Consider the following 144,179-nt stretch of genomic DNA (forward strand, 5'->3'; position numbering starts at 1 on the left):
TGGTTCGCTGGCACAAAGGTGGCTGTTTCTGAGCCAGTGGTGCACCCACTGCAGTGGAGGATCCATGTTTAAGGCACTAATGACAGCCCAGGGAAGCAGAGTTGAAAAGCAGCAACTGGTCTCCCAAAGGGCTCTCCTGCTGTAGGACTAGCTAGGCAGAAGCCGACAGGGGCACAGCTAAGTGATTAGAGCCCTGCCAGTGACCCGCAATATGCTCAGCATGAAATAAGGAGGGTCACGACATTATCTCCCCAACGTCCTTGCATGCTTCCCTCACTCCACTTTGGAACTCAAAGGACTTGAGCAAGGCTCAAGCCTCAGCAATTCAGCTATGGGGACTGTAACACCATAGCTGGGGACTGTGGAAATACTGTCCATGGCAATTGATGGGACATCCTTCAGGGAAAAATCCCTAATAATGAAGGGTCATTCTTTTTTTTTTTTTTTGCGGTACGCGGGCCTCTCACCGCTGTGGCCTCTCCCGTTGCGGAGCACAGGCTCCGGACGCGCAGGCTCAGTGGCCATGGCTCACGGGCCCAGCTGCTCCGCGGCATGTGGGATCTTCCCGGACCGGGACATGAAACCGTGTCCCCTGCATCGGCAGGCGGACTCTGAACCACTGCGCCACCAGGGAAGCCCCGTGAAGGGTCATTCTTACCAGTGTTACATTTTTGGAGCCACTGTTACATCTTAACCCGACTTCTTTTGCCCAGAACGTAGCTTTGAAGTTCATCTTAAGATTTTCTTGGGTGTCCAGAGTTTTGCTGTCTCATGTGTTACAGCTTCCATTTACTCTCTAGAAAGCCACCCTTGATGACATCCTACTTAGAAGCTTTTTGACTATTTCTTTTTCTCTTAATTGTCTCGTACAAATTTGTGTGCATCTGAATCACCTGGAGGCTTTATTACAACACGGATTGCTGGGCATTTCTATCAAGTTCCCTGGTCATGGTTGCTCGTCTAGAGACCACATTTTGAGAATCACTGGTCTTAACAGGAAGAAGAAAAAAAGATCTAACAGTCTGATATACTGTGCTACGTGAAAGTTCTGCGATAGCTTAAATGAGCATATGAAAGGATTAAAGAGGTTTACTGTGACCCTGTTTTCTTTAACACCTATTAAGATCCTGACACTCTAGTATTTCCTAGCTACAGCTTGCTCCTAGTAACTACTCAACATTTATTACAGGCAAACGATTTGTATCAGGCAACTGCGAGAAGAGCAAAACCTCTAGATGAGATAAGTAATATAGTTTATTTCTATTGAATCTTTCCTATGTCCTATTTTCTTTCCACTTATTTTTTTCCAGAAGTGGAATAGAGGGGGAAAATTCAGATTAATTAAAAGTTTGAGTCAAAGCACCGATACAGTTGTAGAGAAGACTGGAGGAGGAAGGCGATAGTAACGGAGTGAGGGAAACGCTGACACGCTGGCTGTAGCACAATTCAAGTTTATTCCATTTGTTCTTGCAACACAAAACTTCAACACAATATTATTTAGCATTCTGATGTACATGAACTAGGATAATATGAGAAACCCAATTGTGTCAAACGCATTACATTGTGGAAAAAATGAACTCAAATATATCAAAATGCACAAAGCACTAGTCTTCCTCCATTACTGCTTAGAAAGATATGATTGTTTCTCCATTTACAAAATAGAATCAGGACAATTTAAATTTTTTAAAATTTTGCATGCAAAACACTGCAGTTACTTATGCAGGAGGGCACTCTCACCAGCTTCTTCTATACACAATCGAGTATACAGTATTGCATGGAAGAAAACAGCAGCTCAGTTGAAGATTTAGGGGAAAAAAAATCAAATAGGTACATATAGATTTGAAATCCATTATTTGGGGGAAAGAAATCAATGAATCAAGGACGTACTTGCTGGCAGCTTCCACTCACTGCACCCACCTACCTCTCCTCTCCTTCATGCCCCACTGGGTTTAGAAGGTGAGCTGTGAACTACTGCATCGATTCTCGTGCCGTAGCTCAACTGTAAGTCTACAGATACCAGTCTGAAGCTGCAAGGGGGAATCTGTTAGTATACTAATGTAGACAGGTAAGCCACCTGTTTTCACTTGATACAGTGCATACGATATGACTGACTTAATACAAAACTACAGAACATGCAAGATTTTTTCTGAGATGTTAAATATTACTTCAGTGGAGAACAAAACTTACTTAATCTTTTACTAATGCATGTAGTACCAAAAAGCAGACAAGGTTTTAGCTTCCTTTAGTCAAAATATGAACATTAAGTGTTGTGAATTTCTCTGCCAAGTGGTTCAGAAATACATTATAAATAACCTAGTTAAAAAAAAGAAACTAAACCATCTTGGTCAGTCTATTCTGTTTATCTGTTATTTTCTCAAGCAACTGCTTCATAATTATGGGGTTTACAAAATGGCTGAGAAGGAAGAGGGAAGGCAGAGTAGCCTCTACTGCATTACAAGGAACATGAGGATAAACGGTACACAGAATCACGTGGTCTCCAGACCAGGTGACTGTGGAAGCAGACCAGGTTTAGGAATGACAGGACAATGCACTCTCTGCAGCAGCCAACTACAAAAAATACTTTGAGAGTAAAGGTAAAACTGCGTAGAGAGTAAAATCCAAGCCTTTTAAACAGCAGTATGCCAAGAAGTGGAAACAGAGATATCAAAACAGCTTGTCACTACGCTGACAGTTACAGTCTGATAGAGTGCCCTCCGTCTTCAGTGAGGATAGCTCTGTGTTTCAGTTCAGTGATGCTATGAAGTACTGATTACCGACTTTTAATCCAACTCTAATAAATAGGCTGCATTAAGACAGCAGAATTAGCCAAACGTATCAAAGTATTTAAACCAGCATTTTGTGATTGTTTTCTTGGATGCAGGAAAATTACAGGGTTAGGCTAGTTTTAAGTGAAAAAGCCACAGGATAAAAAAAGGGTTCATGGGGAAAAATACACACACACAAACCCACAAACCCACACACCAACCAACCAATCAGCAAGTGGTCAGTAAGACTTGTTGGCCAGGCTGACTTGGTACTAGTTTAACCCTGCTGTAGAATGCTACATTGCCTTAAAAAATCATCATTAATTCTTTGTTATCCACAATCTGAATACAAGTCCCTCACCCACCCTCCCCCGTTTTAAAAATTTGAGGTACATTCAATTATTGCATGACATGGCTAAGGAAAAACCCTTATATTTTTAGTAAGCTTATACGGATGGCAAGTCAAGGGAATCTTAATATTTTATATGCAGGACAGCAAATTTAAGGGTATATGTTTTAATTAGCTGTACTGCTCATGAAATAAACATTAGAAAATGTGTCTAAATATTTTCTGCAGGTCCCAAGAACACCATTTTAGGGCACTGTATTTTAAGAACACAGAATACAATTTGAAGTTCTCACATTTTATGCAATGCATAATATAGAAAAGAAAAAATATATATTATGCAGGTGGGTTGGCATACATTCAGCAGAAGCCTATCAACACCTCAGGGAAACTTGGTAACACGCATATTTTTAAGGGATGGGGTTAAGTTTGTCCAAACAGTAAATCTCACCCCAGTGATAGCTTTGGTGCAATAAGTAATCAGCATCCAGGATGGGTCTGAGAGAGGCATTCCAAAGAATGTTCCTCGATTCTCCAAACACAACTGAGGCCAATCCATTCAAATAGCAAATGAAGAAAATCCATAGGTACTAAGACAACTGTTCTCTCTTTATGATGCTAACAGGCTTATGGCTATGATTCTATTTTTAAATCCCCTTTTACTACCAGCAGGAGTTTGAAAGTGTTTTCAATGTTCTATAAATGTCTGAATCTAGAGGAAAAAAAAATATGCATACTGGAATGATTTCTCCTTTAGACTTCCAAAATTTTGAGATTTTATAAATAAAACTAGTCAGTTTTATCTAAAGATACATGAAATCCATGTGAAGGGGGAGAGGAAATCCAAAGTTCAGCCGCCCAGCAGTTTAGGAGTGTGCCCCTCCTCGCCTTAAATGAGCTTTCACATAAAGCTGGAAGTCACCGAGGGAAGATTTGGTCACCAACCACAGGCAGCGCTCTTAACTATGCCGGGAGATCCCCACTAGAGTGAATCTTAAGGCAGAAGGCTAGAGCTAATTGCTTATCTCAGCACCCTAAGTTACGTCACAGCAGCCACTACTGCTCGCACAGATGGGGCTACCAAATGTATAGTTGGCCTTGGTATAGTCAGACCCTCAACGCAATCTAATTAATAAATTAGCCAGGGAGCTGAAAAGGTCAAACGTTAATGGTATATTTTGTCTTTGCTCTCCCATGGGTATAAGCTGTGTTTTTTTTACTGGAAATGGAAAAGAGGCTAACCTGATCAGGAATCCTAGTAAAAGCCTGATCTTGTTTTTCTCCTCTCCTCCCAAACATTGTTTTTTTTCTGGTAGTCTGATTTGTTATGAATTTCTCTCTCCCCTCACCCCTCTAGAAGTATTTTAGCTGAAGAAGCTGGCAGATAGAGAGTGACAGACAGACAGGCAGCAGTGTGAGGCCACAGGAGAGTCATTCTTCCAGAGCTGTTAGCCCATCCGTCCATCACTGAAGAAGGGCTTTGATTGCCTGGTTGTCAGTGGCTTCAAAGGCAGTCAGTCCATCTGGACCTTTCACAGTCTTATCAGCACCCTGGAAAAGAGGAAAGAGCCTTTGTCATTAAACGACGCCCACAACCAGGAGAAGAGAGTGAAAGCCAGGGCGCTTGGCAGAGGCAAAACTCCTTTACTACCGGAGTCCATTCTAGTGAAGGAAAAGCCCCGAACAGCTGGCAAGGTTAGAGACTAAGCTGTAAAAACACCAGATTATTTTTCAGGCACTAGAAATGTAAACTAGAAACACAACTTGCCAATAACATAGGCAATGACTGACTTTTATTTATACTATCATATATTTACTCAATTAAGCTTTAAAAAAGAAGATCCCTATGTAGTATAAAGCAGGGAGGGTTGGGAAGGAAATCACTTTTGCTGAAGAAGAAAGTATTACTGCGACAAAATTATCTTTTTTTCTTCCTTGCAACACTTTTTGGAGAGTGCATAAGTAATACACACATTTGTAAAATCTAGAACTTACAAACCTTTTATTTTAGACAAATTCCTAAAGAACATGTACAATATTGGTCATTACACTTACAAAAACTTAGCAGTAAATGGCTGGGATGTGGGCTAGGAAAGGAGGGTATCTGCTATCATCTAGGGAAATTCTCTCCAGCTTGCTCTCAATGCTTCATGCAGAGAGTGCTGTCGTGGAACATTTTACTTGCAACATGGCACTCTAGTTTCGAGCATGTGTACGCATACCTTTGTGTCTATTGTTTTTATCTGTCTTCCCTTATTAGAGTAAAAACTCAATGGGAGTAGAAATCTTGTTCATATTATCCACTATTGTGTCCCCAGTATCTAAAAAAGTACCTAGTGCATGGTGGGTGAATTTGCTCCCAAACCAAGTCTGAACCTCTCTAACTTCCACCGATAGCAACACTCCACCATGGAAAGGTTCTCTGCTAGCTCCAGCCCAACCCGTATTTATTCACCAAATAACCTCTTGTGTCCTGTCCTCCTCCCATTGCCAAGTCTCACTCATTCTTCTGTTCCTGAGGCCTATGGAATTGTCTAAACTTGGCATGCATGGTCCTGTAGAGACAAACTCTAGTCAAATTCACCAGTCTCTTTTCCCATTAATCTTTCAATACTCTAATCCTCTGGAATGTCACCATTCCTCAGTGTACCAGGTGCCATGACTTTACACTTGTTGGAATATGGAATGCCCTGCCCCCTTTCTGCTGGCAAATCCATTCACTCATTCAACAAATATTTACTGAATGTTTGATGCATAGACACAAAACAAGATAGAGCCTGCCAGTTTGGCTGGTGTGAGAGACAGACAAGTCAACCAGTATGACACAGTGGGATGAGAACAATAGCGTTATGCACAGTGATGAGTGGTCTGTAAACCATAATGGGATGTGGTTAGGAGAGTGTAAGAAAGTCCTTCTGGATGAGGTTATGCTTGAGCTGAGCCTTGAGTAAGTACAAGTTGATTAGGTAAACCAAGAAGGAGATGACAGACATTTTAGCAAGTGTTACATTATCACAAAGTCCTCCTCAATATGACTAGAAAAGTCTGTTTTCTCTTTTTCTAATTGAATTTAACTGCATTATGGAACATATGGAACTTACAGTTAAGTGAGAGAGAAATCTGTGAGTGAGAACTTCAGTGTGGTGAGTACTCCAACACAGGTTAAGTGACAATAATTGGGACCATTGTATCCAAAACAAATTTTAAAATTTATTTTTTATTGAATTACAATGTTGTGTTAATTACTGCTATACAGCAAAAGTGACTCAGCTATATACATATACAGTATATATTCTTTTTCATATTCTTTTCCATTATGGTTTATCACAGGATATTGAATACAGTTCCCTGTGCTATACAGTAGGACCTTGTTTTTACCCATTCTATACATAGTAGTTTACATCTGCTAATCCCACATTCCCACTCCTACCCTCTCCCACTGCCCCCCCCCACCCCCCTGCCCTGGGGCAACCACCAGTCTATTCTCTATGTCCCTGATTCTGTTTCATAGATAGGTTCATTTGTATCATATTTTAGATTCCACATATAAATCATATGGTATTTGTCCTTCTCTATCATACTAAGTTAAGTAAGTCAGAAAATCTCTAGGTCCATCCATGTTGCTGCAAATGGCATTATTTCGTTCTTTTTTATGGCCGAGTAGTATTCCATTGTATATAGGTACCACATCTTCTTTATTCATTCATCTGTTGATGGACATTTAGGTTGTTTCCATGTCTTGGCTATTGTGAACAGTGCTGCTATGAGCATAGGGGTGGCATGTATCTTTTTGAATTATAGTTTTGTCTGGAATATATGCCCAGGAGTGGGACTGCTGGATCATATGGTAATTCTATTTTTAGCAAAACAAATTATTTCTTATTCAATATTGATAACTGTTTTTATGACTAACATTGTAAACTGTAATTCTGCATTAACAAAAAGTTAAATATCATAGTGAATATCTGTTGCTTTTTAGCTGCCAGACTTCCCTTCTTTTGATAACAGCACCCTAATTTCATTCTGGGTAATCATTTGTCCCCATTGTGTGGACTCCTAGAACTGTAACTTAAGGTGCCATGTACTTTCCTTGCCAGGCATCAAAGCAGGACGCTCACTTCTGGATTTTGAATCTTGATTAGAGAGAACAAAAGAAAGACAACAAGAAGTCAGAGCTCATTTATTTCTGTGTTATCACCCAGAAGAGAGAGTTGAGAAGTTCCTGCTATCTAGAGTCTTACAGCTACCATAGCTCTGGCCTCTTCTGAGCCTGGTCCTCCAGCTTTCCTATTGATTCTCTGACTAGTCCAACATCTTCAAAAATTCCTTTTCTACTTGTTAGAGTCAACTTCTGCTATATGCAACCCCAAAAATCTGATAAAAGTATTAAAAATTTTATATAAATCATCTTTTTTTTCTAATTGTAATACAAACTAATCACAGAACTCAGAATACACACCAAAAAACTCGCGGTAAAAAGAATTCCATTGATAATAGCATTAAAAAGAATAAAATGTTAGGAATAAAGTTAATGAACTCAAACCAGTTCTTCTAAAAAAGATAAACCAATTTTGTCAACGTGGAAAAGGATATTAAAAGAAAATGATTTTTTGATACTTGATGCAGTTATTGGAGAACTTAAGTATATCTGGCCTCACCCCTCTCCTGAGGAAACCATTTTCAGTAGTTATTAGTTCTAGTGATTATTTCCGTGGCTCTAAGTACTATACTCATGCCACTATTTGAGTTATTAACTTCAGAGATTACCTTCTGACTCCCTGCTGCATGGATGCTGCCCTAGCAGGGAGCACATCCCTTTCCCACATCCTCCCCATGTCTTATACTTCAAATAGCAGTTTCTGTTTCTTTGTAAATATGTTTGTATTTAAAACCTGTTTCTTGTTCCATCAAATTCCTCTACTTTATAAGATACTTTCTCTACCTTCCCATTACTCCCTCTACCTCTTAAATTGCCAGCTTCTCTATTTTGTCAAGATTAACTTTTATATTCGGTTCTGTAAAAACTGTTGTTTATTGATTGATTTTTTCCTCCTAGTCACCATACTGTATATTATATCCCCAAGACTTACTTATCTTATAAATGGAAGTTTCTACCTTTTGACCACCTTTACCCATTCCTCGCCCCCCCCCCATCTGTTTTCTGTCACCTGTGAATTTTGAGACTCTTCATATAAGTGAGATAATACAGTATTTGTCTTTCTCTGATTTATCTCACTTAGCATAATGCCCTCAAGGTCATCCATGTTGTTGCAAATGGCAGGACTTTCTTCTTCTTTTAATAGCTAAATAATAATCCACTGCATTATGTGTGCATATGTGTGTGTGTATATACACACCCACACACCCACCCCATTTTATTTATCCATGCATCTGTTGATAGACACTTAGGTTATTTTCCTGTCTTGGCTACAGTAAATAATGCTGCAGTGAACACAAGGTGTAGATAACTTTTTGAGTTAGGATTTTTGTTTCCTTCAGATAAACCCCCAGAAGTAAAATTGCTGGATCACATGGCAGTCCTATTTTTAATTTCTTAAGGAACCTCCATACTGTCTTCCACAGAGACTGCACCAATTTATATCCCCTCCAATAGTGCACGAGGGTTCCCTTTATTCCACATCCTTGCCAACACTTATTATTTCTTATATCTTTGATAGCAGCCATTCTCATAGGTAAGAGGTGACAATTCATTGTGGTTTTGATTTGTATTTGCCTGATGATTAGTGACGTTGAGGAACCTTTTTATGTATCTGTTGGCCATCTGTATATCTTCTTTGTATAAATAAATGTCTATTCAGATCCTCTGCCCATTTTAAAATCAGATTTTTTTTTCTACTGAGTTTTTTTTTCTATTGAGTTATATGAATTCATTATATATTTTGGGTATTATCCCCTTATCAGATACACGGTTTGCAAATATTTTTCTCCCATTCTATAGGTGGCCTTTTCATTTTGTTGATGGTTTCCTTTGCCTTTAGTGTCCAATTCAAAAACTCATCACCAAGACGAATGTCGAAGGGCTTACTATCTATGTTTTTCTCTAGGAGTTCCACGGTTTCAGGTCTTATTTTAAAGTCTTTAATTCATTTTGAGTCGATTTTTGTGTATGGTGTAAGATAGTGGTCCAGTTTCATTCTTTTGCATGTGCCTGTCCACTTTTCTCAACAGTATTTCCCTATTATATATTCTTGGCTGCTTTGTGGTAAATTAATTGACTGTGTGTGTGTGTGTGTGTGTGTGTGTGTGTGTGTGTGTGTGTGTGTGTGTGTGTGTGTGTGTGTCTGTGTATGGGTTTATTTCTGGATTCTCTATTCCATTGATCTATGTACCTGTTTTCACATCAATACTATACTGTTTTGATTCCTACATATTTGTAATATCATTTGGAATCAGGAAATGTGATGCTGCTAGCTTTGTTCTCTTTTCTCAGGATTCCTTTGGCTATTCAGGATCTGCTGTGGTTCCTAAAAATTTTAGCATTGTTTAATCTAGTTCTGTGAAAAATGCCATTGGAATTTTGATGGAAACTGCATTAAAGCTTGCTTTGGGCAGTATGGACATTTTACCAATATTGATGCTGCCAATCCATGAGCACAGAGTATCTTTCCATTTATTAGTGTCTTTAATATATTTCATCAATGTTGTACAGTTGTCAGCATAAGAGTCTTTTGCCTCCTTGGTTAAATTTCTTTCTAGGTATTTTATTCTTTTTGATGCAGTTTTATGTAGAATTAAAAAAAATTCTCTTCTAATTTGTTATTAGTGTATAGAAACACAACTGATTTTTGTATATTGATTTTGTATCCTGCAAGTTTACTGAATTAGTTGAACAGTTCTAACAGTTTTTTTTTTTTTTTTTTTTGCTGTATGCGGGCCTCTCTGTTGTGGCCTCTCCCGTTGCGGAGCACAGGCTCTGGACGCGCAGGCTCGGCAGCCATGGCTCACGGGCCCAGCCGCTCTGTGGCATGTGGGATCTTCCCAGACCTGGGCACAACCCGTGTCCCCTGCATTGGCAGGCGGACTCTCAACCACTGCGCTACCAGGGAAGCCCCTAACAGTTTTTTAGTGGAGTCTTGAGGGTTTTCTATATGGAGTATCCTGTCACCTGCAAACAGAGAACATTTTACTTCTTCCCTTCTAACTTGGATGCTTTTTATTTCTTTTCTTGCCTAACTGCTCTGGCTAGGGACTTCCAGTACTATGTTAAATAAGTGGTGAGAGTGGGCAACCTCATCTTGTTCATGATGTTAGGGGAAAAACTTTCAGTTTTTCACTGTTGATTATGATGTATAGCTTGTGGCCATAGTATGGCCTTCATTATGCCGAGGCATGTTCCCTCTACAGCCACTTTGTTGAGTGTTTTTATTATGAATGAATGTTAAATTATGTCAAATGCTTTTTCTGCATCTACTGAGATGATCATATGATTTTTATCCTTCATTTTGTTATTGTGGTGTTCACACTGATTGATCTGCAGATGCTGAATCATCCTTGCGTCCCCAGAATAAATCCCAGTTGATCATGGAGTATGATCCTTTTAATGTATTGCTGAATTTGATTTGCTAACATATAGTTGAGGACTTTTGCATCTATGTTCATCAGGGTTATTGGTCTGCAATTTTCTTGTGGCATCCTTGTCTGGTTTTGGTATAGGGGTAATGCTGGCCTTGTAAAATGAGTTTGGAAGCGGTCCCATCTGTACTGATGTTTTTGGGAAGACTTTGAGAAGGACTGGTATTAATTCTTCATTAAATGTTTGGTAGAACTCACCAGTAAAGCGATCTGGTCCTGGATATTGATAGACTTTTACAGTTAAAATATATAAACAGTGCTTAAATTACTTCTGGGTAAACACTGCTCACTGTGGCACCTAGCAGACAACTATGATCAGTTTTATTTCTATTGTTCCAATATCAAAACCCTGTGCAACTCTCCCAAGTGACAGAATCGGGAGATCCACACCCAAGTTTTCCCCACTCCTGTTCATTCATTTACAAATAACAACTTTTGACCCAATTTGTTATGGTTTGGCTAAACTGCTATAACAAAGAGAGGCTAAAACACAATGTATTAAACTAAGTTAATTTATTTCTCTCTCATAAAACAGTCTACTGCTAAGTGTGCTCACCTCCACATGTGCTTCCAGCCTGCTGGATGTGGGGGTGAAAGTCCCCAGTAAGTGGCTTCACATTTTAGGTGATGACCTAGAAGTGGCACACATCATTTGTGCACATCCCATCAGCCCAAACTTAGACACAAAGTCATATCCACTGCAAGGCAAACTGAGATGCAAGGACTAGCTAGGCTGCAATGTATGCACCCAGTTAAAACCTGGAGTTCCCCTTCTAAAAGAAAGAGTAAAAAATGGACACAGAAGGCAATTTATAGTCTAATCTATGCTGTCCTGAAAATGCTTTAGAATATTATCTCCAAGTTCTGTCTGTCTAGCCTGCCTCTCCTTCCTGCACCCACTACTTCCACTCCACCCTCCTCCCCTTTACTTTCTCTCTGCTTTGTTTAAATGCTGGATTCTCCATGGTTCTGGTCTTTGGCACTCTTCGCTTTTTGCCTGATCTCATCCATGTTACAATTTAAGTTCCAACCTTTATACTCATTTTGAACATCTACCCTGATCTTTAAACCCGTATATATATAAACACATATACATGCCACTGAGACTTATCTACTTTAAGTCCCAGAAATACTGCAAACTCTACGATTCCTAAAGTGAATCCATGATCTTTTCCTACAAACTTGTTTCTTTTTCTGCAGTATTCACTATCATGGTAAGAACCACCTTCCAGGAACTGTGGAGACACTATGCAGTTCTTCTTGTTTACTTCACATGTTATCAGTCACCAAATCTTTAGACCATAATGTTCCTAACATTTTCCACCTGTCCTTGCTACCACTACTTTCTTAGTTCAAGATTTTCATATGAAAATTCTAATGCAAGCTAGCCTCATCCACTGGAGGGCAGAGAGCAGAAGCAAGAAGAACTACAATTGTGCAGCCTGTAGAATGAAAACCACATTAACAGGAAGACAGACAAAATGAAAAGGCAGAGGACTATGTACCAGATGAAGGAACAAGATAAAACCCCAGAAAAGCAACTAAAAGAAGTGGAGATAGATAGGCAACCTTCCTGAAAAAGAATTCAGAATAATGGTAGTGAATATGATCCAGGACCTCGGAAAAAGAATGGAGGCAAAGACTGAGAAGATGCAAGAAATGTTTAACAAAGACCTAGAAGAATTAAAGAACAAACAAACAGAGATGAGCAATACAATAACTGAAATGAAAAATACACTAGAAGGAATCAATAGCAGAATAACTGAGGCAGAGGAACGGATAAGTGACCTGGAAGACGGAATGGTGGAATTCACTGCCATGGAACAGAATAAAGAAAAAAGAGTGAAAAGAAATGAAGACAGCCTAAGAGACCTCTGGGACAACATTAAATACACAAACATTCACATTATAGGGGTCCCAGAAAGAGAAGAAAGAGAGAAAGGACCAGAGAAAATAGCTGAAGAGATTATAGTTGAAAACTTTCCTAACATAGGAAAGGAAATAGCCACCCAAGTCCAGAAAGTACGGAGTCCCAGTCAGGATAAACCCAAGGAGAAACACACTGAGACACAGAGTAATCAAATTGACGAAAATTAAAGACAAAGAAAAAAGCAACAAAGGGAAAACGACAAATAACATACAAGGGAACTCCCATAAGGTTAACAGCTGATTTCTCAGCAGAAACTCTACAAGCCAGAAGGGAGTGGCATGATACACTTAAAGTGATGAAAGGGAAGAACCTACAACCAAGATTACTCTACCCGGCCAGGATCTCATTCAGATCCGACGGAGAAATCAAAAGCTTTACAGACAAGCAAAAGCTAAGAGAATTCAGCACCACCAAATCAGCTCTACAACAAAGGCTAAAGGAACTTCTCTAAGTGGGAAACACAAGAGAAGAGAAGGACCTACAAAAACAAACCCAAAACAATTAAGAAAATGGTAATAGCAACATACATATCAATAATTATTTTAAATGTGAATGGATTAAATGCTCCAACCAAAGGCACAGGCTTGCTGAATGGATACAAAAACAAGACCCATGTACATGCTGTCTACAAGAGACCCACTTCAGACCTAGGGACACATACAGACTGAAAGTGAGGGGATGGAAAAAGATATTCCATGCAAATGGAAAGTGAAAGAAAGCTGGAGTAGCAATACTCATTATCAGATATAATAGACTTTAAAATAATGTTACAAGAGACAAGGAAGGATACTACATAATGATCAAGGGATCAATCCAAGAAGAAGATATAACAATTATAAATATATATGCACCCAACATAGGAGCACCTCAATACGTACAGCAAATGCTAACAGCTATAAAAGAGGAAATCGACAGTAACACAATAACACAATAATAGTGGGGGACTTTAACACCTCACTTACACCAATGGACAGATCATCCAAACAGTAAGTTAATAAGGAAACACAAGCTTTAAATAACACAATAGACCAGATTTAATTGATATATATAGGACATTCCATTAGAAAACAGCAGATTACACTTTCTTCTCAAGTGCACATGGAACATTCTCTAGGCTAGATCACATCTTGGGTCACAAATCAAGCCTCGGAAAATTTAAAAAATGGCAATCGTATCAAGCATCTTTTCTGACCACAATGCTATGAGACTGGAAAGCAATTACAGGAAAAAAAACTGTAAAAAACCACGAATACATGGAGGCTAAATGGTGCACTACTAAATAACCAAGAGATCACTGAGAAATCAAAGAAGAAATAAAAAAATACATAGAAACAAATGACAACAAAAACACAATGACCCAAACCCTCTGGGACACAGCAAAAGCAGTTCTAAGAAGGAAGTTTACAGCAATACAGTCTCACCTCAAGAAGCAAGAAAAATCTCAAACAATCTAACACGACACCTAAAGCAACTAGAGAAAGAAGAACAAAGAAAACCCAGTCAGTACAAGGAAAGAAATCATAAAGATCAGAGCAGAAATAAATGAAATAGAAATGAAGAAAACAATAGCAAAACTCAATAAAACTACTAAAAGCTGTTTCTTTGAAAGCTGGTTCTTTCTTGCCTCTGCAACCTTCTCACATTGCTGCTTCTGCTTGGAAAGGTACTCCAGTTCTCTATTAGATTCTTGGACACTAAGTTGCTAAGATTCAACTCAAGTGTCAACTGCTTTTTGAAGTTACATTTGTGGTACCTAAAGTTGTAATGACATCCTTATTTATAACACACTATGCCCTTGACTCCCAGGACCACACATGACCTCTTCTTCCTTTAGGTGTCTGCTGTTACATATAAACTCCTGTCACAGCAATCACAACACTTTGTGCACTTGTTTTACATTTTACTAAATATGGTGACAGCAGTAACCATGTTTATCAGTCTCTGAAATCACAAGGCCTTGCACAGTGTCAATAACAGGCTATCAAATGATATTAGAAAAATTAAATGTTTTTTAAAATCAATTGATATAGACAGGGACTGTACACATACAGTAAAGGACTAGATCAGGACTAGGCTCACCTGCTTATAGTTACAGCGTGATTCTGATTGTGATAGTTTCCTGGAGGAGGAAAAGGTTGCTACGGCCAAGTTAAGTGGCCCAAGTAGAGAGACAGGCCATTTGTCATTCTAGGGAGTAAAAAAGCTTTAAAACCTCACCAGTAATTTCTTCATTTTCAAAAGTTACCGTTTTAGACAATCAAGTATTATTTGATAGTTTAAGTTGTAGAATATGGGGAATGTTTAAAAAAATTCATCATACTATCTCTGCCCTTGAATAGAATAGTTGACAGTGTAGCTAGAAAGATAAGATATACTGGCGTGAAACAAGAGTGCATCTTTATCTACTTCTTACTTCAGATAGCTCAATTCTGCTTTATACCACCAGGTTTTTTAAAAAATTACCACCAGTTCTTAATCTGGACAAATAGGCCAGAAAACTGGATTAGTAACATTTAAAGAATCAAACTCTTAAACTTGTACTCAGGTTATCTGACATCATCTTGACAGAAGGCTTTCGTGGCAAAGATGATAATTATAATTATACTAATCAATTGTTAAAACACTACACAGCTTTGTTTCAATGCAAAATTTATCAAATCAATTAAAAAATTAGCATTTAGATACACACATGACATCTTGGCGGACATTTCTGTATTATGTTGCTAGATACTGTTTCACAACCTTGGAATATAACCACTATCTCAGAAATAAAAATTCAGCAACCATGGTTTGGTATATTCAACTCACTTTTGGAAAGAAAGTGGGTTAGAATCAAGTACAAAAGGAATGCCTGAATAAATATATCTGATATTAAATGTCCCAACAAGGACTCTTAAAATGTAAAGGAACAAAGCAATTCTTTGTGCTCTCCCTTTAACCACTTGATTAACTCTTATTCAATTGTTTCCGTGAAGCCCTTCTGGAGTTTCCAGGACAGCTGGCTCCCTCTTCCTGTATGCCCCCTGGCACGTTGCTGATCATACTTCAAGGTGTATACTGGGTTGGTCAAAAAGTTTGTTCGGTTTTAAGTAAAAGTAAAAGACACATTTTTCATTTTCACCAAGAACTTTATTGAATGGACTCATTAACCAAATGAACTTTTTGGCCAACCCAGTACTACAGCTTGGCTCATCCAAAGTCTAGCGCAAACCCCTTTTTTCTGTGCTTTCCTCTCCTATAGAGGCTGAAAAGGCACTGAATCCCCAGACTCCCTTAAAGCTACAGGTGGCCATCTGGCACAAAGCTGGCATCTCGTGGATAGCTTTCCTTTTCCAATAAAGCCTCAGGGAGGAGAGTGTCCTTAACTGTTTCCCTTCTCCCTGCCCCAAACAGACACAATGCCTGGAGGTTCAGCAGTCATCTTGCAACCGTAAGGAGTGGGGAAGACAGGGGAGAAGAGAGTGTGGGGTACTGAGGACAAGTGGAGCCAGCTACTCAGCCCTGGACTGCTTACCTTCAGGCATTTCATTAAGAGCCACTTGTTTTTTTTCTAAGTTGAGATATAATTGACATAGACCATTATATTAGTTTTAGTTGTACAACATGACGATATGATATATGTATATATTGCAAAATTTACCACAATAAGGTTAGTTAACATCCATCACTGTAGAGTTACGATTTTTTTTTCCTTCTGATGAGAGCTTTTAAGCCTTACTGTCTTCACAGCTTTCAGGTATATAATACAGTACTAAGGATAGCGACCGTGCTGTGCCGTTGTTGCATCCCCAGGACTGACTTACCTGATAATTCTAGGCCTCTAACCTTTTGACCCCACACACCCTCCACCCAGCCGCCTGCCTCTGGCAACCATCAATCTAATCTGTTCTCTGTATCTGAGTTTGTTTCGTTTTTGTTGTAGATTCCATATATAAGTGAGATCATACAGTATTTTTCTCTGACGTATTTCATTTAGCGTAATGCCTTCAAGGTCCATCCATGTTGTCACCTAGAGATTATCATACTAAGTGAAGTCAAAGACAAATTTATGGTTTCACTTTTATGTGGAATCTAAAAAACAGTACAAATGAACTTATTTACAAAGCAGAAACAGACTCACAGACTTAGAAAACAAACTTATGGTTACCAAAGGGGAAGGGTGAGGAGGGATAAATTGGGAGTATGGGATTAACAGATGCACCTACCATATATAAAATAGATAAATAACAAGGATGTATGTATAGAACAGGGAACTATATTCAATATCTTGTAAGGGAAAAGAATTTCTAAAAGTATATAGATATACACACACATATATATGTATAACCAGATCACTTTGCTGTACACCCGAAACTAACACAATATTGTAAATCAACTATACTTCAATTTAAAAAAATTGTGAATCACTATATTGTATACCTGTAACTTATATAATATTGTACATCAACTAGATAAGAAAAAGCAGGTGGTGTGGTTCAAGGACATACTGAACCTGGCCACCCAATTTTACCACAAATTAGCTGTGTAACTTTAGGCAAGTACCTTAACCTTTCTGTGCTACTTTCTGCAAATAAAATGGTAAACCTAACATGATTTCAGCAGTAACTCCTAGATCAAAAATTCTCTTAATCTCCCTTAAAAATAAGAACTAATTACACAATGGAATATTATTCAGCCACAAAAAAGAAGAGCCACTTTCTTGTTTAAAAAATCTCTGTAGTAGGAGTTTTTGTTACAGTTGAACCCTACTTCCCTTACAGCACTTGTCATAGTCCTTTACTATCTGTTAACTGTGCTTCATTGGATATGAAACCATAGGACCAGGTGTTAAATCTTGCTTTTCTAACTTCAATGCCATGCTCCTCATCTGCACCCCCTCTGCCTCTCTAAACAACATGCTAACCATGCAACAGGGAATGACATGTATTCTACATTTCTCTTCATTTTATTTCTCCTTTGGAGACAGTGACTACAGTTCATTTTCAGTTGCATATATAATGGTCTTAGATTTGTTCTTATGTTACCCCTTGTGAAAATATGATTTTTAACATCTCCACTGTAGTCATATCTAGCAAAAACAGAAAGATCATTTCAAGGTTTCAGAGAGAAATTCATCATGGAAATATAAGGGATGGGAGAAAGTATAAATGAGCCTTCAAATTACTTCTCTCCAAAGACATTCAGATAGTGAGCCAATATATTACCTATGATGTGGTACACTGTAAGTTTTGGATGAAAAGTTTGTTTATATTTGAAACAGTCATTTTCATAAAACTTGCTTTTCAGGGAACCCTCATTCTTGCAGCAAGTCTTCCCTTTTCTGAGAAATACATCAAAGTCATCTGCATCAATCCTAACTGGTCTTAGTATTTACTGAGAATTTATGATGAGCTCAGTATTGCCGTCAATGACTTGCATACAGTGTCTCTTCTAACTACTTGGCTACACTGAGAGGCAGTGTAATGTAGTGGTTACAGACACAAGCTCTGGAGCCAAAGTGATGGGGTTTGAATCCTAACTCTCCTCCTATCGAGCTGTGTGATCCTGGGAAAGCTTCCTAATGCCCTGGGCCTCAGTTTCCCCAATGGTAAAATGGGGGATAAAAATCGTACTTCATAGGGGAAGTACGTACTTCATAGGGAAAAAGTACGTACTTCATAGGGGAAAAAGTACGTATGAAGTACGTACTTCATAGGGAAAAATCCTACTTCATAGGATTACTGTGATGATTAAGTGAATTAATATATGTAAAGCACTTAAATGACATTTCCTATGTATAAATACTATTTTAACTATGAGCTAATTTACCTGCTCATCAACTCTATGTGATGAGTACTGGCCCCATGTTGCAGAAGAGGATGCTTAGACTGAGATGATAAGGAATTTATTCAAAGCCCCAAAGGTATTAGGAAGGAGAACTCAGAACCAAACTTGGGGGTGTGTGATGTCACAACACACAGTTTATGTCACTAACAGAAACTATCTAAAATAATGATGCACTCCACTCTAAAAGAGCTAAATAGGTAAAAAAAACAATGAGCTTACAATGGGCATACTTGTGGATGAGATTTGTGAGATATATCAAAACAGCATAACAACTGGTTTCTTCAGTTATTTAGGGGGGTAAGTTTTCTAGCTGTATCAATTCTGCTAGTCCTTTTCTAACAGTTTCTTAAACTAAGGCAATTCAGAAAGGCATTGCTCAGTTCTTTGCAGGTCATCTGTCCTAAAATTTTTTTGAAACCAAACCTGCCCATGTTATATGGAGAACTCTGGGGATTCCAAGTAATCATAAAATGTGTGCTTGAGAATGTGTGAAACTATTTAGATTTTACTGGGAGTGGAACAGTGAGTAATTTGAGTAAAAAAATGTTTCTACCTACCAGCACACCTACTTATTTAGGCTGAAAGGGTTGACTTCTAAGTCCTTATATCTTACGCACTTGATTCTCAATTCAAGCAGCAAAATCTGTACCGTAGATCCTTCTTGAGGATTTGACAATGCTGGTATTTGAGAGGGGTACTCAAATTTTATTATTAACTGGCCGCTTGATTTTTTAAAATACAGCACGGAAAATACATGGGGCAAAATCATCAATGTTATCAGATAAGGTGGTTTTCTGTGTTTTCTTAACAGACTGATTTTTAGTACTTTTTCTTCTCTACAGCAATTGTACGTAAGACGTTAATCATTTTGACTTTCTTTTTATAAAAGGAAGGTTGTTGAGTAAACCTTTGTTTCTCACTCATTTGTCCCACACAGTGAATGTACAGAGTGGTCTGAAACAGCTGTGCCTCACTAACATCAGAGTTGCACAAGCATCAGTGGTTACATATTTCCGTTGTAAGGTTACAGCAGATATCCTAAGGAGGTAAATTCTTTTTTTTTTTAACATCTTTATTGGGGTATAATTGCTTTACAATGGTGTGTTAGTTTCTGCTTTATAACAAAGTGAATCAGTCATACATAAACGTATGTTCCCATATGTCTTCCCTCTTGTGTCTCCCTCCCTCCCACCCTCCCTATCCCACCCCTCCAGGCTGTCACAAAGCACTGAGCTAAGGAGGTAAATTCTTTGACACAGTATAAAGCAGAGAAATGATGGAAAACAAAAAAGCAAAGTTTCTTTTGGACTTTTCTCTCTCAGATATAGCTTCGTATTATCACTAACAACAAATGGGTTTATAATAACAAGTATACTGTCAGTTTGTTTCTGTAATCTAAGAATAAAACAGTAATTATAATGTTTTAAAAACTTTCATTAAATTTTCAGTTCATGAGATCTGTGATTATCTCATGCTGGGGTAATTTTTCTATTTATTTGTTTAAAAGAATTCTTGTTTTAATAGGAGGTTGACTGGTCATTTTTAATAGCAATATATAGTATATAAAGGACAGAGTAGAAACCACATTAGAGTAAATGACTGAAAGCTTACCTGTCTGAATTCTAAATGATAGCGAACTTAAAGGTTAACTTGTATTATCTTTTAAAGATGTTAAGTATTTCCCCTTTCCCCACAATATCCTTTAGTGGATTATTTAGAAACAGTTTTCCTTAGAAAATAAGGATACTTCTTAAAATCCTTTATTATCAAAGGGATTATACATAGATTATAAAGAATTTTAATAAGTATAAATATTATAGAAATTTGGTATATATTAAATACTATATACTATACTGTTAAAGGAAATGTCCAACATGATAGTGTATTAATGCTACAGGTAAACTATTATTTCTCTTAGAGAACTGTTTCTTTAACTACACAGAAACTAGATGATTTCAAATTATATGTAACTGAAAAATAAATGAATTTTGGACTTATGAACATCCATTGATTATAACATTATAGTTCAAGAGTACCACTTCAAGATTAACTCTCTTCTAAATAATGTGTTCATGCAACGCTGCTATTATTCAGGTATCTGAGATTCTAATCAGGAAGATCAGTTCAGTAATATTTTTATACATCTTTTAAATATCTCTTTTATTCCAAAAATTTCCTGTTAAGATTTTTTTAGGGCAAAGAAGGAGGAACCTTATTCAACCGTGAGATAATTATGATTCAAAATGACAGGTGCTTACACCGTCTGTTTTTGCTTTCATAACATCAGGCTGAAGTCTGTTAGGCTTGGCCTTTTTAATGACTGCTGTGCAGCTGCCACTTCTTCTGTTTCATACTCTCACTTGGGCTTCTTACTCCCTGGGACCACTCAATTACCCAGGATGCTTCTCGAGCCTGCATTTTTTACCTGCTTCATCAGTTTCCTTTCACCAGTTTTACTAATGTTTCTCATGTACTCTGGATTTGGTGAGAATACCAGGAGTTTTGTTCATTTCCCTTGCTTCTTGTTAAGTTATTATTTAACAGTTCTATAGTTTTAGCTTAATTAATTAATCTACCTATTTATTGGCTGCATTGGGTCTTCATTGCTGCGCGTGGGCTTTTCTCTAGTTGCGGCGAGTGGGTGCTACTCTTTGTTGCAGTGCAAGGGCTTCTCATTGTGGGTTTCTCTTGTTGCAGAGCATGGGCTTCAGTAGTTGTGGCTCGCGGGCTTAGTTGCTCTGTGGCATGTGGGATCCTCCCAGACCAGGGCTCGAACCCGTGTCCCTTGCATTGGCAGGCGGATTCTTAACCACTGCACCACCAGGGGAGCCTTGTTTTAGCTTATTTTAAATGTTCATGTTTGTTTTGTATTTCAATATTTGTTTAGATTTATTCACATACTGACTTCTTGCATACCTCCTTCAGTCTTCACCTCTGGGTCTCATTTGTTTCTTCCTGAAAGCACATCCAACTCTTCACTCATCTGTTCCTCAAGGGTACTGACCACTTCTGGGCTTCAAGCTGCCTTGGATCAACTCCTACCTTTCACAACAGTCCTCTCATGCTCGTGTTTGGGAATGTTTTCTTCTTCAACTTCATCCTACCTGCCTTCTGTCTCTCAAGGCTTCATTATAATTTCTTGTCTAATGAACCCTGCTGTCTTATGGTCTAAAACAGATGTTGATTCATTCATTTTAAAAACATCTTTTCTGTCATCAGAGGGCAAAAAGGAGATACCATGGCATGTGCTCAGACCTCAGGCTTCAAGTGGAAGTCCCACAAGTGTTGATCGCTACATTTTTTTCATTCATGAATGTATCAATTAAAAATCAGGCCAAATATCTTTTACCTGCGGAAATATACATAATCATTTCTCATAGCTATCCCTGACAGTAAGTCTGAAAGCCACTCTCAAGTAGTAGAAAGAACATGGGTTTTTGAGTCATATAACTTGGAGCAAATCTTGATTTCATTATATTCTATTAGACCTTCAGGTAGTTATTTAACCTCCTCAGGACAGATGGTCACCTCATCCATAAAATGGAGATGATTATACTTATGTATTTGGAGATTATATAAACAAAGATTATATTAGATTTCCCACAGATGTTACTTTCCTCTTTTGCTATATGGACAATAAAGAATTAAATGTTTTAAATTTTTACTTGTGTCATAAACTTCATCTTCCATCGCATTAAAGTTTTTTTAAAAAGTCCAGTAAGTAATACAGCATATAGCATAGAGTTTGATTTTATACATTCTACTATTCTTTTGTTTTCTGTAATTTTTGTGTTTCTCTATTAGTTGTGATCATATTGAGTTTTAAAATTTATTGTTTTGGCTTTTTTCCTATGCTAACGATATACCAGTGGAATAATGTAGTCGACCCTTGAACAGCGTGGTGGGGGGAGGTTAAGGGCGCTGACCGTCTCTGTAGTTGAAAATCCACTTGTAACTTACAGTCGGCCTTTCATATCTGCAGTTCCTCCACATTTGTGGATTCAACCAACCATGTATCGTGCAGTATATGCAGCATTTACTACTGAATAAAATCTGTGTGTAAGTGGACTGGTTCAATACAAACCTTTGCTGTTCACGGATCAGTTGTACATTAGAGATGTCAATGAACGTGGAAAACTTCTAAACTACATACTTTTAAAATGAATTAATAGTAATTGATACAGATTCTACTTTTGATAAAAGACAGAATAAACCAGATTTCATAATACAAACATTGACTGCACTTTAAAAAAGTGCACTGGAATAGCCTTATTTTAGCAATTAAGGATTTTTTAAAGAGCAGTTTCCCCCCTCAAAAATTTGGTTAACAGAACTATAGGGTACACATTAAAGGAGCTTATGCAAAAATAAAATTGAAGTAATTAATTTTGAAAAAAGAACTAAATTTTATGTTGCTTTCAAAAAGGTAAAAAAAAAAACACCTTTCATCTAAAATCAATAACAGCTCTACACGGTTACAAATGGTCTGCCATCAATACAGCCATCTCTGAATGTCACTTGTTTAGCTACAAAAATTAAGGATCAGACACAAATGAAAGAATATTATGGGCACAAGTAAAATTAAAAAACTACTTAAAAGTCAGGAAACTCAACTTATAACCAGTAATTCAGCAACACAGCACATATTTATAAAGACCCTTCTGGGATAACATATCAGGGGCCTAATGTACATTCAAATCAAGCCAGCTTTTCATGAACTTATTTAATGTAGAAGATTCTTTCTTAACAGTGGAATCTTACAGCCACAAGGTCTCGGTCACCTAGAGCATCATGTTTTGGGAATAAGAAATATGGAACAATGGTTTTGGCTCTATCATAAGAATAATTACATCTTGTTCTGTTTGTCCTAGGAGGAAAGAGAAGCTTATCAGAAAGAAATACAGCTCTGACCTACAGTTTGAGATCTGGCTAGGAGGGAGGAGCTTGCTTAGGGGCATTTCATTTAGTAAATGACCAGAGCCCTAAGCTAAAAAGGATCCCATGGAGTTTTTTATTTTCAGAGAAGAAAACCCTTGGCTAGATAGAAAAGGTCAGGGAAAGAGGGAGAAAGAAGGGGAAGGAAGGAACCATTCATTTCTTGTTTGTTTTAATTCTGACTTATGAATTTATTAATTTGTAATTGATATAGCTGACATATAATACTACTAGTTTAAGGTATACAACATAATGATTTGATATGTTTATATACTGTGAAATGATTACCACAATAAGTTTAATTAATATCACTTCACATAGTTTAAAAATTGTTTTCCTTTGATGAGAACTTTAAAGATCTACCCTATTAGCAACTTTCAAATATATCAATAATACAGTATTAACTGTTTCTTTTGCTCTACACTTAGCAGATAGATTGAGGCCAAGGGAATTAAGTCAACACTGAGGAAGAGCTGAGAAATATCCAAAACAGAAGTCAGATGCTGGTCACGTGACTTATGCCCATGGACAAGCTGTGCCTCGACTGTAGACCTATGTGAGTCAACACGATCTCTTTAATGCTTAAGCCTGTGTGAGCCGGGTTTAGTTACTTGCAATACAGGGTCCTAACCAACAAAATACTGAAATTATAAAAATCTTTCATGAAATGTAAATTTATATCTGTAGCCTTCGACAACGAGTTTTTAACATAATATGCAAAAATATTCCCCCAGGGATGAAATTATCCAGTAGTTTTCAAAGGTACTTTTTAATCTTTTCATGGGTGTTGTGGAGGAATAGACAGTAAGGAGAAAGACAGTGGCTGGAAATCTTTGTGAGTACATCCTACCACAGATTCTGGATCCATTACAGTGGCAAAGAATAATATCCCCCTTTATTTTGGCTTTTCATATCAGTACGGTGTATAATATGGAAAAACTCCTGTTGCCATATGCCAAAACCTCCCAACCCCTCCCCCCGTGGTTTTTCAAAAACCACCACCACCACACATTTAAAGGAATCTGGTAGTTGTGTTTAACATGAAGGTATGGGTAAACCCCCTAGTTTTAGAGGACCTGAATTAACTGCTTTCAGACAGTATCTTTGAAACGTTGTCAATGAAGTGTTGAGACAAATGTGCTACTTTCTCAATGTTCTCCAAATCTTACTGAAGTTCAATCTATGAAGCATAAAATCCTCTTTAGTCTTAGAGGTAATAAGAGCTACTATTTATTGAGTACTTATTATGTGTCAGATACTGTGGCAAAATGCTTCATATACATTTACTCATTTAATTTCTAATTCTTTCTTCTTTTAGCAGGGCTTATTTTTAAAAATTCCAAATGAAATGTTATGAACAGCACTTTCCAGATTATGGCCATGAAATGATAACCTTGGGATTGATACTGGTGCCTTATTTTATGAAGATTTCTTGTCTTCCAAGATTTGCAGGTCCCATCTTATACACCTAGAATGGCTGCAACTGACTGGTTAATTTCTGAGGCTGGACATTGAACTTCATCTAAGAGCTTGTAATAGCAAAGGTAAAACACTGGAAAACTACAAATTTACCATGATCTCAATCACATCAAGAAACCAGACGACTTGGAGAGCCCTTACAGCAATCTGCCTCTAATAATCTTGCTCAGTACGTACTACAGAAAATGAAGTTTATACAAATTTCAAACCAGCGTTACTCAAAGCGTGGTATGTGAATATGGTACCAGTCTGCAAACTGTTACTAGCATGGGACAACATTTTCTATATTACTGATTATTAACTACAATGCCTAGTTTGGCTAACTTTTTTTAAATAGCAAGATATTCTTGATGAAGGAGACTGTGTTGACTTATTTTCTAGCCCAACCTCTTTACCCACCATGAACTGGTAACAAACAGCTTGTGGACCAGCTGTTTTGAGCAACATTGCTCTAGACCTCAATTTTGGATATTACCTCTAGTTTTTCTGTCCCTGATGCCACACAAAATTTAAGTAAATTAACAACCAAATACTTAGCTTAAACAGTTACATAGTAATGGAAAAAGCAATAAAAATCAGCAATTGACCTCACCTTTGACAGAAGCAATTTCACACAGGAAACATGACCTTCATAGACGGCAGACAGAAGAGGTGTAATATGATGTTTATCTGGAGCCTATGAAATAATAAAGATATAGATCACCTCATCCATTTTTCATTTATTCCTTCCTTCTAGATCTAATTAGGGAATGCTCATAAATATTTCAAAATCAGTGTTTACCCATTTTTAGCCTCTTAGGAGCTGCTAGAGGCCCAAGCCCACACACAGTTTCTCCTTGGGAGTCAGCCTAGTGAAACAGATGGAGCAGGGCTTTGACCCCATCTCAAATCTGGGCTCTGCCACTTACTGCATGACTAATTACTTAACCTCTCTGAGCCTCAACTCTGCATTACTGTAGACGTGCCAATGTGGTGCAGGAAGGGAATCTCGAGAGGGGTGGAACATAGCCAATGAAGAGGTAAAAGATTGCCACAATTGGGCCACGTGACATGGTATCCCCTGAGATGTGAAAAGTTCATCTCACTTGCTGTCATGGTTACTTAAACATTTTTCTAAAACTCTGAAATGCAACAGCTACAAAAGGCAAGAGTCAAGAGATGACTGCTGTCTGACTTTTGTCCAAAAATCCAGTTTAGATTTCTCATGACTGCAGAGCCCTATGCTCCATTGGGTGATAGCTATTTGCCACCTACAGATAGTGCTAACTCTCACATTGCTTTAGAACTTGAAAAGGAAACATCTACCCCCCAGTTTTATCAGTTAAAAAAAAAATCAACTTGTTCTGCTTATTTTAAAAAAAATCACAACTATGTATTTCTAAGTTACAGAAATTTGGTATAATTTCAGACTATATTCTTACTTCATATGAGGTTTCCACCAGTAACTATTTTATAAATCTACAGAAAACAATTACCCAAAAGCATACAAGAATTTTTTCTAGAATGACAATGTTCTTTACATACATTAATATCTGCTCCTTTCAGCAGCAGAAATTCCAGGATTTCAAGCTGCCCACAATCTGCTGCATAATGAAGAGGCTTCCTTCCACCTTCTAGTGTCCGGTTGACGTCTTCTCCCTTATAAAAGAAGCCAAATGAAAACAATATTCATAAGGATGGTAGACTGAAGAAGGGAACTGAGGCATCTGCTATTTTTACTTTCTTAAAGCTGCAAGGGTTTCATGAAAGAATTACATTTCTTGCAAAGTGAAATAAGTAACCAAGAACTTTAAATTCTGTACAAATAGCACACAGCATGACAGCAATTCAAATCATGATTAGTCAAGCTGAAAACAATAAAAAAATGCTAAATGTAATGAAATCTATTATTGTGCTCTATTTCTAAGGAGTTCAATCAGCACGATGTCAAGATGTGGCCACCAAAGACTGATGAGTTCAAATACTTAGATTTTACACAGATCATATGACATGTATTTTAATACTTCAGAGAAAGCATCACTACTTTGATGGAGGCAGACATCATCATCACAAGGTAATGAGTATTAGCTATTAAGAATTCATTTCATTCATTCAGCATTTAAGCGCTATTGTATGGCCGGCTCTGTGCACACAGGGGACAATAGTGAGCAAAATCAGAAATGGCTGCTGACTGCACGGAGCTTACCATCCAGTGTGGGAGGCAGATTTTAATCAAATAATCACATGACTAAACATAATGACGATAACAATACCTACATCTAATGGAGTTGTGGGGAGGGTTAAACTAAATGATCCATGTAGAGCACTTAAGATATTATAGCTAATAATTAATAGAAATATGATTAGCTATTATTATAAGTTACCTATGTACATATGAGATATACTCAAATTCTGAATGAAATCCACTACTCAGTCTTTTCTTTTTAATGTTAAGGGTCACTATAAAGATAATGCATCAGTTTTTCAAACAATGAAGTTATTAAATTCAAACAACAATTTGAAATCATTAAATATATAGAGGTATTTTTTTTTTTCCATTAAGGAAAAAGTTTAACTCCAGGGTTTTACATCCTCCAGTAAGTATCAGAGTGAGCTATATTATCTTACTTATTGTTCAAGGGCTGGTACTTAAAAAAAAAAAAAAAAAAGCATTCCAAGAGGTGAGATCACATGCCTGTCACAACAATCAGTGGAGGCATCAGAGCTTTAAGTCAGGAAACGAAATTACAGTGTTCCCAAGTTCCAGGCCAGATGTATATTTCAAATATATTGTCTCTGTGGAGGATCAAGAATTTCATCAAAAATAATTGTCCTCTTTTGAATTAATAATAAAACAACCCTTTTCTGTTAAGAGTACTTGAGTAATTCACAGCAGTAACTTCTAATGGGTTGTTTATTCAAGTCAACATGTGATATTTACAGTAAAATAGGGCCTCTTATAAAGTATATGAATATAGAAGAAAGGTGTATAACATACTTAAGATCAACGAAGGCTGGGTTAGAGCTCCAATTCTACCAGTCAGTTGTAGGACCTTAGACTAGTTACTTTCTAAATCTTTGTTTTCTTATCTGTAAAATGGGACTAAAAATAAACCTCACGGGGGGTGGGGGGTGGGGGGGGGTGGGGGGTGGGGGGGGGGTTGGGTTAGTGTATCATCAAATGAGATAATCCATGTAAAGTATCTAACACACTACCTCACAGGGTAATATGTTTAATAGAGGTTAAGTATTATTGCTGTGCATTCCTAATGTTGGTTTATACTGGTTCTAAAAGATTATCCAAAATTAGGTTAATGCAGGTTTCTGCATAATGGCTGAAATACAAAGATATGATTTATTACAATATACTTTATATTCAGAAACAAATTTAAACGTAAGGGTGACTTGGGGTACCACCTTAGTCTTTATTCACAACTGTAGAAATGTGAGGCTTTGAGGCAAAGAGGTACTCCTTCAAATGATTTGGATAAAACTAGTTTTCCTTTCATTATTTCTTTTCCATTATTTACATTAACTGGAGAGGATTAACTGGAGAGGATTAACTGGATAGGCCTTTTCAGTGAAACAAAGTAAAGAAATAACTGCAGTAAGTATTCAACAAGATAGCTTTGTCAAAAAGGTATTTTCCTGGGTTTCCCTGGTGGTGCAGTGGTTGAGAGTCCGCCTGCCGATGCGGGGGACACGGGTTCGTGCCCCGGTCGGGGAGGATCCCACATGCTGCGGAGCAGCTGGGCCCGTGAGCCATGGCCGCTGAGCCTGCGCCTCTGGAGCCTGTGCTCCGCGACAGGAGAGGCCACAACGGTGGGAGGCCCGCGTACCGCAGAGAAAAAAAAAAAAAAAAGATACTTTCCTGAGTCAAAATATGCACTATCTTCCTTCCTTACTTAGTACAAGCATGCAAAATGCATATGAAAAGGAACTGTTGTGAGTTTAAACTTTCTCCTTTATCCCTGCAGATGCTGCTTTACAATTCTTATTTTAGCAGACAAAAGTGACAATACTGGAAAGGCTTTGTAAAGTGAATGACAGGAAAGAAAGGATGTTCTTCTGCAGGCCTTTGCAAAAGCAGTACTTACTGAGAAATTTATAGTACTAAATGCCTGTATTGGAAAAGTAGAAAGGCCTCAAATTAACGATCTTTGTACTTCTACCTTAAGAAACTAGGGGGAGGGCTTCCCTGGTGGCGCAGTGGTTGAGAGTCCGCCTGCCGATGCAGGGAACACGGGTTCGTGCCCCGGTCTGGGAAGATCCCACATGCTGCGGAGCAGCTGGGCCCGTGAGCCATGGCCACTGAGCCTGCGCGTCTGGAGCCTGTGCTCCGCAACAGGAGAGGCCACAACAGTGAGAGGCCCGTGTACCGCAAAAAAAAAAAAAAAAGAAAAGAAAAGAAACTAGGGGGAGAAATGACATATGGAAATCTCTGTACCTTGCTCAGTTTTGCTATGAACCTAAAAAATGCTCTAAAAAATAAAGTCTATTAAAAAATTAAATTCAAAATAAGCAGAAATCAATGAAATGAAAACAGGAAAATAATAGAAATCAAAATCTGATTCTCTGAGATCAATACAACTGATAAATCTCTAGCCAGAATGATCAGAAAAAAAAAATGACAGAAAGTGCTAATATTAGACTTCACAGACTATCTTCCCACAAAGAAACTCCCATGCCCCAGGTGGCTACACTGGTAAATTTTTACCAAACATTTAAGGAAAAAAAGAGTAATACCAATTCTACATGCTCTTCCAGAAAACAGAAAGCACCCAAACTCATTCTATGGGGTGAGCATTACTCTGATTCTAAAACGAGACAAAGACTTACAAGAAAAGAACACCACAGGCTAATGTCCCTCACGAACACAAATTCTAAACAAAATTTGAGCAAACTGAATCCAACAATATATAGAAAGTTTAATAATAGACCATGACCAAGTAGTGTTTACCCCAGGAATACAAGGTTGGTTGAATATTTGAAAAAGTCAGTCAACATAATTTACTATTTTAACATCTAAACAAAGAAAAATCATATAATCATCTCAAAAAGTATCTGACAAAATCCAACATCCTTTACTGATAAAAACTCAGTAAACTAGGAAAAGGAGGACACTTCCCTGGCCTAATAAGGGGCTTCTACAAAAAAAGTACAATTAACATCATACTTAATTTGTGACAGATTGAATGCTTTTCTCCTAAAATCAGGAACAAGACAAGATGTCAGTTTCTACCTTCTATTCCACACTGTGCTGGAGGTTCTAACCAGTGCAACTAGGGAACAAACAAACAAACCCCATCTCTTTTGAAAAGGAAGCAGTATAACTGTCTTTATTTGCAGATGGTGTGATTGTCTATGCAGAAAGTCCAATGGAATCTACCAAAGAGTTACTAGAACTAATAAGTAATTTTAGCAATGCTGAAGGACAAAAGATCAATATACCAAATCAACTGCATTTTTGTATAGCACTAGCAATTAATAATTGCAAATAATTAATAATTGCAAATCAAAACCAATATTATTTACAATAGCATACAAATTTACGAAATACTTAGTAAGTCTAACAAAAAATGTACAATATCTATATACTGAAAACTACCAAACACTGTTGAAGAGAAATTAGAGGATCTAAGTAAATAAATGGAGAGATACACAGCATGTTCATGGATTGGGAGACTCATTACTGTAAAGATGTCAATTTTCCACAGATTGATGTATAGAGTCAATGCAATACCAGTTAAAACTTTAGCAGGCTTTTTAAAAAGAAATTGACAGGACTTCCTTGGTGGCGCAGTGGTTAAGAATCCACCTGCCAATGCAGGGGACACGGGTTCGAGCCCTGGTCCGGGAAGATCCCACATGCCGCGGAGCAACTAAGCCCATGTGCCACAACTACTGAGCCTGCGCTCTAGAGCCCATGAGCCACAACTACTGAGCCCGCATGCCACAACTACTGAAGCCTGCGCGCCTAGAGCCCGTGCTCCGCAACAAGAGAAGCCACGGCAGTGAGAAGCCTGCGCACCACAACAAAGAGTAGCCCCGCTCTCCGCAACTAGAGAAAGCCTGTGCACAGCAACGAAGACCCAACGTAGCCAAAAATAATAAAATAAAAAATTTAAAAAGAAAGTGACAAACTGACCCTAAATTTCATATGGAAATACAATCTATAACAGCCAAAACAACTTTGAAAAGAAAGAACAATTTGGAGAGCTAACACTACCTGATTTCAAGAATTATTAAAAACTGCAGTAATCAAGAAAGCATGGTATTGGCATAAAATTATAAAATATGCAAACATATATACTGATAGAAAGCAGATTAGTGGTTGCTTATTTGGGGGTAACAGAAGGGAGGGACTATGAAGGGGCACTTGAGGGTAATGAAATCTAGTCATTATCTGGACTATGGTGATGGTTTCATGATTGTATACGTGTCAAAACTTATCAAATTGCACTCTTTAAATATCTGCAGTTTCTTGCATTTCAATTACACCTCAGTAACATAGATTTTCCTAAATCAAGTCTCTGTGGCTCTAATTCTTGTAAAATGAGATGCTAACAAATCAATATTTGAGGTAGAATAGGTGTAGGAATGAGTAACAGTACCTTCATGGGAGACTTAAAGAGCAAAAGCTATTTGAGGTCAAGTTCCTTCATTGTTAGTGCTGAATGAGAAGCTCCTGACTTCTGTAACCAACGAACTACAGGGAACAAGAAGTTTTTAAGTGGGATGAGAGTGGATCCATACGACTCCTACTAGCTGGGTGGGCTTTAGAGGTCAAAACAATTGTCTGGATTGCTGAAAAAAACCTCTTACTTGGCACCCCCAACTTCCAGCCCCATTATGCCTACTCCATCCTTTACTCTGCAGCTACAGGGATCTTGCTAAACACAAAATGTGGTCACATTATTCCCCTTTTAAAAGTACTCTGAAGACCACCCATTGCTCCTAGAGAATAGGTCTAAACAACTAAACACGGTTTACAAGACTTGGAGTGATCTATATCCAGTGATTACCTTTCCAGCTTTAATTCTCACAGCACTCCTCCCCACTGTCCTTTGTTCAGTTAATTCCTACTAATTCTTTAGAATCAAGCTTTAATCAAACTTCCTCTGGAAAGTCATCTTTTAACTACTGCAACTTTGAGTCATACGACCTTCACAGGGGTGCCCAAAGCACCTTGTATTTCCCTGTCACATTCTACTTAACCTGCCTCTGTCTGTATCCTCTGTGAACACAGGTCAGGTATCGTGTCACTATTATTTACTTTTGCAGCTCCAGTGCCTAGTATACCTTCTGACACATACTAAATTTTACATGATAGAAGCTTTTAGACTGAACAAATGGTGAAATTGCTGAAGCAAAAGACTTGGAAGTAAGTCATCTTCTATTTCAAGCAAATACTGATAATGCGTTAGTTATCCAGTAACAGCAGCAGTTACTTGAGATCAGTGGTATGTTTACTGATGTAGGGGTTTGAATGACAATTTCACCAGCTTTCCAGCAGTCTGGATGGGTGGTAACTTCAGTAGTGGTGGTGAAATAGGGAAGGAAGATAGTGCTCTATCTAGTTCCTTTCTCCTCACCCTTGGCATTAGGGAGTTACATCAGAAGAGAGGATGTTAGACACCTATTCTGTAATCTTCATTCTAACTTCATGAAACATTACCAGCTACAGAGAAAAATTTAACCCTAATTTTGTCTCCCAGATTCTGGGGATAGAAGAGAGAGATGCACAATTTCAACAGGTCCCTTAGCATTACATGACAATCTTACCACGTTCCTTTTTATCTTGCTTTTCTACCTTCCACAGTGGCTATTTTAAATCTCTTTCATTTTTTTATAAGGCTCTTGCTTCTTTTTTATTCTCAGCAGATAACCTCATATCCTTCTTCAAACAGAAAACTGTCTTCGGACATGAACTTCCTCCCGAGCTTCTCTCTACCACACCTTCCTGCAACTGACAAATCCTTTCCTATCTAAAGCCAATCCCTCACCTAAGTTTTGGATATCATCCTTTCTTGTTTTCTTAAACTTATTTCTTTATTTATCCCTTTTCTTGCCTGTGTTTTCAACCTCTCCTGCTGTACTGGCTCCTTCTCATCAGAATATGCCATTCTCAACTCTTCGGCTAAAAACGCCAACAGCAACACAAAAAACTATCCTTAGACGCAAAAAAAATTAAAGAAAAAAAAAAACTATCCTTAGACGTGATATTCACCTTTTAGTTACTATTCTCTTTCCTCCCTTTCACGGCTGAACTTGCCAAAAGCATTGTCTGTATTTGCTACCTCCAGTTTCTTACTTCTTGTTTTAATCTGGCTTCCACCCTCAATACTACACCATAGCCATTTTTGCTGAGATCAAAGACCTCCACGTTGCAAAATGCAAAGGTTATCTTAGTCCTCACCTTAACTGACCTCCCAACAGTGATAAAGTTGATCACTCCTTCCTTTTTTAAACACTCTCTCTTCCCTTGATTTCAGGGACACCACATTATTGTAGTTTTCCTCCTGCTCTCTATTCCTTCGTTGTTTCCTCTTCTGACTTGTCCACTTCTACTAGATGTTTAAAACAAATTTTTGAAATCCTGGTTATGAATGCAGATTATCATATATTTATAATTCAAACAGTTGCTAAAAATTGGTTAGCCTTATAGTCTTGTAATAGTATCTTTATAGGAATACCTTGATTACAGAATTTGGGGGGATTTCCTTAGTGACAAAGTTTATGTGTTTTTAAAGACATCATCATGCAGTAATATCACTGTCAGAGAGTTGGGCAGCAATAAATTCTCACCATGATATGGGTGTAAATAACCAGGCAGGTGACAAGTAACTCTGCACACAGCTTCTATTTGCCATATGCAGTTCAAGTAAAGCAGGCTGACAAATCTAACTTGTCACCACATCCAGGCTTGTCTAGCTTCACCTTTCCCTTTTTAGCAAGAATAATTTAACCAGTTTCATTTTAATCTCCTTCCTGTCATTGCACTATGAAGCCTGTTGGTTGTTAAACATACAACAGATTTTTATTACATTAAAATTGTACTTTTTACCATATTTTTCTTGTACCAAGAAAGTTGTTTTGATGCTATTTTTTTCTAAATATGACATATTCCAGATGTTATATATGTATATATAACATATATATGTAATATTGGATATATGAAATAATACTGTTTCATGATATTTTCTGGTGAGTAGTTTAAATTAATATACTCTATCCAGAACCACTATAGTGACCATGAATGAATGCTTTAGGATGTGTTGATTCCTGATGCTCCTCAATAATGACATTATTGGCATTTGAGAAAGCTGGTCATGTTTTTTTTACGTCTCAAGTACCACTGCTCTAAATAACCATGAGCCTCAGCTATACTGATAAATTCTCTTATCTGACTAGAAATATATTGGTACAGTGATCTAGTTCTATCTTTAATATCAATAAATCAACTAGCATTTACTGAGAAACCATGTTCCTAGCCTTGTGCTAGGCATGCTAAGGGTACAAGAAAGTGGAATTGTGGGTCTCTGCCCACAAGAACTTTACTCTTCACTATTAACTAATTTAACAAAATATGTATGAATTTCTATCTATCTATTATCTATCTATCTATCTACCTACCTAATACACTCACAAAAATATAAAATAACCTACCCTACTAACTCTCTACCCGGTACTTCTCAAACTTTTTCACTGAAGTACTCCAAATAGCAAAGGATAGAAAATATATGCTTCTCTGAGTCTGAAAGTAGAATCCTAAACAAATTAAAAATTCATTCAAATATATCTGCACAAATATGCATGTATCATATATACATATGTATGTTCTCTTTGTTTTAATATAAAAGCCACAGCTCAAAACCCATAGCTACTGCTATGGGTTTTGCCCAAGGATGCTTCAGGAATTTGGGCCATGTGTACTCTATGGCTTAGAGTAACTCCTTGGAAGACCATGAGCTGACTATTGAAGAGCACAGTACAATTTAATTCAGTCTCATCTATTTCTGATGCCATGAATATAGTATGCTAATTTGTGTACCTTTCCTCTTGAGATCTACAGACCACCAGGCAATCAGTGAACAGACTTTCAAAAAGCTTACTAATTCTTTGTGTGTGCATAAAATTTTCTAGGTAAAGAGTCTAAAGGGGGCCATGACCCCTGAGAGGTTAGGAACCCCTTCCTCTAACGTTCACTGCCTAGTTTTCTACTTTATGAAGAGAAGTAGTATTAAATGGTGGAAAGAACACCAAACAGAAGCCCTCGGCTCTAAGTTACCTCTGCTACTGCCCACAATGGGGAAGTAAGAAGCTTGGAAGACCTTAGTTTCCTCACTGAAAAATCTGTGGTTGGAGGAGATGACCTCTAAAGTCTTATAGTTAGCTTACTTTTACGGTTAAATGCATCTGGGAACAATTGTTCCCCCCGCCCCCCCTTATATTCTAGACCAGAGAAATAGGTGTTTCTGTACTTCTGGCCATGAAAACAAAGTAGTTTAAGAGACTGGATGCAGAATATGGCTGCTACAGTAGGTATATTTAACTTTCCACAAAAGTTGGATCAAGCAAGAAGATTTAATACAACAACATGAACAATGTAAAAAATATATACATACATTTCAAAGTTAAAAATTTTTTCCTTTCAAATCTATTATTACTTTGAGTTGTTTTACTAACAAAAGTAGGCATGGATCTAAAACTGATGAAATACAGTATTTGAAAAAGATACACTATTTACAATTAATTTAATTCAACAAATACTTAACGAGCCTACTTGCTACTGTGCTACTTGCTTGGGATAAAATAGAAAGGCCCAGCTCTGACTCAAAGAATTTGCTGCCTTCTTTGGAAGCTAGCAGGCAAATAAATGAATGCCATTTAGTTGAGTACTACAAAATAAAGAAGAGCCTTAATGAACAGAATGTTCAATACCTTAGTGTGTGGGCAATTCATCTTTTACTGCCATTTAGTTTTTCATGTATTTTTATCTTGTGTTGTTAATTAGACTTTAAAGGTCCTTAGGGGTCAGAAACTACATCTTACACTTTTCATTTCTACCATAATTCCAAATATGGTATTTTTAAACCTCAATAAAAATTTGTTTTGATTGCTGATTATAATAGCATAGTATAAAATGCTAAATTAAGAAATAACAGTATTCAACAGGGTGTCTACTGATTTGGAGAGTGTGGAGGTATGCATATGCGAGAATGGTGCCTGGAGAAATTAATTGATATATTATGGTGTATGTTAATTCTCATAGGCCAACTGGAAATCCAAGAGGTGCTCATTTGGAAAGCATCTACTATATACAGTGCTGTTTTGAGGCTTCAATGAAATAACATAATGTACCTGTACAGTAAGCACTCAAAAAATGTCAACCAATATTATTATTATTAGAGGCCTCAATAGTTCTCATTTGAATAGTTTTCCACTCAATTTTTCCACCTTCAACAATTCAACAAATGTAAATCAAGTAAATTAAAGTTCCTAAAGAGTAACACTGATCACACCTCTTCCTCATGCAAAAAAATTTCAACTGCTCCCTTTTGTTGAATAGAAAATCCTCACCATGATACTCATCCTCAATTCAACACCAACTTACTACTCTGGCTTTTTTATTCTGAAACACTGCGCTCCCAACACACGAGATGTGCTTTCCCACATCTGGAAAACTTCATGATGTCGCCTTTCTTTGGCATAGTCACCCCACTTCCACTCATGTCGTGGTGTAATGAGATTCCACTTACCCTTCAAGATCTATTTTCTCTCTAAAACTTTTACCTGATACTCCCCTGCCCACTATACTCTTGATATAAAATTCCCTCCTTTTAATCCTCATAGTTCTTATTTATATGTCTCTTACTACATTTACGTTTATTTAATTAGGTATTTCAATGATGTAACTCCGTTAAAGAAAGGACAATGCTTTACTTATTTATATATATTGTCTACAATGTCTGTGGGTGACTTGTGCATAAAAGTCCAATTTAAAGAATTAGTGTAATCATTTATACCATCTTTGTCATATTATGTAACCTGTTGTTTACCAAAACATATACATATACAAAACAAATATAAAGAGGTATGTATTTAAAAAACATTGTTAAGAGTGTCTGAAAGCCACATAATCTCCTTGTTGGAAAGGATTCTGTTATCTAATTCAACCACCCATATTGCGTTTGAATCCCTGCTTGTGCATGCCCAACACATAACTGAATCTCTCTAATGAAAGGCAATTCAAGACCTTACAAATCAGTCTATTCCTTATTTAAATGCTGGAAAATTCACTGTTTACAGGTTCTGATCCTATCCTCTGGGGACACATGGAACAAGGAGTCCCTATTTGCATGTTAGATTATTAATTGTTTAGCAGTCAGATGACATAGTAACTAAAATGAAATCTTTTCTATATGACTTGCTGTTATCCTGAACTTGGATTACTGACTTTTTGAGTATATATGGAGGGCCATTACATTAACTGCTACTAAATTGCATCTTAAAATGATCGTCTTATTTTTCCAGGCTGCCAAGTTCTTTGTAGAGTCTTATTAAAAGGAATTTGTTAGTCCTCATCTGCCCCTCCCTCCAGCTGCATCTCACCTATCTTCATGATGGTCACCTAAAGACATTAAAATTAAGTAAGAAAAGTCTAGGGAATGAGCCCCACCAGTGTCAGGAAACTTCCTTCAGTTTGCTACATAAAGAGATAGGTAGTGTATTTGGGTACTACTGTTCAAACAGTCTTAAATCTAGTTCATCACACTCTCATCTAACTATCCTTTCCCATATGCCCCCAAGCATACCATTAAAACATCCAAATTTCAATGAAATGCTTGAGAGTTCCTTTATCTCACAGTCTAGGAACTGCAAAAATGGAAATTATTATGGCAGGACTTAAGGTCTAAGTGATCTCTTTGTAAGTGTTACAAACAACCCTACTACTAACATACACACACACACTTAAAAAGTAACATGATCAATAAATAAAATTTGAAAAATAAGAGATGTTTCTTCTAGTGAATCCTGCGATCCAAAATATGACCATTATTACTACCTTGCTGTACTTGTTTACTTTTTTCTATGAAAGTAGCTGCTTGAAAAAGTTATAATCACACTATTTATTATTTAATATATGAAATATCTTGCTATCATTCTTGAAAGCCACATAATATTCTGTCAAATAGATGTGCCAGTTTACTTAAATATTCTCCTAATTCTGGACATGTAGGTTAATACCAAATACCCTAAAATATTAAAGTTCTTATTTTATAGAACATAACAATATCATATTTCATGAATTCCAAAGCACACATTTTCCTGTATTTTTAACATGTCTGAAATCAGGTCACAAAAGAGAAAATAGAGTCTTACCACTTTACCTTGGTGAGTGGGGAAAGGGGTTATGGGTTGATTATATGCTTTGTAAAAACACTAACAGTCATTCCTATGCCTTGCTTTGCTACGGAAACTAATAAATGACTGGATCAAGATGCTAAAATGTGAAGTACAGAATTAAATTATGCTGAATTTGGAGAACATAAAATGGTGAAATTCATGGAAAGTAGGACCTGTTGATATTATTCTTATGAAATTTGGGTGAGTCTGCCATCAATTAATTTTAGCCCAAAAATTAAACAGAATTTTCATGCTTTTAAATAAATTAAACCCAATAGGAACACATTAAACCCTAATGCTAATACTAAATGTGTGGAAGTTCTGACATCATCTGAATTTTATGTTCACAGACTTAAAAGGAAAGCAAACTGAACTCTAGTATAAGTAATATATCCTGAAGGAAACATTCCCTGATATGCCTGTCCTAACTTCTGTGAAAACAGACAGAAAAAGACTACCCTAAAAAGCTCAGAAAACCAAGCGTATTGGCCAATTACTTGCATATTCATTCTTAGCTGCAGGGTCTGCTCCCGTCAGAGGGAAAAAAAGTGACCCACTATTTCTCCACCCACAAAGGATCATCTTAAGCAGAGACAGAGTCAGAGAGGCATAGGCACATTCCTGCCTTAAGACAGAATTTTTTACATAGTGTATTAGAAGCAGGCAATAGAGAGTATAAAAGATCTCACATCAGGCCAACAAAGGCACCCCAAACTAGAATTCTTCTAGCACATACGCAGGTGATAAGTATGGTCAGAAGCAATCCTCACATCCTATCTGTTCACAACCCTGAATCTGGATAGCTTTCCCTCTTTAATAGGTGAGTAACTGGGACTTCCCTGGCAGTCCAGTGGTTAACACTCTGCACTTCCACTGCGGGGCAGGGGGGTGGGGTGGGGGGAGGAGGAAGGGTTTAATCCCTGGTCGAGGAACTAAGATTCCACACGCTGCATGGCGTGGCCAAAAAAAAAAAAAGGAACTACCAGAAGAAAAACAATATGGGGATGTATGAAAACTAATCATATAGCAAAAGAAAAGGAATATCATACTGAAAACTCAACAGTTTTAGAAAGCACTTACAGAGTTACCAAAATGGAATCCAAAAGATACGGTTTCTATGAAAAAGGTATTTTAAAAAGAAAACAGGCAAACATACAAAGTGAACAACTGAGATGCCAGCTGATAAGAAAAGGAAGCTGGCTGAGAAAGTAAAATATAGTAAGGAAACTGAAATTGCAATTGCAAAATTAAAATCTGCACCAAAGTCAGTAGAGTTGGGCAGCACTACTCAAATTAAGAAAATGTAATTAAATAAAGAATTGAGGACAAGCTTAAGAAAATTTCCCATAATACGGAGCTGATAAACAAAGAAAAAAAATAATTTGAAAAAGATGATTGGTATAATTAAAGTTCAAACCTATAAATAATACAGAACCAGAACAAAGGGAACCGAACTAGTTATAAAAGTAAATTTTTTTTCAGCTCAAGAAAGACCTGAGCCTACAGATCATAAAAGCTCATTAGATTACAGACAAAATTGAATAGATCTCCTCCATTAATACAGCTTTACAATTTCTGTTTTATAAAAATAAAATAAAAAGTAAAAAATACATTAACAGGAAAGAAAATTAAATTAGCCTGATCTCTTATTTTTGACCTCCCTACAACACTGAATTCTAAAGAAGAGGGAGAAACTATCTACAATAATGATATCTGGAGGAGGCTTGGGTATCAGGTATAATCCCCTGAGGAGAGTTACTGACACTTATACTAATGGGAAATGTGTGAGGTGTTGGACGTAGGCAGAAGGTTGAGAATTTCTGATTTGCAGTTTGGAAAGAATAAATTATGCAAATCAATATTCATGTGTAAAGGCAGTCTTGGGTATCAGCAAATCAGCAGGTATGTCACCCGTGCTCCCCTGAGAGAGGGAGGCAAACATGAGGCAAACCTTAGACTTCTAGTGCAGTAATTCTCCAACATTTTAGTCTCAGGATCCTAGGGTTTTCTTTTTTAAAAAAATATGGGTTATATCTACAAGTACTGATCAAATTTGAAATTAGAAAGCCTTTTAACTGTTTATTAATTCGTTTAGAAATAACAAAAGACATTACATGTTAACAAATGAAATTTTAATAAAAAATAACCATACTTCCCCCACCCCAAAACTGAGGAGGATGGCACTGTATTATATTGGGTTGGCCAAAAAGTTCGTTTGGTTAGCGAACACGTTGTTCAATAAAGTTCTTTGAGAAAATGAAAAATATGTCTTTTATTTTTACTTAAAACTGAATGAACTTTCTGGCCAACCCAATTTTTTTGGTAAATTTTTTAAATGTTCGCTTCAATAGAAGACAACTGAATTCTCATATCTGCTACCACATTCAATTTGTTTTGACATACTGTTCTGGCTGAAATATATGAAGAAAATTTGGCCTCCCACAGATATGTAGTTTAACAAGTAAAAAAAATTTTAAGTCTTTTAGGTCAATTATGGATATTCTTCTTTGACACTGTATTAAAAACTCAACAAGTGGCAGTTTGTTAAAGGTTATTTACAATGTGGAATCTGAAATTGTATCAACAAACTTCATACTCTGTTACATTAAAATGTAACATATTCTGTATTTATTTATTTAATGTATTTATTCATACTCATAAATACATTAAATGTATTTAATGTAACATACTCTGTTACATTAAAATCCATCCATCTACTTACACTTTGAATAGCTCTTTTATCCATGCAGCATGATTCTGTAACCTCATGCATTGGTAATTTAGAATATATTGGTTTACTGAGCTATGCAGATCTTCCAAATGTTGACAAATTTCTTTATACTATATCAAAACATCACATTCAATGATATCATTTCAGATCTCATTGGAAAAGTCTTTAAATACTGGGAAGCTGTCAAACTCAAAATGGCAGATATAAATGTTCCAAATTTGAATTTTCTCTTAAAGCTTGAATTTTGTCTTTGGCAATAAAAATTATCAGCTGTTTTCCTTGAACTGACAGTCTCACTAAATTCATCTTCAAGACAATATCTGCCAAATACCCAAGTCTGAATAGCTGAATTTATAATTTGTCAGTGGATTTTTTTTAATGGTGTTTCATAAAAAAAGGAGCTAGTGCAAGCAAGCTGCAACCCCAACGAATGTAGAAGTACTTTATGAACACTTCCCATTTCTTCACATAGAATACTAAAGAAGTGTACTCCACAATCAAGATTTAGTAGAAGTGAATTATTATTAATCTTCATCAAGGGGATATTTTTTTAACTACACATGTGTGTAGATAAAGTTCACAATGACTAGCAGTTATACAGTTTGGTGCCACTGTCTTGATTCACACAGCAGTTTTACTTGCCTTTGCTTTTGCACCATCAGTAAAATTATGATCACAATCAAAAGAGAAAATAAAGTCTTAATAGTATTATGAAAAGAGTTTTGACCTCATGGATCTCTTGAAAAGGTCTCTGGGGCCCCTGGAGATCTACAATACTTTGAGAACTGCTGCTCCAGTGAAACAAAAGAGAGGAATTCAAAATTAGAACACAAGAATGGGGAATTCTGGCATAAAAGAATTAATAATGAAAAGTAAAATTAAATGAGCCTTTACTTAAGCATATATGATTAAAAAATAAGTCTTGAGAGAGTGGATATACAATTTAACAAGTATAAACAATCACACATTTATATGAAGTAGAAAGGAGGTGAGGAAATAAAAAGCCTACTAGATTCTCAGACACAAGGTCTTATTAAGTGACACTGACAACTAAATGCTGTACATGGGAAGCTTTTAAATAAACGATGGCATAACCTCCATGAAATACTATGCGGAATTGTTCAAAATGAAAATGAAGAGTGGCTTATACTCCTTGAATGCTTACCATGTGCCAGGCACTGTTACAAGTACTTTTCAGGTATTAATTCACTTAATTATCACAAAAGCCTTAGGAAGCTAGTACTACTGTTCTTGTACAAGGAAACTAAGGCACAGAAAAGGTAACTCATACAAGTTCTGTATTGTTGAAATGCAAGATTACCATGCTATTGAGTCAGTAAAGCAGGTACGATCCTGTTTATTTCAAAACTTAGAAAAATATGCTTATACATAATCATAAAATTTCAGAGAATACACACAACAAATTTATTAGTAGTTACCTTTAGAGAAGAGGATTATGAGGATATTCATACTTTCTTATTTTAGTAGTATTACATTTTTAAAAAATGAGCATGCATTACTTTTATAATAGATTAAAGCAAGATAGATATTATTGTTTTGAAAAACTAAAATCAAAGGCTACTGCTTAGCAAAATCTAGACCTAAACATTTTTTTTTTCCGATAAATTTAAGTTCTAGTAACTTTTTGGAAGAAAAAGAAGAAAATAAATTCTGACAGCTAAAAAAGGCAAAATGAAAGCAAGTTTAAACAAAGTGAATTCAAAGGCTAAAAAGCATAAAGTTTAAATAAATTGATCAGTTATATCAATAAATGTGAATAGGTTTATCTATCAAAGATAAAGAATGAATTTTGTTCATGTTCATTTTGTTTTGAATTTTGTTAAATGACAACAAAAAGAAAAGCAAACAAAAAATCCAACTAGAAGCTGTTACTGAGCAACACACCTAAGAAACAAAGTAATATGAGAAAATTATAAAAGAATGGGCAAAAATACATCAGGCACATATATCTAAAAAACTAAGAAGAGGGGCTTCCCTGGTGGCTCAGTGGTTGAGAGTCCGCCTGCCGATGCAGAGGACACGGGTTCGTGCCCCGGTCTGGGAAGATCCCACATGCCGCAGAGCGGCTAGGCCCGTGAGCCATGGCTGCTGAGCCTGTGAGTCCGGAGCCTGTGCTCCGCAATGGGAGAGGCCACAACAGTGAGAGGCCCGCGTACCGCAAAAACAAAAAAAAACCAAAAAAGAACAAAAAAAACCCTAAGAAGAGTAATATTAATATATGACAAAGTAGAATTAAAGGCAAAGAAAAGTAAATGGGAAAAAGATGTTCATTTTACATTTTTAAAAATGTAGACGTCAGTCATGAATTTTTATCTGAATATCAAGAAAACGACTGACAAAAATAGTGTTGTACACAACTCAACATTAAAAAAAAACAAAACAAAGAAAAACCCCGACCCAATTAAAAAAGGGGCAGAAGAACCGAATAGACATTTTTCTGAAGAGGAAATGCAGATGGCCAACAGGCACATGAAAAGATGCTAAACACCACTAATCATCAGGGAAATGCAAATCAAAACCACTACGAGATAGCACCTCCCACCTGTCAGAATGGCTATCATCAAAAAGAATGTAAATAACAAATGTTGGTGAGGATGTGGAAAAAAGGGAACCCTCGTACACTGTTGGTGGGAATGTAAATTGGTGTAGCCACCATGGAAAACAGTATGGAGGTTTCTCAATAAAAACAGAACTACCATATAACCCAGCAATTCCACTCCTGGGTATATATCCAAAAAAACCCAAGTACACTAATTTGAAAAGACGCATGTACCCCAATGTTCATGGTAGCACTATTTACAATAGCCAAGACATGTAAACAACCTAAATGTCCATTGACAGATGAATGGATAAAGAAGATGTGGTGTGTATGTGTATACACACACACACACACACACACACACACACACACACTAGAATACTACACAGCCATAAAAAAGACTGAAATTTTGCCATCTGCAGCAACATGGATAGACTTGGAGGGCATTATGCTAAGTAAAATAAGTCAGACAGAAAAAGACAAATACTCTATATCACTTATATGTGGAATCTAAAAAATACAACAAACTAGTGAATATAACAAAAGAGAAGCACACTTACAGACACAGAGAACAAACTAATGGTTACCAGTGGGAAGAAGGAAGGGGGGAGGAGCAATACAGGGGTAGGGAATTAAGAGATACAAACTATTATGTATAAAATAAGCTACAAAAAAAATAAAATAAAAAAATAAGCTACAAGGATAACTGTACAACATGGGGAATATAGCCAATATATATTTTTTTAATTAATTAATTTATTTTTCTGTACATGGGCCTCTCACTGTTGTGGCCTCTCCAGTTTCAGAGCACAGGCTCCGGACGCGCAGGCTCCACGGCATGTGGGATCTTCCCGGACTGGGGCATGAACCCGCGTCCCCTGCATCGGCAGGCGGACTCTCAACCACTGCGCCACCAGGGAAGCCCTAGCCAGTATTTTATAATAACTATAGGGTATAACCTTTAAAATTGTGACTCACTATATTGTACATCTGTAACTTTTATAACATTTACAGCAACTATACTTCAAAAAAAAAGGTCTGTCAATCTCCTATAACCATTGCTGAGGAAAGAAGAAGAAAGAATCAGCAAAATGAAGTATACATTAAAAAAACAGCATTGGAGTGAGGGACTATCATAATAATCTCAGTCTTTGGCAGTTAAGAATATAGCCAGGCTTGATTAATAATTAATGAGATTGAATTAATATATACCAAACTCTCGACTCTATAGAAACTACAATTCTATTTCCATTGACTATTAACAAATCTCATTCATAATAGACCGAAGAAAACCTCAATACATTCCCAAGTTTAGGAGCTTACAGAACCCATTCTCTAATCCCAATGCAATAAAACTAAAAAATTAGTACCAAAGGCTTTAGCACAAACACAAAACAGAACAAAAAACCCAAGGAAACAACAAAAATAACACACAAACACACACACACAACCAAACCAACACTTAATGTCCTAAATTACTGATGGAGTAAAGAGGAACGCAATACTAGAATTAGACTATTTTGAAAATAAGGTAAAAATGTTAATTATATTAAAGAATATTACTTATAGACAGAACCAAAACTGTGAAAAACCAAGTGAGCTTTTGTGAGATGGTTAAATTAAAAGTATGGATTTTTAAAGTCTGCCACAATTCTTTTACTTCACATTAGATTTTGAAAACATTTATAATTCTGCTTAAGTCTTGAAACAACAACAAAAATTTTAAGTACACTAATTGTGATAACTTTTCATTTAAGCTGAAAGGTAATGACAATCTTTACAAATTTAGAAGTCCATAAAAAAGTCTGTATAGAAACACCATTCAATGCCTCTTGCTTCCTAAGAAAATTAACCTCAGAACATCTGACTTGAAAGATCTATCCTTCTAGTTTTGTAAAAATCAGTGTTAATAAGAGTTCATTAGAGTTCCTAATGCTTGAGAAACCCCCCAATATTTATATATATTTATAAATATATATATATGCATACATATATAATATATATCCATCAATATTTCCTTTAGAATAATTGTTCCCAAACCTGACACTGTTCAAATTATATATATCCTTATAAAAATGAACATTCAGAACAGAAGAAAAGAATTAAGAACAATATACAGCAATTACAGCACTAACTGCAGAAAATCTCCAAGCTAATTAAAAAAAAAGTCTTAATATTTTGAATCAAAGTCTAGGAGCCAAAGTACTTGCTCAATTCACTTTTCATTTTAAACAAAACTGGCAAACTAATACCTGGCTTTGGTGATCTTGTGTAGCAATTTGACTGTTTCCTCTTGAATAACAAATTAGGGGAAAACAATGAGCAACATTCTGTGCCAAAGGTAAAGAAGTCTTACAAGGACTTAAATTATTATTTAATTATGAAGCTTGAAATGCTGAACCACTTTTTTACATGATTAAGTCAAAGCGGCCTGGCATCTTTTTTATTTGATCTCCTCATCCTTCGTCTTACTTACACCTTAGAAGTAGTTAAAAGTATCAAAGAACACAGAACCCCCCTAATGCACTGGGTGGCAAGAGTTAAATCCTATAAGGATGTTACTCCCCCCGCCCCTCCCCATTCAGACACCCTATCTGCCAGTTTGCTAACGTCAAGAAGGAGGTGAATTGGTTCACTTGGACTCTGCTAATGCCCTCTTTCCTATTCAGACTTTGGATGCTCTTCTTTTCCTGTCATTTAGACTCTAAATTTTACCAATGACTTTCACCTTGACCTGATATTCCTTAATCTGATCTTGATTTTGCCTTCTGGATAGAGAATAGCTGCAAGCTCTTTCTACATAAACTCCTCTTACCCTGGTATACACAGCTGTAGATCTTTCATAAGACCTTGAAGCTTTAAAGAGTTTTTCATTCACTAGTCATTTATTTAGTCATTCCTTCATTCATTCAACAAATATTTATGAGCTCCCACTATGAGCTATACATTATTCTAAGTGGTAGAAATACAGAAGTGAACAAAACAGGCAAAGTTCATCAGGTCAAGTAATGGCCTGTAACCTGCTCAGCAAGAGCTGGATTATGGTCACTGTGGTTCTAAAAGTTTCTCTTTTGACAACAGTTTGTGCTAAGTCAAACAAAACTTCAAACTCCATTCTTCCTCTCCCTCCTTAATTAAAAAAATAATAATACTCATGTTCCTGTAATGGAACAAGAGTGCTCTCTGGAATCTAACAGATCCAGAAATAAATTCTGGCTCTGCCATTTACTAGCTTGGTTACCCTGGGCAAGTTACTTGAATTTCTTCAAGTCTCATTTACCTCATCTGCAAAAAGTCTTTTATGGTCTTTTTTAAAACAAAATTTTCTGACAATTAAACAAAAAAATGTAGACCAAGCACTCAGTAAACAACCTCACATTAAACAGTGGCCACTGGGATATTGTGATTATTGTTATTTCATAGCACAGTGCAAAAATTAGGACTCTAGTCATAGAAAACAAACTTATGGTTACCAAAGGGGAAGGGGGGTTAGGGATAAATTAGGAGTATGGGATTAACATATTCACACTACCATATATAAAATAAACAACAAGGATTTACTGTATAGCACAAGGAACTATATTCAATATCTTATAATAACCTATAATGGAAAAGAATTGAAAAAAATTATATATATATATATAAAAACCGAATCACTTTGCTGTACACCTGAAACTAAAACAACATTGTAAATCAACTATACTTCAATAGAAAAGAAAAAAAAAATTAGGTCTCTGGTTTGCTTTATCCGTGTTCTAGGGATATTACTAGTCTAATCACTTATATGGTCCAGAGAGCAAATTTTCTTCTGGTAGGCTGCTGTTACTACTTCATTGCAACTGCAGCTACTAGAAGTTTAAGGCAAACAAAGGGTAATAGGTTAGGTACACCAGTAAAGAAATTTCAAGGGGCTTTATGATAGGAAGTGTTCTATCTCTAACACCCACAATCCAAATACAGAGTAAATCAGAACAGTCTAGTTTACTTAGTATTTCTATATTTTTAGACATAGAACTCTTCCTTTCACTAGATTTCCCCTAGTTTTTCTCAATCTTTGCCTTCCCCACTCTCCTACATGGCTTTAATATGGAATAAAAACATATTTTTAATAGTTTCAGATTTCCTATCCTTAATAGCAACATTTTTAAAATGCATCTCAAAAGTATAGTTTGGTGGAGATAGTTACTATAGATCCAGTACTTCTTATAGGCCTCTACTACACAAGATGAGGTTCATCTGAATAATAAACATTCGGATGGGATAGTGTTCTTTAAAATATTTCTAAATGAAATGGTTATCTGGCTCCTGCAGAGAACTACTATTTTAGCCTTTTCCTACTTTTATAGGCTTTTCTTCAGGTGAAAAGAAACGACTAATTCTCTTCCTTTGATCTTTAAGATACGTACACGTTGCTGCAACTGAGCTCTAAGGCATAAGTACATACTCTACTGTCACAAGAAACCAGTGTCCTCAAAAGCTACTTAGCAAAGAGTAGATTAAATTAGCATACGTGTGACCATTTTGTAGTGCAGCACGTAAATTAATACTGGACACCTGACTGATTGTAGAATGTAGCAAAACTATTAAATTTAACAAATTCTACACAGTTGAGTCAATGTCCCTAGTAATTCAGTTACAGCTAAGTATTACCTGTCCCCACTTAGAATTCAAAGACTGTAAGACTCGGGTGTTTAGGTTTTGTTTGTTTTGTTTTTCTTTTTCAGTATTTTTATGATGACAGATCCTTTTGGGAACTGGATGAATGCTATGGACCTTCCTTTCCTATGACCCTCCCTCTGTCCTCCTCCCTCCCCTGCCACTCAAGGTTAAAAGTCCTTACCTTAGGATATTACTTTGCCAAGAAAAATCATATATTACTGCACTGGTGACATTAGTGGGTAAAACCAGTACCAGAGTTATAAATACCAGTACCAGAGTTGCAGATAATATTATATGAAACTTTACGATACAGAATATAGATAGATGGCACAACAGAAAGGTAGAAAGTCTGAGAAGAGTATAAAATAAAATCAGCTTGCTCTTAGTCCACATAGTTTCTACAAAGTTAACAGTAAAGTTCTGTCACACCAAATGCATCGAACTCTCAATGTTATAAATATGAACTCATTTCAAAGTAATGAACAATGATACCCATAACAAATAATCATTTAATGAGCATCTCTTTAATAAATGTAATATATGAAGATACAGCTTCATAAAGCACTTTAAATGTTTTAAACAATAGTTTCTTATTACTAGTTAAAAATCCATACTAGGCTGATCCTGACCAAAGTGATCACCTTCTAATATCCAACAGATAAGTCACCTCAGATATGTTCCCAATTGAGGGTTATTTTCACTGACAAAATTACTATGAGTGGTAGTAATTTTGACACACTTCAATGGTTGTGATGGCTGAGAATCTGGCCAAAAAGAAAAAAGCTGTTTGCAGTAAAAAACAAACAAAACACATATACCTTGTTTAAGGATGAGAACTACAAAATAAAACGAAGTCCTGTGTTTTTAACACCATTTTACAAATAATTATGTATCTCTGTCTCTGGGACTCTTAACCTAGGACTATTCAAGGTTCTGAAAGTATGTATTCAAATTATAGGTTATAGTTCATTTTCATTAATTTACTTATTAGCAGCATCACACAGAACAGAAAGCAAAGAAATAAAATGTGCACCAGAAAACATGTTAAGTGCAAATGTGTAAGTCTTTATAAGTATTTTTAATCCATAAAAGTGTTAAGCATCTTTCTTTCTTACTAACAAAAAAACGTTTTAAAATGGAAGCCTGCAATAATTAAGGTCCCAAATCTTATGGTATGTTACCATATATACCATCTATACATCTATCTGGAACTTTCAAGTTTTTTTTTTTTCTTTCAAAATGACTACTTCAGGCATTTAAATTAGTTTTATATAGTTGATTTACTTATTAAAAGCACACTTTTCTTCTTTGAAAGGTTTAAAAGCAATTAGACATTTTCTAATTGAAAATAGTGAAGTATTAAAATTTTTACTGATGGTATAAAATTACAATTTTAATTTAACAAAATATATATTTCTATATGAAGACTACCAAAATTAAGAAAATCCATCCAAAACATTATAGCAGTATCTCAATGTGGAAAAAGATTAATATGATCAAAAAGTAGCTTCATTTTCAAGAAACTAATTCATGGCTCCATAATTGGAATAAATTCCTAAAAATATTATGTAGCCTGGGAAATCCCTTGTACTCTGTTCCAATGGTTTATATTCTTAAAGGCTGTATCTGTAAATAATCCCATGATAAGGAGAGAGAGGGAGAAAGGGAGGAAAGGACAGGGCAAGAGAGAAGGGAAGAGAAAGAAAAATTCAGTCCCTAAAATTTCAGGCATGATCTCTGTAGAAATCTGCTGAGTGGGAAGGGGGTTATATATTTTCTTAAGATTGTTTTTTGTCACCATCATACATGAATGACAACTTAAATATATTCATATCTTTTATTCCTGACAGAACTGCTTATTTCACTGTTTTCCAGTACCATCACAGAAAATAATCTAAAGGTAAGATGATTTTTTTTTAACCCCTTGGAAATTAATGTCATTATTTTGCCAAGAAGCTTACAGACTAAAAATAAAAAAATTTCATAGTTAATCATTTTAGCCAGCATGCATCTTGCTCTTCATTTGGGTTTATTAATTTTGAATAGAAGTATAGGGACTGTCTATTTCCAATCTGGGGTCTTTTTTCTGAAAACTTGTATTTCTATTTATCAGTTCAAACTTGTATGTTCTTCCCTATCTTCTGCTGGTTTGATCTCAATGTTTTACCTACTGTAATACTTAATCTTGATTTTTTTTTCCATCTAGTATTTCACATGTAGTTCTGAAACATTTCATTACAAATGATGTGGAAAGAATACTCTTCTAGAACGAATCAGATCAAATCCAATCCTTCCACTCATTAGTTGTAGGATTGCAGGCAAGTTACTTAATTTCCATTTCCCTAATTATAAAATGGAGATAAGGCCTACCTGGGTAGATGTGAGGATTAAATTTCATACATATCTGTATGTATATTTATTACGTGGAACCATACCTGGCATAGAGTACTCAAAGGGAAGGCATTCTGTTCTCGTTATCTTCCATTTTGAATGTGATGTTCTATAGCATTCATTCTCCTCTATATTGCAACCAAATATGATTTCTTGGCTCTTACAGCAATCTATTCTTTTTATACAGTTGTATGTTTTCTTAACACGTTTGTATAGTTGCTTTCTAAGTTCTTTTCATATGTCACGTATTAAATAGGGAAATAATTTGAGAACCCATACAACTATCTATCTTATTTGTTGTTTGTCCTGTACACCCTTTTATCTGAACCTACCAAAGAAAACTCATCCTCAGAAGAGTTATTGAATACACTGGCCAGCACTGTAGGTCTCAAATGATATTTGATGAATGAACTGTGAATGAACCAGTGAGAACTGTGCTAACTAGCCTTCTCTTTCACTCCTAGAGTTGGAAATCAAGCCAGGTCACGCGACTGGCACTAGGGCCGGAAAGAGAAGAATTCTGGCACGTTTTTGGTGATGGATGACCTTTGATAGCTGAGAAGATTTTGTAAAATTCCCTTTCACAGTTTAAAGATCTAGTTTCTCTTTGCATGTTTATAAGTAATGATTCCTAATTTTCAGAATAATTTTAGGCCTCTTGCCTAAAGGTTCACATTTACCGTAGAAACGCTACACTTTTTCTTTTAAAGAATTTCATTCAGCCTCTCTTCTCTCTTCCCCCTATCTGTACATGGCTTTCCATGCCTTGCTTTTCCTTACAGTTCAATACCTTTAAACCATAAAGATCATATTTTTGGAAAGGCTGATCCCGAAAATAAGTTTTATATTTGATCATATATTTTAATTATTTTAGATTTCAAAAACTCAAGGGGAAAGAAATGAAATTTAGTTTATCGGACAACCTGGTTTTTGTAACTTCAATGTTATGCAGGAGTGAGTAAACTATGACCAGTGGGGCCAAACCTCGTCTGCTGCCTATTTTTGTAAATAAAGTTTTACTGGAACACAGACATGCTCATTTGTTTACATAACATCTATGGCTGCTTTTTAACAACAGCAGAGATGAACAGTTGTGATAGAGACTGTATGGCTTACAAAGTCCAGGCTGTAAGAGAGCCTTGATGTCTCTAAGCCTCCTCTTAGGAAAGGGTCTAAATAAAAACAACACAAATAGCAAATATTTACTACACAGTTACAATATCTTAGGCACTGCTTTGTTAAATTTTACATTAATTATCTCTTTTAAAAATTGGGTAAAATTTTTGCATAAAATTTATGGCTAAAACGTGAATTGGGTACTTATTGTAATCCCTATTTTCAGATGAGAAAGCTGAGGGGTTTTTTAAATTTATTTATTTTTGGCTGCATTGGGTCTTCATTGCTGTGCGCGGGCTTTCTCTAGTTGCGGCGAGCGGGGGCTCCTCTTCGTTGCAGGGCATGGGCTTCTCATTGTGGTGGCTTCTCCTGTTGTGAAGCACGGGCTCTAGGCACGCGGGCTTCAGTAGTTGTGGCACACAGGCTCAGTAGCTGTGGCTTGCAGGCTCTAGAGCGCAGGCTCAGTAGTTGTGGCATACAGGCTTAGTTGCTCTGCAGCATGTGGGATCTTCCTGGACCAGGGATCAAACCCATGTCCCCTGCGTTGGCAGGTGGATTCTTAACTACTGCACCACCAGGGAAATCCTCTTTTTTATTTTTTTTAACAACTTAAGTTATATTGGGATTAAATGACAATTTAAGGCAATTATTAATATATATAGTAAATAAAATGGAAACATTTACATTTAAGACATTTATAGATTTTAGTATTTTCCTCAGTGAGTAACAGTATTTTCACATGTCTTTATTCAAAGCACTTTTCATATATGTAATCTTATTTTTTTTTAATTGAAGTATAAATGACCTACAACACTATGTTAGTTCCAGGTACACATCATAGTGATTTGATATTTCTATACATTTCAAAATGATCATCATTTGTCACCATACAAAGTTATGTCACCATACAAAGTTATCTGTCACCATACAAAGTTATTACAATATTATTAACTATATTCCCCACACTGTACCTTTCTTTCCTGTGACTCATTTATTTTGTAACTGGAAGTTTATAACTCTTAATGTCCTATTTCACTCACCCCTCCCATTCTCCTTCCTCTGGCAACCACCTGTTCATTCTCTATATCTATGCATCCATTTCTGTTTTGTTATGTTTGTTCACTTATTTTGGTTTTTAGATTCCACATATACGTGAAAATCATATAGTATTTGTCTTTCTCTGACTTATTTCATTTATCATAATACCCTTGATGCCCATCCATGTAGCAAATGACAAGGTTTCATTATTTTTTATGGCTGAGTAATATTCCACTGTATATATATACACCACATCTTTATCCATTCATCTACTGATGGACATTTAGGTTGCTTCCATATCTTGGCTACTGTAAATACTGCTGCAATGAAATTAAGAATTTAAAAATTCTTAACTGAAATTCTAAAATGATGGCCACAAGAGGTTACAAGTGGAAGTTTGTGTTATATTTATACAACTGTTATCACTATTACTGTATTTCACAACTATTACAGTAGTGAGGAAAAAGTGAACCAAGTTTGAAAACTGAGCTATTTTTAAGTGAGGAAATGCAGGAATATCATTTACACTAAGAACATCTGTTTTAAAGAGGTATGTGGTAAAACAACTTTGAAAACAACAAAGCAAGGAAGGGTTAATTCCTAGAGATACGGCTTCAACGCAAATTTAACTAAACTATATAGGTGGATAAAAGACAATGTGATAAAGATTGGGAATACAAAGATACCTTCTAAAAAATTCATAGCTCAACAGGGGACAGGCAGGTAAAAATTAATATGGGGTTCTTAACTGCAAGCAACAGAAACCAATTCATACTGATCAACAGAAATGTAATGCATTAAACAGGCATTAAAAGTAGTTCTCAGAATTGCTGGGATGTTTGAAGAACTGCACTCAGTAAACGGGCAGGAACTGAGCGAGAAGGCTTAAAGGCAAGAAATAAAAATCAAAATCTGTGACATGAACCACCTGAGTACAGAAGAGATGTCACTACTTCTCCTTTTGGCAACTGGATGCTTTATTGCTGCCACTACATCTTTTACTGTGCCCACACAGGCTCCAGATAAAAGCATCCAATTAGTCATGTTTGGGCTATGGGCCAATTTCCTAAAGTTTGGGCACGAGAAAACAATTTATTTGTCCTTTTTTGCTTTTGTGTAGTGGGAGCCAGGGCTTGCACTTCACCAAGATTCATACTATATAGCAGGGAACTCCTCAAACACAGGAAGGGGCTTCAAAGGCTGGGAAGCCCCACCCCCAAGAAAACAACCCCCCCTCTACAAACACTGTATCTTAAATCAAGATTTGCAGAAATATTTTGAGGGGGAGTCTATGTGTGCTCAAATACCTATTCAAATACTTAAATAATAACAAGTGATATACTCCTATACATTCACCTTTGTTTTTTTAACCAGTCATTAAGACAAAACTCTTTTTCAACATTCAAAACTTAAAGACATATTTCACAGAGCAAGATTTGAGTTTCTTAAGCCACTCAGTTTTTCAAACTCAAGTCCAGGGACTTGTCAGTCAAGTCAGGAGCCCATAGCTCTCAAGTTTAAGAAACTACACTAAAACATAATATAATAAGAAAGCTCTATATTAGATACCATGTTGGCATAAACGAGGGATTAACTACAGTCAGGGAATGCTATGCAGAACAAAAACTTTAAAATAACCAGAAATTTACCAAGCAAATGGGGTGGGGCAAAAAAAGAATACTCCAACAGAGGTAACAGCTAGTATAAAGCACTTCATTAGAAAACACTGTAGTGTAGTGAAAAAGGCACCTGTTCAGGTCAGGAAAAGTGAATTAAACTCCTAATCCTAATTAGCAGTATAATCTGGGTCAAGTCCTTTAACATCTGATTTTTCCTCATCTACAAAATAAGGGAGACGGACTAGATGATCTTTAAGTAGTTTTGCTACTAAACAAATTTCTGGTTATTATTATTAATCACAATGGTTAACATTTATTGGCACTCACCATATGGCAGGGAAAATAGTATACAGTTTACATATATTAGGTAGGTATCATTATCCCCATTTTCCCCAATTGAGGAAACTCAAGTTCTGAGCAGTTAGCTAACTCATTCAAAGTGATCCAGTTAGTAAGAGAGCCACAGCTGGAGGATTTAATTGCAAAGCCAATACATTCAATCATAGTTAAACCAATCACAAAATTCCAAATTCCCTAAGGACAGGGAATTTGCTACTATGGTTTTTATTATGCTATGGGTAATATGTTTATTATCTACCTTTTTCTGATATCTAAATTTTTCAGAGGGCCAAGAATTTAGACCCAAGTATCAAAATATTCATTACTTTATATGGTCAAATAGAAATCTTTCCAAAATATATCATACACATCTCTGTTTAGATAAAAGTAGATCAAATTTTAACTTTTCTTGAAGCTCAAGGTTACATTTATACATATTAATTATTGTATGGTTCTGTGGAACTTTAAGATAATGTGACTCTTTTCTCTTCATTTTCTTGGGTCAGCTTATGTATTTGTTTCTTCTCTCACTGCTTTCATTAATCACAGGTCCTCTACACCCTTATAATGGTTTCTGGACTAAAAAAATAAATCAAGTTGCAAAAAAATTACTTTCAGCCATATTTCTCATTACAAGGTGACTTTTGATGTAGTACCATAAAGTAATTCTTAATTATCAATTCAGCTGTGATTTGATGACCTAAGCACAACTTTATTGTTTCAAATACTTTGACACAGAATATTGCTGTACTGTACCATATCCTCCTATCTTAAGATACTTCATAAAGAATTAAAATCTAAAGCATCATGTCTTCACATAATGCCAGCGAGCCAGAAAAAAAAAAAAGTTTAATGTTTATGAAGTCATATGGGTTAAATGTGAGGTAGGTTCCAAAAATGCTCCTTGTTTCCCTGAAATGATAGAAAAAAGGAAAAATCCTTATAGGAACCCTCCTGCAAAAATTCTAAAGAGAATATAAGAGAGAAAGTGGCTCTATCCCATACTAAAACATATTATGAAACTACCATTAAAACAGTTTAGTATGGATAGAAAAAGAGCAAGAAATCCAAACACATATTGGAATTTTCTTTATGATAAATAGTTCAGATTAGTAGGTAAAGAGGAATTACAATAAATGTAGAAACTGTTAAAAAAATACACAAACTATATTCCTATTTCATGTCTTACTTCAAAATAAGTAACGGAAGGATCAAATGCCTAAAATGCAAAAAAATGAAAAACAGAAGTTCTGGAAGAAAGACCAAATTTATTCATAATCTGATAGAGGAGAATAAACAGGTCTCTTTAAATAGGACACAAAATCCAAGTCACAAAAGGGGGAAAAAGGGATATACTTAACCACATAAAAAGTAAAGACTGTTGTAAAACAACAACCAAAAAAATGAAGCCAAGAGACAAACTGGAAAAAATATTTGCAAAACATATGATAAAAAAACTAACTTCCTGGACTTCCCCAGTGGTGCAGTGGTTAAGAATCTGCCTGCCAATGCAGTGGACACAGATTTGAGCTCTGGTCAGGGAAGACACCATATGCCGCGGAGCAACTAAGCCTGTGCGCCACAACTACTGAGCCTACATGCCGCAACTACTGAAGCCCGTGCGCCTAGAGCCCGTGCTCCGCAACAAGAGAAACCACCGCAATGAGAAGCATGCACACCTCAATGAAGAGCAGCCCCCGCTTCCCGCAACTAGAGAAAGCCCACACGCAGCAAGGAAGACCCAACGCAGCCATAAATAAATAAACAAACAAACCCCAAATACTAACTTCCTTAATTTATAAAGGGCTCATACAAATCAATAAAAAACAGACCAATTACCTACTAGAAAAAAGAACAAAAGATATAAACAAGAAATCTGAGGAAATGAATACAAATGCTAATAAAGTTCTGATGTTTGATTTCCTCATTAAAGAAATGCAAATCACCTATTCAAATGGCAAAAATGCAATGTCTTAGGGAATGATCAGTCTCAAGTGCTACTGATGTGTGTCTAAGTTGATAAAATTCATCGGGAAGGTCATCCAGATATAGCCTGAGAAGCTGTCAAGCATATGTACAAAGGTAATCATGATAACATACGCTGGAAAAAGATGTTTATCATGGAGCATTAGTTAAATAAATTATGGTATATCCATAAAATGGAGGCATGCACCATTTAAAAAGGCAGGGGGATGAATAAATTTCAATGTAGAATCTAAGATAAACTATTAAGGAATTAAAAAAAGCAAAGTGCAGAAGTGTGTATAGAATTATTTTTAAGTGGGGAAATGGATGAGTAAGCGGGTTTTCCAATGTTTCTCTGGAATTAATTATGTGAACCTGTTAAGTGTGGTTAACTTTGTTCACAGGGACTGGGGCAGAGAGCCACAGGTCTTGCATTTTCTAATCTGTTCCCGAGTTAATGTCACTTTTTAAAGTTAATAAGAATTATCTACAGAGTAGAATTGTGGGCCAATTTTTGCCTTTTTAAATACTTTTCTGTCTTAAAAATACCTAATAAAATCTATATTTTAAATTTAAAAAACCACCTGGGTAGGGATAATGGGCAATGGGACCCTTTGTTGCACTTTATTCTATCAATACAGCTTTCTCTCTTAAATAATAAGCATATATCATTTTAAAATTTAAATCAGCTTTAACATATTACACTTTAAATTGTTTGCCCTAGTTTGATAATGTTTAAAATCTCAAAGCAAAACACTACATATGGACATCTGAGTGAAAACTTGTCTTCCAATGTTAAAAAGATCTTGCCATTATTTTAAATTCAAAGTAAAAGACTAATAGAAAAGTATCTACACTAAACTTTCTGTATCTACTGAGGGCACCTTCTTCTACAAGCTGACCTACTGGCTTTCTGACTGGGTCACAAGCCCTTTTGCAGAAAGGGCATAACACAGTGACAAATTTTTATAAGAAAGAAACTGATAATTTAAAAAAGAAGCAAACAAACAAAAAGAAACAACAAAAAAGGAAACTGCATAAAACTGATACATGCAAGATAGTGTGAATCAGGACCTCTTTTCAATTGCCTATTTTATTAGGAAAGTGAAAAGTGATCCCAATAAGTCATGCAATTTCTAAAGATTAGAGTTGATACTTTTCTCTCAGGTTCAAGAGATCATTTTCTCTCACAGGTGAACAATTGTTGCTTTTCAAACATACCAGAGTGTCAAAGGCAGGTGTAATTAGATTGGGGGCTGGAGAGGGAAAGGAAACCACAGAGAAAGGGAAGTTAGAGGCCTGATGTATAGTATTTCACAGTAAGTGAAACAGAAGCACATGTAAACAAGAGAGTATATATATCAGACCTACTGTAAATTCTAAGGTACTACTTATCAATATAACTCACAAGCATTCACCTCTAAGAGAGTTGGATCCTCAAAACTAATCACAAAGCTCACCTCTAAGTAGTCTCAATGGATAATTACCATCCTGCTGTGATTATTTTTAATACTTACTCAATAATACAGTACTCCCTGAGTTACCTAGCATTATTGAGAAATGAAAGTCAATGGTATGCTGACATAAATAGCAAGGAGCTTTGAAGCCAGAGAGACTAAGTTCAAATCTCAGCTTCATTACTCAAGAGCTGTATGACCTTGGGCAAGTTATTTAATCTTTGCCTCTATTTCTTCATCTCTAAAATCTCTAAAATTGGGTTAACAATATTAACTATGTTCAGGGGTTGATGTGATAAATAAATGAAATTATACCTGTACATGGCATCACAGTACTCAAATATATAAAGTTTTAAGAACATATCTTTTGAAAAAAGTGCCATTTGTTTAATTTAAACCATTCTGAATAGAAGTCTCAATACTTCAGTTAACTTTTGTTTCTTCTTAAGGCAAACAGACACAATTTAACTTTTCCTGTACTGTACAGGATCGTAATTATTAATACAAATTATAAGATTACGCATGACGACACATACAAAAAAATTTCCACAAGTTTTCAATCAATCAATTAATCAGTTTCTTTACAGACACTTTGAGAAAGGCAGCACCTGACAAGACTTAAAAGTTTATAGCGATGTCTCCATGCTAATTATTTCCAAATGTAACAATTTTACAATTAAACAGTTGAAAATTTAAAAAACTGTACCCCTTTTACTATTCCTTATTCACAGAGATAACTTGTGCTTGCCTCTTGCAAGCCCCTTTCTCATTTTCTTAATGTGCTCATGCTAAGCAACTGTGAGCTAAGAAGCCAGATAACCATTTCAAGGCAGACTGATCTGGTGAAAAATATATGGGCTGTAGATTCAGACAGCTCTGGGTTTAAATCCCAGTTGTGCTACTTATTTTGTGACCTTGTTAAATTACTTAACTTCTCTAAGCTTCAATTTCCTCATCTTCAAAATGGGAATACTATTACCTATATTGAAAGGCTGTGGTAAAAGGCAAATGAAAATTTACGTAAAAATCTTACAGAATGCTTTCTAGTACCTGGCAATATAAGTCATCCTGTCAATGGTAATTATTATTATATAACTAATGCAAGATGTTGAAACTATAGTGAAGTTAAGAATAAAAAGAATTTCTTACTTGGAACATATGCTTTTAATGTGTGAAATTCCTTGGCACTATACTGGAGACACAAAGATGAAAAAGGATATAGTATCTATCCTCCAGAGGCTCACAGCCTTTAATTAAAGACAGACATATAAACAAAATCACAGCAATTTGATAAGTGAAACAGTAAAAGAGGCAGCACTCCATTTGAAGTCAAAATGCTTCTCTGGAAGAGATGATATTTAAGCTAAGAGGAAAAACAGCTCACCAGGTTGGGAGTTAGGGACTGAGGTGAGCTGACTTGGTCAAAGAAGATGAAAGAGCACATGTGAAGATACACAAGTAAGAAACAGCCTAGCAGGGTCTGGAGCAGAGAGCGTGTAGAGAGAGTTTAAAAAGGCAAGCATAGGCCAGATTTTCACGATCTAGTACGCCAAACCAAGGAGGAGTTGGCCCTTTTTTAAAATAAATAATGGGGAATCACAAAAGTGTAAGGGCAGTGAAGAAGGTTGGCTGAAAAAGATAAGATGCTCAGATTCATATTAGAGAGAGATCCCTCCAGCTGAGATGTTCAAGTTGATCAGGAAAGAGGGGGGAACTACAGTCAAGGAAAATACAGTCCAGATGGTTAAGCAGCAGCAACTAATCTAAAGTAGTGATGATAAGAATGCAGAGTAAGGAATGGATGAGAGAGACTAAGAAAGGGAGTCCTGATAACACTCAGAAATTTGGGAAAATTCCCCAATTTCTAGTTTGGGCAAATGATTGGGTCATAATGTCATCAGTCAAAATGGGGACAAGAGAAATAGAAACAATTTTTGAGAAGAAAATGTGAGCTCAATTTGGAATTTATCTGAATGGCGCTATCCATTAGGCAGTCCAGAGCTCAAGTGAGGGCCGAATTAACTCCAATGAGAGAAATTAACATAAAGGCAGAAATGGAAGGCAAAAATAAGGCACCAAGAGGAATCATACAGATTGAAAATGGGTGAATACCTACTATCACTGCTCATGAATATCTTACTTTCTCTTGTTTTCCAATTGGACAAACTGCTTGCGAAAGTGAGATGTTATTTTACTTTGCATGCTACTTTAAAACCATGAACGCTTTTCCACATAGGTCTGCTTAATATAAACATATGAGTTTTCTGAGCATTGCGTCCAAATTCTTCACTATTATGCCAGGCTTAGCAAAGTGCTGGGGGCCTGAAAGGTGCCCAAGAAAAATGGATGAATTAAGTAAATATGGTCTTTTGGTCAGTCAAGAAACCAATTTGTTTCAGATATTGTTTTAATGACACAGATGAATATTTAATATGGAGTAATCTAAGTTTTTCTTTATATGCTGCTTTTTCCATTTAGGAACATAACAATTTTCAATGGTTTTGGAACTCTGAACTTATTTTTCAGAATTCAAGAAGTTACCCCAAACCAACAATTTATGCCTATCCATACTCCAGATTTCTGTATAGAAGTCAGAAGCAAATAGAAAAATACAATTATTGTTTTTTAAAATATTAATTTTAAAAAAGGGAAATACTAAAATGCTTCACCCACAGGTCCATTCTTAAATGTTAGCAATGTGAGAGATATTCACAGGAGTACTCAGAAGAGTATTTTTAAAGATTCTCACCCCTTAGAAGGAAAGCTACACAAGTCCAAATGTTTCTTTACGTACTTTCTTTGTACACACTCAGATAAATGCACATTACATAAACTTAGAGAATAATAATGTGTGCATAAATTGGTGGATGAAAAAGGTAAATCAGTGAATAAGCAGGGAAGATAGAGGCTGAGCAGAAGAAACCATGTTATGAGGACCTGAAATGTGAAAAGGCACAATAAGGGAGCTCAGTCAGAAAAAAATGGAGTGCTAGTTTTTGGTTGTTTTGTTTTTTATTATTTTTCATTAACAAAGCAAAAGATATTTGAAGAGACTCAAGTTACCCAATAAAAACTAAGAAAGGAAAAAGCTCAATGGTCTGTTCATAGAATTACTTTAGAGTCAAACCTTTTTGGATAAACCAGTTCTTAATACTTTCTTTTACTTTGCTTTGACTGTCTATCCTTCCCTCTCATGCACATCTTTTTTGTTAATGACAGTAAGCAGTATGGTAGTAATAGGGAAAAAATCAAAATCAAACTGAATAGAATGACCTAATTTAAAAACTAACTGAAAATAAATTACTCCATTGGTATTGGCACATATTTTTACAAAAATGTTTTTGTGTGATTGAAAACTATGCATAATCTGCCTGGATGTGGACCTTGGGAATGTCCTGCTAGAAATCTTGATATCATAAATTTTCACAATTACAGTTTAGATTGTGAGAGACTGCATGGAGAAGTTAAGGAGTCTAAGTTTGGGAGTCGGCAGTTTAGTTCTGCCTTCGTTTGTTCTCTCTATAACTTTGGATTTTTTTTTTTCTCTTAAGTACCCTGCATCTCAGTAATCTTATCTGTAAAATGGGACTAATAAAAGGACTTACTTTACAAGACTCACAAGGATGATACTAAATAATATAACAGGAAGACACTATATAAACTTATTTTTATAGCTGCAAGCTCAGTACTTAAGAACTTTTCATATCTCAAGAATATCAAATAACCTAGGTTCCACCATTAACAGAAAAACAAAAGCCCACTCACTTCCAGAGTACTTCAGTGTCCCACCACTGGAACCATACCATGGACTGAAGTGTTCCAAGTAATTTCCTTCCTTTAATCTTAAGGGAAACATCCAAAAAGTCCGATTTCAGACTATGCGAAAAGTCTAAATTGTAATGGTACTAAACAGAGTAAAAACTATCAGTAGCTTGCCTTGCACAATCCTGTAAGTTTTAAGAAACTCTGCTTCTGGTTACTTGTTTCTAACAGAACTCTGAAGCAAAAACATAGCAACATACCAGTGGTCATATCCTTTGAAGAACTAAAATCTGGATTGGCTTCTTACACTTTTAGAAGGTGAGCAAGATGCCCTCCCTGATCATGTCATAAAGCTATACTTTTTAGAAGCAAGATGTGCTCCATGCTTAGGTAATAAAGTCATACTTTTGTTTTGAAAGATTTCTTTTTAGATCACCATATTAAAATCACATGTAAGTTCTCTCCTAATTACACAATGCACAATTTCAGGGTCCAAAGGCAGGCCAGCTTGGAAATTTTAAGTTTACCACTTGATCACAACGTGGATTCACATCTGGGTTTAGGTTTGAGATTAGCTTTCTTCATCATGATTCTACCCCCAAGAGTACTGAGACTAAACTGCCTAACTATTTATTACACATATAAGCATTTCTGATGGATTCAAGGAGAAAGACAGAGTAACCAAAGTTCACACACTTGTTTGGAAACTGCTCAGATAACTTAAAGACGCCCAGATGCTAAATGACAACCTTACCACTGGAAGCAAAGAAGTTATTTGTTTTAGCGGGGGAGAGGGAAAAGGCCACACCCAAAGTTAAACGACTTCACAGTGAAGTGATACCAAGTTTCAGAATTTTAACTACTGCTATTTTCGGTACTCTTTTTCACGGTCAATGAATACTTTAAATTCATAACAGGCCCAAAGTTAAAGAAAACGTTCCTCTGACCCTAATCACTTGTTACTTCATTCAGTAGTGGGCAGGTCCAAGATGGAGAATTACCTCGTCCAAAAAAAGATTTAAGTGTAACTCTGGAGCAGAAAAGGGCCGAACTCAAGTCATCAGGGCTCGTAAGTGACTCTAAAAGAGCGGGTCACCACTCTCCCCTCCCCCAAGAGGTCGGGAAGGCAAGAGCCTGACTGTGTCACCACGGCAGTTACCTGACACAGAACGCGACCGCGTTGTGTGGACCCATCTTTCAGTTTGGACGCTCCCTGCCTCCCGGCTCTCTAGGTGCCGCCTCCACCCGGGAGGTCTCCCCCACCCCCGCCCCCGCCCCCGCCAGCCCAGCTCCCAGCAGCTTCCTCAGCCTCCCCTCCATCCCACCTCCGTGCTCTCGCGACTCCACTCATCCCCACGTACCTTGGCCACATAGTCTTTCACCTCATCCAGGTCTCCGTTTTTCAGGGCCCACATGAACTCCTTGTCGCACATTACTGCAGCGGGGCGGGCCGGCTAGCCAGGCAGAAAACGAGGAGGCGGTGGCAGCAGCAAGCGGATACCGCCGGGCGAGCGGGAGACAGGGCCGCGAGGAGCCGGAGCAAAGAGAAGGCGGGGTAGGCTGGCAGGCGAGCGAGGCAGTTGGCCGCGGCGACCGTTAGGGCGGGAGAAAGAAAGTTTTTTGCGGCCACCGGGCCCAGCTGAGAAGGTTCCGCCTGGCCGAAGAGAAGGTGGAGCGCTTGCACTTCCGGTTCACTCCCCGCTAGGGCCCTCCCCCAACTTCCTCTTCCTCTTCCCATCGGCGGAACGCCCCGCTCGGGACCCCGCCCCGACGGCCCGCGGCCGAGCGCCCCGCGTGCGCAGGCGCAGTGGCTGGGACGGCTGGCGGAGATTGCTGGGGGAGGAGGGGGCGGGTCTGGGAGGCCAAACAAGGGGGTCGGAGGTCAGGAAGGGCAGAAAGTTTGTGGCGGGAGATTTAGGGTATTCCAGAGGGGATCAGGACATTTCTGCGCCCCATAAGCGGGAAAAACTTAAGAGAAACCCACAGCCTTGGAGGGCATGTTGCTCACCTTCCTAGTGTGCAGTAGGAACGTTTGATTTGAATTCCTTGCCTTCTCTTTTCTTTCCCTCCTCCCCTCCTTTTCTTTCTCCTTCCCTCGCTTCCTTGCTCCTTCCCTTCCTTCCTCTACTGTCAAGCATCCTTTAGGCTCCTACTGCATGTCAGACTCTGCTAGGCACAGAGGCTGTAGGAAAAAAGATGGCATAAACCAATTCTTGCCCTCAAGGAACGCTTCCGTACTTATGACAACAATGTGAATTCAGTGTGCCAATACTACGTGTAATGTTCTGTGGAAGGAAAAACTCTACTCATCTCCCCGACCAGCAAATGATATCCAGAGACTAGGAATTCAGTTTGATGCCATAGGGCAGAGCAAACTTAACTGACCGGTACAATTTGTGTTTTTTAAATTTTTTTGTTCGTTTGTTTTTAATGCTTTGAAGCTTCAAGACCGTTCTAGTGAAACCGGTTCTACTCTTCCTAGAGTTTGGCTGTAATACCCTGGGGCACAGCCACCAAATGAATTGTGCCTCAACCCTAATGACCCAGGCGTGCACACATGAACATAAAGAAAGCCAATAAAAATGCTTATTGGAACTATTATATATATATGTATAGTCCATTATTTATGACCCACTAAACGGATAAATGATAAACTACTTTACTAGGCTTGCCATATAGAATAGGGGTTCAGAACACAGACTGGAACCAGAATGCTTAGTTTTGAATACCGGACCCAACCTTTGTTAATTTTGTGTCACCTCAAGCAAGTTATTTAACCCTGCCCTGTTCAGTTTTCCATATTTGTTAAGGGGATATGACAGTAGTGTTCAATAAACGCATATATATATATATATATATATATATATATATATATATATATATATATATATATATATATATATATATATATATGCCTGTGATTTAGAACTAGCAAATAGAGATAGGATTCAAATCAAAAGAAAAGTCTCCAAATATTTAATAGCTACCTTGATTGTTATTCTGTTAATTTTACTTTCTGACAGAAATGCAACTTCACATACCTAATGATGATACATTTCTGGGGACAAATCTCAAGGATGAATTTGCTAGGTAAATCCTGGAGTTCCTATCTCTTTTCTAATTCCCACCTGTGTGATCTTTGAGTTACATCCTGCTGACAGCTCTTGGTTTATGTCTCTAGCCCAGACTTCTCTTATGTGATCCATTCTGATATTCAACTTCTTACCCATTTGAATGTCTCAAACTTAACATGTCCAAAATAGGATTTGGTCTCTTCTAGATTCTAAACCTAGTTGTCCCCTGGACCACGCCTTCTCTTTGAATGACACCACCAACCACCTTGTCACTAAAACCAAACTCTATCCAGGCCTCTGTGAGCCCTCCTGACTAGGCCACAACCTTCGTCTATAAAGACTTGAATAAACACGAACACAGGCCCTATCAGCTCAAGGCCACATCCTAAATAATGCCACATCCTAAAATAATGCCAGTCCCCCTTAAAGTGGCTGCATGAGAAAATTCAAGGCTGCCAAGGCCCCTGTTTGTTCCAGTCAACACCTGAGGATGGGACCTCTCTCTCCCAGTCTGTGTAGGAGGGTAGAACCCTAACTTCAATGATTGCCGCTAGCAGACACAGCTGGCCTAATCGCATTTACAGTGACTAATTTTTTGTAATTTTTTACTTCCCTGACTCTACAGAGCCCCCACTCCACCACCCCTCCCTCATTCTCCCTTCAAAAATGGAAGTTTTGTTCAGTTCACATTGGACTCTTTTTCCCTATAGCAATATTTCTTACTGATAAAAATCTGTCCTTACCACTTTAACTAGTGCCCTGCTTTGTTCATCCTTGACAATGGGAGTCATATATAACCCCTGCTGCTCCCAACCTTTCTCTTATTCCATCCATCAGTAAGTCCTTCAAAATATATCTTAAATTGTTCACTTCTCACCATCTTCCCGGCTTGCTGGCACCCCAAGACCCTTCCCAGCCCTGTCATCTCTGCACTGATACAGTCGTCTCCAGCTGGTCTCCCCATTTTCACTCTCATCCTTTTCCAATTAATTCACCACATAGCCAGTTACCTTTTTTTTTTTTTTTTTTTTTTTGTGGTACGCGGGCCTCTCACTGTCGAGGCCTCTCCCGTTGTGGAGCACTGGCTCCGGACGCGCAGGCTCAGCGGCCATGGCTCACGGGCCTAGCCGCTCCGCGCCATGTGGGATCTTCCCAGACCGGGGCACGAACCCGTGTCCCCTGCATCGGCAGGCGGACTCTCAACCACTGCGCCACCAGGGAAGCCCCAAACATGCATTTCTTATCTTTAGACCTTTCAATGGCTTCCTACTGCATTTTAGGATAAAATTCTAAATTATTTGCTATGGCCTTCAGGGCCCTCTGTGATCTGACCCCGATGGTCTCTCCCATTTCATGACACTCCCCTCCCACCCCATTGCTTCTTTGTTTCCCATAGATCTCATCTTCTGTCGGTTTCAGAAAAAACCAAGCTTATTCCACCCTAGGGCTGTTATGCTTGTTTCTTCTTGTCTGGAATGTTCTTTTAATTCTTGCTCACTCCTGAGGTCTCAGTGCAAATGTTACCTCTTCAGAGAGGCCTCAGACCATCCACTTTAAACAGGTCCCTCAATCATGTCTACCATATAGTCCACTTTTTTTGTTTTTAACCTCTTTAAGTTCACTTATCATAAATATTTTCACTATTGTTTCTTCTTGTTGTTACCTATTTTGGCAGGTATCCAACAGATATTTCCCTTTGTCTGCCATCCTAGGCATAAGAGAGAATTGCTCTTGCTGGCTTCCTCGTGGTTGGATAATGATATGTAACTAATTCTGGCCTATTAGTTATGAGCAGAAGTAACATGAGTCACTTCCAGGCTTGCCAATGCAAGTCGCTTCAGAGTGCTTTATTCCCTCTCCCACAGCAGCCAGCAATATTCAAAACAGTGGCTGCAGTCAGCCTGGGTTCCTGAGCAACTTACAATCAACAGAACTCCTCTTCCATCCCATAGTGGATATCCAGTAAAATGATAATTAAACTTTTGTTGTTTCAAGCCACTGAGATTGTGGTGTTTATTACTGCAGCAACACTGAGTCAGTCTTGACTGACACAGAAATTATTGTCAGAAGTGAGCTGTTACTCGAACAAAAACCTTAAATACATGGCATTGGTTTAGGGCCTAGGTAGTACGCAACAAAGGAAGTGATATTGGAAACCATATGGGTAGTGAGTCATTTTCACAGGAGTGAAACATTTGGGAAAACAATCTCCTGTGATAGCATGGTGATGCATGGAAGACAGATAACGTACCCTGTATACTTGTAGCTCTAGTGGAAGAGGCTGGGAAATGGGAAGCTGGTGGCATGTGTTGGGAGCTATTTTTGTGTGTTGCCTGGGGTGGAGGGGAAGGGGAGGGGGAGGGCGGGCATGTTTTTATTTACTTTCTTTCCAGTTTTACTGTGATATAATTGACATATAACATTGTATAAGTGTAAGACATACCACATGGTGATTTGATATGTGTATGTATTGCAAAATTATTACCTCCACAAGGATAGTTATCACATCCATCACCTCATAGTAACTTTTTTTTTTCTTTTGGTGAGAACTTTTAAGATTTACTTTTAGCATCTTTCAAGTATACAAGGCAGTATTGTTAAGTATAGTTACCATGCTGTACATTAGATTCCCCAGAACTTATTCATCTTGTAAATGGAATTTTGTACCCTTTGACCACCTTCACCCATTTCCCCCACCTTGCAGCCCCTAGTAACCACCAATCTACTCTCTGTTTCTGTGAGTCTGGGTTTTTTTAAATTCCACATGTAAATGAGATCATACAGTGTTTGTCTTTGTCTGACTTATTTCACGTAGCATAATGCCCTCAAGGTTCATCCATGTTATCACAAATGACAGGATTTCCTTCTTTTTTTCATGGCCCACTGTATAGTATATCACATTTTCTTAATCCATTCATCTGTCAGAGGACACTTAGGTTGATTCTATGTCTTGGCTATTGTAAATAATGCTGCAATGAACATGGGAATGCAGACATCTCTGATACCCTGTTTGAATTTTATCATGAAAGAATGTTAAATTTTTTCAAATGCTTCATCTGTGTCTATTGAGATGATCATATGATTTTTATCTTTCATTTTATTAATGTGATTTTTCACATTTATTGATTTGTGTATGTTGAACCATCCTTGCATCCCAGGGATAAATACCACTTGACCATAGTGTATGATCCTTTTAATGTGTTGTTGAATCAGTTTGCTAATATTTTGTTGAGAATTTTTGCATCTATATTCATCAGGGATATTGGCCTGTAGTTTTCTTTTCTTGTAGTTCCCTTATCTGGCTTTGGTATCTGGGTAATGCTGGCCTTGTAAAATGAGTTTGGGGGTGTTCCCTCTTCTTTTTTTTTTTTGGGGGGGGTGTGTGTGTATGTGATGGCCCATTTGTGGGATCTGTGATGGGAGGTCTCTAGAGTCAGTGATGGGGGAATCCGTAGGGTGAATGATGGGGAAATTTGGAGTGATGGGAGGGTGTGTAGGGTGTGTGATGGGGGGAGGGTCTCTGGAGTCAGTATTGGGTGAGAGTGAGTGTTGGGAGGTTTATGAGATCTGTGACAGGGTGGTGCTGTTGAATGATGGGGATCTGTGGGAAAAACAAATGTTCTTTCCCTTTTTTCTTGGCTACAGCATGGCCATTTTACCAGCTGGAATTTATGCATTTCTAGTCTGATGATTTGGTGAACTTTCTTTTTTTTTTGAATTTTTGAATTTTATTTTATTTTTTTATACAGCAGGTTCTTATTAGTTATCCATTTTATACATATTAGTGTATATATGTCAATCCCAATCTCCCAATTCATCACACCACCCCCCACCACCACTTTCCCCCATTGTGTTCCCTCTTTTTCAATTTTTGGTAAGAGTTTGAAAGGATTGGTGTTAATTCTTCTTTAAGTGTTTGGTGGAATTTGCCATTGAAACCATCTGGTCCTAGACTTTTCTTTGTTGGGAGATTTTTGATTACTGATTCAATTTCCTTACTTCCTTACTTGCTATTGGTCTGCTTAGGTTTTTTATTTCTTCATGATTTGGTCTTGGTAGGTTATATGTTTCTAGGAACATATCTATTTCTTTTAGATTGTCTAGAACAACCTAGGCATATAATTGCTCATAGCAGTCTCTTATGATCCTTTATATTTCCATGGCATCTACTGTAATGTCTCCTCATTCATTTCTATTTTATTTGAGTCCTCTCTCTTTTTTTTCTTGTTGAGTCTAGCTAAGGTTTGTCAATATTGTTTATCTTTTCAAATATCCAACTCTTATTTTGTTAATCTTTTCTATTGTTATCCTATTCTCTAAGTTTATTTCTGCTCTAATCTTTATTATTTCTTTCCTTCTGCTAACTTCGGGCTTATTTTGTTCTTTTCTAGTTCCTTGAGGTATAATGCTAGTTTGTTTGAGATCTTCCTTTTTTCATGATGTATGGTTTATATCTGTAAACATTCCCACTATAACTGCTTTTGATATATCCCATAAGTTGTGGTATGTTGTGTTCCACTTTCATTTGTCTCAAGATATTTTTAAATTTCCCTTTTGATTTCTTCTTTGACCCACTGGTTGTTCAGAAATGTTTTGTTTAATTTCCACATATTTGTGAATTTTCCAGCTTTTCTCCTGTTACTAGTTTCATGCCACTGTGGTTGGAAAAGATACTTGATAAAATTTATATCTTCATGAATTTGTTGAGGCTTGTTTTATTGCCTAACATATTTTATTGCCTAACATATGATCTATCCTAAAAAATGTTCCATGCATACTTGAGAAGAATGCATATTCTGCTGCTATTGAATGGAAAGTTCTGTATATGTTTGTTAGGTACATTTGGATGTTGGTAATTATTGTTTACATAAGCTATTATAGGAAAAGATGAATCAGAAAATAGTTGTTGAGCTTGCAACTAGAAATGGAGGAGATTACAGAGAGTCCAGAGATTTGGAGACTTGCACTGTTGGAAGATACAAATGATTCTCATCTTTAACTGAGATGAGCAACAAAGGCTGATTAGAACTCATCCATGTGTCAAGGATCAAATCAAGGATATGACTGTCATACTCATGACTAAAACCTCTGAGTGGATTAAAGTGGTTCCCAGTAAGTTGGTTTTTTTTAATTTTTTCATTTTATTTTATTTATCTTTTTAAACAGCAGGTTCTTAATAGTCATCAATTTTATACACATCCGTGTATAGATGTCAATCCCAATCTCCCTATTCATCCCACCCCCCCGACACCACTTTCCCCCCTTGGTGTCCATGCAATTGTTCTCTACATCCGTGTCTCTATTTCTGCCTTCCAAACTGATTTATCTGTACCATTTTTCTAGATTCCACATATATGTGTTAATATACGATATTTGTTTTTCTCTTTCTGACTTACTTCACTCTGTATGACAGTCTCTAGGTCTATCCATGTATCTACAAATGACCCAATTTCATTCCTTTTTATGGCTGAGTAATACTCCATTGTATATATGTACCATTTCTTTTTTATCCATTTGTCTGTTGATGGGCATTTATGTTGCTTCCATGACCTGGCTATTGTAAATAGTGCTGCAGTGAACACTGTGGTGAATGTGTCTTTTTGAATTATGGTTTTCTCTGGGTATATGCCCAGAAGTGGGATTGCTGGATCATATTGTAGTTCTATTTTTAGTTTTTTAAGGAACCTCCATACTGTTCTCCATAGTGGCTGTATCAATTTACATTCCCACCAACAGTGCAAAACGGTTCCCTTTTATCCACACCCTCTCCAGCATTTGTTGTTTATAGATTTTCTGATGATGCCCATTCTAACTGGTGTAAGGTGATACCTCATTGTAGTTTTGATTTGCATTTCTCTAATAATTAGTGATGTTGAGCAGCTTTTAATGTGCTTCTTGGCCATCTGTCTGTCTTCTTCAGAGAAATGTCTATTTAGGTCTTCTGCGCATTTTTGGATTGGGTTGTTTGTTTTTTTAATATTGACCTGCATGAGCTGTTTATATATTTTGGAGATTAATCTTTTGTCCGTTGATTCGTTTGCAAATATTTTCTCCCATTCTGAGGGTTATCTTTTTGTCTTGTTTATGGTTTCCTTTGTTGTGCAAAAGCTTTGAAGTTTCATTAGGTCCAATTTGTTTATTTTTGTTTTTATTTCCATTACTCTAGGAGGTGGATCAAAAAAGATCTTGCTGTGATTTATGTCAGAGAGTGTTCTGCCTATGTTTTCCTCTAAGAGTTTTACAGTGTCTGGTCTTACATTTAGATCTCTAATACATTTTGAGTTTATTTTTGTGAATGGTGTTAGGGAGTGTTCTAATTAATTATTTTACATGTAGCTGTCCAGTTTTCCCAGCATCACTTATTGAAGAGACTGTCTTTTCTCCATCGTATATCCTTGCCTCCTTTGTCATAGATTAGTTGACCATAGGTGCGTGGGTTTATCTCTGGGCTTTCTATCTTGTTCCATTGATCTATGTTTCCAATTTTGTGCCAGTACCATATTGTCTTGATTACTGTAGCTTTGTAATATAGTCTGAAGTCAGGGAGTCTGACTCCTCCAGCTCCATTTTTTCCCTCAAGACTGCTTTGGCTTTTTAGGGTCTTTTGTGTCTCCATACAAATTTTAAGATTTTTTGTTCTAGTTGCATAAAAAATGCCATTGGTAATTTGATAGGGATTGCATTTAATCTGTAGATTTCTTTGGGTAGTATAGTCATTTTCACAATATTGATTCTTCCAATCCAAGAACATGGTATATCTCTCCATCTGTTGGTATCATCTTTAATTTCTTTCATCAGTGTCTTATAGTTTTCTGCATACAGGTCTTTCGTCTCCCTAGGTAGCTTTATTCCGAGGTATTTTATTCTTTTTGTTGCAATGGTAAATGGGAGTGTTTCCTTAATTTCTTTTTCAGAGTTTTCAGCATTAGTGTATAGGAATGCAAGAGATTTCTGTGCCTTAATTTTGTATACTGCAACTTTACCAAATTCATTGATTAGCTCTAGTAGTTTTCTGGTGGCATCTTTAGGATTCTCTATGTATAGTATCATGTCATCTGCAAACAGTGACAGTTTTACTTCTTCTTTTCCAATTTGGATTCCTTTTACTTCTTTTTCTTCTCTGATTGACGTGGCTAGGGCTTCCAAAATTGTGTTGAATAATAGTGGTGACAGTGGACATCCTTGTCTTTTTCCTGATGTTAGAGGAAATGCTTTCAGTTTTTCACCATTGAGAATGATGTTTGCTGTGGGTTTGTCATATATGGCCTTTATTATGTTGAAATAGGTTCCCTCTATGCCCATGTTCTGGAGAGATTTTATCATAAATGTGTGTTGAATTTTGTCAAAAGCTTTTTCTGCATCTATTGAGATGATCATATGGTTTTTCTTCTTCAGTTTGTTAACATGGTGTATCACATTGATTGATTTGCGAAAATTGAAGAATCCTTGCATTCCTGAGATCAACCCCACTTGATCATGATGTATGATCCTTTCAATGTGTTGTTGGATTCTGTTTCCTAGTATTTTGTTGAGGATTTTTGCATCTATATTCATCAGTGATATTGGTCTGTAATTTTCTTTTTTTGTAGTATCTTTGTCTTGTTCTGGTATCAGGATGATGGTGGCCTCATAGAATGAGTTTGGGAGTGTTCCTTCCTCTGCAATTTTTTGGAAGAGTTTGAGAAGGATGGGTATTAGCTCTTCTCTAAATGTTTGATAGAATTCACCTGTGAAGCTATCTGGTCCTGGACTTTTGTTTGTTCGAAGATTTTTAATCAAAGTTTCAATTTCATTACTTGTGATTGGTCTGTTCATATTTTCTGTTTCTTCCTGGTTCAGTCTTGGAATGTTATACCTTTCTTAGAATTCGTCCATTTCTTCCAGGTTGTCCATTTTATTGGCATAGAGTTGCATGTAGCAGTCTATTAGGATGCTTTGTATTTCTGTGTTGTCTGTTGTAACTTCTCCTTTTTCATTTCTAATTTTATTGATTTGAGTCCTCTTCCTCTTTTTCTTGATGAGTCTGGCTAATGGTTTATCAATTTTGTTTATCTTCTCAAAGAACCACCTTTTAGTTTTATTGATATTTGCTATTGTTTTCTTTGTTTCTATTTCATTTATTTCTGCTCTGATCTTTATGATTTCTTTCCTTCTGCTAACTTTGGGTTTTGTTTGTTCTTCTTTCTCTAGTTCCTTTTGATGTAAGGTTAGATTGTTTATTTGAGATTTTTCTTGTTTCTTGAGGTAGGCTTGTATAGCTATAAACTTCCCTCTGCTTTTGCTGCCTCCCGTAGGTTTTGGATTGTCGTGTTTTCATTGTCATTTGTCTCTAGGTATTTTCTTATTTCCTCTATGATTTCTTCAGTGATCTCTTGGTTATTTAGTAGCATATTGTTTAGCCTCCATGTGTTTGTGTTTTTTACATTTTTTTCCCTGTAATTCATTTCTAATCTCATAGCATTGTGGTCAGAAAAGATGCTTGATATGATTTCAATTTTCTTAAATTTACTGAGGCTTGATTTGTGACCCAAGATGTGATCTGTCCTGGAGAATGTTCTGTGCACACTTGAGAAGAAAGTGTAATCTGCTGTTATCTGCTGTTATCTGCAATCTGCTATAAATATCAATTAAATCTATCTGGTCTATTGTGTCATTTAAAGCTTCTGTTTCCTTATTTATTTTCATTTTGGATGATCTGTCCATTGATGTAAGTGAGGTGTTAAAGTCCCCCACTATTATTGTGTTACTGTCGATTTCCTCTTTTATAGCTGCTAGCAGTTGCGTCATGTATTGAGGTGCTCCTATGTTGGGTGCATGTATATTTTAAATTGTTATATCTTCTTCTTGGATTGATCCCTTGATCATTATGTAGTGTCCTTCCTTGTCTCTTGTAACATTCTTTATTTTAAAGTCTATTTTATGTGATATGAGTATTGCTACTCCAGCTTTCTTTTGATTTCCATTTGCATGGAGTATCTTTTTCCATCCCCTCACTTTCAGTCTGTATGTGTCCCTAGGTCTGAAGTGGGTCTCTTGTAGACAGCATGTGTATGGATCTTGTTTTTGTATCCATTCAGCAAGCCTGTGCCTTTTGGTTGGAGCATTTAATCCATTCATGTTTAAGGTAATTATCAATATGTATGTTCCTATGACCATTTTATTAATTGTTTTGGGTTTGTTTTTGTAGGTCCTTCTCTTCTCTTGTGTTTCCCACTCAGAGAAGTTCCTTTAGCCTTTGTTGTAGAGCTGGTTTGGTGTTGCTGAATTCTCTTAGCTTTTGCTTGTCTGTAAAGCTTTTGATTTCTCCATTGGATCTGAATGAGATCCTTGCCGGGTAGAATAATCTTGGTTGTAGGTTCTTCCCTTTCATCACTTTAAGTATATCATGCCACTCCCTTCTGGCTTGTAGAGTTTCTGCTGAGAAATCAGCTGTTAACCTTATGGGAGTTCCCTTGAATGTTATTTGTCTTTTTTCCCTTGCTGCTTTCAATAATTTTTCTTTGTCTTTAATTTTTGCTAATTTGATTTCTATGTGTCTTGGTGTGTTTCTCCTTGGATTTATCCTGTATGGGACTCACTGCGCTTCCTGGACTTGGGTGGCTATTTCCTTTCCCATGTTAGGAAAGTTTTCAACTATAATTTCTTCAAATATTTTCTCGGGTCCTTTCTCTGTGTCTTCTCCTTCTGGGACCCCTATAATGCGAATGTTGTTGTGTTTAATGTTGTCCCAGAGGTCTCTTAGGCTGTCTTCATTTCTTTTCATTCTTTTGTCTTTATTCTGTTCCACAGCAGTGAATTCCACCATTCTGTCTTCCAGGTCACTTATCCGTTCTTCTGCCTCAGTTATTCTGCTATTGATTCCTTCTAGTGACGTTTTCATTTCAATTATTGTATTGTTCATCTCTGTTTGTTTGTTCTCTAATTCTTCTAGGTCTTTGTTAAACATTTCTTGCATCTTCTTGATCTTTACCTCCATTCTTTTTCTGAGGTCCTGGATCAACTTCACTGTCATTATTCTGCATTTTTTCTGGAAGGTTGACTATCTCCACTTCATTTAGTTGTTTTTCGGGGGTTTTATCTTGTTCCTTCATCTGGTACATAGCTTTCTGCCTTTTCATCTTGTCTATCTTTCTGTGAATGTGGTTTTTGTTCCACAGGCTGCAGGATTGTCGTTCTTTATTCTGCTGTCTGCCCTCTGGTGGATGAGGCTATCTAAGAGGCTTGTGCAAGTTTCTTGATGGGAGGGACTGGTGGTGGGTAGAGCTGACTGTTGCTCTGGTGGGCAGAGCTCAGTAAAACTTTAATCCTCTTGACTGCTGATGTGTGGGGCTGGGTTCCCTCCCTGTTGGCCTGAGGAAACCCAACTCTGGAGCCTACCTGGGCTCTTTGGTGGGTCTAATGACAGACTCTGGGAGGGCTCACACCAAGGAGTACTTCCCAGAACTTCTGCTGCCAGTGTCCTTGTCCCCACAGTGAGACACAGCCACCCTCTGCCTTTGCAGGAGACCCTCCAACACTAGCAGTTGGTCTGGTTCAGTCTCCCCTGGGGTCACTGCTCCTTCCCCTGGGTCCCAATGCTCACACTAGTTTGTGTGTGCCTTCCAGGAGTGGAGTCTCTATTTCCCCCAGTCCTGTTGAAGTCCTGCAATCAAATCCCACTAGGCTTCAAAGTCTGATTCTCTAGGAATTCCTCCTCCCTTTGCCAGACCCCCAGGTTGGGAAGCCTGACGTGGGGTTCAGAACTTTCACTCCAGTGGGTGGACTTCTGTGGTATAAGTGTTCTCTACTCTGTGAGTCACCCACCTAGCAGTTATGGGATTTTATTTTACTGTGATTGCACCCCTCTTACCGTCTCATTGTGGCTTCTCCTTTGTCTTTGGATGTGGGGTATCTTTTTTGGTGAGTTCCAGTGTCTTCCTGTCGATGATTGTCCAGCAGCTAGTTGTGATTCTGGTGTTCTCACAAGAGGGAGTGAGAGCACATCCTTCTTCTCCCCCATCTTGGTTCAGGGCCGGTTCCCAGTAAGTTGGATAAAATGGTCCAGGTCTTCCCATTAACAAAGCCTGATGGGCTCAAGTTACCCACAGAGAGAAATAAAAGAAAAAATTTGTATCTCAAAAAATATAGTGGCTGTGACTATGGCATATGGGACTGACTTGAATCAAATATAGAAGATGATTAAATTTTTTGGGTAGTGCCAAAATATCTACCAGTAAGTGCTAAAGGCAACTGTGAATGAGACTTAAAATGACCCTTGGGCCTCAACTTTCTGTGGTCAGGTAGTAGTCTGAGAAAGCTGCTCAAAATCTAAGGAGGACTTATTCTTTCTGCTCACTTAATATAAGAATATGGGGGGATGATTGAAAAGAACTTCCCTAGAAGGTGGAAGGTCAGCCTAAGGATCACAGAAAACCAATGCAATGGGGGAGGGGAGCCTACCGTGGATCAGGACTGGGGCCTAATCAAGAAACATTCCCCACACTAGTGGAGAGGATCCTTGCAATTTCTGCCTGGTAGGATTCCACAATTGCCATAGACTAGTGATTGCTATCTCTATCCCATTTTTCACCATTTCAAATGGGAGCATTTATGTCAGTTATCCTGTTCCTACTCTGCCATTATCTATTAGGTATGGGGTGTGGCACAGATTTTTTTTACCTCATATATCTCCAGATCAAGAGATGATACAACTAGGCCTGAGTACTGTGAGATCCTGGACTTTGAGCTTGATACTGTGATAGGATAAAACTTTTTGTGTTATTGCTCTAAAAGAGAGCATAAATATATTTTGCATGTGGGAAGAAAAGTAACCCTAATATCTGATGATCAGGGTGGACTCTGGTGGTCACTAGTCTTGCCTGCTCATGCTGCCTCTTTTGGAGCACTTTCTGGCCCCCTAGTGATTGGGTAGGGCTATGTGACTAGTTCTGGCAAACAAGTCATGAACGTAAGTGATATATCACTTCTGGGCCAGAACTTTTTTTTTTTCCCCCACCGTGCAGTGCAGTGTGGCTTGCGGGATCTCAGTTCCCTGACCAGGGACTGAACCCAGGCAACAGCAGGGAAAGTGTGCTGAGTCCTAACCACTGGACAGCCAGGGAATTCCCAAGAACATTCAAACATTTAATTGGCATTGTGAGTTCCTCCAGTATACTTTTTCAATAGGGTGGCAACCCTCAGCCTGAGTTCCTGAGTAACTATGAGAAGCAGATTCCCCTGCCAACCTGTGATAGACATGTAGTGTCAATGAGAAATAAGTCTTTTGTTTTAAGTCACTAAAATTTTGGTGGTTGTATATTACTGCAGAATAATCTAGCCTATCCTGAATAATACCTATTTATTTTCTGCCATTTACATTATAAAGTAGGCCTAACGAGAACAAGAATCTTGTCTATCTTGCTGTAAGTTATATACCAGATATTTATCACTACACTGGCTCATAGTAGGTGCTCAATAAATATTTCTTGAATTAATACATGGGTGAATTCTCTTAGCATAATTAGGGACCTTAATTTTAATTAACCAAGATTCGTGCCTGAAGAGTCACCTCACTTTTGCATGATGATGAACCAAGATAATGCCAGCAAACAGGGCCTAAAGAGTTTTCAAAACGAATTTTGAGGTTGCTTCAAAATACAACAGTAAGAATAATCTTAAGTAGGGCCATGACAATTTTACCTAAGGCCATGTTCTTTAATTTCCATTTAAAAAGTACCACATGAACGCATGCTTATTTTTTAAATTTTAAGAAAACATCCCTGTACATAGAGTAAAAAAGTGAAAATACCCTTTCTTGCAGTCTCTGATCTCCCTCTTACATCATTCCACTTACTTTCCCATAGGTAAGCACTGACAGAGTTCAGCAGAACTGGTGAACTATGGTATGCACTTTAAATTTGAGATAGTAAAGCATATAAAAATGGAGTTATAAGATTATTGTGATACTGTGATTTATAATTAGAAATATAGGGGCTTCCCTGGTGGCGCAGTGGTTGAGAGTCCGCCTGCCGATGCGGGGGACACGGGTTCGTGCCCCAGCGTGGGAAGATCCCACATGCTGCGGAGCGGCTGCGCCCGTGAGCCATGGCCGCTGAGCCTGCGCGTCTGGAGCCTGTGCTCCGCAACGGGAGAGGCCACAGCAGTGAGAGGCCCGCGTATGGCAAAAAAAAAAAAAAAAAAGAAAAAGAAATATATATTTGGTCTTTGTCTCTGACACAGAGCTCCTGAAACCTTTGGAATTCCCTGAGCGGTGAGAGCTATAAAGGTGAATTATATTATGTTAATGAGATGACTTTGGGACCCCACCTAAGGATGGGGGCTGGTTGCCAGGAGAACCAACCATGTGATTAGAGGGTTGGAACTTTCATCCCCACTCCCTGACCTCAGAGGAGGAAAGTGGGAGCTGGAGGTTGAATCAATTTCCAATGGTCAATGATTTAATCAATCATGACTCTATAATGAAGCCTCCATAAGAACCAAAAGGATTAGGTTCAGAGAGCTTCTGGGCTGGTAAATGTGTGGAGGTACTGGGAGAGTAAGCTACCTGGAGTGGGCTTGGAAGCTCCATGCCCTTTCCCTATACCTTGCCATATGCATATCTTCCATCTGGCTGTTCCTGAGTTATATCCTTTTATAATAACCTAGTAATCAGGTAAGTAAAATGTTTCTCTGAGCTCTGTGAGCTGCTCTAGCAAAGTAACCGAACCTAAGGAGAGGGTCAAGGCATCCCTGATTTATAGCCAGTCAGTCAGAAGCACAGATAACAACCTGGGCTTTCGACTGGCTTCTGAAACTGAGGGGGGCGGGGCAGTCTTGTAGGACTGAACCCTTAACCTCTGGAATCTGATGCTAGCTCCTGGTAGATAGTGTCATAATTAGGTTGAACTGTAGGACACCCAGCTGGTATCTGAACATTTCTTGTTGGTGTGGAGAACCCCTCTCTCACCCTCCCCTTACCTCCTCCCCATATACAATGGAATTGGATACAGAACCCTTAATTGTGTGTGTGTTAATTATACCATTCTCTGAGTTATGGGAGTTTGGTTGATTTCTTGCTTTCTTCCCTATACTTTCCTGTATTTTCTAAGTTTTCTATCAGCAAATATTAATTTAAGAATCAGAAAAATAAAATTACTTTTATTAAGTCATATATCTAGGTAGAGCAGAACTTATGTCCAATTCAATTAAATGAGTTGCAGTCATTGTGATAAAACAAAAGTGTATAAAGTGAGGTGACAAGAAAGAGTAATGAGGTGGACATAGCTTTATCAGATATTCAAACATAATATGAATTCACAACAAATAATTAATTCAATAAATATGCCTGACACTGTTTGGAGAATTGAGAAGAAAGTGGTTACTAAAACAGATAAGATACCTGTTCTCAGGGAGATAAGTAGTCTAGTGGAGGATAATAAACAAGTAAATCAGTAAGATAATTTAGGTAGTATTTAGTGCTATGAAGAAACTAGAGAAAGGTGTTATAATAGTGAATGCTGTTGGAGGGGGGCAACGTTAGCTAGATAAGGTGGTGAAAGGTAGTTTGTTTGAGAGCAGAATATTTGAGCTGAGACTTGGATGAGAAGGAGTGAACCACTTCTGTAGGGAGAGCATTCTAGGCAGAAGGACCAGCAATTGCAAAGGCCAAGACAGGTATAGGCTTGGCAGAATCAGGGATTGGGTGTGCTCAGAGAGTAGGTATGTGTAAGTGAATAGTCAGGGCAAGTCCTAACAGTAATGTGGACTTACTGAATGTGTTGCAGGGATTTTCTTGGAGGAGAAGAAAGTCTGACCTACAGAATATTACTGACAAACTTTTCCACTGTGGTAAGGACAGTGCAGTGCTAAAATGCCACTAACATCACCTAGAAAGTCTAATGAGTATAAAATTCAGTTTCCTGTTTCTTGCTTCCCTCAAGTTCTTATTTAGGTTATATGCCTCAGGTAGATTCCACGTCATGAAGAGTTAATATCCTTAGAGTTAAACAGTTTCAAGATGAGGTTTCAGGGAGCCCCGTTCTTCACCATGCCCTGATTATGTGCTCTAAGATTAACACATGGTATCAGCACTGAGTTCCAGGCAGCAGGTGCTGATGACTGATAGTCCAAGACCAAAATTGGGCCGGGGGGCAGCATACCGACCATGCTGTGTGTGCTTATGTGTGGGCGAACGGGGATGGCCATGAATCTGGGAGGTCATAACATTTGGGCTGGGCACACAACTCGAGTTATCAGTATGGTGCTAGAGCTGTCTAGGTGCCTCCACTTCAAAGGATCTAGATTCATGTTTAGAATGGGAGTCATCTGAACGTGAACAGCCTCAACCATTTTAGGAAGATGGTGAGTTAACTTGACCAAGCAGAGATGTTTAGTTTAGAGACAAGGGAAGATCCTGACTTATTGCAGGTGTTTATTTGTGAGAATTTACTGAGATATTTAAATTTTTTCTTTGTTCTGAATTATGTTTCACTTTATATTTAATTATTAAAGGATAATTTATTGTTACTGCCTTGTTTTATAGAAGCAAATATATTGTTATAAACAAAATACAATCAGTTGGAAAGGATGCTGTTTTTCCTTTTATCAGTCCATACCTATGTGGATCCTAGTGCCAGGCACTATGACTCGCCTTCGGCAGTACTTGAATTTTCAGGCACATCCCTGGGTTGAGATGAATCATCTCTGAGGTGTTAATTTTGCAATCCTGAACCTAAGATAGAAAAGGCAAATGTCATGCTGCCACAAGTGACAGCAATTGCTGAAATGGACCCTTAGGGAACTAGACGACACAGGATGGATTAAGAAACACAGATTTAGCTTGCAAAGTCTGCCACATTGAGTTGAGTTCATGATACAACTAACGACCTCTTAAAGGAAGAGCTGAAATCTCACTGGACTATTAAACAACAATCTGCCCTCAAGAGCGGCATCAGTAGATGGCCAGCGCTGACTGTGGTAACAGGATGGAGACACAGCATAAAGTCTGATCATATGCATCAAGAATAATTTCCAGAAACAGGCTTATAGCTGCAGGGAAGTGAATTTTCCATTCAAGACACACACATCAAAATATCTGCATTTATAACATTCCTGACTGAATAATGCTGAAATGTCTTCTTCGTATATACCTACTAAAGAATGCATATAGGGGAGAAGGAATCAAATTTTATAAAATTGAAAGTTGGTTTACTAGTAGAGATAAATAGATACTAATGTGTGTAACTGGATGGTTGACCCCCAGGATTCACTTTGTTGTGAATAGACTCACTCATTGTGCAGTCTCTGAAGTAGTGTTTCATGCTGCTGTCTCTGGGCAGTAACTCGGGGAGCAACGTGATGAGGGGAGAGGATGGGTCTCCGTGACCTGCTGCTCAAAAGGCTCTGTCATCAACAGTCGACTCATTAATACCTTCCAATGTTTACAGCCAAAGGACTGGGATTGTCCTTTATGCCACTCATTTCTTTATAGCTTTCCTTATGTGTCTGGTTTTCCCATCCAATAGTGGAGGACAGAGGCAATGGGGAACTCAAGTTCTTTGGGAAAGCTTCAAATGCTTAGATATTACAGTGACTCAAGGCCCTCCAAGGTAAATGGATTATTTCTGCTAAGTTTCGAGAAACTTACTAAGGGAAAAGGAAGACAGTAATTCAAACTTTCATGAGCTGTGTTTTCATAACATAAACTATCCAAGTCATCAATAAAAAAGTTTTATAAACGTTAAGACTAACACAAATATTACGCACCAATCTGAATGACACATTTATGTTTATTTTCTATTGGTTGGAGTAAATTTCTGTTTCAAAGGTTATAGAATTTTGTTTATTGTTTGCTCTTTCTTAGATTTATTTGATGCCATTTTCCCCCCAAACCACAAATCATGATTGTTCCTAAGAGAAAATACAGCATTTTGTGGTGATTCATTTTATTTTCTATCCCCAGGTGTCTTATAGTAAAAATCCTGAACCATCTATAATTTTTTTTTCCTACTAGGTTTGGGGAGGGTCCAATTGCAGTGTCATCCATTCTCTGCTCTTCAAAACATAGCTACATAGATTCACTGCCGATATAGGTAGGAACAAGGGTAACAAAAAAGCATGTTACAGATATGCTGATTTTGTTGCTAAAAGCAAATGTTTAACTGGCATGCTGTGTGACATCCTTATCAAGGAGGCCTACACAGATTAACCACAGGGGAGTAAGGTATGGAAAAGAGTTGGCGAGGAAAAGAATAATAATGGCAAAAACATTCTACTGTTTCATAGATTATTAAATGCTTTTACTTTATTTTATCTGAGCATCAAACTACCTTGTGAAGTTACTTTTATTATATTATCTTGCAGGTGTGGGAATGAAGTAGGGAGAGCTTGTATGACTTTCCAAGGCCACATGAGCTTTAGGTGGAGAAGCAGGATGCCCATAGAGGACTATACTGTTCAGAGAAACAGGGGGGCAGATGTGCACCTTTGGTGAGAACAGGAGTTAAGTGTGTTAAATCTCAGGTTCAAATACACATAATTGAGTGTTTCAGAAAAGGCTCAAAACCAAGGGGTATTTACTGAGATAAATTTGTTCAAAGAATTTTCAGAATGGAAGAGCAGGGTGTAGCATCATTTACTACAGTTCAAGCGTGAGGATGAGCTCTGGGGTGACCACTCAGAAAGAATCTTGCTTCTTCAAAGACCTGAGAACCAGAAGAGATCTCTAGCCAGGAAGAGAAAGGACTAGGGAGTGAAGAAGGAAAACTGGAAATGCCTATGAAAGTCACTGTGTTCACATTAGGATTTCTCAACCTGGGCGTTATTGACATCTTGGGTGGAATGATTTTTTGTCTGTCGCAGGGAGCTGTCTTGTTCATTGTAGGGTGTTAAGCAACATCCCTGGTCCCTACCCACTAGATGTCAGTAGCATTGCCCCTCCCTGTCCCCAGCTGTGACAAACAGAGTATCTCCAGACATTACCAAATGCCCCCCGAGGGGCAAAGTCGCCCTGGTTGAACCATTATTTAAGATGAGTCAAGCTGGGACTTCCCTGGTGGCGCAGCGGTTAAGAATCCGCCTGTCAATGCAGGGGACACGGGTTCGAGCCATGGTCTGGGAGGATCCCACATGCCGCGGAGCAACTAAGCTCATGCGCCACAGATACTGAGCCTGCACTCTACAGCCTGCGAGCCACAGCTACTGAGCCTGTGTGCTACAACTACTCAAGCCTGTGCGCCTAGAGCCCATGCTCCGCAACAAGAGAAGCCACCACAATGAGAAACCCGCGCACTGCAACAAAGAGTAGCCCCCGCTCACCGCAACTAGAGAAAGCCCACGAGCAGCAACGAAGACCCAACACAGCCAAAAATAAATAACTAGATTTATTTAAAAAAAAAAGAAGATGAGTCAAGCTGAATTAGATAATGAAGATTTAAACTTCAATTTTACCAACCTGCACATGAATCGTATCTCAGCACTTTTCCACACTATTGTAAAGTTCCAGATGCTGCATACAGCCAACTGCCCTGAGGAGCCTGGTCTTCCTTCGGCTGTGTCACCACCACAGAATTCAAGTCTCATAGCCCCCACGTGGCTGGCGTGGGCTCTCAGCTGGCACCATCTGACTGATGGAGGCTAGGTCTCAGAGAGATGCCAGAATAGCAAGGATACAGCATCTTCTTCTTCTATGGTTGTGGCTAAGCCTGCCTCCTTCCAAGATTCATTAGGAGGGGAATTTCTAAAACATAAGATGAGCATTCCAATGCTGGACTGCCAAAATAATTTTTAAAGGAGAATGTCCATTAAAGTGGTCATTAATGATTTCTCCATGATGAGCATGATTTTTTTTTTTTTTTTTTTTTTGCAGTACGCGGGCCTTTCACCATCGTGGCCTCTCCCACTGCAGAGCACAGGCTCCGGACATGCAGGCCCAGGGGCCATGGCTCACGGGCCCAGCCACTCCGCGGCACGCGGGATCCTCCCGGACCGGGGCACGAACCCGTGTCCCCTGCATCGGCAGGCGGACTCCCAACCACTGTGCCACCAGGGAAGCCCAATAATAACTTCTTTAGTGCTTATTCTCTGCCAGGTACTGTTCCAAATTCACCACATCTATTATCTCATTGAATCCTGACAACCATCCTATGAGCAAACTGAGTCACAGAGAGCTTATGGACACAACTGGGAAAATGCAGAGTTGGGCTTTGAACCTGAGCAATTTGATGTGAGGGCCATGCTCTTAACGGTTATCAAGTAGAGACTGGCCTAATTTGGTAAGAAGTTTCCTTTTCCATTGCTCTTTTAATTTTTCATATTTCCTCAGGGAAGGATCCTCTTTTCTTTGATCACTTCAAGAGACTTTACCCTGCACAGTGAGAAATAAAAGTGCTACACCTGGCAAAACCACTCAGCCGGAATAGAGTCTTCATTCATTCACTCGTTCATCCAGAGAACATTTAATAACCACCTGTGGCAGGCAGACCCCCTCAAGTGGCCCCTAATGATCTCTGCCTCTTGGTATTCAGGTACTTGAATAATCTTCTCTCGTTGCTTGTAGGCTGGCCTAGTGACTTGCTTCTAACCAACAGAAGGCAGCAAACGTCATGAGATGTCACTTCCATGATCAATTTATGTAAGATTGCAACTTCTCTCTTGCTAGCACAATCTCTTCGTTTCCTTCTTGGCTTGAATGTTTGATAAATTGAGCTGAGTTGGAATAAGCTGCCATGTTGGGGAGGCCTACATAGACAGGAACTGAAGGCAGCTTCCAGGCAACAGACAGCTAGGAGAAGACTCTCCTAACAGCCCTTAAAGAACTGAACTCTGCCAACAACGATATGAGCTTGGAAGCAGATCCTTCCCCAGTCAAGTTTTCAGGTGAGACCCCAGCCCTGGTCAACACCTTGACTGCAGAGCTGTGAGAGACACTGGAGCAGAGCATCCTGGTTAAGCCATGCCCAGGGTCCCTGACTCACAGAAGCTGTGATATAAATGAGTGTTGTTTTAAGCTGCTGAGATTGTGGTAATTTGTTATGCAGAAATAGATAACCGATACCGTACCATATTTGGGTCCAGCACTTTTTCTAGGTAGACCAGATCCCTGCCCTCATGGAACTTATGAAAGAAATGAACATAACTTCAGGTAGTTATTAGTGCACTGAGAAAAAGAAAATATGGTGATGTTATAGAGCTGTACATGGGACTGTTCATATTAACATAAATTAAAATTAAATAAAAGGAAAAATTCAGTTCCTTAGCTCAGTAGCCACATGTGGCTTGGGTCTTGGCTACCATATTGATCAGCACTGGTTTTAGGACATTTCCAACATTTCCATCCCAGGAAGTCCTGTTAGGCAGTGCTATTGTAGAAAATGAGAAGCTAGAGAAGGCTTCTCTGAGAGAGAAGTATTTAGGCATGACCTGAGGATGTATAGAGAGCAAAAGAACAGCCATCTTGAGTGGCCTGTCCATACAGGTGTGTTTGAAGACAGTATGGTGGGAGCTTAGCAATACAGGAGGAGAGGAGTAGTAGGAGTCGTAGGTAAGGCAGGAGAGGGAAGCTAAGGGGCCAGTAAGATCTCATGTCCAGAGTCAGGAGATTGGATTGTATTCTAAGTGCAGTGGGAAGCACCGGAAGTCTTAAGTAGGGGAGTAATATGGTGTGATTCGTGTTCATGCTCTCAGTAGATCACTTTGGCTGGTGCGTGGAGAATTGATTGTCAGGGATAACAATCAACAAACAATTAATGGGGGAAATAGGTAGGTCATTTAGGAGACTATTGCAGTAGCCCAGGTAGTCCAAGTGATTACAGACTGACCAGGGGAGAGGGATGGCTGTTGAGATTGAGAAATAGATAAGGGATCTACTTTAGAAGTACTGTTGTTTTTTAAAAAAATAAATTTATTTATTTTTTGGCTGCGTTGGGTCTTTTTTGCTGTGCGCGGGCTTTCTCTAGTTGCAGTGAGTGGGGGCTACTCGCCGTTGTGGTGCACAGGCTTCTCACTGCGGTGGCTTCTCTTGTTGCAGAGCACGGGCTCAAGGTGCGTGGGCTCCAGTAGTTGTGGCGCGCGGGCTCAGTAGTTGTGGCTCATCTTCTCTGGAGTGCAAAGCTCAGTAGTTGTGGCACACGGGCTTAGCTGCTCCGTGGCATGTGGGATCTTCCAGGACCAGACGTTGAACCCGGGTCCCCTGCATTGGCAGGCAGATTCCCAACTACTGTGTCACCAGGGCAGTCCCTAGATGTACTGTTGATAGGACTTGATGGATTAGATGGGGGAGGGCATGAGAAAGGGTCAAGGACTTTATCTGCAATTATGATTTGAATAAAAGGTTGGATGGTGGTAAAGATAGGGAAGATGGGGCAGAACAGGTTTGGAGGGCAAAGATGAATGTCTCTCTTCTGGTCACATTAAATTTGAGATGCCTGTTGAACACCCAAGTGGTGAGGTAGAGCAGACCCTTTGTTAGATATGCATCTGGAGCTCTGGGAGGTCAGAGCTGGCTATATAAACTGGAGTCACTGCCATATCAATGCTACAGAAAACCACGGAATTGAAGGAGATGACGAGGGAAAGCATGGATGTAGGACTGAACCCTCAGGGCACACCACCATTTGAAGAGAAGGAAGAAAACAGAAGAACATTATGTATATCACACTGTCCAGCTCTCCTTTTCCCTTCTTTATTCCATAAGGAACTGGATTAGTAGCAACAAGATTAATTCCTAAAATGGAGATGACTAGACTTTTGTGTAACAATACCTATCTGTTATTTAGAGAACAAAACTGGGGCCTAGAAGTGGTAGTAGGAGGGAAAGAAACTAACTTACAAGAAAGAGCCAAACTATTTCTCACGCAGGTCTAGAAGGTCTACTCTCCAATCTTATTTTGTGCCACACCACCCGTGGCTCACCAAGCTCTAGCCGCTGTGGTCTTTCAGACCCTCAAACTTGCTAATCTTTCCCACCTCTGGGATATTTGCTCCTTCCTCCTTCCTCTGCCTACCTCTGGTTTCTTGGCCACTCTACCTATAGTAAGGTCCCTATGTTTTTCTATCTCACCAATAGTACTTATTACAGTTGACATTATTTTACTTTTTAATTGCCTCTCCTGATAGAATATAATCTTCACAAACGAAGAGACCAATTGATGTCTTTTTTTTTTTTACCTTTGTATCCTCAGTGCTTGGGGGTAAGTACTGGTTGGATAAATAGCCTCAGTGCCTGGGGATAAATATTTGTATGAACGAATTTAGTTATTGAATGTTAGACCCTAAAAGTTGTTTAGGAGGTAAAGCTGCTCAGGTCTACGGTGTAGATATTTTTATTCTTGTTTTACAGATGAGACTACAAAAGCTGAGTAATTTGGTAAAACTCACACAGTAACAAATGGTAGAGGCAGCGTTTGAAGCCAGATCCAGGTATCCTAAAACGTGTGCCGTAGAAGGTTGCAGGAAGATGGGCAACGTGGAGCAGTACGCAAACAGTGAGGCTGCACTGCCCTCTGAGTGGAAGAACCCAGGAGGGCTGCTGGTTTAAATAGAGTCAGGGCCTGGGCTGAGTTTCAAAGGGGCAGCTCTGAGATGGACGAAGCATGAGATATGGGTTCTACTGCTGAATAGGGCTGTTCCAAAACAAGATGGGGAGGAGTGGGAACCAGGCCTTTTCTTGGAAATAAGGCACAAAGGAATCACATAAGCAAGTCATTACTAGTTCACTAGTCAGTAACCAGGCAGACTCCTTCCTGTCACCTGGAAAAAATAGAGGCACTACAGGTATTAAGAACTGTGGTAGATAGACTCATGATTTTTAGGGGGGCAGTCATCCCTCATGCATGTATATCATGTTTATTATTATATATTCGTGAGATTATTTGATGTGTGTTTGTCTCTCTGTAGGTTCCATGAGGGCTGTTTCTTGTTTGCTTTGCTCAGGGTTGTATTATAATGCCTAGAGTAACAGCACTAGCAGAGACCAGTAGATATTTAATGAGTGAATGAAGACAAAAAATGATAGTAATACTAATAGGAACACATTGGGCATATGCTATGCACCAGGCACTCTTCAAGTATTTCACGCATATTAACTCAATTACATCTTGCAACAACTCTATGAGATAGGTACAATTATTTCCCACATTTTATAGGTGAGGAAACTGAGGTACAGAGAGGTTAAGTCACCCAAGGTCACAGCTAATAAGTGGCAGAGTTGGGAATGGAAGTTGTTCTAGAGATGGTGCTTTTGCCGCTTGGTTACATCATCGCTAAAGGAATGAACTTATGCACAAATGATTGTTCTAAGGCCCATCCGGCATCCCTACTTTTGGGCAGGGAGCATGCTAAGGCTATTTTTGAAGTCGGATTTTTCTTTTGAGGATGAAGATATCCTGTCTACCTGGTCTTTCATTAGTTCCATGAAGGGAGCAGTTTGGCCTGCAGATAACTAGATGCACAAAGCAAACAGCTGGATGCAGCTAGAATAGGACAGGGCCTGGCAGGAGGGACATGCTGCAAATAACAGCAGACGTTGAGTAAGGAAATTCTGAGAATTTAGTTCAGGAATAGTGTAAAGTCAGAGGAAATGGGGGTGGGTCACCCAAACATGTGGGTCAGAAGGACCCTACAGGTATACATTGAACAGCATTTCCTAAATATGATTTTTTTAAAAAACCATGAAAATAAGATACAGGATGAAAGAAATTATAAGTTAGCACCAAGATGAACACATATACATTTATTTCTTGGTCATAAAACAGAAAACCTTGGATTAAAATCTACACTTAAAAATGTTATAATAGGGCTTCCCTGGTGGCGCAGTGGTTGAGAGTCCGCCTGCCGATGCAGGAGACACAGGTTCGTGCCCCGGTCCGGGAAGATCCCACATGCCGTGGAGCGGCTGGACCTGTGAGCCATGGCCGCTGGGCCTGCGCGTCCGAAGCCTGTGCTCCGCAATGGGAGAGGCCACGGCAGTGAGAGGCCTGCGTACCGCACAAAAAACCAACCAACCAACCAAACAAACAAAAAAACAATGTTATAATAATAGAGTACAACTAACTGTAGGTAGGAATATTATATAATCACTGTGTGGTCTTCTTGTGGTTTATGGAATAATGGTAGAGCTTAAGGTCCAATGCTTTTAAAGTTTATTTTTCTTTTTTCTATGACTATGCTTCTATTTCCTAATCTATTACTGACCCTGAAAGTTTTACCTGACAAACAACCATTTAAAATAATATAATTTAGTCTTCCACATTACTCTGAAACCAAATAAAATGAAAACAATTATTTCTTAAAAAGCAATTGCATATTTCTGTGCTTATTACTTGCTCCACATATATTATAAAAGTTGAGTGCTTTATGTTAGAGAAGTTAATCTGAAATCATTCTTAGCTAAATTCATTGTTCTCTGTACTTGTTAGAACATGTAAAATAAAATGGTAGGAACATTAAAGTTAGAGCATTTTTTTTGTATGCTTGGCAAAGTATGAAAATTAACATTTGAAAATTACTTCACTATGTTGACATTTTATTATTGTTTAGCCATAATAAAGGTGGAAATATGAAAATATTCCAGATGGTTATAGCTTATGAATAAAGGAGAAAATCATATAAACACAAAGCATAATAATAATAATGTTCATGTAGGATTTTGAGAAATATTTTTCACATATATTATACTTATTGAATACTTATAACAACTCTAGAAAGTTGATAACATTATTATTTTCATTTTAGGTTTGAGGGAATAGATTCCACGGAATAACTTACCCACAGTAGTAGGTGGGGAAGGTGGAATTAGAATGCAGTTTTCTGACTTCCAATTCTGTATAATTTTCATTCCACAAAGCTGCCTCTGTGTGGAAGAGCAAACAGATTTGGATCTCAACAATGAGCTTAAGGTGATTTTAGGATTTTCAAAAATAAGTGTTTTGTAAGTGGGTGTAGATATTTGGTTTGCTGTCTAGGGAAACTGTCAAAAGTGGAAGTGCGTCCTTCCCAGCCCAGGTACTTTTTACTCTTTCCAGGTAGAAGACACAGAGCCACAGCCAGATGCTCTCTTCCTTAATGAGAAGCATACTTTGTGAAGTGCGGTACTTTGCATAAACTCTGGAGGCAGACCTGGGATCCAATTCTCAGTTCTGTCGCCTCCTAGCTAAGCGAACTTGGACAAGTGAATTCACTCTTCTAAAACTCAGTTTTCTCATCTGCAGAATGGGGATGAATAAAGTACCTATATGAAAGTATTTTTTATGAAGGAAAAATGAAATAGTTTAAGTAAGGGACCCAACAAATCACATTAAGTATATTATTAGCTACTATCTTAATGTCTCACGTTTGGGGGTTAAAATGCTCCCAAAGAAAGTAAATTGAGTGCATGCAATATTTTGATAGTTTACCCATTAAGACATGATCTCAGCAAATTGAACAAGTCCAAGTCCAAATGTGGATGAGCATTAGTCATGTGACTTCCAAATTTTCTGAGGATACTAATTCAAATATTTTGTCCCATTGTTCCCATAAGTCAACTTTTTTTTGACTCAGTAGATATGGTCACTATAAGTCTCTGAAAGGAAAGTCTCCCCTGACACACAGACAAGAAGGTGAACACGTGGCTGGCTTCTGGCTGAAAAGGTGCAGAGGACAAAACATGTAAGTAGTTGGGGGCTAGTGTGAAATTTGAGCAACTTCCAATATTGACTTTCTGGCCTTAAGCTGGGACTATTTTGAGTAACTGCTCATTCGCTCAAAGTATCATAAGGAGTTTCAGCAAGATTGAGGACAATGGATTTGTTTTTACTATGGTTAATTAGGTAAAACAAGTTTTAGGAACTGGATATTATTTGGAAAATGTTGCAATGGGTATTTTTTACTCAATGATTTGCATAGATGTATCAATATATTATTTATTAATAGAAGCAATTTGCACTGTTGACTCCTTGGTGGTTTTTTTTTTTTAGTATGCTTATTATTTGAATCAAAAGACACCTTATAGTTATATCCCTAGATACTGGAGAATATGTGCTTCAGGACAATGAAATGTCCCCAAGAGAGCACTGAATCTCTAGGCACTCATTGATCCATTTGGACACAGTTAACCCTGAGCTCAGGCCCTGGGATTCTGGGGTGGAGAGAGCGGCGTTTGGCATCTCTGGGTTGATTTGTGCTGCTATCATATTGATGAAATGTCTTGATTTTTCTTTTCCAAATAAACTCATTCTTTAGATTGGAGAACTGGCTAAACTGAAAAAGCCTTCCATAGATTGAAATGGCATGAAAGGCAGTTTTTCTTTTAGTTGTTCAGAGTGATTATTCTTTATTCACTCATCTATAGATAAAATGTTTTCTGGGAAATGGACATATTTTGTATCTGCATACATCCCACTCACTGCTTTGTACTCACTGCTTGTCAGATTCATCTGAAATAACTTCACATTACACACCACATTTTAGGATCTGGGTGGGATTTGAGGAGAAACTCTGACATATGGAAAATGGCTGAAAAATTGAGGGTGTTTAACTTGGAAAAGAGAACTGAAGTTATGATCATTGTTCTTAAATAATTGCAGTGCAACCCTTTATACAGAAGCAGAAAACAAAACTAGAAACAATGAGAAGTTGTCTTTGGGCCCAATGTGTGATTTTATACGATGGGAATTCTCAGGATGGAGTGGGTCCCTTTGAGGGGTGGAATCTGGACAGTTAGCATTCTGTCCCTGCTTAAATGATGTCTTTTCAGAGGGGCTCCTGAACTGGCTTTTGCTTTGGGCAGGATGGATTGGTTTTAAGACGTGTTTTAACTCATAGAATCTCTGATTTCACAATCTTTAAGAACTAATCCTGAAAAAAGATGCCCTGAGAACTCACTGTGTGACGTGGAAAAGTCCTGACCCCTCGCTGGCCTCTAGATCCCTAATCTGCAAAATGAAATGGTTGGACACAGGATCAAGGTACGTTCCGTGGCCCTGAAGCTGTGCCCAGCTTGAAATGTTGAGTAGAAAGATTAGAAGCTGCCACCATGTTTTACCCTTCACATATGTTCTCATGTCAATGTTTTACTGGTTCATAAAACAGTACCCATCTTCTCACTCACATGTAAAAAATTTATTAAAGTGGATAATCCAAGTTGTAGGAATGGTTTCCTCCCATAAGAAGCAATGATGTCATTATCATTTGGAAGGAAGACAAAAATGTAATCTCAAAAATCTTGAGATTGATTTGGTCCTCGTATAAAACCATTTGACGACCGTTGTACTAGATGATGTTTATGATCTCTGCATCTTGAATATTGTTTCTAATTCCCTCACTGCTCTTAGAATAATAGATTCTAAGATTAGAAATTTGAAATTGTTGGCACAAGAAGCTTCTACCTCTAGATCAGTCATTTCCTCTCAGAATCCAGCATTGGCTGGATCTCAGGAGAGGCTATCGAAGGAACAGAGGCAATTTCTCTTCTAATTGCAGGAGGGAATACATCTCTCAGAGTACAGAGGAGAACGAAATAAAATTGAATGTGTACTCCAAGTCTTTTCAAAGCACTTACTTTCTCAGCAACCAGAATCATCCCCTCCCCAAATGAATGTCCTAGTAATAAAAGCTTTTACATAGGAAACTGATTATTTCCAGTAGAGGTAGCTAAAAATTAAAAATCAGATTCTAAGTTCCCTGAGAACAAAGGCCTCCCTACTCTATTCCTGGAAAGTAACATAATTTGGCAGTTAGTAAGAACTCAATGATATTTTGGTGAATGAGCAAATGAATGAATGAATGAATGAACAACGGAGTGAATAATTTTAAATAACTTTTCCCATCTATACTTCTAATGATGAGAGAGCCCCCTGCTGGAAGAATGGATATTCTATACACTATCTATAGCTATGTGCAGTGTACTGAAAATATTTCAGTTAATCAGTCCTGTTTCTAGACCAGGTCACAGAGAAAGGGTGGCACCTTAGCAGACAGAATATTGTAAAAAGCTCTGTGAAGAATCACTGGATAGAATAGGACTCAGTTTGTACTAACTGGATATGTTGTAGGTCAAACAATGGATTTCAAAACTGAACCTCATATACCCAAACTTTTGATATGATGTTACAAACCTATAACCTGTAATATGCATAATACAAGGAGCTGTAAGCATCACTGTCAAATGAAATTTATAATCTGATATATACACACATATATTTATGCAGCACAAAATTATATATAATATATATAAAATATTCATGCTGCATAATGATTATGCAAATAATAAACAATTCATGAAAATCACTTGGTATTACTTTTTATGGAATCAAGACGAGATGTTACAGTTTTTCTTCCCATTAGTTATTCAAAATGAAAACCACTAGTACTTTTTACACATGCAGTTTAAAACACACACGCATGCACACACACTCCATCTGGAGCTAACCTCTCAATTCTTTGGGGGCTTAGGCAGCTGTCTTCTTCCTGTGTTTCATTCCACATCCTCACTTCCACCCTCTGAGTGTTTCTTGTGCTGCTCTGCTCTGGGTGTCTTGGATGTTGGAAGCCTAAAACAGAGACTGGGCCGAGGAAGTGGGAATGATCTTTCCAGAAAGCAAAGCACTGTCGCCACACTTTGGAAGGGGGCTAGGATGGGGTAGAAGAGATTTAGGCAGCAGCTTCTATCATGAAGCAGGGGGAGAGCTCAGTGAGATGGTGGACTGGATCCTGGTAGCTTGGAGGCTCGGGTCCAAAGGAGGACACAGAAGCCCTTGGAGACAGTGACTAGGACAGGGTGCCGTTCACCCGAGGATGGAGGAAACAGTCAGGGTTGAAAAGTATCTGGAAGTAGGTGGCAGCTAACTGGGAGAGCTGCAGATCCCTTAACCTATTAGGATCACGTCTTTAATCAAAAACCCACAGGAAGAGGCCTTCACTGATCACCAAGTACCTACACCACGGGTTTTCAAACTTGGCTGCATATTGGAGTCACCTGAGGAACATTAAAGACTCCTGATGTTTCCCATGTTCAGAGATTCTGATTTAATTGGCATAGGGTGTGAACTGGTTATTGGGAGGTTTTAAAACTTCTTAGGTGATTGTAAATGTGTAGCTAAGTCTGAGAACCACTGGTTTGTCCTCTGGTGAAACAAGGAGTCTCTAACCTCAGATGCATGGAGTTAACAGACACATTGTTATCTCTGTTGTTAATTTATCTTTCTCTTGCTCTGTTTTATTCTTTCCCCCTTCATCACTATGGTAGGCAATCTAATCGCACCTTCCCCCTCAAAGATATCCATACCCTAATCCTTGGAACCAGAGAATATGTTACCGTATATGGCAAAAGGGATTTTGCAGATGTGATTAAAGGTTTTGAGATGAAGAGGTTATCCTGGATTATCCAGGTAGCCCCAAGTGTAATCTTGAGGGTCTTTATAAATGAAAGGAGGAGGGAGGAGAGTCAGCATCAGAGAAGGGGATGTGATGACAGAAGCAGAGGTCAGGGGTAATGAAAGCGCTGGCTTTGGAGATGGAAGGTGAACATGAGCCAGGGAATGCTGACGGATTCTAGAAGCAGGAAAAGACAATGAACAATTTCTCCCTAGAACCTCTAGAAAGAACACAGCCTGGCCAACACCTGGATTTCAGCCAAGTGAGACCCATTTTGGCCTTCTGACCTCCAGAACTAGAAGAAAATAAACTTGTGCTGTTTTAAGCTACTAAATTTTTGGTAATTTGTTGCAGCAGCAATAGGAAACTAATACAATCCCATTTCTCTGTACTTACTTCTTCCACCACCTTAAGCAATCACTGTAAGGAATTTACGACATATGCTTGGATACACGTCCTTAAAGAACGTATACATTTTACCTAAAGGGAATGACCTAGTGTGACTATGGAGGGTTTCCCTAAGCTTCCCAAAGCCCTTAATAGGAAACAAAGCCCTTCTCTTCTTTATTTTTATAAAAGTTTAAATGACAAATGCTTGCAATGAGCCTTGGATCATTTTTACTAATGCAAACCAGACAGGTGAATGATGCTGAGTGACTTCCGGTTTGGGGCGGAGGGAGTGGGATGGAGGAATCATGAAGGGCTGTGAGGCAGGGAGTAAGAAAAGGAATAAGAAAAGGGGGCCAGGGAACCCCCAAACAAACTTCCACTGCTTCACAGTTAACTGTCTTCGATTGGATGCTGAAGATAAAGATGCAGTTCCACAATCAGAAGCTGTGTCCAAAAGTCTCCCCCAAGCACAGGTGCACATGCACAGAATTTAGCAGGAATACTGGTTTGTACAGCATAATTACCCTCCTATTCAACATTTCATTTTTCTTTGGTCTGCCTGTTTCACTAAATATAAGATCATTTCAATAAAAATTTTTTGTGCACTTAATGGGGTGGGAAAGTGTTGACTATATGTGGTAGAAGGGAGTTTAGATTTAGTGCAAAGGACAAGAATTGTTTAAATAGAATACTAGCGGGCTTCCCTGGTGGTGCAGTGGTTGAGAGTCCGTCTGCCGATGCAGGGGACACGGGTTCGTGTCCCAGTCCGGGAGGATCCCACATGCTGCAGAGCAACTAAGCCCGTGCGCCACAACTACTGAACCTGCACCCTAGAGTCTGTGAACCACAACTACTGAGCCTACGCACCACAACTACTGAAGCCCATGTGCCTAGAGCCCATGCTCTGCAACAAGAGAAGCCACCGCAATGAGAAGCCCACATACTGCAACGAAGAGTAGCCCCCGCTCGCCACAAGCACGCACACAGCAACGAAGACCCAACACAGCCAAGACTGAAATAAATAAATAAAATTTTAAAAAACGAAATTAAAAGTTAATCAGATCCCTGTCCCTCTCTGCTCTTTCTTTCTTTTAATAAATGTAAATACAATAGCCATCTGAAAAAGTTTTGGTGTAAAGAGTTATATAATCTTGGAACCCTCTCTCTCTCACTGAAATTTTTATTGACATTACCGTAGATTCACAGGCAGTTGTAATAAATAATACAGACATTCCTTGCTCACTTCACCCATTTCCCCCCAATGGTAACATTTTGAAAGCCTACAGTATGACACTACAACCAGGATATTGATACTTATACAATCCATCAATCTTAATCAGATTTCCGCAGTTTTGCTTACGTGTGTGTGTGTGTGTGTGTGTGTGTGTGTGTGTGTGTGTGTGTGCTTATTTTTAAAGGACTAGTCAATTGACTCAACACCCTGGTTCTTCTTTTACTGAGGGATTTGCAATGCCTTTTCATCAGACAATAAATTCCTTTGTATATTTTGAACTCTGTTTTCCCTCCACTGACCTGTTTTCCCCAATATTTTGTGATACATTTTGATAGCTGGTATATTAGAACTCTGCTCATTACATTCTTCTTTAAGAAATTTACTGACTGTTTATTCTTCCAGATTAGCTTTAAAATAATTTTGTCAAGTTCCGTTTTGAATGAGATTACTTAGAACTTAGAGGAAAAATTGGGAAGAATTTATATTTCTCAGTGTTGTCTTCCTACCAAATATCTAAGTATGTCTCTTTATTTATTTAATGTTACGTTTCTACATATGTTGTTTTTATATGTTACTACTTAGAATCAATTTTTAAAATATAGATTCTTATGTTTATTTTCCATATTTATTTTGTAATTTTACTAAACCCTCATTTTAAAAAATAGACTTTACTTTTTAGAGCAGTTTTAGGTTCACAGCAAAACTGAGTGGAAGGTACAGATTTTCTATTTACTTCCCTCCTCCCACCATAGTCTCCCCCATTATCAACATCCCCACCAGAATGGTACATTTGTTACAACCGATGAACCTACATTGACACATCATTGTCAGCCAAAGTTCATACTTTACATTAGGATTCACTCTTGGTGTTGTATATTCTACGAGTTTTGAAAAATGTAAATAGTTTTACTGCCCTAAAATTCCCCAATGCTCTATTCATTATTCCCTCTCCCCTAACTCCCAGAAACCACGGAATTTTTATTCTCTCCATAGTTTCATCTTTTCTGGAATGTCGTATAGTTGGGATTTTATAGTATGTAGCCTTTTCAAATTGGCTTTTCCCAGTTAGCAATATGCATTTAGGTTTCTTCCATGTCGTTTCATGGCTTAATCATCTCTTTTTAGCAGTGAATAATATTTCATTGTCTGGATGTGCTATAATTTATTTATCCATTCACCTACTGAAGGACATCTTGATTGCTTCCAAGGTTTGGCAATTATGAATAAAGCTGCTATAAACATCTATGTGCAGAGTTTTGCATGGACATAAATTTTCTACTCATTTGGATAACCACCAAGGAGTGCAATGGCTGGATTGTAAGGTAAGAGTATGTTTAGTTTTGTAAGGAAATGCGAAACTGTCTTCCAAAGTGGCTGCAGCATTTTGCATTCCCACCAGCAGTGAATGAGAGTTCCTGTTGCTCCACATCCTCGCCAGCATTTCGTGTTGTCCGTGTTCTGGATTTTGGCTGTTCTAATAGGTGTGTAGTGGTATCTCATTGTTGTTTCAATTTGCATTTCCCTTATGACCTGTGATGTAGAGCATCTTTTCATATGCTTATTTGTCATCAGTATATCTTCTTTAGTGAGGTGTCTGTTCAGTTCTCTGGCCCATTTTTAAATGGGGTTGTTCATTGGTGAATTTTGAGTTCTCTGTATATTTTGGATAACAGTCCTTTATCAGATGTGTCTGTTGCATATATTGTCTCCCAGTCTGTGGCTTGTCTTCTCATTCTCTTGACAGTGTCTTTTGCTGAGCAGAAGTTTTAAATTCTAATGACGTCTAGCTTATCAATTATTTCTTTCATACATCATGCTTTTGGAGTCATCACCAAATTGGTCATCACCATTTGTCATCACCAAATGTCATCTAAATTTCCTCCTATATTATTTTCTAGGAGTTTTACAGTTTTGTATTTTGCATTATGGTCTACAATCCATTTTGAGTTAATTTTTGTGAAGGATGTAAGGTCTATATTTAAATTCTTTTTTTCCTCACATATGGATGTCCAGTTATTACAGTACCATTTGTTGAGAAAACTGTCTTTTCTCCATTGTATTGCCCTGGCTCCTTTGTCAAAGATCAGTTGACTATTTTGTATTGGTCTATTTCCAGGCTCTTTATTCTGTTCCAATGATCTATTTACCTAATCGTTCACTCTTACCACATTGTCATGTTTACTGTATCTTTATAGTAAGTCTTGAAGCTGGGTTTAGTGTCAGTCCTCCAACTAAATTCCCATTTTTAAAAAGCTTTTTATCTCATTTTTGGGGGCTCTGTAAGTATACAATCATATCATTTGCAAATATTTGTCCCTTACTTTTCTAAATTTATAGCTCTTATTTAATGTTTTTAGTTATTGTAGCTCTGTAATATGTTTTAACATCTAATAAAGCTGTTTTCTTTCAATTACTCTAGTTTCAAAATTATCTTAGCTGTTCTAACTCATTACCACCCTTTCACACCCCCCATTCCTCTGGAATTTCTACAGAAACTAGAGATGAGTTATTATTATTATTTTCAGTATTCCACAGCAAGATAATTGTCTTATATTTTTAAAAAATTTTACTGCCTGAAAATATTTTTAAAGACCATTTTATATATTAAGGTAATGAGACTTCGATGTGTTCCAAATGTTTTTTTCAGTTTCTTTTGACTTATAAAAATTTTTAGATTTTATATTGGACCATAGTTGATTTACAATATTGTATAAGTTTCAGATGTACAGCAAAGTGATTTAGTTATACATATACATATATCTATTCTTTTTCAGATTCTTTTCCCATATAGGTTGTTACAGAGTATTGAGTAGAGTTCCCTGTGCTATACAGTAGGACCTTGTTGATTTTATAGCAGTTTTTTCATGTAAATGGGGAATGGAAAGGGACAGGGAGAATATCCTACTCCAAGGAAGCAACAAAGGCAAAGGCCTCAGGGCCAGAGGACTGGAAACCTGTGATGGAAAGAAGAGTCTGGTGTGAGTTGAGGTTTGATGGGTGAGTGGGAGTCCTACCAGGGAGCGATTTGTTGGCTGTGGTGAAGAGAAGGGCTTAGACTTTATGCTACTTTCAAAGGGAAGCCAGTGGAGGACTTTAGAGGAGTGACAAGACGTGGTTAATGCTTAAAATAATCATTCTGGCCGCTGAGTGAAGAATGGGCTGTGGGGTGGGGGATACAAGTAGAGTGAAAGCAGGGAGGCCTGCCGGGAGGCAGCTACAATGATCCAGGTTAGAAATGATGGTGGCTTGCACTAGGATGGTGGGAGTAGAGATAGGAAGGAATAAATTTCAAAGATATTTTGGGGGTACAATCAAAAGGGCTAGATGAGAGAAAGGGAAGAATCAAGAATAATTCAGCTTTTGACTTAAGCAACTGAGTGGGTTGGTGGTATTTACTGAGACAAAGAGTGTGAGGTGAGTAACAGATTTAGGGGCAGAGAGAATAAAGAGTTCTATTTTGGACATGGTAGTTTTGAGATGCTTATTTGACAAGCAAGTGGAGATGTCATTAAAGTAGTTGGATATGAGGAAGGAGCTTGGGAAAGAGGCCCAGGTTGGCTCTTTTAATTTAGGATTTTATAGATGGACCAGATGAGATTACATGAACAAGGGTTTAGATAAAGAGAAACCCTGAGGTATCTCCAATTTGTAGATGTCAGATTAAAGAGGTATAGACAGCAAAGGACTATAGTGAAGGAGAGGCAGGAGTGTATGGTAGTATTAGAAGCCACAGGAAAAAAGTGGAAAGAGAGATAAGCTGCGTTGACTGCATTTAATAAGTTAAGTAAAATGAGAATATAGAAGTGTTAAGTTTATTTCATGTAACTAAAAAATTACAGTTTGTGTGTGTTGTATCAACCAATGCTGGCCTAACTCCTAATGATGAAAAGTATTTCAAGTAAAAATAAAAAAGGAGACAATGATGAAATCTCACCATTATTATTTAATTTTTGTCTGAAAGAATTAGCCGATAAAATTATACAAACAGAAAAAAATTGCAATTACACAAGGTTAAAAGGCTTTCCAGTATTTTTACTTGGATCTTACTAAATTTATAGACTAATCTAAATGGAATTGAAATCTTTACAAGTTTAAGCTTTTTATCCCAAGAACAAGGTATGTGATTTATTTAAATCTTCTTTTATGGATCTCAGTAGAGATATAACATTTTCTTCAGGAAGGTTCTGCTCATTTCTAGTTAAATTTATTCCGAGGTATTTAAAACATTTTTATTTTGTATTGGAGTAGAGTTGTGTTAGTTTCAGGTGTACAGCAAAGTGATTCAGTTATACATATGCATGTATCTGTTCTCTTTCAAATTCTTTTCCCATTTAGGTTAGTACAGAGTATTGAGCAGAGTTCCTGTGCTATACAGTAGGTCCTTGTTTGTTATCTATTTTAAATACAGCAGTGTGTACATGTCAATCCCAAAGTATTTAAAAAAAACTTTCTGTTGCTACTGTTAACATATCTGTATCTATATATTTATCGATATCTATATTGATATCAATATACAGATGATCTTTAAAATATATACTATATATTTAAAAGATTATGCACGAAAAGGCTAAACTAGAAATGAGCAGAATCTTCCTAAAGAAAGCACAAGCTCTCTCTCTCCACATGTACATATAAGGTATAATTATCCATATACATGTATATAGATATATGGATTATGGTATATATATGCATATACATATACATACTATATATGTGTATATATATATCTACACACACACACACACACACACACACACACACACACACACACAGCCTCTCTGGGCAATATTTAAACCTATCTCTGGGTGAGTTTTTTTTCTCTGTCTGGTACTAGAATCTTTGTCTCTTTCCCTTTCCTAACTGTAACATGTTATATCTCAATTTCTTGAGATGCCCACACTCTTAAAGAAGGGGTGAAGACAGTCTTCTCTCATAGTCTCTCCAAATGAAGGACCTGAGCAGGAGGGAAGCTTGTGATGGGTCGCCGAGGGGAGAAGACCGTGGTCATCCGAATACTCCTATGATATTTTCAGTCATGACTAAAACTTGAGCTGAAGTCTTAAGAATCCTATGAACTGAGACATTAAATTACATTTTAATTTTAACTCAAAGTTCCTTTGAAATTCCAATTCTTCAGTAACATCTTGTTTTCTCCTCTCTCTTTAATAAAACCTCATTTCCAGAACAACTAAACTGCTATAGCCCTTCAAATGTTTCCCTTCAAAAGCCTTGTGGGGAATGTTTTTAATAAACACTAAAAAGTATTGTTCTATTTTTAAGCTTTTACCTTAGGTGTCTGAACAGTTCCTATGAGCTTTCTAATGCTCTGTTTAGTCTAATTCAATACAAAACAGGAAATCAATTATATAAAACCTTTCCTAAAAAAGTGTAAAACAGAGGCTTGATTCATTTATAAAGTGATAAGATGACATGCTATATCATTCTGAACATGGTTTCTTTTAGATTATCAGAAAAACAGAACGACAGAACTAAAAAAACAAACTACTGTACAGAGGATTCCAACCCCCGTGAATTTGGGAAACACTGGAAAGGTCACGGATGTTGGGGCTTGGCAACATTGGACTTGAGTCTTAGCTCTAGCACTTTAGCATGTGGCCTTGGGGAAGTCATCAGACCTCTCTGGACCTCAAGTTCTGTATTTGTAAAGTGGATGACCTTCACTCATTCAACATAGAGTAACTAAGCTGGCACTGTCCTAAGTGCTAAGGAAGTAGCTGTGAGCAAACTAAGTACCTGCCTTTATAGAGCTCACAGTACAGTCAGGGTGGAAAGTGGAGGGAGAAAAAAATACACATAAAGTAATTTCACGTACTGTAAGTGGTATGAAGAATACAGGGCAATGGGATAGAAAGGGACTGTGGGTGAAAGGCAGAGTTGGTACTTTAGCCAGGGAGAACACTCAGATGATATGTGGCATTTGAGTAGACACCCAAATGATGAGAAGAAATTAGGTGTGTGATGAGCCAGGAGATGTGGGAGTGAGCTCGTTGTATCTGAAGGACTCAGAAAACTGGTGTGATTGGAGCACAGAGAGGAAGGAAATGATGGAGTCCACTCTGCAGGTTATTTAAGGATTACATGAGCTAAAGACATAAAGTGCCCAGCACAGAGTATCAAACCAACAAATGGCAAGTATTATTTGTACTATAGATTATAAATTCATACTTTACAATGTGAAGAGTTAATCTCTTCTAAATGGAAAAGTTTTGTTGATCTCGCTTAAGTTCATTTCTTTTAGAAATAAAGAGAGAGAAGCTAGCAGGAAGACTATTTTAGTAAGCTGCTTTGTTTACATGCATTCATTGCAAAGTTCTTCTCAGTGATGTCTACAGTATATTCTCAACAATCTCAGGATATACATTATTCAGTCATAGAATCTTTACTTATTTATTAAAGCTGGTGATACTTAAGAGATCATCCTGCTTCACTCATTTTTCTGGTAAGCAAGGTACAGCCCAAGGAAATGATGCAATTTAAGTAAACAGAATTAGTGGCAGAGCTTGTACAAGATCCAGGTCCCTGGACTCTTCATTGTCTCTTCTTTTTATTATCCTAACTTATTCCCTTCTTCTACTCTCCCTCCCTAGTCATACCTTGGCTTTTTGTTGCTATTACAATTAGCAAAATGATACTTTAGGGATGGTTGGTGTTGAACACAAGCCAGTGATGTGACTAGCAATTTAAAGCCTTTTAGACAGATCACATCACAGATGATTAGGGCATTTTTGTGGACTGAATGCTTATGTCCTCTGAAAATTCCTATGTTAAAGCCCTAACCCCCCATGTGATGGTATCTGGAGGTAGGGACTTTGGGAAGTGATTAGGTTTAGATGATGTCATGAGGGTAGATCCTTCATGATGGAATTAGTGCCCTATGAGAAGAGACCAAAGAGCTTGCATGCTCTCTCTCTGCCATGTGAGGACATGGCAAGAAGGTAGCCATCTGTAAGCCAAGAAGAGAGCTCTCACCAGAACCTGACCATGCCAGCACCTGACCTTGGACTTCCCAATGTCTGTTGTTTCAGCTACCCAGTCTATAGTATTTTGTTATAGCAGCCCGAGCAGACTAAGGCACGCCTTTATATTGTAACATTTACAATATGCTATATAGTTGGACATTTACTAGGGTGGGTGAGAATAAAGCAGTAGGCTGGTTGCCCCAGGAAACTTGACTGGTAAAATTAGAGGAATTCTCTTGGCCGAATTTGCTAAAGTTTTCCCACCATGATGGTGAAGTGTCAGAGTTACACATGCCTTGAAAAATCTGCTTTAAAACTGCTCACTGTTGATTTTATGATGTGAAGGCAAAAGCTGAAGATCTAAAAGAAAATTAAAACCTAATAATATCATATTAGGGGAACTTGCAAGGTCTTCTAATGACTTGTCCCGTACTGATGAAATACGTCAATGTCAGAGAACAGTTGTTGAACTAGATGGGCTTGATATATGCTAAAACGTAGGACTCTTTTGTGCTTGTAATTGAGAATTGGATCTTTGTTAGTAATTTTGTTAGTGATGTATGAGCCAGAGGAGAACACAACTCTCTTCTAAAGCTATATTAAAGATATAGTGCTCACACTAGGAAAAAAGGCTTTGTCAGTAAATAAATACAATACAGACACAAATAATTGATGTGTATGGTAATAATTGTACTCTATTACTTTCATAAAGTCCTCTGGCCTACAGATGCTTAAGAAAATATACTACTGAATAGCTCCTTAAAAGGGATGAATTAGTTGAGATATTGCTTCTCAAAATTTAGACTCAGGTGCTGTCTTCAGAATAGAAGATGCCTGAGTGCTTAGGACCAAATATCTAACAAATGAAAGAATAAAGGCAATTTCCGTGTATGCATCGGTTGTCAATTGCATATATTGTTTTCGTATCCTATTATTCTTGTGAATTTGTTTGCAGAATATTTGTAGTAATTCTTCAATATTGGGGTAATGGGAAGAGCATATGGAATTGAAGACTCCTACATGGTATTCTAAGAGTTGATTTTTTAAATCTTCAGAATAGGAGGAGTAATAACACCTACATCTCAGGGTTGTCCTAAGAGTTAAATGTATGTGAAATATGGCCTAAAAAACCACTAAACAAGAGTTATACACACATAAAATTATTTCACTTCCAAATCAGAAAACTCAAGCACAAAGGAAATAAAAAATTTCCTTTAAATTTTACTTTTAATAAAAAATAAAAAAGGTTTTATCACCAATAATAAATGAAGAATGGGTGGCTTGTAAATGATGGGTTTGTGAGTAGAAGAAAAAGAATCCAGTGACTAAGCGCGTTGAAGGGAGCTGGCTTAGGAGGTCTCATCATCCAGAGCCAGGGCAGAATAGCTTAACCAGCAGAGAAGTCAGTTACCTTCCTGGAAGCCAGTTTGGAAGGAGAGCTGGGGACTCTGGACAAGGATGTGGGAAGCAGTGGAATCTTCCTTTCACCTGATTTGTAAGTGAGGGCAGCCTGAAACACCAGCGTGCACGGGTCAGGCCTGCAGTAGCTGAGACCATTCAGGTCTAAGCAGAAGGAGGTATTCCCTGTGGGGAGGTTGGCTGGTGCAGTGAGGGTGGGAATCAGCATTCCCAGTCCCAGCCCCATGTGCAGAGATCTTAGGAAGAAGCTAGCTTGCTCTGCACAAAAAGCCTTAAGGCAAGTCTCCTTTCCATCCAGAGCGCCTGTAAGCCCTTCCTATTTAGAACTTATGGAGCTGTCATTCTTTTCTGCCCTGTTTTAGAAGACAAATGTCTAACTCTCTTTATATTTATTTAGAGTTTATCTTTTTCACCAGACAGTAAGTTCCATGGGATGTGCTTCCTGTCAGTTTTGTTTCCCACTGAGTCCTCGAAGCCCGGCCAAGTGCCTGGCACATAACAGGTACTCATTAAATAGATAAAGAATGAACACTTAACACAATGTAAATAGGAGGAATAAGTAAATAAGAAAGGGAGAGGGGCTTGGAGAAGTAACATTTCCTCTCTCGGCTGCATTACTTTACTTACAGTAACATGTTTGATTCTTTGAACGACCCTGTAGATGGATGTGAATGATGTTTAGTAAATGAGGAAATGGAGACTTGGAGAATTTAGAAAACTTATTTCTGGTTTCACACCTGGGAAGCGATATAGAATTTGGACGAGATTTGACCAATGCCCAAATCCACAATCCTCCAACTGCCAAGGTTCCCCTAGCACAGCAGGGATGATGCCATAAGGACGGGCAGATCTAGGTTCTATTCTAAAGGTGCCCCAAGGCAACTCAGAAGCTAGTTGCAGTTCTAGGGAAGAGTAGAACTGAATTTTCTGTTTGTTATTAAACAAAGTGTTTGTTTGAACTGATTGCAATGTTCCCAGTGAATTAGTACCATAGATAAACATACTTAGCAGGAGGTGAGATGTGGTAGGGACATGATAAATGTTTGTAGCACAAATAAATGAAAATATAAATGAAAGAAAGAAAAGGATAAATCAACCAGAAGTGGCCAGTTTTAACCTAAAAGCCACACAGATGAGCATGATTAGCAGCAGGGAAATGGAAATGTCAAAGGGGAAGAAACCAGAAAGATGGGGATAGAGCAAACCCTGAGCCTGAAAGTAATAGAAGGAAATGAAAAACAAGGCAGACACATTTAAAGCCCTCACATAAAGGTTTCTGTGTCTTCTATTTAGTTCTCTAAACAATAATAATGCATTTCTTCAGTTCATTAGATAATCTATTAAAAAAAGAAAAATCACAGCCTTTGCACAATCTTTGGAAAGTCATTGAGGCTTTCCAGGGTGGGGAAGGAAATCTTATGAACCCTCTGGTGCCCTGAATGAGTTACCATTCTTGGACCGCAAATGTTCCTTGTGCTGTAATTATAACATTAATTGTAAACTTTATTGACTCACTTTTACTCACTAGGCAAGACGTTTGCTATTGGCTGTGGCTAGAATAAGGCCCTCCTCACCCAACCCTGGCAGGTCAGGATGAGGAAGTATCACAGTTTCCTGATAAAGGATATAGGCCCCTAGATGATATTAATGTTCCTAAAAAAGGCTGTTGTGCTTGAGTTGTCCTCTGACACTTTGAGGTGAATGACCTCTTGCTGTCCCACACTCCACCCCTTGGTACCATTTCCAGAGGCAGAATCCTTACGTGAAAGGGGGAGGAGCCTTTTCACACTCATCTGCTCTGTCTCCCTTCCTGTGAAAGTGATGGTGAGGATGGTGCTGTCCTGCTTTGGCCACCTGGACCAGAGGAGGTGAGGAAAGAGCTGAGCGCCTCACAAAACCTTAACTGCGAGTTATTTTCCACTTATTATTATTGTCATTTGAAATGGTTATACGAATTTTAGATGAGAGAACTAAGTACATGTGACTTGTGATTATCCAACTTGGTACCAGAACTGATATTTACATATACCATAGCTGCTTAGTAGCTCTGTCCACATTTCTCAGAAAAACAGCAATAGCTCAGTTAATTGAATAATATCAAGATAGATTGATTCTTATTATTAACTAACCTTATCTTAATGACTTTTGCTGGCTACTATGCAATTAATTAGGAAGCTTTTTTTTTTTTTTTTTTTTTTTTTTTTTGAGGTACGCGAGCCTGTCACTGTTGTGGCCTCTCCCGTTGCGGAGCACAGGCTCCCGACGCGCAGGCTCAGCGGCCATGGCTCACGGGCGCAGCCGCTCGGCGGCATGTGGGATCTTCCCAGACCGGGGCGCGAACCCGTGTCCCCTGCATCGGCAGGCGGACTCTCAACTACTGCGCCACCAGGGAAGCCCAACAAAAATATTTTTAAACAAGCTTGTACCATAGTGCAGCATAGAAACAAAAAGTTATTGTTTCAATAGAAGACTGCCTTTTACATGTCAGGCAATGCAATTAAAGGCATCAGAGAAGGCCAAGTTTCTCAGAATACATCATGGAATTTTCAAAGCTAGGAAAAAGGTGTGTATAACCAATTTTGTGAAGGTCTATCACTCAAGCTCAGAACATCAGATAAAAGCTTTTAGCTGACTTTCAAGGAAAGCAGTTTAAATTCCAGTGACATGTAAGTCCATTAAAAAATCCTATAAGGGGACTTCCGTGGCGGTCCAGGGGTTAAGACTCCGTGCTTCCCATACAGGGGGCCCAGGTTCGATCCCTCTTGGGGAGCTAAGATCCCATATGCCGTGTGGCCAAAAAAAAAAAAAAAAAATCCTATAAGTATAATCAAAGCAGAAATGTTTACAAAATTCCAGATTCTTCAATATGCTTTTAAATTATATTACCAATCCAAAAACTGTTACAGCTGTCAAGACAATGGACTTGGGTAATGAAAATTAGAATATCTTTATGACCCCAACGTGACTCAGAATTATTTTTATATTTTGTAAGTGAAGCTTAGAGTCAAATCAGTATGATGGTCATACTGATTCTGGAGAAGAAAGTGGAATGTGATGATATGAACAAATACAAACTTTTATAGACTCTTAAGATATATATATGTGTATATATATTTAATATGGTGTTTGATTTTTCTGGAAAAGTTGTCAGTAATTGATGCTTTTTACAATGGCTGATGTCTTAGAATCAAGGGACTATAATATAATCAAGGTGACTAAAAGCTTCATGTTGGATATGGCAATATCTTTTTAGAGTGTGTGCCCAGCTCAGAGCACTTCCCTGGCAGCTATTTTACACAAGGGAACATCATTCCTCTGGCCTCAGTTGATCAGACGACACATGAACCCCTGGTTCAAGTTAAGCCAGCATCCCTTCCCCAGGAATCTGGAATTGGGACATAGAACAGGTGTCTCTGAACTTGGGAGGGATGACAGCATACCCTACACTGTTGGTGGGAATGTAAATTGGTGCAGCCACTATGGAAAACAGTATGAAGTTTCCTTAAAAAACTAAAAATAGAGTTACCATGTGATCCAGCAATCCCACTCCTGGGCATATACATGGAGGAAACTCTAATTCAAAGAGATACATGCACCCCAACGTTCACAGCAGCACTATTTACAATAGCCAAGACATGGAAGCAACCTAAATGGCCATTGACAGAAAAATGTGTAAAGAAGATGTGGTAAATATATACAATGGAATACTACTCAGCCATAAAAAAGAACGAAATAATGCTACTTGTGGCAACATGGATGGACCTAGAGATTATCATACTAAATGAAGCCAGACAGAGAAAGACAAATATCATATGATATCACTTATATGTGGAATCTAAAAAAATGATACAAATGAACTAATTTACAAAACAGAAATAGACCCACAGACATAGAGGAAAAAAAAAAAACTTATGGTTACCAAAGGGGAAAGTGGGGGAAGGAGGGATAAATTAGGAGTTTGGGATTAACATATATACACTACTATATATAAAGTAGATAAACAACAAGGACCTACTGTATAGCACAGGGAACAATATTCAATATCTTGTAATAACCTGTAACCCATAATGGCAAAGAATATAAAAAAAGAATATATATATACATGTATATATACACCAATCATTTGCTGTACACCTGAAACATTGTAAATCAACTATGTTTTAATAAATATGAACAATTCAACAGATGCAGAAAAAAGCATTCAATAAAATCAACACTCATTAATGATAACAAACAGCAAGCTAGGGAAAAAAAGCAATTAAAAAAAAGCAGTGGTAAAATTTTAGTTAAGGAAATAATTGGATAATTTTAAGTAGCAAAGCTAACAGAAGAATATCTGTAAATGTGGTGTTTTAGGGGCCTCTCAAGTCTGAGATGGTTAAAATCAAACTTACAGAGCTGGCCCCATGAAACAATATTTTTATATTGCCACAAAATTTCCCTTATATTATCTTTCAGCTGCTGGTGGCTTATTTCATTAAAAAAATATATGTTTTCCGTGGAATTTCTTGTGGAACTAACAAAAAACTCCGCTCTTTGATTTTTGCAACTGCTCAACTTCTTTTTTCCCAATGAATATGGAGAGGAAGTAGAAGCTTATTAATTGCTATGACATTTCTTTCTAACGTATTTCAAGCCCAGGTGTTGAAGTGAGCATGTGTCAGGTTTTAATCATTGGTACTTGTTTCTTCATAGGGCATATTTCTATTTTGTTCCTCTGGGTATCAGATCTTCCTCTTCTTTCTCAGTTCTCTGTTTTGTAAAATTATTAATTCTTTGACTTTATGAAGTATGATCTTCACCCTAGGTGCAAGGATCTTCCTGGACACTTCAATTCCTGAAGAAAATTCTCTTCAATGATTTTTAGGGAAAAGCAGAACTTACCCTAAGTTTATTCAATAACAGGAGTTCTTAATTCTATTATGAGCCCCTGATTCTTTTGAGCATCTAATCAAAGCTGTGCAATCATTGCCTAGAAAAATGCATCTACATGCCCACACGTATGTTCTGGATGCATTTATGAACTAATGAACTGGCTGAAGCCCATTCATGACCCCTAAGCTAAAAACCACTGTTTGCCATACTCTTATACAGACCCTGGGAAATTCCTTTAGTTTCCATCTATAAATCTGACAAATCAAGCATTTTTGAGGGCGAAGACACATTTAAGTCCAGAGCATGGGGGGTTCAATTTCTCTCACCCCTCAAAGTAAGAGTTAGGGGTCTTCCTTCATCCTGAGATTAACCCTCTAGTCTTGAGAGTTACATCATACGACATCTACCATTACAGGGGCACTCTCTGAGTGCCAAGAACTGATAGAGCATTTCAAAGTATTTCATTTTTATAATACACTTTGAGATACATAAAACCATTCTTAGAGGAATAAACAAAGCAGCAGAACAAAATTCCAGAACCAGAAGAGAATGGGATCAGGCTAGCAGAGAGAAGTGCTTCTGCTCTGGGTAGTTCGTTTTCCTATTAGTTCATCCAACAAATATTTCCTAAGAGTGTTCAATGGAATTTGTGCTATGCTGGAGTATTTGGCTATCATCAAAAAAATCAGACATAATTCAGCCTTCAAAGAACTCATGGTGCCATTAGGAAGATAAGTCAAAACAGTTTATTAGTCTAGGCACTGGGATCCTTGCTCTGGATCATACCAAAACAAGTAAGACCTATTTTTGTGCTCCAAACACCTATGATCTTCTTAGAGGATATTGCAAGTAGACACATGGCATTGACACAGAGGCAAATAACATAGGTGTTGGAAGAGTAGAATAAACCCAACAAGACATGCATGATGGGAAAGTGAGAGATGGAGGGTGGCAGACTGGACCTCTAAGCTCACTCTCTGTTAAGTTCCCTGGGGAAACTCTGGGGACCATGCTGGTAGATGACATAATGTCTGTAACAAACCACTGTCCCTGAGATCCTTGAATATAGGGCCTGAGCCTTATGTGTTTTTTATAACATTTTTTCAGGTCTTAGCACAGTATTTGCCAAAGAGAATGTGCTCAGTAAAATGTTGGTTGCGTGGAGCTGGAAATAAAACATAAAAGAAACAGCACCCCTAAGACAAAACCACTGCTACCACCAAGATAAAAACATAAAAGCCTATTTACATGCTTTTGTCCTAAATGCTAACCAAGGAATTACTTTGGTCCTTGACCACTAGGGCTTGCCAGCCTAGTATAGACACACTAAGGTAGGCGTTGGAAATGCTTTGTATATATCATGGGCCTCCTTACTCTCTGAAGGAATAATCCAACTCATTGGAGGAAGCAGTGGAAAAATGAGGACCTCTAATTAATTATTTCTATTCACGTGGCTATGTTTTGTTCTGTGTTTTTCTTCTTTGGTACGTGATGACTTGGCTGACCATCATCTAAAAAATGTTGATTGGCTTGCTAGCTGTTATAAACTACTTCATTCCCAGATCATCTTTTATTACAATAGGGAGAGGCAACACTTCGTTAGATATGGCTGCTTTCATTTGTCCTTTGTCATAATTTCCAGTGATTTTTTTAATTATTGGGAATGCTTACATAATCACAGACTAACACCTACAGGAGTGAATCACAGTTCATCTTGCAGGTTTATTGCATGCCTACAGGTTGCAAACATTAAAGTTTAAGTTATCTCCTGGAAGTCCCACAGGCAGGCCATGTGGCTTAGAGGTCAAAATTAAACACAAATCCATTTAAACTCTTTTTCTTCTTCATTTAAATAATGAGACAAGTTCAAGAAGGATTGGGAAATGCTCTTAGCAAGAGATAAGTCATTTATTCACAGCACAGTTGAAATAGAAAGCTTCCATGCGTGGGAGGGTTCATGAATACTTGCAGCAAGCCGACTCTCTCTTCCCTCTAAACTCTGACAGATTCTGACAGAAGAACAAGGTCTGCAGGTCTGCCTAGATTCCAGATCGTTTTTCAAAGCAGCCACTTTGCTTCTTAGCCGTTTCCCTGTACCCTTGTACCTGGTTGTGCTGTCTAGTTTTCTTCCATTGATAGCTATCTTCAGCATTCAGCAAGAACTTAGCAAATATTTTTGTAGGAGCGGGGGGGCTATGTAGTTATGTTTATGACTTAATTTTTCTTTTCTTCCTTTTTTCCTCTTCATGGCTTCTCCTCCCTTTTCTGGTTTCTCATTCTGTGTCTTTATTCCTATTTCTCTCCTTCCCTCTCCTGACTCTGTGTGTCTCTCTCTCTCTGTCTCCTGTCTCTCTTCTTCCTTCCATCTGCCTCGCTTTACATATTTATTAAATGTTACCACATGCCAGGCACTGGTTTAGGGGTGGGAGATTATAAAGAAGGCAGTTTATGCTTTCCAGAATTCTAACAGGGTAGGGGTTGAGAGGAGGGGAATGGCATGGACAGAGTAATGATAGCAATGTATAGAGATAGAAATGAGATGTTTTAGTAGCACAAAGAAGTGTTTAACTCTGTCTGAAAAGGTCAGGATGAAGTGAAATTTGAATTAAGTCTTGAAGCAGAGGCAGGAGTTTTTAAAGTGGAGGGCAGGGAGGAGAGAGGCCATTCCAGATGGGATAGCATGTGCAAAGGTGTGCAGGTGAGAAAATATCAAACATCGTGGAAATGGCAAACGGGGCATACACTTAGTCCGCTCAGAACCAGAAACTGAGGGCAGATCACAGAGCAATGACACCTACAGTGCAATAGTAATCCTGACCTGCGTACCTACGTAAGTCCTGTGCAACCAGTGCTTTCGGTTTGTTTTTGGTTTTCTCCCAACAATCTCTCTGCGACATATGTAATGAGCCATAGTGGGAAGCTGTTCTGCCCCACAGCCTGAATCAGTGGTGTCGGGCTGAGGGGAGCGCTCTATGGCTCTGACCAGAGGGGTTTATGCTCTTTCCTAAACTGAAAGTAGAAGCCAAATGTTGGAGATTTGAAGGCAGCCAAGACACTATTCCACTTTCCTTTCTATGGAATTTTGAGCCGACCGAGAGCTAGAGAAAGAATACGCCAGATGGAACGCCAAGTATCCCCTCTGTTAGTAATAATGGCTAGTTTGGAGAATGTGGCTTAAGCCTCTGGCAATACTGAGCTTCTTGGCTTCTTACCCCAGAATTAGGGAGGTTCACCTACTCAGTTGTAAACCACGGGCTTCCTTGCAACCCTGAGGAGATGGACGATCAGACTGGAATTCTTTGCAGGCAGGCAGAGGATGGGAAACTGAGGCTGAAGACCTCAACAGGCCCGGAAATCATTCCACCCACCACGGCATAAAATGAGTGAGTGTGTCGGGAGAGGTCATGAGCTCCATTGATGTTCTACGGAAACCTGAAGCCAGGTGATAGAAGATGGTCCCTACCAAGTCCAAGTCTAACATTTGTCATCCCACTTCCTCATCATAAGAAATTGACACGGGTGAGAAGTGTATGTGAAAGGTGGTCCTGTGACTATTTTTATTTGAATCCTTATCATGAACTGGTGTGGCAAGCAGAGATATCTTCTGTAAACAGTGTTTGTAGCTGCCTTCTTCTTTAGAGTAGAGGGGTAACATGTTGACCTCCCAGGAATCTCCTAGATCAGGGACTCTAGACTTTTGTGTTCTATTAAAATCAGTGGATTTGAGAAACACTAACATTAAGGTTCAAAAAGTGTGAGAGACCCAGGTCTTTAGAAGAAATCTAGAATTGAGCACAAGATTGAGGGTGTGTGGCAGTGCGACCTTTTGAGGAGGCTATAAATATGGAAGGAAGGTTCTCAGGTTGTTGCTGAGACTTCAAGGGCCTGTGTAGGACATTTTGTCCTGGTAACATTTAACTACACTCTATCAAGCTAGCAGCTCCCCTCTCCAGCTCTCAAGGACTCATTGCTTTCCCTCTGATGTAGATTTTGTTGGGGTGCTGTGTTCTTTCAAGATTAAGACTGTGACTCTACGCTAGCTTCAAGATGCTTGCGTGTTAGTGTCCTTCATTTTTTTTAGACAGTTGAAACAAGATTTACAATTTAATTAGTAAGGAGCTGTAATCTGTTAGTGCACCATGCCTTTAATAGCTGCAGAGGCATGCCTGGAGGGGAAGGCAGACTGGTTTTCCAAAGACATGCTGCTGGGATCCAGAAAGTGTATTGAGACCCTAACATTACGTTTCTGGATCTGTGACCTTGATTCCTGTGACCCTGCTTTTGCTGCTGGATTTGCTCACAGTCTCTGCTTTACATCCTTGCTCCTACCCAGAGTAGGCATTTTTGGCTTATTGACTCCAATGTTCCCTGATCCCACCTTCCCTTGAAGTCAGTAAATCTCTAGTGTTAGTGAACATACCAGTCACTTGGTACTTGTTCAGAGTGCAGAACTCCTGGGCTGTACCTTAGAGATTTTGATGTGTTAGGTCTGTGATGTGCCCCAGGAACCTCACCTTGAACTAGCATCCCCAGATATTCTGAGAAAGGGGGTCCACAGGCCTTACCTTGGAACAACACCTGACAAGTATGGCGCTCTGTGCCCTGCTATGCTTATTCCAGTATGTGGCCTCAGTCCACCTCCAATTTCTGTCCTCACAGCTCTCATTCAGGTGCTGAAATCCTGAAGGGACTGGACTTCTCTAGCTTGAGATGAGGTGCATTCCGTGATGTACCTTGAGGAAGAGAATGAAGTTGGTGATGTGTTTCGAGATTAAAGGAGTAGACTAAGTATGTCATTAGCGCGCACTTTCCCTAAGGTTAGTAGTTTACGGAATGGGTCAGCTCTGTCCAGGTCAGCTGAGAGCTCCTCTCAGACTCTGTGCTTCATGATGGGGTCCCCCCTCCGAGAACTTAGAATTTTAGAGGGGACTCTGTGAGAGTCTTGTTATTCCTCTCTAGGCAGTCTGCCAAGAAGTTGGTTGGCTTCCGTGGTTGTGTTGTTCATGATGTGATTTTTTTTGGTTTGATTAGTAGTTAGAAATGTGATCTACAGACCTTACTGTGAGACACTCTCTGGACCACCTGCATCTATTTAGGGATATTTTCCCAGAGGTATCAAGCCTCATGAAACTGCAGCAGTGACTTGCAGTTCAGGGAAAACTACCATTAGTCATCTAATGGTAGTCAAGGGACCCTATTTACTTCTCAATAGGGTATTAATCACAGGACTTCTCAATTTCTAGAAATGTTTGTAATTTTATTTTCTTGTTTTCTGATATTCTTTTAATTGATATTTATTTTTTAACTATTCTTATGCTACTTACATCTTCTAGAATACTTTTACCTAATGTTGTTTTTAAAACAATTTACCATTTTACCTTTTTAATACATCTATTTAATCATGCCTCATTTATACCATTCTTTCTTATTCACTTTTTAAGTTTTAATTTTATCTATTCCATTTGATCATTTCATAGCTATGACTTTTTTTTTGCTATGACTTTTTGTAAACAGTGAAATTGAATTTGGGGTGAATTCTTTGCATTTTTGTTTAGTATAGGAAATTAATTTCAAGTTAGACAGATTTGTACCAGTTTTTATGACTTGCTTTGTCATCATCTCAGTTCCCTATTTATACTTTCTTTATAAGAAGCATGTTTCACTCAAGAGTTGTTTGAAATTCAAACTGTTCAACGTGTGCTGCCCTCAGGGAAATTTTATGAGAAGCTAGTCCTTTTAGCGGGTGTTGGCATGGTGTCAGCATGCCAGCTCTTTTCAGTATAGACTGGACTGCAGGGTGGTGTGACCAGAGGCCAGTAACTTAAAATTCCTGAAATTGTCATTTTTATTTAAAAAACTTGTGCGCCTCAGAAATAGGCATGCTGTATGTAGTATTAAAAATTATTATTGTTATTGTTTATGGTGGGTGAGGAATGTTTATTAACTTCCTCACCATCCTTTGGAGGAAGCTGTATAGCAAGCTTCATTGTGCAACCCTTGTGTTACAGACTGAAATGGCCTGGATTAATTTTTAAGGTTGTTTTCCTTAGAACAATTTGGGGCCGTGTCCAAAGACTTAGAAAAAAATCTGTTTCCACGATCCCTAAAATATTGACACCAATTCTCTTACTTGCAAGGATGCTGGCCATGGTTTAGTAAAAGGATCCTGTTTTCAAGCAAAAGAAACCCAAACAATAATTAGACTTTAAATAGTAGGGAGACCAGAACAGTTGAAAGTTCCATGAAGTCTCTGTACAGTCATCCCTGGAAGTCCAGGGTACTCAGGTGTTCCCGAAAAGTCCTCGGCCTGGTTGGAATCTCTCAGCTACACTGGCTTCTGTAGTGCCAGCTCCTGCTTTTTGCTGTTTACAGGTCTCTGGTCATCCACAAAGCACTTTTTGGACCCACTTCTGTTCATTTCCTCGTCTGGCAAAGCCTTTAAACTGACTTTATCTTCCATATTAGAAAAAAATTGGAAGCTGGACTTTAAAGACAAATACTTATTCACTTTGCATAAATCATGTCTTTAGCTTTGCAAGGGCATTTGTTACTGAGGATTTATGGACACTCATGTGTTTTGTCCTCCCACTTAAGGTAGAAATGATTGCCTTACTTAAAAAAATCTGCCAATCTGCCTTCTGTAGCAATCGTTAACCTATCAACGAGTAGATATGTTTTTTTGTTTGTTTTTTTGTCTACCCAGCATCTTTATTTCCTTCTTTAGGTAAAAGTTTCTATGTTAGGTTCTCCAGAGAAACAGAACCAATAGGATATGTCTATCTCTATCATCTCTATCTTTATCTCGAGAGAGATTTTAAGGAACTGTAATAGTTGTAAGCTCTTGTAATAGTTGGAGGCTGGCAAGTCCAAAAACTGTAAGGTAGGCAGACCCTGGGAAAAACTGATGTTTCAGCTTGAGTCTGAATAGGGTCTGCAGGCAGAACTCCCTCTTTCTCAGGAGTGGGGAAAGGAGTGGATAGAGACAATGTCAGGTTTTTTTTCCTCTTAAGGCCTTCAACTGATTGGATGAGGCTCACCCATATTATGGAAGATAATTTGCTTTACTCAAAGTATACTGATTAAAATGTTAATCTTATCTAAAAAATATCTTAACAGCAACATCTAGACTAGTGTTTGACCAAATATCTGGGTACCATGGCCTAGCGAAGACACATAAAATTAACCATCACGGGACTTCCCTGGTGGTCCAGTGGTTAAGAATCCACCTTCCAATGCAGGGGATGAGGGTTCGATCCCAAGTCCAGGAACTAAGATCCCACATGCCGTGGGGCAACTAAGCCCAAGTGCCACAACTACTGAGCACATGAGCCACAAGTACTGAGCACATGAGCCACAGTTACAGAGCCCACACGCTCTGGAGCTTGCACACCATAACTACAGAGCCCACGTGCTCTGGAGCCCACGCGCCACAACTAGAGAGAAGCCTGTGTGCCTCAAAGAAGAGCCCTGCATGCTTCAACTAAGACCTGCCACAGCCAAAAATAAAATAAATAAATAAATATATTTTTTAAAAAAGGTAAGTTGGGTCATCCTCTTTAAAAAAAAAATTAACTGTCACATACCCCACCTTACTTTCGGAGAACTGCTCTCCTGACCCTTAGTCCATGGGCCTCAGATGGCGTTGCCTTCATTTTTGGTTCCAAGGGTGAGCATGCGACACAGGCTCATACAATCATAGCATAAAATTACCCTGGCCAAAGGGATTGCTTCAAGGATGGACAAAACCAAACCCATGTCAATGAGAGCCCTTCCTGGGATTTCTGCTGGAACTACCAGGAACGAGTCATTGTCTCGTTTTCAGAGTCTGGGTGTTAAGTCCTAGTAAGCTTAGAGCTGCAGGGGCCATCTTTGCTCCCACATGGGGAAAAGTTGCTGGAAACTTAAGCCAACCTAGGGGAAAGAAGACATGGCTGAGAGATGGAGAACAGAGACTATTTCTTGTAGACATTATATAGACATTATTTGAAAATCTGACTTCAGCTACCTTGATCCATGGATTTATTATTTTTAAGTTATATAAGTTAACCCATCCCTCTTCTTGCTAAAGCTAGTTTAATCTGAGTTTCTGTCACTTGCAACTGCAATAGTTCTGATTAATACACAGTCTGCTGGGCAATGTTCTAGGTGCTTCCCAGAGACAGCCACTTGCAACAAACTTAGCTGTTTCTTTTCATATTTATCTCTACATAGCTAAACAGTATGCCTTTACTGCTACTTCTTGATTGGTTGATTTTAGTCAGTAGTGATTGATTTCCTGTTACAGTGATGAATTCCCTCCTCCCTCTCCATTTCTCCCTCCCTACTCCCAATCCCTCTACAGTTACTATGTTCAGTTAAGTCACTAGTTAGGAGTTACATTATTCTGACTTTGGCCAAAATCAATTTACTCTGTATAATATAAAGAATCAAAATTTTCTAACAAGGCAAAGGATTAAAAAATAATTTATGAAGAATTTTGCATAGATTCTTTACAACGTGTCAGGTAAACTTGAAGAGAACAGAGAATGTATGTAAAATTCTAATTGTTAAATTTTCTGTAGGCCAGGAAGCAAGGAAACATTTACTGGTGCCTGCTCTGTGCCAAACCCCATGTTGGCAATTTTATTGGTTATCTTTTTGATGCTTACAATAACCTATGAATTTGTGTTACTTTCTCCTTTTCATAGATGAGAAAACTGAGGGTCAGAGAAGATGATTATCCATGTGAAGAAGAAAAAAGGTGTCGTCATCCTTTTGAATAATATGGGAGTAATGCATGTACTCACAGAAGAGAGGCAAATCCTTTTCGGGAAAATTTATTTACTTATGGAATAAAGGCAAAGGGACTCAGCTTAACAGGGGGTCAACTTGCTCAGCTCTGTGCCTTTATTCTGAATAAGCACAGCTGATGACCCTGGTGGATATTATGGGATTTGGGCTGGTAGATCCCATTCTAGAAGCTGTAAGAATTCAGCCTTGGAACATCAGGGACTGTTATGAGGCGCAGAACTGGGGGCTTGACAATTGGTTCAGTAAAAACCAAAGTGAAAACTAAAACTTTCATTTAGAAATCAGTAGAACTTCAAGAGATTCAAGATGTTTCAAGTGTGGGGAAGAGTTGGGGAAGCAGCTAGATTCAGAGATGGTAGAGGGACCTTGATATATTAGAAAGAGCTCTAGAGCTGTTGTCTAGAGACCTGAATTGAAATCCAGCTCCAGCAGTAACTTGACTGTGTGATCTTAGGCAATTCATTCGATCATTTTTCTATTTCCTTATACACAGAATAGTTGTAGAAATTGCCATCTTGCTTCCACTTCACTATTGCTATGAGAAGCAAATGAAATATACGTGAGTAATTTGCAAGCTGCCAGGTCAACGTAAGCATAAGCTGTGTTCATCTCAGAGTAACCAAGGACTAGTAGGGCCTATCTATCAATGATTTATTTGTACGCTTGGCCACCCAGCACCCTGAAAAATGGCTTTTTTAAAAAAAGAGAAAGCTAAAATACCTAAGTTTGGTTCAAGAGTCATGGCCACAGGGAGGGCAACCTGATTCAGAGCAAAATATAACTTGTCTACTCTGGGGAGGGATGGGTTGAGGGTAGTTTCCAATAAATAAGCAAGCCAATACTAACAAGCATGGCTTCTCTCAAACGTCTGGCAAGTGTTGAGACCACAAAGAAGTTCTCAGCAGGTGGGTGGCAGCCGTTTCAGCAGTGATGGGAAATGACCTTCGGTGTCATTCAGAGCACGTTAATGCCCCCTTCAGCATGTGAGACCTGGCAGCAGCATCACAGAGAAGATGAGAGCTGCTGAGAATGGGCCACCCCATGGGGCCTCATCAGCGGCGGCCTTGGTGGGCTCTTGTCAGCAGCAGCAACTGGAGCTTTCACCAGAGTGAATAAAAGTGGGAAAGGAGGAAAATGTTTCCATGTGACTGAAAAGGAGGTTAGTTCATGTAGCACGTGGAGGACAGCCCAGGGAAAATCTTCTGTGACAGATTTGAACGTGGGTGGGAAGTTTGGTCAGGCAGCCCTCTCAGAGAAATTGGGAGCAGAGGCCTCCAAATGTTTACCATTTCATGGCTTTTACTGTGAATCCTAATTTCACCCCAGCAGGAATGACCAGTAACTTGAGTGTTATTTGTTAGGTAGCTATGCAAATGTAAGGGATCATTTTGAAGGCATTTTACAAGTTTCTTTGTGCTTCTATCTGCTAGGTAGACCCCAGAATGTGTAGAAAGTAGGGACCCAGAGCCAGCAAGCTTTTATTTTATTGCTCAAAGTGAAGCTGCATTGCATACTCTTGGATCTCAGATTTGTATCTTAAAGTTTTGCTAGGTTTTCATTTATGTATGTCAAATTAATGCTTTGAAATCAGAATGTTCAAATACTGAAGATAACTGTGTCATCAAACTGAATAGAAAATGCAGAAAATTGTAATTTAAAAACAAATTACTGTGCATTTATTCAACAAATATTTGCTGAAAGCACACCAGGCAAAGCGCCAGGAAGTCACTCATTCATATGTTTATTTAATGAACATTTAGTGAGCACCTTGTTCTTGCCATTGGGAGACAGTGGAGACAAGAAAAACAATGTCACTGCTCTCATGAAGCTTAATTTAAACGAAAAAAAGTAGTCAATCAACAAAGAAGCAAATAAATATCATATAGCAGGGGTAATTAGGTGGTTTCTGTAGATTGGAACATCAGAGGAGGTGACTTTGCTGATACTTGAATGCTGAGAAGGAATCACCATGTGAAGGAAGATGGGGGCAGTGCACTTGAGGCAGAGAACATGAGGGCAAAGGCCCTAAGGCTGGGATGAACTTGACCTACTGAGTGAGCAGAAAGGCCTTAAAATGAGGTTGGCATGGCATGAGTTAGGAAAAGAAGGCTTGGGTCAGATTTTGCAGCACTTTGGAAATAGGTTAAAGGGTCTGGGTTTTATTGTAATTGTAATCAGTTGCTGTTGTGCAGAGAGGCACTTTGCCTTGCAGAAGTAGCAGCGGGGTGCTGTGGCAATAACCCAGATGAGAGGTGATGAAGGGTTGGCCACTGATGATAGCAATAAGATGGTGTAGCAGAGGGATTCAGGATATAAATTAGTAGGTAGAGTTGATTGGATTTGCTGATTAAGGTCCTCTGTGGGGGGTTTAGGAGAGACAGAACTCAAGGATGACTCCTTGAGGATAGAATGTGAACCAAGATAGACATGACCCCTAACTACATGGAGGCTGGGGAGACATTTAATTAAATAACCCCCCAAATACAATGAAAAGTGTAACAGTGACAATGTTTCAAAGGAAGGACTTTCAGTGCTGTGAGATGATTGAAAGACAAGTGTGATTGGGGGAGGGAGTCTGGGAAAGCCTGTTTGGACTAAAAATCTACATGTGAAGTGATACTCAGAGGGAACATCCCATTTCCTCCAGCCCGGGATCCTCTCCTTTATCTGGGGGAGGCTGTTTAGCAAAGGAAAGAGTCAGACTTGTACCCAGAGCAACTTCACTCCCATACTCCCCTCCCCTTATTCCCACAGCCTACAAAAAGATTTTGTTTTGTTTTTAAGAAGATGCAAGAAGAAAAGAGAAAAACTGTGTGTGAGAGAGTTCCCAGAAGTTGCCTGCTTACCAGGCTCCGGCAAAGAGGCTGTTCTTTTTACTGGTTAGGAGGTCCACTAAAAAGAGCAACAGCCTTTCTTTCCCAGGCGTCTGCCAGCCCCGGGGTGGCAATGCCATTTCTTTTCCTCTTCCTATCATTATTACCTTGTGAGCCCTCCTTCACCCACAGCTGAGAAAGGTTTGAAGTGATTATTGTGTGGGATTTGGCGTGAGGATCCTGAGTTTGATACCTGGCTCCACCACTTAGCAGCTGTGTGTGCGTGACCTTAGGTAACTTTCCTAGGGCTCAGTTTCTTTACCTATAAAATGGGGTTAACACCAGCTGGTGTTCCCCCGCCCCTGGTCCCCTGGAGTGATCAACATCTTGACTTCTAACACCATTGTCTAGTGCTGCCTGTTCTAGAACCTCATAAAAATGGACTCTGTGTCCGGCTTCTTTCATTCAACTTTATGGTACATGGAGCTGTGGTTTATTCATTCCTTTGTATGAATTCATCACAATTTCTTTCTTTATTCTTTTGTCAGTGAGCGTTTGGCTTGGTTCCAGTTACAAATAATGCTTCCAACACACAGCTTTTGGCTTTTGGTGACCACGTTTGTGTCTTTCTGTGGAGTACGCATCCAGGAGTGCTGGGTCATAGGACCTACATAGGTTCCGTTTTAGTAGGTTCTTTGAATTGGTTTTCCAAAGCCGTTTTACCAATTTATGCTCCCATCAGCAAAGTATGAGCGCTCCAACTGCACCACGCACTGACTTCGTATTGTCAGTACTTTTTATGGTAGCCATTCTAATGATGTTTATTGTGATACTTATTGCAGTTTTAATTGCATTTCTATGATGACTGATGATGTTGAATATCTTTTCATGGGCTTATTAATCGTTTATCTACTTTTTGTAGTTTAAATATCTTGCCTCATAAATAAAAAAATAACATGGGGTAATAGTAGTAACTGCCCCGTAGAGCTGTGGGGTGACAGAGTGAAGTAGTGAGAGTTCAGCTTTTAGTGTAGCGTCTGCCTCAATGTAAGTGATTAGGATGTGCTACTATAACAAATTACCACAAACTGGGGGATTAAAACACTACATTATTACCCATGTTCTGGAGGCCAGAGTCTGAAATGGGTCAAGGTGTCAGCAGAGCTTCCTTCCGGAGGCTCTAGGGGAGATTCCATCTCCTTGCCTTTCCAGCTCCTAGAGGCTGCCTGGATTCCCTGGCTCGTGGGCCCCTTTCACCTTCAAAACCAGCAACTGCACCACTTTGACCTCTAACCTGGACAATGGGAGAAGCATTGGGAAAGTTGGGGAGCACTCCTGGAGGGAAGCAGTCCCGGCCTACCGTGGGAATGTAGGGGTCTCTGGCCCGTTTGGGGAGTGAATAGGAAGGGATACAATGGTGATTGGATTGACATTAGATTTTGGCAGGTCTGAAGCATTTGGACATTCTCTCCAAGGTAAGAAAGAACTAATACAGACTTGAAACGGATTGATGGCATGTTTCAAGAGATAGTGTTTTGAGAAGGTTAATTTGACTAAAGGGCAGGACTGATAATAAAGGTGGATGAGACTGAGAACTGGGAGTTCAGTCGGAAAGCTGCTACTCTGGTGCTGGCGTGAGGTCAACAGATCAGTAGCTGGGGTGAGGGAAGCGGGAGTAACAGGAAGGGGCTGATCCTGAAGAAATGACTGTGACTGGATGTGGGTGGTGGAGAGAGAGAGGAAGGATTGAGGCAGGCATTGTTTCAGATGGCAGGGGTTAATATGAGGGGCAGGATCCAACACCTGGTGCCTGGCAGTGACGGAGTGAGTGTTAGCCGTAGAGATTTCATGGCAATTTGCATTATGTCAGCAAACCTGTTTTTATACAGTAATGTTTGGTGACTTTGCAATAGAAAAGAAACTTGGCATGTAGACGGCATGAGTCGGTTCTTTCAAATGAGATAAAACTCTAATACTTCAACACTTATTGAGCCCCTATAAGATCTTCCCACTGTCCTCTGTGGCGTAAGCGTTCACTTAGGGCAGGAGAGGGCATTTTCTCCTCCCATGAAGTGCCTAGATGAAGTTCTATAATAATCAAAAGGGAGCTTCCCTGGTGGCACAGTGGTTAACAATCCGCCTGCCAATGCAGGGGACATGGGTTCGAGCCCTGGTCTGGGAAGATCCCACATGCCACAGAGCAACTAGGCCCGTGCACCACAACTACTGAGCCCGCGCGCCTAGAGCCCGAGCTCCGCAATAAGAGAAGCCACACAATGAGAAGCCTGCACACTGCAACAAAAGATTAGCCCCTGCACGCCGCAACTAGAGAAGCCCTCGCACAGCAACGAAGATCCAACGCAGCCAAAAATAAATAAATAAATAAATTTATAAAAAAAATAAAAATAGAAATAAAAATAATCAAAAGGAAGACTAAAATTCGAATCCCTCTCTTGTCTTGAAAGGGAGAGAGGTGTAAAACCACAGTGCAGCCTTCTCTGTTGTCTGAACCCCTGAGGCCAACGCACAAGCGTTGAGGGTAGGCTATGGGGATAATTAACAGAGCTACTTCTGGGCCTGTGACATCAAGAGCTGACCCCAGGAAGACACAGATGAATGTGGCCAGATCATTCCAAAGGTGCATGGAAGGAATCCCTGGTATGAACAGGGAGATAAAATACTGGAAAGACCCCCAGGTCTGACATGGGGAGGGTGGTCAGGATTCTTGAGAATTCCCAGAGGACATTTTAGTGTTGAGCACTTTTGCCAAACCACCAGTTCGGCCCCACTGAGCATTTGTGTTAGACGTGAATACGGATCCTTCTTTCTCCCTTAGTGGCGGACGTTGTGAGTAGAGTAGAAGGACCACGGCTAGAAGAACCTCCCATATATTTTCCTGACTCTCCCCAAAGTCACAGGGATGGGCCCCAGGTGGCCCCGGGGGCTGCGGTCACCTACTGGAAGCCGAGTCTACGTTTTGTGTGGCTTGTGACAGTCCTGCTGGGATGCTGGGTGCTGAAAGAGGCCCTGTGACAGAGCTGCCTCCTGCTCTGTAATTGCTTGGTCTGATCAGCATGTCTCACAAGGCCAGAAAAAAAATTCCCCCTAAGTCATCAGATAAATTATTAGCTCTCTCATGTAGACATTGCTCAAACTGGGGGCAGCTCTGGTTTATGCCTGTTTCCTGACACAATTAAACATATCCTGGTTTGGGTGATAAATGATACAGTCACCCGCCAGTGTATGCCATCCTATCTCACTGTGCAGTTAATGTGTTTAGCTGAGCCCAGAGTTCCCTTATGCCTGGAACTTCCCTTTTGCTCTGCCTGCAGAAGAGTCATCCTCATGGATTCCATATTTAGAGAGGATGACTCAAACCTCAGTCCTGCCTTGGAGAGGTGTTCCTCCAGAGGGGCCCAGAGAGAGCTGCACGGTGACTGGCAAGAAACTGACTTGTTCTTCTGTTTATACACACAGGAGAGGGAGACTTATTCATTTGTCCCAGCTGCTGCCCTGAGTCCTGAGGGCCTGGTCGCATTACTTAGAGGAAGTGCGTGAGCCTGGCTCAAGCTGATGGCGGTTACTCTTATGTGCGCTGGGGAGAGAACTGTCCCCACCATCCCAGTCCTCTCAGGAGCCTCCTAGAAGGCTGACTCTCAAGCCGTGATTCTTTCATCCTAATTACACACAGAGTCTAACAAGATATCAGAAGTACGTAGCAGATGAATAAGAAATAAATGCAATTACAAGAGCCTAAGAATTATTTCAATCTCGCAGCTATGCCCCAAGCCTTTCTGGATTTTACTGAGCAGATCAAATTTTGTTCAGCGGCCAGAAATGCTGCTTGCAATTTACCAAATCGAAGGCACTGTTTTCCTTTCTGAGGTTATTTATAATTTTTTTCTTCCTTTATTAGGAAAGTTTTTTTTTTATAAAGCAGAGTCTTATAAATACATGTTTATAAGGAACTTTATAAAGGTAATGATTACCGAAATTAAGATGAGTAATTACAACCTATAATCAACTTAGAAAAATGGTTCGCTTTCATGAGGCAGCAGCAGTTACTGCTATCTTCCTTCTCTAGTCTTCAGGCTTGTGATTAATCGGTCTTTGGTGGAAGGAAGCGGCACCCTAGCTTAAAACAGTTCCCTGGATTGATTATACTTACATTTCTAGACAAAATCTTGAAGAACGTGTTTGTGTGAATATCTGTATTTAGGAGTATAGGCATCCATTTCAGTGATCAGTATGACCACAACAACAATGGTGAAAAATGGTGTTAACACACCTAAACAATTTAGAATAACAAATATATTTTTGGATTTTTAAAAACCTCTTCTTTATCTTCTTCCAACAAAACTTTCTAGCTTTGATCAAAGATAAAAGCTATACTTTTTGCCTCCTCAGCTTACTTAGTAAGTGAAACTTAGGGATTGCCTTGTGTCCTGTGAGAGTCAGCCTGTCTTTCAATTATCTAGCAAGCTGCCCAGCCCAGGCAAATCCTGCCACTCACTTTGGTGGTCCGCAGACAACTTTTTTTTAACATCTTTATTGGCGTATAATTTCTTTACAATGGTGTGTTAATTTCTGCTGTGTCACAAAGTGAATCAGCTATATGTATACACATATCCCCATATCCCCATATCCCCTCCCTCTTGCTTCTCCCTCACACCCTCCCTATCCCACCCCTCTAGGTGGTCAAAAAGCACGGAGCCGATCTCCCTGTGCTATGTGGCAGCTTCCCACTAGCTATTTTACATTTGGTAGTGTATATATGTCAGTGTTACTCTCTCACTTTGTCCCAGCTTACCCTTCCCATTTCCCATGTCCTGAAGTCCATTCTCTACGTCTGAGTCTTTATTCCTGTCCTGCCCCTAGGTTCTTCAGAACCATTTTTTTTTTAAATTCCATATATATGTGTTAGCATACGGTATTTGTTCTTTCTCTTTCTGACTTACTTCACTCTGTATGACAGACTCTAGGTCCATCCACCTCACTACAAATAACTCAACTTCATCTCTCTTTATGGCTGAGTAATATTCCACTGTATATATGTGTTACATCTTCTTTATCCATTCATCTGTCAATGGACACTTAGGTTGCTTCCCCATCCTGGCTATTGTAAATAGAGCTGCAATGAACATTGTGGTACATGACTCTTTTTGAATTATGGTTTTCTCAGGCTATATGCCCAGTAGTGGGATTGCTGGGTCATATGGTAGTTCTATTTTTAGTTTTTTAAGGAACCTCCATACTGTTCCCCATAGTGGTTGTATCCATTTACATTCCCACCAACAGTGAAAGAGGGTTCCCTTTTCTCCACACCCTCTCCACCATTTATTGTTTGTAGACTTTTTGATGATGGCCATTCTGACCGGTGTGAGGTGATACCTCATTGTAGCTTTGATTTGCATTTCTCTAATGATTAGTGATGTGGAGCATCCTTTCATGTGTCTGTTGGCAATCTGTGTATCTTCTTTGGAGAAATGTCTATTTAGGTCTTCTGCCCATTTGTGGATTGGGTTGTTTGTTTCCTTGATATTGAGCTGCATTAGCTGCTTGTATATTTTGCAGATTAATCCTTTGTCCGTTGGTTCGTTTGCAAATATTTTCTCCCATTCTGAGGGTTGTCTTTTGCTCTTGTTTATGGTTTCCTTTGCTGTGCAAAAGCTTTGAAGTTTCATTAGGTCCCATTTGTTTATATTTGTTTTTATTTCCATTTCTCTAGGAGGTGGGTCAAAAAGGATCTTGCTGTGATTTATGTCATAGAGTGTTCTTCCTATGTTTTCCTCTACGAGTTTTATAGTGTCTGGCCTTATATTTAGGCCTTTAATCCATTTTGAGTTCATTTTTGTGTATGGTGTTAGGGAGTGTTCTAATTTCATTCTTTTACATGTAGCTCTCCAGTTTTCCCAGCACCACTTATTGAAGAGGCTGTCTTTTCTCCACTGTATATTCTTGCCTCCCTAATCAAAGATATTCTTGCCTCCCATAGGTGCTTGGGTTTATCTATGGGCTTTCTATCCTGTTCCATTGATCTATCCTTCTGTTTTTGTGCCAGTACCATACTGTCTTGATTACTGTAGCTTTGTAGTATAGTCTGAAGTCCGGGAGTCTGATTCCTCCAGCTCCATTTTTCTTTCTCCAGATTGCTTTGGTTATTTGGGGTCTTTTGTGTTTCCATACAAATTGTGAAAGTTTTTGTTCTAATTCTGTGAAAAATGCCACTGGTAGTTTGATAGGGATTGCATGGAATCTATAGATTGCTTAAGGTAGTATAGTCATTTTCACAATCTTGATTCTTCCAGCCCAGTAACATCGTATATCTCTCCATATGTTGGTATCATCTTTAATTTCTTTCATTATGTCTTATAGTTTTTTGCATACAGGTGCTTTGTCTCCTTAGGTAGGTTTATTCCTAGGTATTTAATTCTTTTTGTTGCAATGGTAAATGGGAGTGTTTTCTTAATTTCTCTTTCAGATTTTTCATCAGTAGTATGTAGGAATGCAAGAGATTTCTGTGCATTAATTTTGTATCCTACTTTACCAAATTCATTGATTAGCTCTAGTAGTTTTCTGGTAGCATCTTTAGGATTCTCTGTGTATAGTACCATGTCATCTGCAAACAGTGACAGTTTTACTTCTTTTCCGATTTGGATTCCTTTTATTTCTTTTTCTTCTCTGATGGCTGTGGCTAAAACTTCCAAAACTATGTTGAACAGTAGTGGTGGGAGTAAGCAACCTTGTCTTCTTCTTGGTCTTAGTGGAAACGGTTTCAGTTTTTCACCATTGAGAACGATGTTGGCTGTGGGTTTGTCATATATGGCCTTTATTATGTTGAAGTAAGTTCACTCTATGTCTACTTTCTGGAGGGTTTTTTTTATCATAAATGAGGGTTGAATTATGTCAAAAGCTTTTTTCTGCATCTACTATGATCGTAGGGTTTTTCTCCTTCAATTTGTTAATATGGTGTATCACATTGATTGATTTGCGTATATTGAAGAATGCTTGCATTCCTGGGATAAACCCCACTTGACCGTGGTGTATGATCCTTTTAATGTGCTGCTGGATTCTGTTTCCTAGTATTTTATTGAGGATTTTTACATCTATGTTCATCAGTGATATTGGCCTGTAGTTTTCTTTTCTTGTGACATCTTTGTCTGGTTTTGGTATCAGGGTGATGGTAGCCTTGTAGAATGAGTTTGGAAGGGTTCCTTCCTCTGCTATATTTTGGAAGAGTTTGAAAAGGATAGGCTTTAGCTCTTCTCTAGATGTTTGATAGAATTCACCTGTGACTTTGGTTTATTGGAAGATTTTTAATCACAGTTTCAATTTCAGTGCTTGTGATTGGTCTGTTTTTATTTTCTATTTTTTCCTGGTTCAGTCTCGGAAGGTTGTGCTTTTCTAAGAATTTGTCCATTTCTTCCAGGTTGTCCATTTTATTGGCATATAGTTGCTTGTAGTAATCTCTCATGATTCTTTGTATTTCTTCAGTGTCAGCTGTAACTTCTCCTTTTTCACTTCTAATTCTATTGAGTCTTCTCCCTTTTTTCTTGATGAGTCTGGCTAATGGTTTATCAATTTTGTTTATCTTCGCAAAGAACCAGCTTTTAGTTTTATTGATCTCTGCTATCATTTCCTTCATTTCTTTTTCATTTATTTCTGGTCTAATCTGTATGATTTCTTTCCTTCTGCTAACTTTGGGGTTTTTTTGTTTTTCTTTCTCTTATTGCTTTAGGTGTTAGGTTAGGTTGTTTGTTTGAGATGTTTCTTGTTTCTTGAGGTAGGATTGTATTGCTATAAACTTCCCTGTTAGAAATGCATTTGCTGCACCCAATAGGTTTTGGGTTGTCGTGTCTTCATTGTCATTTGTTTCTAGGTATTTTTTGATTTCTGCTTTGATTTCTTCAGTGATCTCTTGGTTATTTAGTAGTGTATTGTTTAACCTCCATGTGTTTGTATTTTTTTTACAGTTTTTTTCCTGTAATTGATATCTAGTTCTATAGCGTTGTGGTCAGAAAAGATACTTGATACAACTTCAGTTTTCTTAAATTTGCCAAGGCTTGATTTGTGACCCAAGATATGATCTATCCTGGAGAATGTTACATGAGCACTTGAGAAGAAAGTGTATTCTGTTGTTTTTGGATGGAATGTCCTATAAATATCAATTAAGCCCATCTTGTTTAATGTGTTATTTAAAACTTGTGTTTCCTTATTTTCATTTTGGATGATCTGTCCATTGGTGAAAGTGGGATTTTAAAGTTCCCTACTATTACTGTGTTACTGTAATTTCCCCTTTTATGGCTGTTAGCATTTGCCTTATGTATTGAGGTGCTCCTATGTTGGGTGCATAAATATTTATAATTGTTACATCTTCTTCTTGGATTGATCCCTTTTTCATTATGTAGTGTCCTTTGTCTCTTGTAACATTTTAAAGTCTATTCTGTCTGATATGAGAATTGCTGCTCCAGCTTTCTTTTGATTTCCATTTGCATGGAATATTGTGTCCCTAGGTCTGAAGTGGGTCCCTTGTAGGCAGCATATATATGGGTCTTGTTTTTATATACATTCAGCCAGTCTATGTCTTTTGGTTGGAGCATTTAATCCATTTACATTTAAGGTAATTATTGATATGTATGTTCCTATTACCATTTTCTTAATTGTTTGGGGTTTGTTATTGTAGGTCTTTTCCTTCTCCTGTGTTTCCTGCCTAGAGAAAATCCTTTAGCATTTGTTGCAAAGCTGGTTTGGTGGTGCTGAATTCTCTTAGCTTTTGCTTGTCTGTAAAGGTTTTAATTCCTCTGTCAAATCTGAATGAGATCCTTGCTGGGTAGAGTAATTGTGGTTGTAAGTTTTTCCCTTTCATCACTTTAAATATGTCCTGCCACACCCTTCTGGCTTGCAGAGTTTCTGATGAAAGATCAGCTGTTAACCTTATGGGGATTACCTTGTGTGTTATTTGTTGCTTTTCCTTTGCTGCTTTTAATATTTTTTTCTTTGTATTTAATTTTTGATAGTTTGATTAGGTTTCTTGGTGTGTTTCTCCTTGCATTTATCCTGTATGGGACTTTCTGTCCTTCCTGGACTTGATTGACTATTTCCTTTACCATATTAGGGAAGTTTTCAACTATAATCACTTCAAATATTTTCTCAGTCCCTCTCTTTTTCTCTTCTTCTTCTGAGACCCTTATAATTCGAATGTTGGTGCATTTAGTGTTGTCCTAGAGGTCTCTGAGACTGTCCTCAATTCTTTCCATTCTTTTTTCTTTATTCTGCTCTGTGGTAGTTATTTCCACTGTTTTATCTTTCAGGTCACTTATCCTTTCTTCTGTCTCAGTTATTCTGCTATTGATTCCTTCTAGAGAATTCTTAATTTCATTTATTGTGTTGTTCATCACTGTTTGCTCTTTAGTTCTTCTACGTCCTTGTTAAATGTTTCTTGTATTTTCTCCATTCCATTTCCAAGATTTTGGATCATCTTTACTACCATTACTCTGAATTCCTTTTCAGGTAGACTGCCTATTTCCTCTTCATTTGTTTGGTCAGGTGGGTTTTTACCTTGCTCGTTCATCTGCTGTGTATTTATCTGTCTTCTCATTTTGCTTAACTTACAGTGTTTCTGGTCTCATTTCATGGGGCGCAGGTTCATAATTCCCATTGTTTTTGGTGTCTGCCCCCAGTGGGTAAGGTTAGTGCAGTGTTTGTGTAGACTTCCTGGTGGAGGGGACTGGTGCCTGTGGTCTGATGGATGAGGCTTGATCTTGTCTTTCTGGTGGGCAGGACTGCATCTGGTGGTGTGTTTTGGGGTTTCTGTGAACTTATGATTTTAGGCAGCTTCTCTGTTAATGGGTGTGGTTGTGTTCCTGTCTTGCTAGTTGTTTGGCATGGGGTATCCAGCACTGGAGTTTGCTGGTCATTGAGTGGAGCTTGGTCTTAGTGTTGAGATGGAGATCTCTGGGAGAGCTCTCGCCGATTGACATTATGAGGGGTCGGGAGGTCTCTTGTGGACCAATGTCCTGAACTCAGCTCTCCAACCTCAGAGGCTCAGGCCTGACACCTGGCCAGAGCACCAAGACCCTGTCAGCCACACGGCCAGGTATGTGGGGAGTTTCTTTCCTTTTGGGAAGTCTGAGGTCTTCTGCCAGTATTTAGCAGGTGTTCTGTAGGAGTTGTTCCACATGTAGTTGTATTTTTGATGTATTTGTGGGAAGAAAGGTGATCTCCACGTCTTACTCTCCACTGTCTTCAGATGAATGAATCTCATTCAAAGATTCAATACTTACAACTTTACCTCCCCCAAATCCAGCAAAAGTCACTTTCAATGAAAACCTACTGCACAGTTGCTTAGGATTATTTTCTGTTGTCTGAAACTCTTTTTGTGCAAGTCTTCTGGGACTGCTGCACAGAGCCTACTTCCATCTCAGCAGAAAGCCCATTCTAGACTCTCTTGTGACTCACATCTCAGGCCTCTGAATTCTCAACCATCTCTGCCCTCCATGTCCTTCTCTACAGACCTCACGTCAGCCAGGCACTCCCCAGAACTAAATAAGGGACAGGCTCAGCTTGAGGGCCAAGAGCCAGCTGGCCAGCTGCCTGGACCATGGGGAGGAGGGAAGAGCCAGTATCGATGGCAGCTCCACTCCACGCCACTCCCCTAGACATCTTATGGAAGCCTCTCATTTATTTAAGGCAGAGTCTCTGGTAGATTGCAAAAATGGCCACAAATTCCAGCACTGCCTATATCCACAAGCTTGAAGTATCACTTCATAGCTCCTCCCATTAAGAACTAGAATCTTTCCCTACTCCTAGAATCTGGGCTAGACTATGGGACTTGCTTTTGCCAAAGAGATAGTAGCATAGCAAAAATGACACAAGCAGAGACTTACAAGATACCTGTGCATTAGGCCTTGCCATCTTGCTGCTCTTGGGGATTTGAGCTGCCATGTGAAGCCTGGGCTACCCTTCTAGGAAATAGGAGACATATAGCTCAGTCAATCTGGTCACCCCAGCAGCTAGTTGACTCCCAGGAGCACAAGCACCCAGTTGACTGACTTTTGCTCATGTTTGTGTGAGTGAACCCCACTCAGATCAGCAGATGAACCATCCAGCTGAGCCCAACCCCTATTGCTGACCCTCAGGATTGTGAGCTAAATAACATTGGTGTTCTAGGCCACTCAGTTGCAGGTGGTTTGTTACACAGCAAATCCAAACTATACAGCTCTTAGCTGGTTTGAAATCTCTTGCAGAGAGAGCCAAACTAAAGAGGGAGAAGCTCACTTATTAGGCAAATGCAATGTGTCAGACTCAAAGCTTCATATACAGTATTTCATTTAAACCTACAAAGTAGGCCAAATCCATAGCTGAGCCCCTGGGAGCTGTGAGAACAAAGAAGAGAAAGGGAAATCTCTCCCAGCAGCCTCAGAAGCAGCAGATTAAAGCTCCACAATCAATTTGATGTACCCTGCATCTGTGGAATAAGTGAATAGACAACGAATCATCGCAAATTAAGGAGGTGGACTTTGAGAGCAAGATTTATAATTTTTTCCCCTTTTCCTTTTTTTCTGAGTGTGTATGTGTATGCTTCTGTGTGAGATTTTGTCTGTATAACTTTGCTTCCACCATTTGTCCTAGGGCTCTATCTGTCGGTTTTCTTTTTTTTCCTCTCTTAATAATTATTTTTTTATTTTAATAACTTTATTATATTTTATCTTACTTTATTTTATTTTACTTTATCTTCTTTCTTTCTTTTTTTCTTCCTTCACTCCTTCCTTCTTTCCTTCTTTCCTCCCTCACTCCCTCCCTCCCTCCTTCCCTCCCCTTCTTTCTTTCTTTCTACTTCTACTAATTCTTTCTTTCTACTTTTTCTCCCTTTTATTCTGAGCCGTGTGGATGAAAGGCTCTTGGTGCTCCAGCCAGGAGTCAGTGCTGTGCCTCTGAGGTGGGAGAGCCAACTTCAGGACACTGGTCCACAAGAGACCTCCCAGCTCCACATAATATCAAATGGCGAAAATCTCCCAGAGATCTCCATCTCAACACCAGCACCCAGCTTCACTCAACGACCAGCAAGCTACAGTGCTGAACATCCTATGCCAAACAGCTAGCAAGACAGGAACACAACCCCACCCATTAGCAGAGAGGCTGCCTAAAATCATAATAAGGCCACAGACACCCCAAAACACACCACCAGACATGGACCTGCCCACCAGAAAGACAAGATCCAGCCTCATCCACCAGAACACAGGCACTAGTCCCCTCCACCAGGAAGGCTACACAATCCACTGAACCAACCTTAGCAACTGGGAACAGACACCAAAAACAACAGGAACTACGAACCTGCAGCCTGCAAAAAGGAGACCCCAAACACAGTAAGACAAGCAAAGTGAGAAGACAGAAAAACACACAGCAGATGAAGGAGCAAGATAAAAACCCACCAGACCTAACACATGAAGAGGAGATTGGCAGTCTACCTGAAAAAGAATTCAGAATAATGATAGTAAATATGATCCAAAATCTTGGAAATAGAATAGACAAAATGCAAGAAACATTTAAAAAGGAACTAGAAGAACTAAAGATGAAACAAACAATGATGAACACCACAATAAATGAAATGAAAAATACTCTAGATGGGATCAATAGCAGAATAACTGAGGCAGAAGAACGGATAAGTTACCTAGAAGATAAAATAGTGGAAATAACTACTGCAGAGCAGAATAAACAAAAAAGAATGAAAAGAACTGAGGATAGTCTCAGAGACCTCTGGGACAACATTAAACGCACCAACATTCGAATGATAGGGGTTCCAGAAGAAGAAGAGAAAAAGAAAGGGACGGAGAAAATATTTGAAGAGATTATAGTTGAAAACTTCCCTAATATGGGAAAGGAAATAGTTAATCAAGTTCAGGAAGCACAGAGAGTCCCATACAGAAGAAATCCAAGGAGAAATACGCCAAGACACATTAATCAAACTGTCAAAAATTAAATACAAAGAAAACACATTAAAAGCAGCAAGGGAATAACAACAAATAACACACAAGGTAATCCCCATAAGGTTAACAGCTAATCTTTCAGCAGAAACTCTGCAAGCCAGAAGGGACTGGCAGGACACCTTTAAAGTGATGAAGGAGAAAAACCTGCAACCAAGATTACTCTACCCAGCAAGGATCTCATTCAGATTTGATGGAGAAATTAAAACCTTTACAGACAAGCAAAAGCTGAGAGAGTTCAGCACCACCAAACCAGCTCTACAACAACTGCTAAAGGAACTTCTTTAGGCAAGAAACACAAGAGAAGGAAAAGACCTACAATAACAAACCCAAAACAATTAAGAAAATGGGAATAGGAACATACATATCGATAATTACCTTAAATGTAAATGGACTAAATGCTCCCACCAAAAGACACAGATTGGCTGAATGGATACAAAAACAAGACCCATACATATATGCTGTCTACAAGTGACCCACTTCAGACCTAGAGACACATACAGACTGAAAGTAAGGGGATGGAAAAACATATTCCATGCAAATGGAAACCAAAAGAAAGCTGGAGTAACAATTCTCATATCAGACAAAATAGACTTTAAAATAAAGACTATTAGAAGAGACAAAGAAGGACACTACATAATGATCAAGGGATGGATCCAAGAAGAAGATATAACAATTGTAAATATTTATGCACCCAACCTCAATACATAAGGCAACTACTAACAGCCATAAAAGGAGAAATCGACACTAACACATTCATAGTAGGGGACTTTAACACCCCACTTTCACCAATGGACAGACATCCAAAATGAAAATAAATAAGGAAACACAAGCTTTAAATGATACATTAAACAAGATGGACTTAATTGATATTTATAGGACATTCCATCCAAAAACAACAGAATACACATTTTTCTCAAGTGCTCATGGAACATTCTCCAGGATAGATCATATCTTGGGTCACAAATCAAGCCTTGGTAAATTTAAGAAAATTGAAATTGTATCAAGTATCTTTTCCAACCACAATGCTATGAGACTAGATATCAATTACAGGAAAAGATCTGTAAAAAATACAAACACATGGAGGCTAAACAATACACTACTTAATAACGAAGTGATCACTGAAGAAATCAAAGAGCAAATAAAAAAATACCGAGAAACAAATGACAATGGAGACACAACACCCCAAAATCTATGGGATGGAGCAAAAGCAGTTCTAAAAGGGAAGTTTATAGCAATACAATTCTACCTTAAGAAACAGGAAACATCTCTAAAAAACAGCCTAACCTTGCACCTAAAGAATTAGAGAAAGAAGAACAAAAAACCCCCAAAGTTAGCAGAAGGAAAGAAATCATAAAAATCAGAGCAGAAATAAATGAAAAAGAAATGAAGGAAACGATAGCAAAGATCAATAAAACTAAAAGCTGGTTCTTTGAGAAGATAAACAAAATTGATAAACCATTAGCCAGACTCATCAAGAAAAAAATGGAGAGGACTCAAATCAATAGAATTAGAAATGAAAAAGGAGAAGTAACAACTGACACTGCAGAAATACAAAAGATCATGAGAGATTACTACAAACAACTCTATGCCAATAAAATGGACAACCTGGAAGAAATGGACAAATTCTTAGAAATGGACACCCTGCCAAGACTGAATCAGGAATAAATAGAACATATGAACAGACCAATCACAAGCACTGAAATTGAAACTGTGATTCAAAATCTTCCAACAAACAAAAGCCCAGGACCAGATGGCTTCACAGGCGAATTCTGTAAAAACATTTAGAGAAGAGCTAACACCTATCCTTCTCAAACTCTTCCAAAATACAGCAGAGGGAGGAACACTCCCAAACCCATTCTACGAGGCCACCATCACCCTGATACCAAAACCAGACAAGGATGTCACAAAGAAAGAAAACTACAGGCCAATATCACTGATGAACATAGATGCAAAAATCCTCAACAAAATACTAGCAAACAGAATCCAGCAGCACATTAAAAGGATCATACACCATGATCAAGTGGGGTTTATTCCAGGAATGCAAGGATTCTTCAATATATGCAAATCAATCAATGTGATACACCATATTAACAAATTGAAGGAGACAAACCATATGATCATCTCAATAGATGCAGAGAAAGCTTTCGACAAAATTCAACACCCATTTATGATAAAAACCCTGCAGAAAGTAGGCATAGATGGAACTTTCCTCAACATAATAAAGGCCATATATGACAAACCCACAGCCAACATCGTCCTCAATGGTGAAAAACTGAAAGCATTTCCACCAAGATCAGGAACAAGACAAGGTTGCCCACTCTCACCACTCTTATTCAACACAGTTTTGGTAGTTTTACCCACAGCAATCAGAGAAGAAAAGGAAATAAAAGGAATCCAAATTGGAAAGGAAAAAGTAAAGCTGTCACTGTTTGCAGATGACATGATGCTATACATAGAGAATCCTAAAGATGCTAACAGAAAACTACTAGAGCTAATCAATGAATTTGGTAAAGTAGAAGGATACAAAATTAATGCACAGAAATCTCTGGCATTCCTATACACTAATGATGAAAAATCTGAAAGTGAAATTAAGAAAACACTCCCATTTACCATTGCAACAAAAAGAATAAAATATCTAGGAATAAACCTACCTAAGGAGACAAAAGACCTGTATGCAGAAAGTTATAAGACACTGATGAAAGAAATTAAAGATAATACAAATAGATGGAGAGATATACCATGTTCTTGGATTGGAAGAATCAACATTGTGAAAATGACTCTACTACCCAAAGCAATCTACAGATTCAATGTAACCCCTATGAAACTACCACTGGCATTTTTCACAGAACTAGAACAAAAAATTTCACAATTTGTATGGAAACACAAAAGACCCCGAATAGCCAAAGCAATCTTGAGAACGAAAAACGGAGCTGGAGGAATCAGACTCCTGGACTTCAGACTATAATACAAAGCTACAGTAATCAAGACAGTATGGTACTGGCACAAAAACAGAAGGATAGATCAGTGGAACAGGATAGAAAGCCCAGAGATAAACCCACGCACATATGGTCACTTTACCTTTGATAAAGGAGGCAGGAATGTACAGTGGAGAAAGGACAGCCTCTGCAATAAGTGGTGCTGCGAAAACTGGACAGGTACATGTAAAAGTATGAGATTAGATCACTCCCTAACACCATACACAAAAATAAGCTCAAAATGGATTAAAGACCTAAATGTAAGGCCAGAAACTATCAAACTCTTAGAGGAAAACATAGGCAGGACACTCTATGATATAAATCAAAGCAAGATCCTTTTTGACCCACCTCCTAGAGAAATGGAAATAAAAACAAATGGGACCTAATGAAACTTCAAAGCTTTTGCACAGCAAAGGAAATCATAAACAAGAGCAAAAGACAACCCTCAGAATGGGAGAAAATATTTGCAAATGAAGCAACTGACAAAGGATTAATCTCCAAAATTTATAGGCAGCTCATGCAGCTTAATAACAAAAAAAAAAAAACAACCCAATCCAAAAATGAGCAGAAGACCTAAATAGACATTTCTCCAAGGAAGATACACAGACTGCCAACAAACACATGAAAGAATGCTCAACATCACTAATCATTAGAGAAATGCAAATCAAAACTACAATGAGATATCATTTCACACCAGTCAGAATGGCCGTCATCAAAAAATCTAGAAACAATAAATGCTGGAGAGGGTGTGGAGAAAAGGGAACCCTCTTGCACTGTTGGTGAGAATGTAAATTGATACAGCCACTGTGGAGAACAGTATGGAGGTTCCTTCAAAAACTAAAAGTAGAACTACCATATGACCCAGCAATCCCACTACTGGGCATATAGCCTGAGAAAACCATAATTCAAAAAGAGTCATGTAGCAAAATATTCATTGCAGCTCTATTTACAATAGCCCAGAGATGGAAACAACCTAAGTGTCCATCATCGGATGAATGGATAAAGATGTGGCACATATATACAATGAAATATTACTCAGCCATAAAAAGAAACAAAATCGAGCTATTTGTAATGAGGTGGATAGACCTAGAGTCTGTCATACAGAGTGAAGTAAGTCAGAAAGAGAGAGACAAATACTGTATGCTAACACATATATATGGAATTTAAGAAAAAAAAATGTCATGAAGAACCTAGGGGTAAGACAGAAATAAAGACACAGACCTACTAGAGAATGGACTTGAGGATATGGGGAGGGGGAAGGGTAAGCTGTGACAAAGTGAGAGAGAGGCATGGACATATATACACTACCAAACGTAAGGTAGATAGCTAGTGGGAAGCAGCCGCATAGCACAGGGAGATCAGCTTGGTGCTTTGTGATCGCCTGGAGGGGTGGGATAGGGAGGGTGGGAGGAGGGAAAGGCAAGAGGGAAGAGATATGGGAACATATGTATATATATAACTGATTGATTTTGTTGTTAAGAAGAAACTAACACACCATTGTAAAGCAATTATACTCCAATAAAGATGTTTTAAAAAATAAAAAATAAACCTACAAAGTAGGCATTAACAATTTCCATTTAAAAATAGATAAACTGTGACTGTGGGAGATGATTAACTTGCCTAACCTTGTAAGTGGTAGAACAAGGATTCCAAACCAGGTCTGTTTGTCCTGTGTAATTTGGCTTTGCCTAGAAACAGACCTTGAATTAAGGATTCAAGTACAATTAGTTTATTTGGGATGTGAAGAACAAGTGAGAAAATAAGAGGAAGACAGACAATGCAGGGAACTTAATTAGTAAGTTACTAGTGTGGGCAACTGGCCTTTCTTCATTCTGTGTAGTACATGTCTCAGCTATTCCCACCGAAGGGGCGAGGGAGCTGGAGTACTTATGCACCAACTCCTGTAGTCATTGGTTGAAGGTAGCCAGGGGGTGATGTGCCTGTGTGGGGCATTAGTTATCCAGCACTGCATAGACATGGGGACCTGCTTGTGGCAGTCATAAGAATCACCTGAGCAGTGAGTTACACATGCTGCTAGCTGGAATTTTGATGTGTGCTGAAGTGCTGGGCCCACAGGTATATGGACTGGTCACTGAAAGGATCTGCTACAGCCTCCCAAGATTAGCCTCTTTTTGTTTCACTTGTTACCATTTCTTCATCTGCCATAAAATTATTCTGCTATAAGAGTAGAGACAGATAAAGAAAAGGGGTACAGAGAGAGACACAGAGAAAGATAATTGCTACCTAAAATATCTAGTGGTTTAAGGTCAGCAAATTGCCTTGTGGCAAAAGTTGGAATCTTTGTGCTCTGAGCAAGGTGGCTGAAAGCTAGTCAACCATGTGAAGGGGAGCAGAGTATAAGCCCCCACAATATGCCTCCTTGGCATAAGGATTATCTTGAGCTGATTATTTCAAGAAACTTCAGACACAGGAGAAATTCTGAAAACCCGAGTAAAAGTTATCCTTTTGTAAAAGACATTTACATTATAAGGAAAACCTCCATTTGTAAGGGTGTCTTCTCTGTACAAAAAAAGAAAGATGACTGAAACAACATGAAACTTTTCAATGGAGAAGGTACCTACTGAAGACAAATCTGCATGACAACCTTACCCTTACTTCCTGTGCTTTTCCTGGTCACCTCCCCTAACTGCGCCTCTCCCTGCAGCATCTTTGTCTTTAGCTGGACATGGTATTTAAGATGGTAGCTTGGGCCATTTCAGGGAGTTACTCAGTTTTGCTGGGTCTCTCCTATGTGAACAGGAGGAATACATATTAAACCTTTTCCTCCTCTCACTCTGTATTACAGGGGGATCTCAGCCAAGAACCTAGAAGGCAGAGGGAAAATCATGTTTCCTCCCCTACATTTATAACATTAATAATGAGGAATGGCAGACAACCAGCAAAAGAAAACTTGTATTTCCTGCTCTCCTTCACTATTTAACTTTCAGGCAGGCAACACTTTAAATACGTTTGATACCAGTAGCTTGTTTACTTATTTGTTCCTCTATCATATCATTTAAGCAACTAGATGCTCACTACGAGCTAGCACTACCGGGTACTGAGTTACTCCCCTGAACCCAACATGCATGGTTATCTGTAATTTCGGAAGAAGACAAACGCAGTATCATTTCACATATAAGTGGGACCCTTGTTGGATTAGTCTGCTCGGCCTGCCCTAACAAGCTACCACACTGGGTAGCTTAAATGACGGAGATTTATTTTCTCATATTTCTGGACGCTGGCAGTCCACGATCAATGTGTTGGCAGGTTCGGTTCCTCCCAAGGCCTCTCTCCTTGCCTTGCTGACAGCAGCCTTCTCGCTGTGTCCTTACACGGCCTTTTCTCTTATTTGCATGCATCCCTGGTGTTTCTTCCTCTTCTTGAAAGGGCCCAACCCGACTGGCCTCACTGTACCTTTACCACTTCTTTGAAAGGCCCTCTCTCCAAATACAGTCACATGGATTAGAAGCCACCCATATGACCTCACTTAATGACCTGTTTAAAGATCCTATTTCCAAAAACAGTTACATTCTAAGTTAATAGGGTTTGGGACTCCAATATATGCATATTGTGGGGGACACAATTCAGCCCATCTTACTTGTACATAAATCCACTTTTATTGGGAAGTCTCCAATACATCAGTTTAAGTACTTACTTCATTTACTCATTTATTCAATAGATCTTCCATATCAGAATACTATGTTCCTCTTTTCATTCCATCCTCCGTAGCAATAAAAAAGTGCTAATGATAGATATTGTGTTAATGTGTTACCACTTCTGTGGTACTCAGAGAATTTTAGAGGGATTCAGCCTTGGGGGGAAAAGTGGGGAAAGGAAAGTTGGGAAAGGAAAATATTTTGTCGGGAGAATAAGTCAAAGCCCCCAGATGACATCATATATGAAAGAATTCATTCCACTCGTCTGGACCAGACACCACACCTTGGTTTTCCATACTCTGGAAAACTGAATAAAGGAAAAGGAGCTTATATTACAACCCAAGTAACCAGTTGTATTCCAGAGGCATTTTCTGATTAAAGTTTGTTGATTACTGAGTGCTGTGTGTTAACCAACGATGTTATTGTTGAAGTTCCCATGGTTAACCTTGAACTTCAGAGCTTCTAGACAATTCCTTACTCATTAACCTTTGGTTTTAGTAGTCTTGATCAGGGCCTGTCCAGGCTTATTGAGGAAGGAGGTAGGAGTCTTGTCCCTGGAGTACTCAGGGCTGTTAATGTTTGCATTGATTTTCTTAAAAGAGGAGCATTAGAAGGGCAGTAGGCAGTCACCAAGTGTCAACTTGAGCTGCTAAACATGTTTCTTTTTCGTAAAATTAAAATTCCAAGCTAAAGATGCCTTATCTTTAAGCAGTCATTAAATACAAAATAAGATCAGAATTTTTTGAAAATCTTGCCATAGAAAGAGACTATTGCCCTCAATTCTACCTTAATTAATTATCAATGGAAAACTTTAGGGTGTGTTTTGCGGTACAACATGCACACTCTTAATTAAGGATTTCCTCTATGTGCCTGTTATTCTACCTGAAATCTGTTATGCTTGAGATACGCCTTCAGGTTAAGGCACTACAGGGATACAAATGGGAGGGGTCACATGGTGACCAAAATCCATCAGCTCTTGGTGCAACTTACTCTATTAGATTTGCTTTGGAATGAAGTTCTGAGGAACTGAGACATGGAACAGGTAAGTTTTGATGAGAGGGGAGTCGGAAGAATGGGATACTATATAGGAAGACAGACTTACAACGATCATCAGGGTGGGTTTAGCTGGCATCTAATGTCTGAGACCAGGTTATAACAGGAGAGGGAGTTAGCAATGGAAGGAAATTATAAATTAACCTCTGGTCACTTCACAATTGTGTTTGGCTGGGTATGTCTAAGACTCCTTTCCCAGGTAAAGATGAAGGTCAAAGTGAAGGTGTTTTTCACTCATCCTGAGCTTCATCCTCAATCATCTCAAGGCATTGCCTGCCTCTAGAAATTCACCCTAATAAATGGGTGGTTGGTGACAGCTTCTATTCTGTCCAAATTATCTCTTCAGACTTTTCCTTGCATCTCTACTCAAGTGTAAGATATAAGTCTTCATCTGTTTGCAACTTTCCAACATAATGAGCATCAGGACATATTAGATAGCCAGTGATGAATATGTGTCTCAAAGTAAGAATTTTCAGAGAGAGCATCCAGCCAGATTAGTTCTCCGTGGAGCAGGCAGCTGTCCTCACAGTGATTTGCAAGATGCCATTGAAACGACCCTGTACCCAAACTCTCCCTTCCCCTCCCACATAGCCTCAAATCCCAGTCATTAGAGATCAGTTCCCGTAGATTAAAGATGAGGTTTCTAGGAGTTTTTTGAAAATTAAATCCCTTTGGGTAGGACATGAGGTAAGACGGGGAGGTGGCATTTCAGCACAAATCAATTCATCAGCCACCAACAACTCAGTTCCATAAAAGGACAAAGGCAGTGATAGATACAGAGCGCAGGTTGATGAGCAAAGAAGGCATGAGTTCAGAGCATGTGGTACGCTGTTAGAGAGGAAAGGGAGAGTGCACCACAGTGGGGGCCCAGTTAGCTAGGGCTTATATGGAATACTCAGGAGGGAGGCATCTGATCTGTGTTTTGACAAGCCTAGAAAAAAGTCAAAGAAATTGAAGAACAATCTTACTTAGTTCACAGTTTGGCTTAGGGTTTTTCCTGCCCATACTAATTTAACTAAGCTCTGACATCTACTGGACCAAGTACTGTGTTAGAGGTTTTCATGATTTTTAATAACACGCAGTGGGCACCATTCTACATGCTTTACATGTATTAACAAACTTGATTTTCAAACAGCCCTTTGCGGTTGGTACTATTAGTTTCCCATTTTACAGATGAGGAGACTGCAACACAAAGAAGTAACCCAAGGTCAAGTTCACATAGATGCTAAGTGGCAGAGCTTGGAGCTGAACCCAGGCTATCTAGCTCCACAGTCATGTTCTTAACAACAACACCATTCTATCCTTCATACGTGTTATTTCTTTTAGGCATGACATTTGCTACTCCTATGGCTGTTCCTTCATTCAAAAACTGTTTATTGAAGTGGGTGCTAGAGGGTGGGGATCAACTATCCTGGTTTGCCTGCACCCTAGGCATTTCCTGGGATGCAGGACCTTTAGTGCTAAAACTGGGACAGTCCCAAGCAACCTGGAATTATACATCACCTTAAGCTAGGAGTATGATGTGATAAAAATAAACATAGGACCTGCTCTCATAAAGCTTACAGTCTAGTGGCAAATAATTACACGTGTGGTTATAAATTTAGATGTGTCTGAAAGAAAAGACAATGTTCTCTGAGTGCAGGTAATGGAGGAATCATGGGAATAATGAAGATGGTGACTATTGTAACAGAAGCAGAAGGGTTCCTCATGTTTGTTATCTGTCTCTATCTCTGGGCCCAAGAAGAGAAACATATGAGTTAATTTTTTCCTTTGGAGTGATTTTTATTATTACTACATTATAAAACCAGAGAAGAGCAACCAATAATCAAGAGTTATACCTCTAATGCCTCATTTATCCCAAGGATACATTCTTATTACATACTTTTTAAACCTGATGTGTTGCATTTTAAATAATTATTCACCACACATGTGTATTTTTTAATCCTGCTTTTGTTTTGATAAGTTACAGCTGCAGAGAGCCCAGGCACTGTTTTTAAAGAGGATGAAGGTAGGCATCAAGAAGCCTCCACTTCTAATCAGCAAAATCCATTGTAGCGTGGAATTAAAATTAAATATCATTACGTTTCACAAGAATTTTAGGAGAATGTGAAGTTTAAAAAAACAGAAAGGTTAAAGGTAGCAGGAATGTCATATGTGGGTAAGAACTCCAAGGGCAAACCTCTTCTGACTTTCTGTGATTGGAAACAAGGATGTGGATCTTCCAGATCCTGGAGACCTACTGGGGAAGGATGGCCACTCTACCACGACATAGTCCTCTATCAACTTATTCATTTTCAGGACAGCACTGGTTAGTCATGTGTTACTGAGAAAAACTGAACCAGGAGGCACCTTCATTGCAGGTCAAGTGAAATGGAGAATTAATTTTTTAAAAAATTATGTGCTCATGTGTTAGGCTGCTCAGGCTGCCATAACAAAATGTCACAGACTAGGTGGCTTAAACAACAAGAAATTATATCTTACTGTTCTGGAGACTAGAAGTCCAAGGTCAGGGAGCCAGCAGTGTCAGCGTCTGGTGAGGCTTCCCCTTTGGGTTGGAGATGGTCTTTCTTCACTGCATGCGAGCGAGGAATGAGGCGAGAGAGAGGAAGCACGCTCTCTGCTGTCTTTTATAGAGGCACTAATCACATCGTGAAATCCCCACCCTCACGCCCTCATTTGAACCTAATTATCTCCCAAAGATCCAGC

General features: G+C 38.5%; 1 protein-coding gene and 1 long non-coding RNA gene across 2 annotated transcripts; both read right to left on the minus strand.

Annotated features, from left to right (window-relative positions):
* Positions 1 to 1,472: 1,472 nt before the first annotated feature.
* MTPN (myotrophin) lies at positions 1,473 to 63,585 on the minus strand. The gene is made up of 4 exons (XM_082846806.1): positions 63,262 to 63,585; positions 26,399 to 26,512; positions 25,467 to 25,550; positions 1,473 to 4,662 (listed from the first exon to the last, which is right to left on the minus strand). Exons 1-4 carry the CDS (start codon positions 63,331 to 63,333, stop codon positions 4,576 to 4,578), a joined length of 357 nt encoding a protein of 118 aa, XP_082702932.1. The 5' UTR covers positions 63,334 to 63,585; the 3' UTR covers positions 1,473 to 4,575.
* A 68,881-nt stretch (positions 63,586 to 132,466) lies between these two features.
* LOC309966488 lies at positions 132,467 to 132,825 on the minus strand. Its single transcript, XR_014326454.1, has 2 exons — positions 132,640 to 132,825; positions 132,467 to 132,567 (listed from the first exon to the last, which is right to left on the minus strand). It is a non-coding gene; the product is annotated as an uncharacterized lncRNA (long non-coding RNA).
* Positions 132,826 to 144,179: the final 11,354 nt, after the last annotated feature.

The sequence above is a fragment of the Leucopleurus acutus genome, assembly GCF_964270905.1.
Source record: "Leucopleurus acutus genome assembly, chromosome: 9".
Taxonomy (NCBI): domain Eukaryota; kingdom Metazoa; phylum Chordata; class Mammalia; order Artiodactyla; family Delphinidae; genus Leucopleurus; species Leucopleurus acutus.

Excerpts from the sequence above, each read along its gene's own strand:
- MTPN (XM_082846806.1), bottom strand. The coding sequence starts at position 63,333 with ATGTGCGACAAGGAGTTCATGTGGGCCCTGAAAAACGGAGACCTGGAT. Across the intron at positions 26,513-63,261 it reads TGAAAGACTATGTGGCCAAG|GGAGAAGACGTCAACCGGAC; the intron begins GTACGTGGGGAT and ends TTCTTTTATAAG. Across the intron at positions 25,551-26,398 it reads TGAAAGGAGCAGATATTAAT|GCTCCAGATAAACATCATAT; the intron begins GTATGTAAAGAA and ends ATTATTTCATAG.